The 121896-nt window shown below is 43.1% G+C and overlaps 4 protein-coding genes, 2 long non-coding RNA genes and 1 other non-coding gene across 12 annotated transcripts; 3 read left to right on the top strand and 4 right to left on the bottom strand.

The window, feature by feature from the left end:
- Positions 1-13739: 13739 nt before the first annotated feature.
- Positions 13740-16554, bottom strand: LOC113920916. The gene is made up of 3 exons (XR_003519429.1): positions 16423-16554; positions 15622-15734; positions 13740-14037 (listed from the first exon to the last, which is right to left on the bottom strand). It is a non-coding gene; the product is annotated as an uncharacterized LOC113920916 (long non-coding RNA).
- An 8621-nt stretch (positions 16555-25175) lies between these two features.
- Positions 25176-41303, bottom strand: PTPN18 (protein tyrosine phosphatase non-receptor type 18). 5 transcript variants are annotated; one of them, XM_027590021.1, is made up of 15 exons: positions 41122-41303; positions 39663-39771; positions 39318-39394; positions 39143-39238; positions 38991-39029; positions 29239-29307; positions 28586-28648; positions 28233-28375; positions 27762-27828; positions 27601-27678; positions 27427-27516; positions 27060-27148; positions 26143-26345; positions 25575-25649; positions 25176-25372 (listed from the first exon to the last, which is right to left on the bottom strand). In XM_027590021.1, exons 1-15 carry the CDS (start codon positions 41212-41214, stop codon positions 25305-25307), a joined length of 1359 nt encoding a protein of 452 aa, XP_027445822.1. In that variant the 5' UTR covers positions 41215-41303; the 3' UTR covers positions 25176-25304. The 5 variants fall into 5 exon arrangements, 3 of the variants coding, with proteins under 3 accessions (XP_027445822.1, XP_027445823.1, XP_027445824.1); XM_027590023.1 differs by having other exon boundaries at positions 25323-25463; XR_003519193.1 differs by lacking the exon at positions 27060-27148.
- An 11568-nt stretch (positions 41304-52871) lies between these two features.
- IMP4 (IMP U3 small nucleolar ribonucleoprotein 4) lies at positions 52872-57519 on the bottom strand. The gene is made up of 9 exons (XM_027589514.2): positions 56826-57519; positions 56566-56674; positions 54798-54881; positions 53975-54084; positions 53764-53896; positions 53522-53676; positions 53342-53436; positions 53148-53221; positions 52872-53063 (listed from the first exon to the last, which is right to left on the bottom strand). Exons 1-9 carry the CDS (start codon positions 56826-56828, stop codon positions 52951-52953), a joined length of 876 nt encoding a protein of 291 aa, XP_027445315.1. The 5' UTR covers positions 56829-57519; the 3' UTR covers positions 52872-52950.
- Positions 57520-57604: 85 nt separating this feature from the next.
- CCDC115 (coiled-coil domain containing 115) lies at positions 57605-61982 on the top strand. The gene is made up of 5 exons (XM_027589515.1): positions 57605-57762; positions 57838-57941; positions 58029-58111; positions 58766-58897; positions 60675-61982. Exons 1-5 carry the CDS (start codon positions 57652-57654, stop codon positions 60785-60787), a joined length of 543 nt encoding a protein of 180 aa, XP_027445316.1. The 5' UTR covers positions 57605-57651; the 3' UTR covers positions 60788-61982.
- Positions 61983-62659: 677 nt separating this feature from the next.
- TRNAE-UUC lies at positions 62660-62731 on the top strand. Its single transcript has one exon. It is a non-coding gene; the product is annotated as a tRNA-Glu (tRNA).
- An 849-nt stretch (positions 62732-63580) lies between these two features.
- LOC113919798 lies at positions 63581-97011 on the top strand. Its single transcript, XR_003519125.1, has 3 exons — positions 63581-63796; positions 73450-73588; positions 95893-97011. It is a non-coding gene; the product is annotated as an uncharacterized LOC113919798 (long non-coding RNA).
- A 2889-nt stretch (positions 97012-99900) lies between these two features.
- LOC118356839 (cryptic protein-like) lies at positions 99901-107473 on the bottom strand. Of its 2 annotated transcripts, XM_035726825.1 has the most exons (6): positions 107451-107473; positions 107085-107137; positions 106824-106997; positions 105969-106083; positions 105632-105741; positions 99901-100222 (listed from the first exon to the last, which is right to left on the bottom strand). In XM_035726825.1, exons 1-6 carry the CDS (start codon positions 107471-107473, stop codon positions 100101-100103), a joined length of 597 nt encoding a protein of 198 aa, XP_035582718.1. In that variant the 3' UTR covers positions 99901-100100. The 2 variants fall into 2 exon arrangements, 1 of the variants encoding a protein (XP_035582718.1); XR_004819981.1 differs by lacking the exons at positions 105969-106083; positions 106824-106997; positions 107085-107137; positions 107451-107473 and having other exon boundaries at positions 100091-100222; positions 105685-105815.
- Between the last annotated feature and the right edge of the window lie 14423 nt (positions 107474-121896).

Consider the following 121896-nt stretch of genomic DNA (forward strand, 5'->3'; position numbering starts at 1 on the left):
CCAAAGACACCCCCAGATTGAAAGTGAGGGGGTGGAAAACCATTTACCATGCTAATGGACACCAAAAGAAAGCTGGGGTGGCAATCCTTATATCAGACAAACTAGATTTTAACACAAAGACTGTAATAAGAGATGAGGAAGGACACTATATCCTACTTAAAGGGTCTATCCAACAAGAAGATCTCACAATTGTAAATATCTATGCCCCGAACATGGGAGCAGCCAATTATATAAGGCAATTAATAGCAAAAGCAAAGAAACACATTGACAACAATACAATAATAGTGGGGGACTTTAACACCCCCCTGACTGAAATGGACAGATCATCTAAGCAAAAGATCAACAAGGAAATAAAGACTTTAAATGACACACTGGACCAAATGGACTTCACAGACATATTCAGAACATTCCATCCCAAAGCAACGGAATACACATTCTTCTCTAGTGCCCATGGAACATTCTCCAGAATTGATCACATCCTAGGTCACAAATCAGGTCTCAATCAGTACCAAAAGATTGGGATCATTCCCTGCATATTTTCAGACCACAATGCTTTGAAACTAGAACTCAATCACAAGAGGAAAGTCGGAAAGAACTGAAATACATGGAGGCTAAAGAGCATCCTACTAAAGAATGAATGGGTCAACCAGGAAATTAAAGAAGAATTAAAAAGATTCATGGAAACCAATGAAAATGAAAACACAACTGTCCAAAATCTTTGGGATACAGCAAAGGCAGTCCTGAGAGGAAAGTATATAGCAATACAAGCCTTTCTCAAGAAAGAAGAAAGGTCTCAAATACACAATCTAACCCTACACCTAAAGGAGCTGGAGAAAGAACAGCAAATAAAGCCTAAACCCAGCAGGAGAAGAGAAATCATAAAGATCAGAGCAGAAATCAATGAACTAGAAACCAAAAGAACAGTAGAACAGATCAACGAAACTAGGAGCTGGTTCTTTGAAAGAATTAACAAGATTGATAAACCCCTGGCCAGACTGATCAAAAAGAAAAGAGAAATGACCCAAATCCACAAAATCATGAATGAAAGAGGAGAGATCACAACCAACACCAAAGAAATACAAACAATTATAAGAACATATTATGAGCAACTCTATGCCAGCAAATTAGATAACCTGGAAGGAATGGGTGCATTCCTACAGATGTATCAACTACCAAAACTGAACCAGGAAGAAATAGAAAACCTGAACAGACCTATAACCACTAAGGAAATTGAAGCAGTCATCAAAAATCTCCCAAGAAACAAAAGCCCAGGGCCAGATGGCTTCCCAGGGGAATTCTATCAGACATTTCAAGAAGAATTAATACCTATTCTCCTGAAACTGTTCCAAAAAATAGAAACGGAAGGAAAACTTCCAAATTCATTTTATGAGGCCACCATTACCTTGATCCCAAAACCAGACAAAGATCCCATCAAAAAGGAGAATTACAGACCAATATCCTTGATGAACATGGATGCAAAAATTCTCACCAAAATACTAGCCAATAGGATCCAACAGTACATTAAAAGGATTATTCACCACGACCAAGTGGGATTTATCCCTGGACTGCAAGGCTGGTTCAACATCCGCAAATCAATCAACGTGATACAATACATTAACAAAAGAAAGAACAAGAATCATATGATCCTCTCAATAGATGCAGAAAAAGCATTTGACAAAGTACAGCATCCTTTCTTGATCAAAACTCTTCAGACTATAGGGATAGAGGGTACATACCTCAATATCATAAAAGCCATCTACGAAAAACCTACAGCGAATATCATTCTCAATGGGGAAAAGCTGAGAGCTTTTGCCCTAAGGTCAGGAACGCGGCAGGGATGTCCACTCTCACCACTGCTAATCAACATAGTATTAGAAGTCCTAGCCACAGCAATCAGACAACAAAAAGAAAGAAAAGGCGTCCAAATCGGCAAAGAGGAAGTCAAACTCTCACTCTTTGCAGATGATATGATACTTTATGTGGAAAACCCAAAAGACTCCACCCCAAAACTGCTGGAACTCATACAGGAATTCAGTCAAGTAGCAGGCTATAAAATCAATGCACAGAAATCAGTGGCATTCCTATACACCAACAACAAAACAGAAGAGAGACAAATCAAGGAGTCGATCCCATTCACAATTGCACCCAAAACCATAAGATACCTAGGAATAAATTTAACCAAAGAGGCAAAGGATCTGTACTCAGAAAACTATAAAATACTCAGGAAAGTAATTGAAGAAGACACAAAGAAATGGAAAAACGTTCCATGCTCATGGATTGGAAGAACCAACATTGTGAAGATGTCAATGCTACCTAGAGCAATCTACAAATTCAACGCAATCCCCATCAAAATACCATCCACTTTTTTCAAAGAAATGGAACAAATAATCCTAAAATTTGTATGGAACCAGAAGAGACCCCGAATAGCCAGAGGAATATTGAAAAAGAAAAGCAAAGCTGGCGGCATCACAATTCCGGACTTCCAGCTCTATTACAAAGCTGTCATCATCAAGACAGTATGGTACTGGCACAAAAACAGACACATAGATCAATGGAACAGAATCAAAAGCCCAGAAATGGACCCTCAACTCTATGGTCAACTTATCTTTGACAAAGCAGGAATGAATGTCCAGTGGAAAAAAGACAGTGTCTTCAACAAATGGTGTTGGGAAAATTGGACAGCCACATGCAGAAGAATGAAACTGGACCATTTCCTTACACCACACACAAAAATAGACTCCAAATGGTTGAAAGACCTAAACGTGAGACAGGAGTCCATCCAAATCCTAAAGGAGAACACAGGTAGCAACCTCTTCAACCTCAGCCGCAGCAACTTCTTCCTAGAAACATCACCAAAGGCACAGGAAGCCAGGGCAAAAATGAACTATTGGGATTTCATCAAGATAAAAAGCTTTTGCACAGCAAAAGAAACAGTCCACAAAACCAAAAGACAACCGACAGAATGGGAGAAAATATTTGCAAATGACATCTCAGATAAAGGGCTAGTATCCAAAATCTATAAAGAACTTATCAAACTCAACACCCAAAGAACAAATAATCCAATCAAGAAATGGGCAGAAGACATGAACAGACATTTTTCCAAAGAAGACACCCAAATGGCCAACAGGCACATGAAAAAGTGCTCAACATCGCTCGGCATCAGGGAAATCCAAATCAAAACCTCAATGAGATACCACCTCACACCCGTCAGAATGGCTAAAATTAACAAGTCAGGGAACGACAGATGTTGGCGGGGATGTGGAGAAAGGGGAACCCTCCTACACTGTTGGTGGGAATGCAAGCTGGTGCAACCCCTCTGGAAAACAGTATGGAGGTTCCTCAAACAGTTGAAAATAGAGCTACCATTCGATCCAGCAATTGCACTACTGGGTATTTACCCCAAAGATACAAATGTAGGGACCCGAAGGGGTACGTGCACCCCAATGTTTATAGCAGCAATGTCCACATAGTCAAACTGTGGAAAGAGCCAAGATGTCCATCGACGGATGAATGGATAAAGAAGAAGTGGTATATATACACAATGGCATATTATGCAGCCATCAAAAGGAATGAGATCTTGCCATTTGCAACGACATGGATGGAACTGGAGGCTGTTATGCTGAGTGAAATAAGTCAATCAGAGAAAGACATGTATCATATGACCTCACTGATATGAGGAATTCTTAATCTCAGGAACAAACTGAGGGTTGCTGGAGTGGTCAGGGGTGGGAGGGATGGGGTGGCTGGGTGATGGACATTGGGGAAGATATGTGCTACGGTGAGCGCTGTGAATTGTGTAAGACTGTTGAATCACAGATCTGTACTTCTGTAACAAATAACGCAACATATTTTAAGAAAAAAGAAAAAGAAGAAGATAGCAGGAGAGGAAGAATGAAGGGGAGTAAGTCAGAGAGGGAGACGAACCAGGAGAGATGATGGACTCTGAAAAACAAACTGAGGTTTCTGGAGGGGAGGAGGGTGGGGGGATGGGTTAGCCTGGTGATGGGTATTGAGGAGGGCACATTCTGCATGGAGCACTGGGTGTTATGAACAGACAATGAATCATGGAACAGTACACCAAAACAAATTATGTAATATATGGTGATTAACATAACAATAAAAAAATTTTTAAAAAATGAAAAAAAAACTAATGATGTAATGTATGGTGATTAACATAACATAATAAAATGAAATTAAAAAAAACTCTCCACAGTGTAGGGATAGAGGGAACATACTTCAATATCATAAAAGCGATCTATGAAAGGCCCACAGCGAATATCATTCGCAATGGGGAAAATCTCTCAGTTCCTAAGGTCAGGAACACTACAGGAATGCCCACTCTCACTACTGTTGTTCAATATAGTACTAGAAGTTCTAACCTCAGTAATCAGACAACAAAAATAAATAAAAGGCATCCAAATTGGCAAGGAAGAAGTCAAACTCTTCCTCTTCACAGATGACATGATACTTTATGTGGAAAACCCAAAAGACTCCACCTCAAATTTCTAGAACTCATATAGGAATTCAGCAACGTGTCAGGTTATAAAATCAATGCACAGAAACCAGTTGCATTTCTATACTCTAACACTGAGACAGAAGAAAGAGAAATTAGGGAATTGATCTCATTTACCATTACAGTAAAAACCATAAGATACCTAGGAATAAACCTAACCAAAGAGGTAAAGGATCTGTACTCTAAAAACTACAGAATACTTATGAAAGAAATTGAGGAAGACACAAAGAAATGGAAAAATTTTCCATGGTCATGGACTGGAAAAACAAACATTGTTAAAATATCTATGCTGCCTAGAGGAATCTACACATTCAATGCTATCCCTATCAAAATACCATCAATATTTTTCACAGAGCTGGTACAAATAATCCTAAAATTTGTATGGAACCAGAAAAGACCTGGAATTGGCAGAGGAATGTTGAAAAAGAAAACCAAAGGTGGTGGCATCACAATGCTGGACTTCAAGTATATTACAATGCTGTAATCATCAAGACAATACAGTACTGGCACAAGGACCTATACTCTAAAAACTAACAGACACTGATGAAGTAATTGAAGAAGACACAAAGAGATGGAAAAACATTCCATGGTCATGGATTGGAAAAATAACATTGTTAAAATGTCTATGCTGCCCAGAGGAATCTACAAATTCAATGCAATCCCTATCAAAATACCATTGACATTTTTCACAAAGCTGGAACAAATAATCCTAAAATTTGTATGGAACCAGAAAAGACCCTGAATCACCAGGGGAATGTTGAAAAAGAAAACCAAACCTGGTGGCATCACGTTGCCTGACTTCAAGCTATATCACAAAGCCGTGATCATCAAGATAGCATGGTACTGGCACAAAAACTGACACTTAGGTCAATGGAACAGAATAGAGAGCCCAGAAATGGACCTTCAATTCTATGGTCAACTAATCTTTGACAAAGCAGGAAAGAATATCCAATGGAAAAAAGATAGTCTCTTCACCAAATGGTGTTGGTAAAATTGTACAGCTGTGTGCGGAAGAATGAAACTGGACCATTTCTTACACCACACACAAAAATAAACTTAAAATGGATGAAAAGACCTAAATGTGAGACAGGAATCCATCGAAATCCCAGAGAAGAAAAATCCCAGGCAGCAACCTCTTAAACCTCAGCTGCAAGAACTTGCTAGACACATCTCCAAAGACAAGACAAACAAAAGCAAAAATGAACTATTGGGACTTCATCAAGATAAAAATAAAAATCTTCTGCACAGCAAAGGAAAGAAAACTAAAAGGCAGCCTGCATATGGGAGGAGATATTTGCAAATGTCTTATCAGATAAAGGGGTAGTATTCAAGATCTATAAAGAACTTCTCAAACTCAACACCCAAAAAACAAATAAGCCAGTCAGGAAATGGGCAGAAGACATGAATAGACATTTCTCCAAACACATACAAATGGCCAACAGAAACATGATGAAAAAATGCTCCACATCACTTGCCATCAGGAAAATACAAATCAAAACAACAATGAGATACCACTTCACACCAGTCAGAATGGCTAACATTGACAAGTCAGGAATAAAAAATGTGGGCAAGGGGGCACCTGGGTGGCTTGGTCAGTTGGGCGTCTGTCTTCGGTTTGGGTCATGGTCCCAGGGTCCTGGGATCGAGTCCTGCATTGGGCTCCCTGCTCAACCAGGAATCTGCTTCTCCCTCTGCCTGCCACTCCTCCTGCTTATACTCTCTCTCTGCTTCTCCCTCTCCTCCCAGGTCAGTGCTCTCTCTCACTATCTTTCTTTCTCTCTCTCTCTCTCAAATAAATAATTTAAAAAATGTGGGCAAGGATGTGGAGAAAGGGGAAACCTCTTAACTGCTGGTGGGAATGCAACCTGGTATAGCCACTCTGGAAAACAGTATGGAGGTTCCTCAAAATGTTAAAACTAGATCTACACTATGACCCAGCAATTTCACTACCAGGTATTTACTCCAAAGATACAAATGTAGTCATCCAAAGGGGCACCTGCATCCCAGTGTTTATAGCAGCAATGTCCACAATAGCCAAACTGTGGAAAGGCCAAGATTTCCATCAACAGATGAATGGATAAAGAAGATATGGTATATATATGCAATGGAATATTTGTCAGCCATCAGAAAGGATGAATACCTACCATTAGCATCGACATGGATGGAACTAGAGGGTAATATGCTAAGTGAAATAAGTCCATCAAAGAAACACAATTATTACATGGTTTCACTCATATGTGGAACATAAGGAATAGTGCAGAGAACAATAGGTGTGGGGGGGGGATTGAATGGGAAGAAATCAGAGAGAGAGAGAGACAAACCATATGAGACTCTTGACTCCGGGAAACAAACTGAGGGTTGTGGAAAGGAAAGTGGGTGGGGGGATGGGGTAATTGGGTGACAGGAATTTAAGAGGCACGTGATACAATGAACATTTGGTGATATACTCAACCAATGAATAATTGAACATTATATCACTATACCTTGGCTAATTGAATTTAATTTAAAAAAAGAAGCTAAAAAAAGACACACACAAAGAAACAAGCAAAACAAAACAAAACAAAATCAACAACAGCAAAAAAGAAAACAAAAGAAAATACTAGATCCTGGGTGTGTGTTGGCCTGCTTGTTAAAAGAAACTAGATCCCCAAATCAGAAAGAAAAACTTTTATATTTATATATATATAAAGAATTTTTAAAAATTGAGAAAATAAGAAAATAATTGAAAGAAATAATACTGAAAGACTAAAGAATAAAAAGACAATGAATGCTATATACCGTTTTCCCCAAGAGCTGAACTCGGCTGTCCTCTATGATCAGTAAACTTGATGGTAACCAGATGTTTGCATTGGTCTCCTGGGGGAGGGGCCCCCCTCCCCAGATTCTCAGGTGTACTTGCTCTTTTGCAAATGTGCCTCCCTTCAGCAGAGGCAGGGCTCAGTGTAAGTAGCTCCTGATTCCACTAAGTGGCACTGTTTTGCTCCCTGAAGGCTTTTAAGTGCTGATGGGTGGGACGAATATGGTGGCCCTCCGCTCTCCGGAGCTGAAAGTTAGCTCCCCCCAACTCTTCAGTGAACCCTTACAGAAAAGCAGTCAATCACTCTTGTCTCCTCGGTTTCAGAACTCTGCGTTCACCCGGCCTGTGACCGAGAATTTTTATTTCAGGCCTAGAGCTGAGTTTCAAAACTCCAAATTTTAGGGTGCCTGGGTGGCTCAGTTGGTTAAGCGACTGCCTTTGGCTCAGGTCATGATCCTGGAGTCCTGGGATCGAGTCCCACATTGGGCTCCCTGCTCAGCGGGAAGCCTGCTTCTCCCTCTGACCCTCTTCCCTCTCATTCTCTCTCTCTCAAATAAATAATAAAATCTTAAAAAAAAAAACCTCCAAATTTTACACATTCCTGAGTCTGGGACCCGTGCTGTTTCTCCCAGGGGAGGGACGGTGGTCCCTTATGCTTTGGCTTTTGCTGGACTCCTCCCAGGAAAGCGGTCACACAACTGAGCAGTAGTTCAGTTTATGGCAACATAGAGCAGTTAGCTGGCACCTAGACTTACTGGGTTTTTTTTAGATTTAATTTAATTTAATTTTATTATGTTAATGTTAGTCACCATACACTACATCATTATTTTTTTTAAAGATTTTATTTATTTATTTGGCAGAGACATAGAGAGCGAGCACAGATAGGCAGAGTGGCAGGCAGACAGAGAGGGAGAAGAAGGCTTCCCACCGAGCAGGGAGCCCACTGCAGGGCTCAGTCCCAGGACCCTGGGATCATGACCCGAGCTGAAGGCAGACACCCAACTGACTGAGCCACCCAGGCGCCCCTACATCATTAGTTTTTGATGTAGTGATCCATGATTCATTGTTTGCATATAACACCCAGTGCTCCATGCAGTACGTGCCCTCCTTAATACCCATCACCGGGCTAACCCATCCCCTCCCCCCCCCCCGTGGAACTCTCAGTTTGTTTCTCAGAGTCCATAGTCTCTCATGATTCGTCTCGCCCTCCAATGTCCCCCCCTTCATTTTTCCCTTCCTTCTCCTAATGTCCTCCATGCCGTTCCTTATTTTCCACACATTAAGTGAAACCATATGATAATTGACTTTCTCTCCTTGACTTATTTCACTTAGCATAATCCCCTCCAGTTCTCAGCTGACTTCCCTGCTTCACCTATGCCTGGGAATTCTGTCATACTCAGACACCATCCATTCTTCTTGCAACCCCGGGGATCCTGACCATGCTGTCACTCCAGGGATTCCACCCCACTTCGCCACCTGAGCACCTTTAAGCTAGGGACATACCCCACTGTATTAGGCTTCTAAAAGTTCTGATTTTGCGTTCCACTGCCTATAATATTTTGCAGTAGGCTCCTTAAGCAAGCTCCTTCCCCTGTGATATATCCTCAGATATGTCACCCCGGATTCAAGTCTCTGCACCTCCTACCTGGTGTGTCTGTTCCTGATGCAGTCTGCTTTGAGAACTCTTTCAAAAAGTGGTCACTTTTCTACTTGTAGTATTGCATTTCTTTTCTCAATCTCCAGTTGATTTCTCAGGTGTTCAGAATGATTTGAGAACTAGCTGGATTTGAGGGCCCAGACAAACGTAGGGTCCCCCACTCCTCCGCCATCTGCCATCTAAACTCCAGTAATTATTTCTTAATTTTTCTTAGGTATAAAGCAGATATGCTCTGGATTCTGGGGCAGCTGCAACCAAGCTTGGATCTTGTGAATGTCATCGGCACTTAAACCATTTGCTAAACTATCTCAGGACTGCTCTTTTGATCCAGGAGTTTAATTCCTAAGAATATTTATCTCCTACCCACTATTTCATTTTGGCGAAGTGACTTTTTAAGGAAAGAAAAAAATCTTTCATTTTTGTGCTTAAGTTTTGCTAGCCTCTAGTCTCTAACGCCTGATATTTCCGGCTAGTGTCAGTTGCTGAGAGCCCCGTGGGAGCCGGAGGGCCGGCGCCTGCTCAGTGCAGCTCCTAGCCACTTGCAGCCTTGCTGACTCAGCTCCGGGATGAGAGGCAAAGCCACGACAAGGCTGTGTCCTGGAAGTACCTCTGCTGATAGGAGTGCCATCTAAACTTAGTTTATTAAACAGAATAAATATTTCAAGCAAAGATGTAGTTCTTCTAGTCACTTGTATTCCCTACTATGGTGTGTCTATTCCTGAGGGTGATGAGTTGATTACAGAGACACTAATGAAAAGTTTTTTATTTTAATAGTTTTATATTAATTTTAATATGCATTAAAATGTAACTAGCAAAATATTACTATTATTTAAGATGCAACCAAGTAAGGAGCGCCCGGGTGGCTCAGTTGGTTAAGTGGCTGACTTGATTTCTGCTCAGGTCATGATCTCAGGGTCGTGGGATTGAGCCCTGTGTCAGGGTCTGTGGTGGACATGGAGTCTGCTTGAGATTCTTTCTCTCCCTCTCCCTTTGTCCCTCCCCCCACCCCATTCTCTCTCTCTCTTTCTCTAAAATAAATAAATAAATAAATAAATAAATAAATAAATAAATAAATAATAAATAAATAAATCGTTAAAGAACAGATGCAACCAAGTAAAAAGAATGATTAGATTTAAAGTCAATTCTGAGAAAATTATTGAGAAAAAACAATAAAAAATAGCTAGCCATGACAAATATCACGAAGTCGTACACCTCAGTGACTGATGCTGGGAAGTGTGGCTGGGTGGAGGGAGGTCCTTTGCAACATTTGCACAGGCCAGTACATCTGACAACACACAATGAACAGGTGCACCTCTGCTTCTACCCCTCTCTAGCTCTCTACACTTTATCTCCTGATTTGTTTAATGTTTATCATTAGAAGAGTCAGCCTGCAGTTATCTCTCTCTTACCAGGAAGAGGCTATTTGCATGAAGTCATTCGCATGCATATTTTTCCATTTGCTTTACTTCGTTCAGTATTATATCAGAAGCATTTTCCATGTTGCATATCATTTTCATTTTTAAGGGTTGGTTGTTTCCATTTTTAAATAAATGAATACCTTTGGATACATAGCTCTTATCTTCTATTGGACTTTTAGTTATTTGAATTTATTCTCCAATAAATTCATATGAGTGGGATAAATGGGTCAAAGCATATAAATTTTCATGACTTCTTACCTGTGCACAACCACTAAGCTTGAGGCCTTTTAGCCCATAAAAAATAATGGTTGCCTTTTTACTTAATATGCAAAGAACTTTTTCAGAGAAAAGGATGAAAAACCCAGTGGCAAAATGACAAAGGATATGAATGTTATGTCAGAGAAAAACACACGTGGCCATAAACATGTGATAAATGCTCAACCTCAGTGACAATTAAAAATTTATAAATTCAAGCAAAAAAAGATACCTATCTTATAAGCAAAGTCTGAAAAGTTTGATAACACTCCCCAGAGGTAAGGTTGAGGGGAAAGCCACTTTCATTTTATCTTTGCAGACACATCTTTGCAGACACATCTCCACAATGTGGAGAGGATAATTTGGCAATCACTGCCAAATTTTAAATGTATATGCCTGCTGCCCCAGCCATGCTCCTTCTAAGACTAGATCTTGCAGACTTACTTACACAGTACACAAGATACATTGTATTCACATCCATGAAGTTTTTAATAGTGAGAACTGGAAAGATTTGAAGTCTCCGCCCACGAGAGACCTGGTAGAACAGATGATGATACATTTATGTTGGAGCACTACTGCTGACAGGGGCTGGGGGGGGAGGAATTCGGTGGCTCATAATGTGAGCATGGTTGAATCCGTTTGTGTTAACATTGGGACACAGCTATGATCCTTCACTTAATATCCTTTATACTATCCGAATTTTGTACAAAAGAATGTGTTTCTTTTGGAATATAAAACATTAACACATATATTTTTAAAGTGTATTCAGAAAAAGCCACTCAGAAAATTATTGATGAAGGAGCCACAGTATTTTCTTTCTCATCAAAACTTGCCAGTGAACATGTTCTTTTTCTCCCAGTGAGTTCTCTAGTGATCAAAATGTTGGTTTAGGTATTAGATAATTATCATTTTGCTGCTTTCAGTGAATAAGTCACTTGGCTTCTCCATGCTGTGCTCGGAGTTGGGTGGGAAATAAAAAATCTTATCATTTATGCATGAGAAAAATTGAAGCACAAAGAGTACAAATGGCTGCCAGAGGGCACAGTGGATGAAGTCAGGAGAATGCAGGCCATTGCGAGGCCCAGGGCTCCTCCACCCTTTTCTCTCTGCTGTGGGAAAACAGGACTTACGCTCTAAGCCCAACTCGACCTGCACCCTAGCCACATAGCTCTGGCCACTGTCTATAGAGATTAGATGCAAGTCCACAAAGGTTAGCTGCAAACATGGCTGTGCCTCGGGTCCTGGGACCCACTGCTATACCTATGACCTCCAGAGCAGCACTGGCTGGCCAGTAGCACTTCCTGCCATGGTGGAATTGTGAAGGTTTTGGATCTGTGTTTGACAGGCTGCCACAAACCATAGGTACTTATTGAGCACTTGAAATGTGACTGGTGCAACAGAGGGACTGGATTTTTAATTTTACCGACTTTTAATAAACACAACTTCAAGTAGCCACACATAGTTAATGGCTACTATATTGGACAGGTGAAGCTCTAGAAGTAGAAAACTTAATGCAGTCTGCTTTGAGAACTCTGACAAATCTGAGCATACCATGCAGGATTGCAGCTCCCTGGACCAAGTTAATTACTTCTCAGGGAACTTTGTGTGCAATACAAGAAGGAAGAACAGAAAACAAAGAAATAGGAGAAACAGAAAAGAGGAATGAGAAGGTGCCTGTTTTTGAAGTATGGCAAAATGACAGGGCCTCCAGGGTTTGTGGCTGTATCTGAATGGTCATGGTCAGTGCCCAAGACCTGCAGGAAGTCAGGCTGTGCATCCACCAAGAAGGATCTTTGCTTGCCTCTCAGCATGACCATCAGTACCTGTAAGAACTGGAGTGCATTTCTCTTCTTTGCAACTGATCAGCCTAACCAACACTCTCTGGCACTTAGATATGCAACTGAAAACGTTATTGGATAGTTTGGTAAAAAGGGTCATCACCTGCTGAATGGTGGCTTATAAATCTGGATGTGCATGGAATGAATTTTCACAAAATGGAGCATGAGTTAATTTCCCCATGATCCAGTCTTGTCAAATTGGGATATTGGTAATAACAATGATCAGGGTGGTAGAGGAATGACCCACGCTGCCAGTCAGCTCTTCTCTCTGGGGTTCCTGTACCATCTGTGGTATGCCTCAGTAGTGCCCCAAATGAGCAATGAATGGGACCCTTTTCAAGGCAAGTACTCTTGCAAACACCTGAGACTTCATCTAGGGACCCCATTTGAGATTAACCTTTTCCAATTTATTGGAGAGTTAGAATTGTAAGCCAATTTCAGTTTGCATACCTTTTTAACCTTTAAAAAAATCATCCATTCTTTTTTCATTTGGTTCATTTGGCCACATGTGTAACTTACAAATATAGTCATAAAGCAGATATAGAAATAGGCATTTTCTATCCCATGGGTACATCATATTCTTCTATCTTTTCTAATGTACCTTTATAGTTTTTTAATGTTCAGTGTTTTAATCCCCGTGAAATTTAGATTTGTTAATGGTGGAAAAGAGAGCTGCCAAATTATTTTTTATGAATTTGTAATAAGTTCTCTACACAGTTCTCTATTCCTCTTTTTCCCACCCATTTAAGACATTTCCTTCAACATTTACCATATGAGCTGTACATGGGCTGTACATGGGCTTTTTCTGGATCTAAGGTTTTTTGTCCATTGTTCCATCTATCTCTGCCATTTTAATTGCTATAGTTCTCAAAATACTTCAAATTCTTTTTAGCTATCATTGTACTTTTCCTCTCCTAGATGAATAGAATCAGTTTGTCAAGTTTAATTTTAAACTTGGTTATGTAGTATTTTTTAAGCCTACAAAAAAAAAAACCATTATAGTAGGAAGTTAGAAGTTACCCTTTATGAATCTTTCCTCCTGTCTGCCCATACCAACCACCGTTTCCACATGGCCTCCCTCTGAGGGTAACACACCACAAGTCACTGGCAGAGAAAATACTCCTCATAGAGCACATTCTGTCTGCTCATTCCAGGAGCCTTCCTCCCTCTCATCTCGAATTTTCTTCATGGAACTTATTCACACCAAATAATATGTCGACACTATTTATGTATATTTTTTGATTTTTTATTATCTGTCTCCTCTTGCTGTAATGAAAACTTAGTTAAAAAGAGCAGAGACTTCATTTTGTTATTCTCTGCTCCATCCCCAAGGCACCTCAATATTTGTAGAATGAATGAATGAATTTGAAGTGATGGTGTCTGGGACGTGAAATTCGCCGCCACATTTGAATGCCATTCTTGGTAGTTAGGGCTGACCTCCTCCATGTGGGAGATCCTCAGAAGGTGTTCTCTATTGTGGAGCAAAAACTTTCTCCAGATGGATAAAGACCTTTCTTGGTCAGCAACACATCATTTCATTTCACTTGATCTCACCAATTCTAGAGGGAAGACAAAGCAGATTCAAATGCTGGTGGGAATGCAAATTGGTACAACCTTTTGGGAAAGCAGTTTTGTACAACATGTAGTCTTAATCATGTTCCACCAGAGACCACCAGGTAAACAAATTCATTTCACTCAGTAAGAGAGTATTAAAAAGAACTTAAGATAGGATTAGGACTTATGTTGGATGACTTATGTTGGAGGAAGGGCCCAAGGCCTTGCTCTGGATGCTGTCAGGAATTGGGGGCATTGTGATCGGACATCTTTATCCAGAAGGCAGGAGGAAAGAATTAAGGCTAAAGCTGTGACTGGTAAAGCCACAGGGGTTGCTCAGAGTAGCCAAAACAGGGATGTTTGGTCTTTGTAACCTGGACAATGTGTGTGCTCGGTCTGTGGCCAGTCGCGAACTTGGAGGGGACTTGTTCTTGTCTTGCTCAATCATGGTCCCAGAGTAGCCTTGCCTGAAAGTTATTTTCTGTGACATCGCTACTGTCCCACAGGAGGACAGAAGGGCCTAGCTGTGATGCCAGGCCAGCTCCTGCACGTCCTGGCTGCTGTGGTCTTTCTTGCTGCCTTTTAACCTAAGGAGCACTTTTGGGGATCAATCATAGGCAAAGACACACATGCAAGTGGAAATATATGTACATTTCAGCATTATTATTAACAGAGAAAATACCCCCTAAACACAGGCATGGTAAAGAAATTCTATAAAGCAAATCCATGCATGAGCCATGCTGAGCAGGGCAGAGTGCAGATAAGGATTGTAGTGCTCAGCCACGAGTGGCCACCATTGGATGGAGCGTGATGCTGCCCTCATAGTGATGTCTACAAAGACTTCAGTGGCCTGGGGACACTTCAAAGATAATGTCAAATAGAGAAGCAAGGCACAAAACTTTAAGTATAAATATATAAATATATATAGCATATCAGTGATGTAAAAGGAAATTATTTATTCATTTAATAAATACTTCTTGAGTATTGACTCGCTAGGGGAGGAACCCACTCCTGCTCCATATTTTTTCTGTGACTCATGGTCATGTTAAAGGAAGATGGCATACACTGCCCTTTGAGAGAGCTTGGCTAAGCTCCTGGACCAGGCTTCACAAGGTTACCACCAGCTGCCCAGGTACAGAAACTGGATTTTTCCCCCAGATACTGAAAATTGATGAGGCTTCTGAGGACCAAATAATGACAATAAACTCATAAGTCAATAATTACCAAGATGGCTTGCGTACTTTATAATCCCACTTTCTTTAATGCCAGTGGGAGCCGATTTTTCCAGTGAGAAGAGACCTTAGTGATACCTCAGGAACTTTCTGGTTTTTGGGTCCCAAAACACCTAATGCAGCCTTGAAAGAGACCGGGCTGAACCTGGAGCTGGAGCCAGGTCAGGAGTGTCTTAGAGGAGAGCTACCCAGGCCTCAGTAGGAGAAAGACCAAGCCCCCTGAATGAGCTCCCAATTGATCCACTTTGGGGGGGTCCAAACAGGCGTGTCATTTCGGGTAACGCACTTTGTATTTCATTTCTACTGTGTAAAAAATTTATCCCCAAACTTAAAAGCTTAGACAATAACACTTCTTACTTCAATTTTCCCGAGTCGAGAATCTAGGTATAGTTTTGCTGGGTTCTCCAGGGCAAAGTGGCTCAGGGTGGCTCAGGTTGCAGCACAACCCTGGGTCTGTGTCCATGCATCATCTACAATGAATAATTTATATTTTGCATGCTTATTTCCAGGAGGACCTAGACACATAAGCACAGGAGTTTCACAGCTAGTTTTTAAAGTCTGGGTATTCAAATAACTCCTGACCGGGCCACCCATCTTAATCTGATCTGACCATACAGATGGCAGGTTAGTGCCCTAGCCACAATCTGTCCAGTGGGGTCAGTGGGAGTGGGCTGAAGTGTGGCCCCCACTCCAGTGCCCTGCTCAGTGTCCTCCTCCTCCCACACCTCCCTGGGACACTGGAGCACCTTGCTCCTGGAGTGTGCCTAGTGCTTGATACCTTATATCTTCTAATGCCAACAACCCTGTTTTACAGACCAGAGACTAGACTGGGGGCAGCAGCTGAGCACAGTGCCCCACTCTGGCAGTTCCAAGGGGCTGATGGCCCCTAATCGCCATGCACCATCCCCTGGTGCCTCTTGCTCTTCCTTTCATGCATTTGAAGCATTGCCCCTGTGGGTGTGAGTATGGGAATGAGGCCTAGGGTAGCCAAAGGCCGTGAAGCATACTCTCTGGAATCAGAAACAAGGCTGGAGACTCTAACACTCGAAGCCTCCCTGCCCCTGCTTTGCTCTCCCTATGGCTCTGGCTCCCTCAGCTAGGGCCCGGGTGCAACCCAACTGAGGATTTGGCAAGAGGCCACACAAGATGTGCACTTACCTTCTTCTCATGGGCTGGGAACATTTTTTCTGGTCATCCTCAGAACTCACAGGAATTGCAGGGTATGAATAAGACACAAGGGATCAGCCAGTTCTGCTAGAGTCCTAGGTCCACTTTGCAATGTCTCCAACTTTTGTGGCCCTAAGGAACAAAGATACTCTGCAATGAATACATTCCATCTGCATAGTGTCAGCTGCCAAGGACTCAACTCTTGAACCTGTTGCCAACAAGCCATCAGTCCTGAGCAAGTAAGTCATCTATGTCTTTTTTCACTTCTGCATTTGCACCTCCATTTCTCTTGCCTTCATCCTCATTCACATCCACATATGCCTGACTCCTAAATGTCACCTCTCTCTGCCTCCTTCTCGCCCTTTCCCCTCTTCCAAAGATAAGGTGCTTTCTAGTTCCAACAGGCTATGATTTTTTTCTCTGTCCCTCGCCCAAACACCGCATCCTCCATTCCACATTAGAACTAAAAATACCTACTCATCTTAGAACCACAGAACTCAATTGCTTAATGAGGGTCTCTTTGAAAAACTGAAAGTGTCAAGAAACAGGATTTGGGAAAACGCAGAAATAGCTGATGTTGAAAAAATTGTGTGTGCGTGTGTATGCGTGTATGGGAACATGGGAGGAAAGGAGCCAAAACCCTGTAAGGAATGGCTGTGAAGCATATTTTCTCTTCTAACAAACAGTAAAGCCACTCTAGAAATGTATTCATTATTCCCCAAGAGGGCACTTAGTCCTAGGGAATCTAAATTTCTTTGTAATGCACCCTCAAATTAAGCACTTTTCAGACATGAAATTCCCTCGACATTTAACTTGTCTTCCCAACGCAAGAAAGACAAATATGATTCAATGATAATCTTGTATGGGAAGACAGATGCTAATGAGAGCTGTGCACTTGGTGTTAATTCTAAATTTCAGGAAGTGTTTATATTAGTGCAGTCAAAATCCCCCTCAACTCAAAATGCTCTTGGTCAGGTCCCCACCAATCACCAAACCATCTGAGAAGCAGGAAAATTCAGAGTAACTTAGAGACTTAGGTATTTTATTCTGTGTTGGCGAGTATGTAAGGCACATTGATTTGATGGAATGAGTGTGCTTATGTGATTAAGGCCACATTTGCAAAATACACACACACACACAAACAAAGGCCTCTGAACAAATAGTAGCCAGAGGCTTACTTTTCTCACTCAGGCTTCTCTGTCACTGCACACTCAGCACCACAGTCTGCATTTCTATATTGCAAGGACAGAGTGGGCTCTGCTCAGCCTCAGTGAGAAAGCTGCCAAATACGTGTCCCAGGTTCAGGGAGGAACACAGGAGACGCCCTCATTTTCCAAATGTCAGCCCTGGGGATGCTGCATGTACAGTGGGCACATTTTTTGGGGAAGTCATGTGTCCCAGGAAACAGCCTCATGGCTTCTGAATGGAAAAGCAGATAGTGTACATAAATGAGGGAATATAATTATGTTTCAAATGACCCTTTCCTTGTCCTTCTTGCCTGCCCACTTGGTGCCCTTTCATGTTCACAACTTTGCCCACTAATGTAGGGCACAGTCATAGAAGAACCCTAGGCAGGAGCCCCTCCTTACATTTTACTTTCTCCTCTGAAATATGAGAGGAAAAGGGGGACATGGAGAGATGGTTAACTAAGTGTACACATTTAATTCTCCTCCACTATGCCACCAAATTGCACAGAACACATCTGCCTTTTCATGATTCTTCTGGGGGAGTGTTTTATTCAGCTGCATTTAACAATCACACAGCACTGTCCCAGCCCTTCATTCTCAGACTACTCCCCAGCTCCAGAGAAAACCATTTTTTAAATTAAATTAAATACATTAATATATTAATTAAATTACATATATTAAACATTTTATTTACGTTTTAATATTTTATTTATGTCATATAATTTCAACATATAATCAATATAAAACATTTTTTATTACTATGTTAAATTAACCAACCATTTTTTAAAAAGATTTTATTTATTTATTTGACAGAGACACAGCGAGAGAGGGAACACAAGCAGAGGGAGTGGGAGAGGGAGAAGCAGGCTTCCCATGGAGCAGGGAGCCCGATGCGGAGCTCGATCCCAGCAACCTGGGATCATGACCTGAGCTGAAGGCAGATGCTTAACGACTGAGCCACCCAGGCACCCCTAGCCAACCATTTTAAAAGTGAAATCTGAGAATATATCCAGAGAGTAGATTCTTAGTGAACTGGTTTCTTAAAAGGTAGACATTGCCAAATAATTCTTCAAAACAGTTACCCCAATATATTTTCCCACTGCCAACATAGGAAGGCACCAATTCACATGTTATGGGGTCTCTGTGGTTCCCTATCAATGACCTGACCAGGAATATACATAAAAATAAAGTTAACTTTCACTAGCAGTTAAATTAGCCCACGAGTAACTGAACTCAGTAAATACAGCTCAGCCAGGTGTAATTTCCTCTTGAAGGCCCTTCCTGACCCATGCTCTCCTTCCTCACTTCTTGCTGGACTAAGACACACCCACCCATGCTTCCCTGCACTGTTTATTGTACTTTTAATACCAGCTGGAGAAAGTGTTTCCTTGTCTTTTGTCTCCTCTCCTCCCTCTGTCCCACAGACACTATACAGGTTTCCCCAGCATATCCCCCATGTTGGTTTCCCTTTTCTTAAACACATTTGTCATATTTCAGGAAAGCAGAAATATGGCTAAGTCTTCTCCTCTAAGCTGGGATGTCCTGATCATGGAGATTCCCCCACCCTCCAGAAGAAACCCAAAGTGAGAAATGAGTCCCCTAAAATATTCAAAGTAATTATTTCTGGTGTTTTTTTCCCCCCAACACTGTCAAGCAATTCTCCAATTCCCACAAATTTAACTCAATTCTGATGTCTACCTAGAGATAGACTGACCCTACTTCAGAGGTCAATTGCAAGTTCAGGTTGTTACCTGTGCTATTGACTGACTGGCTATAAACTGGAGGTTCCCACAATCCCCTCCTTGGGTTTGATTAATTTTCTAGAACTCAGGAATAACAACTTACTTACTAGATTATTGATTTATTACAAAGGATATTAAAGGATATGATTGAAAAGCCAAATGAAGAGATACATAGAGTGAGGTCAGGAATAATCCTAAACACAGGTTCTTATGTCCCTATGGAGTTTAGGGTGTGTCACCCTCCCAGAATGTGGGTGCATGCTCGTTCACCAACCCGAAAGCTGTCCAAACTGGTAGTCAGGGATTTTTATGGAGGCTTCATTATGTAGGCATGGTTGATTAAATCACTGGCCATTGGTGATTGAATTTAATCTCCAGGTACCACCCGCCTCACCAGGTCACAGGTGGGGCGGAGCGTTCCAAACTTTTAATCATATGGTTGGTTTCCCTGGCAACCAGCTTCTAACCTTAGTTACTTAGAGGCTTTTCAAAAGTCACTTCATTAACATAAACTCAAGTATGGTAGAATATTATTATGAATAACATTACACCCATTTCACCTTTATGGCTCTGAAACAATTTCTGGAATAGAGGACAAAAGTCCTGATATTATTACAAAGTATGCTCTCAATGCTTAGGAAATTCCAAAGGTTTTAGGAGCTGGAAGCTAGGAACTGGTAGATGAAGGCCAAAACATATATTTATTATAAATCACAGTATCACACTATTGATATTTTTTATGTTGATTTAAAGGCATCCACTGTATACATGACTGTAAATTTGAAACATTTCCTGGTAGCTGTAGATCTTCTGATCTCACGTTTTCATGGGGACACTGACCTATTTAAGGAAGGTCAGGGTGGAGAAAGTTTTAGGCATGACTACACTTTTTTTGGTGGGGGGGACCAGAATGTCTAGATTAGAGATACATCTCTGCTATTTTCTAACTGTGTAACCTTGGATTGCTTAACGTCTCCATCTAAGTTTTTTATATCTATGAAATAGGGATACAAATAGTACTAATCTCTTTGGGAGTATTAAATGAATTGATACATTTAACACCCTTTGAATAGTACCTACCACATAAGAAGCATAATGAAAACTAGCTACTCTTTGTGGGTAAAAGTCCTGATATCTTTTTATGTGGGTTGGACAGAGCTGGATGTGGATCCCCAGGGCACCATAGCAGTACTGGCAGGGACCTCAGTGTGCACAAGAGTCAGAGATGGTCACTTGAGGCTCTGGGAAGACAGGACAACCAACACAAATGCCTGAGCATGGAAGATTTGAGGAGCTGAAAAGAAGGCAGGGTGGCTGCAGGATAGCGCCCCACACGTTCAGGCCTTTGCCAAATTTCTGGTGATTTTTTCAAATACTTTTCATGTGTATATAAGGAAAAACATATTTATATATGTTCATATAAAATATTTTTTATAATGTAAGTTAATATACTTTTTTTTTCATTTTACCACGTGATTCAGAAATTTGTTCACACCAGGGCACAGAGGTGGTCTCATTCCCCTTTTTTACACTGCATAGTATTCCATCATAGCATTTGTTTAACCAGAACCCCACTGAGAACATTTATTTCCAGCCTTCTGCTACTACAGACAGTGTTACAGTGAATAACTCAGTGTAACAGTCATTTTAGAGTTCTGTGAGTGCCCACAGAAGATAAATGCCTACAAATGAAATTTCTGCCTCAAAGAGTATGTGCATTTTTAAATAGATATTGTTAAAGTGCTTTCCATAGAGGTTGTATGCATTTAAACACCCACTGGCTCTATATGAGAATGTTTTCTTATATCTTAGACAACACACTGTATTATTAAACTTTTTGATCTTTGCTAACATAAGTGGAATCAGCTATCTCAGTATAAAATTTTGATTTTCATGTTTTTATTACATGTAAGATAGGGCATCTTTGCACATTTTTATTTTGAGTTTTTGGCCTTTACTTATTCTTAAGAGATTTTTATATCTCAGAAAATGAGCTTTCTGTTCGATCTGTCGTAAATTTTTTCAAGTTTGTCATTAACTCTCTGACTGTGCTTATGGAGGTTGAAATATATTTATGCATTAAAATTTATCTATATTTCTTTTGGGCTTCTGATGCCTTTCCATATTTAGCAAGCACTGTTGCAGTCCAAGAATATAAAGAAAATTTCCCATAATTTCTTCTAATGCTTCCATGGTTTATTATTTTATATTTAAATCTCTGATACATTTAGGATTTGTCCTGCTGTAGGGTATGATGTATGGCTCACACTTCTTTTTTCCTAAACGACTACTTAATTATCTCAATACCATATGTTGAATAAATCATTTTTTTTGCCCACCGACTTAAAATGTAACTGTTAACCAAGACTAGAACTATGTAAATCGTTTTATTCTGGAAATAATCCCTGAAAAAATAAGAAATCTTCTTTTCTATGTGTGTTGTAAAAATCCAGATTCACTCGTGCTCTGAACAATCATTCATGTGGTAGCCCTATGATAAAAGTAACTTTATTGTCCTCAATTTATAGACTAGGAAACTAACTGAACCCGAGAGAAACTGAAAACTTGCTCAAGATCACACCACTAGTAAGTGACTGAGTCCAAGCTATTAATCACTATGATACAGGCCTACTTAGTTTAAAGAAATATTAAATGATGCTGTGTTCATTGCAGTTATTCCTGGCACCTGTAAAGTGGGGATAACAAACTTACCTCTATGTGTGGGTTGCTCTGAAGATTAATCATTCAGTCCTTGTGCATACCAAGGACCTAGTCAGTGCTAGCTATTTATATTCATTTAACGTTTTAGGGCTTCTTTTGCTCGGAGCCATATATTTCTGTAACACTAAACACTGAGACCTAAATCTGGGTGTGAATCTCAAACTAACAACTCACTTCTCTGAGTCTTCTTTGCATCTACAAAATGGGTTCAGTAGCAATACTTACTTATAAATATTGCTTTACAGATTAAATGAGATAAAATATGTGAAGAGCCCAGTCCAGCATTCTTCTGAATGCTCTACCTTGCAAGCCTACAGGTTTTTCTATGTTGCTGGGCATCTACCTGCTCAGATAGTCACAAGGGTGCTGTTCTTCTCACTTTCAGCAGAACAACTCTTCAGTCTGGAATGGGCAGCTAAGAATTGCAAATAGTTCAGCCTTAGACCTAACTGTTAAAAAATCTTACCTAAATGGGTCTACGGTACCCCACAGTTATGGTTTCTGGTAGGAAGTTGGGCTGAGTGGGTGCTGGCTTCAGGACAGACCCCAGAGACCAATGCTCTAATTGACACTGGTTTCCCTCCCCCGAGGAGGGAAATATGCTTCTTCCTTCTGCCATGGGATGCCTCTCCTCCAAGATACTACTGCTTTTCCCTTTCTGGTCTCTGGAGCCAAATGAACTTAATATTTCCGGCTATGAGATCAGTTTACACTCTAAATGACACCTTGACTCTCCTCTGTTACCAGCAGCCTTGGAGCCTTCCTGCCTTCCTGCCTCTTTCCACCAAGGTCAGCTCTAACTTTTGCCTAAGAGTTTGGACTCCAGGTAATGCTGGCCTCCTGTTCCCCATTAAGCTGGAGAATCCCTAGGTTTCTCTGCAATTCCAGGTTTTGGCTGGTTGAACTGCTTCTTATGCAGACCTTACAGCACTTGACAAATTAAGTCCAGTGCCAGCAAGCATTGTTTGGTCAAGGAAGGCAAGTTTCACCTTCCTTTTACAAACACTCAAAGAGCAAATGACTGGTCTCAGCCTGATTATGGTCTAACAGTTATCAAGCATAAGCTCCTGAACTAAATCTTATGTTCTCTTTCACTGAGTTCTCACAGTAACTGTATGAGGGATGTGGGCCTGGCTGGGCAGGTGGCAGGTGAAGGCCTCATTGGTCCATGCTCATCACACAGGACAGATTTCTGTGTTAGGGAAGGTTGGATGGGAACCTGAATGAACTAGACATTGTCAGGAGATCACATCAGGAGAGAAGCTCACAGAGCAGGATCAGGGTTTTGGAGCATCAAGTGTAAATCTACTCTTGTGTTACTGTCCACTTGGGGTTGTCTGGTATGAAGATCCATCTTGATGGAGGACTGTTTGTTTTCTGGCTGGGTGGTCCATTTTTCTGTCTCACTGGAGATCTGTCTGGCTCATGGAGCATCTGTCTAGTTGGGGATCTGTCTGGCTGCAGTCCTTCTGGCTGGGGGTCTGCGTATCTGTCTAGCCAGAGGTCTTTCTGAGGGTCTTACCAAGCTGGCCTTCAGTCTGTCTGGAGTTCACTTTTCCAGCTATCTACTTGGAGATTTATCATCCCGTCTGGCTACAGGCTGATCTGTCAGTCTGGGGTCAGTCCATCTGTCTGTGAGGCTAGGTGTCTGTCTTACCAGCTGCAGATCTATCTGCCAAACTAGCAATCTGTGTGCATCTGCTGTCAGCTCAAGGACTGGAGGTTTGTCTGGCCAGGGTCTGTGTGAACAGCTCCGAGTTAGTCTGGTTGGGGGTCTTCCTGTCAGATTTGGGTCCATCTAGTTGGGGATCTGTCTAAATAGGGTCTGACTTGTTGGGGATCCATTCATCTCTCCAGATGGGGGTCCACCTGTGCATCTGGTTTGGGTTCTGTCTGTCTAGCTCAGAATCTAGTTGGCTAGTTGGCTTGGGGTTCTTTTATCTCTGAGCATAGTGCCTCACTGACTGGCTGGGGTCATCTGTCATGTGTCTGACTAGGGGTTCATCCTCCAATGAGGCCCTGAGAGATTGGAGGGTCGATCTGGTGAGCAGGGATCTAGCCTGTTTGAAGGATCTGCTGATTTGCAAGGTATGCCAAGCTGGTAGATGGTTTGGACAGTGGGCGATTGGTCTGGCTTAGGATGCTTATCTACCTGAGGGTTTGTCTACTTATCTGGCCTGCTGACTTCCTGGGGATCCACCTGGCAGTCTTCCCAGCAGGTGGTGCATCAATTTGTCCGCTAAAATGTGGGTCTTTGGAATTGGTGAGTTGGTGGGGACTACCCACCTATCTGCCTTGCTGGAAGGTGTCTGTACAATCAAGGGTCTTTCTGTCTGGCTGGGAGTCCATCTGGCTGGTTGGAGTCTGACTAGGTCTGTCAGTCTATCTGCCCACTTGGGGCCGGGTCTGTCTAGCTGAGAGGATGTCTGTATCTGTTCAGCTAGGGATTTGTTTATGTCTGTCTGGGAGTCCATCCACCTAGGGGTCCATCTGGCTGGTGTCTGGCTGGCTGCCTAGCTGGAAGAGGGGTCTTTTTGATGGTCTCTCTTGTGGGGGGGGGTGGTCTGTCAGGCTGTTAGTTGATTTATCTGACGGGAGGTCCATCCATCCAGCTGTGGACTGTCCCTCTGAAGGTCTGGCTGTCTAGGTGTATAGCTATCTACTTGTCCTGGTTGGCAGCCCATCTGTCTGTGTACCCATGTGGGGATCTTTTTTACCTGTTTGTTTGAAAGCAGTTTGTTGTGTTGTTATACTTGGCTTGGATCTGTCTGAATGGTGGTTGGGGGGTGGGGGAGTGTCTATCAGTCTTTTCCAGGGCCTACCCATTTCTGTGTCCAGCTGAGTGTTTAAGTGAGGGAGGCTCAGATATTGAGATGAACTAGTCCATTATGTGGTGATGGCGAAGTCTCCAGAAGCCCATCTGCCCATCCTTTTCTTCACACCTGGGAGAACCTGCCTAGTCCCCTGGGGTTGGGCCCGTTCCTGATGTTTATTCTTGAATCTGTTCACTGCAGTCTCACCAGCCATTATCTCCCAACTACCTCCCCCAGCCTCAAGCCTTGAATACTATAATCATTGGGGCAAAGCCCCTACATTTCCACCCTGAGAAACTTTTATTTTGATCCAGGACCAGCATTCCCATTTCCAACACTTCACATAGCAGAGAATGGCCGTCAGCAGTCCAGGTGCCCATGTGAGGCAGCAGGCAGGCAGGGTGCAGCGTTCACACGTGGGTCCACTCAGCAGGGGGGTCCCGGGGCCCTTTAGGCCTTCCAATGCGCAGGTTGAAGCCTGGAAGAAGGGCACCATGTGTTTCGTGGAGAAGCTGAAGCACGGAGATGTGTGGAAGGTCATCCTTAAGCCTCCAGGCCCTGGTTGTTTACTGCAGCCAAATCCGCAGAACTCAGGAGAGTGTGAGCCCCATGCCACCATCCCTAAACCCCCAAATCCTGGTCAAAGCTGCGGAGGCCCAGCAACCCAGGCTTTGACTCACCTAGCCCACCATTCTGAGCTCCATCCACCACATCCTCATAGGCGTCAGGCCCAGCAGGGCTTTGGTCAGCAGGAACTGCGGGCAGAAAACCACCCCCCAAGGATTGACTCAGGCAGCCCCACGGAGCTCCGGAACCCACCCGGGGCAGAACTGCATCCTCCAGGCTCCCGGGGCCTGAGCTGGCAGGCTGGGGGCCAGGGCGGTGAGGGCAGCCGGAGGGCGGGTAGCGGAAACGGACGTGTCCGCCTGGACTAGCTAGCGTCGCCAGAGAAACGGACCCAGCCTTGAGTCCAAGGCTAGGCCTGGCACCCTTTTCCGGCCGTGACCGGAGTTGGCCAACAGTCCCAGAGGCGTGGCCGGGAGAGCACGTACGTCAGCTTAGACCCTGACCAGGCCGGACTTGGGGGCGGGTGTGTGTGTGTGTGTCGGGTGGGGGGGAGCTCCTTGAGGCCGTCAGGGACTTCCCGACCCCAGCAAGACTGGGTCTGGAGAAGGCGCAGGTGAGTGCCAGCCCTCCCGCCTAGCGCCCCGGCCCGGCCCGGCCCGGCCCGCCCCGCCCCGGACTCACCGCGGCCGGGCAGCAACCCACGCGCGTCCTCCGCGTGCGCCTGCGGCCGCCGGGCGCGCGGCGTCACCTGGCTGTAGAGCGGCGCCTCCTCCGCGCCGCGCCCTCGCGCCCCCGCCCCGGTGCCCGCGGGCGCCCCGCGCTTCTGCACCACCGCGTACGTGTCGGCCATGGCGAGGGCCGGGGGCCCAGACACCGAGATGCTTCTGCGGATGGGGCGGGCGGGGGAGGAAGTGAAGCGACTGAGCCAAGGGAGGGAGGGGGTGGGGAGTGCGCTTAGCTCGCCAACCGCCGGCTTCCTTCCCGCCCGAGGCTGCTCGCCGGTCGCAGGTCGGGGAAAGCAGGCGGGCAGGTCTCAGGGGAGAGAGGGAGCGGTCTCTGGATCTCGGTTCTGTGTCTCGAGTGCCTGGCAGGTTAGGTGGGTGAAGGGAAGGGGACAGCCTGGCAGGTGAATGGGGCAGGGTATTGGTACTGAGGGGTGGTCATTTCTGTGTACATGTCCGAATAAAAGAATGAGGAAGTGGCATCTAAAAGAGAGGGAGGGATAGCCTCAAAATGGAGAGCTAGTCTAAAGGACGTGGGGGTGAAATCTGCTGCAAACCAAGGTTGACTCTGTGTCCCCAGAGTCATGACATGAGGCCTGACAAGTGGGCGGCCTCAAGAAATATTTGCTAAATTAATGTCTAGGGAAGCAAAGAAAGGGCTAACATAGGGGCTAGACTTAGAGGCAGAGGCAATGGGATCTCTGGGATCAAAGTGTCATCTTGGGTCAGGTTCCCGGACTCAGTTCAAAGAAAGAGCCAGTGAATATTTGGTAAACTGAACAGCAAGGAAGGGCTGGAGTTTCAAGGGCGAGGAAAGGGTTAGCCTCTGAGCATGAGAAATTGGAAAGGGAAGAACGAGGAGATGGAGCTGGGTACCTGAGGACCTTGCCAGGTGGGCGCGGTGTGGTGGGAAGGGTCTGGAAAGTCTGGAAGGAGAGGGCATCGTCGTAGATTGGGGCACAATTCTGGGGAAAGACAGGAGGGAGAGGGTATGAAACTTGGAGGAAACTGGCCAGACTCCTGATGGAGGTGACCATGGATTCTGGGGTGGGGAAGCTTAAGAGGAATAGTCTGATAAGGTAGCAAGGAGGACAAAAGTGGATCTCATAGTCAGTCTTTGCTCCCAGAAGGAGTCCATGGGCTAGATGCTGCAGTGATGGTGGCCAAAGACTTCTGCTCTGGGTCCTGGTCTCTGAGGGTGTTGATGGTGGGCAGGAAGAGAGTAGGAAGGGGACCTTGGTACCTCCTTGAAATTCTGGTAAACAGGGCTGGTGTTTTGGACTGCTGAGAAGAACATCTGAGCCACTGTGTGGTATAGGAACCTGTACTGCTCCTGGTGGGGGAAGAGGAATCATCAGAAAGGGAAGACAAGAGGAGGAGGGATGTGTCCTTGTATTGAGGAGACTGAGGCTCTCACCTCTGTCTGCACAGCTGCGGGCCGCTGCTTTCTCATCTCCAGGACCACGTTGAAGAGGCTGAAGTTAGGTGGGATCATCTGGGGCAGAGAGGGCACATGAGCAGGACCTGGTGGGCATGGGACCTGCACTGCACATAAGCACACATATGCCCTATTCATACCTGGGTGAGGAGCAACTGTCTCACATAATCCACAGTGCACAGGACACCTGTTCGCCCACAACCTGCGCTGACAGGCAAGAATAAGCATAAGCTTAGTCAGGACCTGCCCACAACCCCTTTTATATGGGGCGTTTGGGGTTGGGAGTGAAGGTCCTAATCGAGGATCCCCTGCAGCACCTTTTGATTCTCAGAATCCCCAGATTACAATTTAAAAGAAAAAAACTTTTTAATTGCTTACATTTGTTGAGCATCAACTCTGTGTTTACTACTCTCCCGCAGGCAGTCTGCACTCAATAAATGCTAAATTTCAGTTGATACAGCACAAGCTAGTGTGGCTTCAGGTTTTTCAAAAGAGGCACTCAAACTGTGACACTGGCTTCAAGGCCTGCACTGGCCTCCCTGCCTTCCACATCCCCCCCACCCGCAGTCATCTCTGTCTCACCAGACCCCCATAAAACCCATTTCTTAAACCTGCAGTGGACACAGAGGGGGCTGGGTCCACATCCCTGGAGGCAACAGGCTTCCTCCACGATGGTGAGCACATGTTTAGGATTGCTAGGGACTCCTCTGTCTGGCCAGAACATATATTGCAGCTGGTACACAGAACGACATTCCTGAAACACAGGAAAAGAGTGGCAAATAATAAAAAAGCATTTATTGAGTACCTACTGCTTGTCAGGCCCAGTTCTAAACATCTTCCATTTAAATCCAACAGATAATAACTGAAGAGATAGGTACTATTGCTAATGCCCATTTTACAAATGAGAAAACAGAGACAGAAAATAGCTCTCCCCATATGGGAGCCTCCTCCTCCCTTTAAGTACCTTCTGAAAAGTAATCTGGAGGGTCCTGAGCATGATGTCTGCATTCAGCCATGTCTCCCTTGTCTGAGGATGTGGGGCAGGTGGGAAGAGAGAGGAGAGCAAAGACCACAGGTGCCAAAAGACATTTGCAGAAAACAAAGCATTTCTCATTAAAACTCAAAGGCAACATATTTTTAAAAATTCATTCAGCTCAAACATCCCCCATGGCTTTCCTGAAGGAAACATTTGATAGAGGGGAGAAAGAACTATGATTAAAAACCCCAACAAGCTCATTTATAGTGAAAAAAGAAAAAAGATTTCTTTTGTTCTACAAAAGTTTTATTGTACTTATTATGTACCAACTATATTTGACTTGAGGTAAGAGATTTTCCTGAGTTATGAAATGGTAAGGGAAATGGGGATTTTAAGAACTTAACCAGGCACATTTATATAACAGAGATAACCGTGATCATAGATAAAATGCAAAAGCAATGTATATATTGAGTTCTGGCTATTGCACCCTAATACCAGAGGGTTCCCTGCAGTGTGAGGGGACTGTGGGAAAACTCATCCTTTCAGGCCCAGCCCAAAAGCTTCCCTGAAAATCTTCTGTGAAACCTCCCACAACATCCAAGACTTCACAAAACACTATTCCCACCTCTGCCCCAGCTCACCAGGGTGATGCAGAAAAGTCCAATCTGTAGTGGTTCCTGTTCTTGGGCCCAGTAACGCTCACACTTTTTCTGCAAAAGGCAAGGGAGAAAGGGCAGGGAGTGAAGAGCAGTAGTCTGCTTTAGAGTTCCAGCTCAATACATTCCCCCCCCCCCCCACAGGACACCTCAGGCATTGCTGGTGGAAGCACAGATAGCTGTAGCTATCATGCAGGCCGGCTGGCAGAGCCTTGTCAGATTAAACACACAGACACAGTGGAGACTTGTGCTTCTGACTATGCAGGAGGAAGGCAGGCCAGAATATTCTCATACTGTAAGCAAAAAAAAATTAGACAGAACATATGAGCCACTATTTTCAGACATTGGACCACAGGTATTGCAGGATTATGATCACTGAACAAAGGGAAACATATGGATCAAATCTTATGACTGCCCCAGCTTACTGCCTAGAGGCAGTCATCAGCCTGCAGGACATGGATAGTCCAATGATCCCACTGAGTTGAGGAGCCAGAGATCATGGCTCAGGGAGGCCAAAGCAGCTAGAATTTGAAGGGCAGAGTCTTGGAAAGAACAGAGCTATGCAAACAAGAGTTAAAAATTTCAGAAGTCTGCATATGGTCCCCTTGAGTATTATTAGCTGAATAATAATCTGAGCATCATGAAACTCTCTGAAGTCAGGCAAGAATAACTTCCTACAAAAGAATAATAGCTAAGGACCTATAAGATGAATATTTCCTATAATGATCATAATGGGATAGAAATAATTTACATTCCTCCAGCCAAAGTGGAGAGACCCAACTGACTATAAGGGCATTCAATAGGGAACCAAGAAGGACCACATGTTAGAAGTAGAATGAAATTAGTTCTAGAATAAAGGCTACTCTAGACCTGCCCTACAAAAGCTTTAAAACAAACCTTAAAATGATCAAACCTCCAAAAGTAACTTAACTGCCTTCCAGAAAAAGTCCAACACTCTTTAAAGGAAGACAATAAAATCTAACAGTTACCTACAAAATTAAAAATGTCAAGCATCCAATAAAAATTTACTAGACATACAAAGAAACAAGAAAACATAATCCATAACCAGGAGAAAAATAAGTGAATAGAAGATCCAATAAGGATGAAGAAAGAAGTAGACCTTTAAACAGTTTTTTAAAAATATTTTAAATATACTTGAAGATGAAAAGGAAAACATGAACATAATGAAAGTGAAACAAAAGATAGAGAAAATACCGAAATGGAACTTCTAGAGAGGAAATATAAAATACATGAAATTTAAAAAGTCACTAATAGCAGATAGACACAGAAGAAAAGATCAGTGAACATGAAGACATAGCAATAGAATCTATTTAAAATGAAAAAAACAAAAATTACTGGGAAAAAATGAACAAAGAATCAGTTACCTGTGGAAATATACCAAATGGTCTAAAGTATGTGTATCTGGAGTCCAGAAGAAGGTGAGGAGAGAGGGGAGAATGGAAACTATATTTGAAAAAATAATCGCTGGAAAATTTTCCAAATTTGATAAAACCGCAAACCCACAAGTCCAAGAAAGTCAACTATAAGGAGAATAAACATAAAGAAAGCCAAACCAAGGCAGATCATGATCAAATTGCCGGCGGGGGGGCGGAGAGAGAGAGGAAACTTAAAAACATTACACATGAAAAGACACATTACATATTAAGGAACAAAGATAAGAATGACAGAATTTTGTCAGAAACTCTGCAAGTCAGAGGTCAAAGTTGTGACATTCTAAAAAGGCTGAAATTAAAAAAAAAACTTTCAGATGAACAAAAGCTGAGAGAATTTATCACAAACCTGTACTGTGAGAAATATTAAAGTAAGCTGTTCATACAAAGGACATGATACTAGATGAAATATGGATCTACACAAAAGAATGAAGAGTAAAGAAAAAGCAAATATGTGGCTAAATATAAAAAATATTTCTCATTTTTAACATTTAAAAAAGACAGTCTAGTGAATTTTATCAAACAAACAAGGAAGAATTAATAGCAATCCTTCACAATTTTTTTTTAAATTGAAGGACCATTTCCCAACATACTGTATGAAGGCAATATTAATCTGATACCAAAACTAGACATATATATCACAAGAAAAGAACACTACTAACTAATGTTTCATTAATAAAGACATTAAAATCCTCAACAAAATACCAGCAAAGGGTCATACACCACGACCAAGTTGGATTAATCTCAGGAATGCAAGATTGGTTGTATATATATAAAAAAAATCAATGTCATATACCATATTAATAGAAAATAAAACAACACATGATCATCTGAATAGATGCAGAAAAAAATTTTTGGATAAAATCCAACACCCTTTCATGATAAAAATACAAAGGAAACTAGAAATGGAAGGAAACTCCTTAGCCTGATTAAAACAACAACAACAACACACACATACATCTACAAAAAAACCCCACAACCAATCTTTAGACCTATGCTGAAAGACTCAATGTTTTGCACTTAAAATCAGGTTGTACTTGCCACTTCTGTTCAACTTTGTACGGAAAGGTCTAGTCACTGCAGTTAGGAAAAAAGAAATGGAAGAAAGGAGGGAGGGAGGAAGGGAGAAAGGAAAATAGGGAGGGACAGAAGGAAGAAGGAAGGAGGAGTATTGGATTAGAAAAGCAGCAGCAAATTTATCTCAATTTGCACATGACATCATATTATATATGGAAAACCCTAAGTTTTTCACATAACCACACACCCCCCACACACTATTAAAGCTAATAAATGAGTTCAGCAAGGTTGCAAGACATAATATCAAACAGAAAAATCAATTGTATTTCTATATAGTGAAAACTATTTAGTTTGCAATAAGGAAACTGAAAATGAAATTAAGAAAATCACTGTTTACAATAGCATCAAAAAGTATAAACTAGGAATAAATTTAACAAAAGTGCAAGACTTCTAAACTAAACACTATAAAACATTGCTAAGAGAAATTAAAGAAGACCTAGATAAATGGAAAAACATCCATGTTCATGGATGGAAGACAATATGGTTAAGATGGAAATAGCTCCCAAATTGATAGATTCAATGCATTCCTTATCAAAATCCCAGAAGGCTTTTTGAAGATATTGGCAAGGGGATCTTAACATTAATATGTTAATATTAATGAGTGTGTCGTAGATACCCAAGACTACCCTCAAGTTTGATGATTCACTAGGGGGACTCACAGGACTCAGCATACAGTTGTACTCATGGCTATGATTTATTACAATGAAATGATACAGAAAAAAATCAGCAAAGGGAAAAGATGCACAGGGCAAAGTGAAGGAAACAAGATTCCTGCTTCCAACGGTCTTCTCCAAGTGAAGTCGCACACAATGTGCTTAATTTCCCCAGCAATGATTTGTGACAACATGTGTGAAATGTCCACAGTGAAGCTCATTAGGCAGTCAGTGCCCAGGGAATTCACTGGGGCACTCCATGTGCTATGCGGGCACCCTCTGACTAGCATGTACCACAACTTCAGACTCCCAGAAGGAAGGCAGGTGTTCAAATAAACCATACCGTTTATATAAACAGTTCAAACATAGTGAGCCACTTTTATTAAAAATCCAATTTCCAGGCAAGATCCAACCTAGTAGGAAGGTCTTTTTTTAATCATAAGCCTGCTATATTACTCTTTTCTGCACAGCAAGTGACCCAGAAAAGTCGAAACAATCTTGAAAAAAAGAAGAAATTTGGTGGACTCACATTTCCTGATTTCAAAACTTACTATAAAGTTACAATAATAAAAAAATGTATAGTACTGGTACAAAGATAGACCTACCAATCAATGGAATAGAATTGAGAGTCCAGAAATAAACCCTTACATTTATAGTCAATTGATTTTCTTTTTTTTCTTTTTTTAAAGATTTTATTTATTTGACAGAGAGAGACACAGCGAGAGAGAGAACACAAGCAGGGGGAGTGGGAGAGGGAGAAGCAGGCTTCCAGCTGAGCAGGGAGCCTGATGCGGGGCTCAATCCCAGGACCCTGGGACCATGACCTGAGCTGAAGGCAGACGCTTAACGACTGAGCCACCCAGGCGCCCCTATAGTCAACTGATTTTCAACAAGGATAACAAGACCATTCAATGGGGAAAAGACAGACAAACAACAAGGGCTGAAAAAAAAAAGTTTTGAAAAAAAAAGACAGACAACAAGTGTTGGTGAGGATGTGAAGGATTCAAATCCTCATACATTGCTGATTGGAAAGTAAAATGATGTAGCTGTGGAAAAGTTTGACAGTTCCTCAAAATATTAAGAATGGAGTTATCATATGATGTAGCAATTCCACTTCTAGGTATGTACCCAAGAGAATTGAAAACATACTTCTACACAAAAACTTGCACATAAATGTTCATAGCAGCATTATTCATAATAGCCAAAAAGTGGAAGCAACTCACATTCTATAAACTGATAAATGAATAAATAAAATGCAGTAGATCCATTCAATGGAATACTGTTCAACAATAAAAAGGAGTTAAGTACTGACACATGCTATAATATGCATGAATTTTAAAAACATGCTAAGTGAAAGGACTCAGTCACAAAGACAACATATCATATGATTCAGTTTACATGAAAAGTCCAGAGTAGTCAAACCTATAGGGACCAAAAATAGAGTAGGGGTTACCTAGGATGGAGAAATGGGGAGTGACTGCCAATAGATACAGGATTTCTTTGTGGGGTAATGAAAATGTTGTAAAATTTATTGCAGGGATGGTTGCATAACTAAATATACTAAATATATACTAAATTTCGGAATATACTAAAAACAATTGAATTGCACACTTTAAATGGATAAATTTCATCTTGATAAAGCTGTTTTTTAAATGAGATTGTTTATTTTGATTCTGTCCCAGTAGTTTATTTTTGCTTTTGTTTCCTTTGCCTCAGGAGACATGTCGAGAAGAATGCTGCTATGACCAATGCCAGAGAAATTACTGCCTGTACTCTCTTCTAGGATTTTTATGGTTTTGGGTCTCACATTTAGGTCTTTAATGCATTATGAGTTTATTTGTGTGTGTGGTGTAAGAAAGTGGTCCAGTTTCTTTTTTTTTCTTTTTTTTTTTTGCATGTAGATATTCAGTTTTCCGGGCACTATTTATTGAAGTGACTCTTTTTCCCATGGCATATTTTTGCCTCCTTTGTTGAAGATTAATAGATTAACTGACCATATAATCATGGATTTATTTCTAGGTTTTCTATCCTATTCCGTTGATCTATGTGTCTATTTTTGTGCCAGTATCATACTGTTTTGATTACTACAGTTTTGTAGTATAACTTAAAATCTGGAATTGTGATATCTCCAGCTTTATATTTCTTTTTCAAGAATGTTTTGGCTATTCAGGATCTTTTGTGGTTCCATACAAATTTTAGGATTGTTTGTTCTAGTTCTGTGAAAAATGCTGTTGGTATTTTAGGGATTGCATTAAATCTGTAGATTGCTTTGGATAGTATGGATATTTTAACAATATTTCTTCTTCCAATCCATGAGCATGGAATAGCTTTCCATTTATTTGTGTCACCTTCAATTTTTCTCATCAGTGTTTTATAGTTTTCAGTGTATAGGTTTTTCACTTCCTTGGTTAAGTTTATTCTTTGATATTTTATTATCTTTGGTGCAATTGTAAATTGGATTGTTTCCTTAATTTCTCTTTCTGCTGCTTCATTATTAGTGTATAGAAATGCAACAGATTTCTCTACATTGATTTTGTATACTGCGACCTTACTCAATTCATTTATCAGTTTTAATAATTTTTTGGGGTAATCTTTAGGGTTTTCTATATATACTATCATGTCATCTGCAAATAGTGAAAGTTTTACTTCTTGTTTACCAATTTCCTTTTCTTATCTGATTGCTGTGGCAAAATAAAAAGCTTTTGCATACAAAGGAAACAAACAATAAAACTAAAAAAAAAACAACCTACTGAGTGGGAGATGTTTGCAAATGACATATCTGATAAAGGGTTAGTATACCAAATATATAAAGAACTGATTTAACTCAACAGCCAAACACCAAATAATCCAATTAAAACATGAACAAAAGACATGAACAGACATTTCTCCAAAGAAGACATCCAAATGGCCAATAGACACATGAAAGGATGCTCACTCAACATCACTCATCATCAGGGAAATGCAAATCAAAACACAATGAGACATCACCTCACACCTGTCAGAATGGCTAAAATCAAAAATACAAGAAACATCAAGGGTTGGCAAGGTTGTGGAGAAAAAAGAACCATTGTGCACTGTTGGTGGGAATGCAAACTGGTGCAGCCACTCTGGAAAACAGTATGGAGGTTCCTCAAAAAATTAAAAATGGAACTACCCTATGATCCAGGAATTGCACTACTTGGTATTTATCCAAAGAATATTCAAACACTAACTCAGAAGGATATATGCACCCCTGTGTTTATTGCTGAATTATTTACAATAGCCAAATTATGGAAGCAGCCCAGTGTCCATCAATAGATGAATGGATAAAGAAGATGTGGTATATATATACAATGGAATAGAGAATGAAATCTTGCCATTTGCAACAACATGGATGAAACTAGAGGGTATAATACTAAGTGAAATAAATCAGTCGGATAAAGACAAATACCATATGATTTCACTCATATGTGGAACTTAAGAAACAAAACAAACAAATGAAGAAAAAAAAGGGAGAGAAACCAAAAAAGAGACTATTAACTATAGAGAATAAACAGGTGGTTACCAGAGGGAAGGTGGGGGTGGGGAATGGGTGAAATAGGTGAAGGGATTAAGAGTACACTTATCATGATGGTCAATGAGTAATATTTAGAATTGTTGAATTACTATATTGTACACTGAAACTAATATAACACTGTATGTTAACTATACTGGACTTAAAAAATTAAAAAAATAAGAAAAAGACAATCTAAAGCAAAAATATTATAGCAGTGCATTGTGGAGTATATTTCATATTTAGAATTAAAACCTATGGCAACAATAACATAAAGCATGGAATGAGAAATTTGAAATATGCTAGTATAAGGTTCTTATGTTTTAAATGAAATGGTATAATATTATTTGAGTATAGACTGATAAGTTAAAGATATAACTGATAAACCCTAAAGCCACACTACGCACATAATACAAAGAGGTATAACTAATAAGTAAATAATGACTATGAAATGGATTCATAAAAATTCTCAATCTGGAGGCAGCTGGGTGGCTCAATCAGTTAAGTATCTGCCTTTGGCTCAGGTCATGGTCTTGGGGTCCTGGGATCAAGTCCCACGTCAGGCCCCTGCTCAGTGGGGAGTCTGCTTCTCCCTTTCCCTCTGCCTCTCTCCCTGACTCATGCTCTCTCTCTCAAATAAATAAATAAATAATTCTCAATCTGGAGGAAGATAGAAAAGAATAAAGGGGCAAAGAACAGATGGAACAAACAGAAAACAAAGATGGTAGATTTACTCCAATTAAAGGCAGAGATTGTCAGACTAAATTAAAAAGTAAGCCCCTACAATATGCCACCTACAAGACACTTTAAAAATAAAGATGAATATAGATAAAAAGTAAAAGAATGGAAAAAGATATGCACACTCTAGCACAATTTAAATGGCTATATTAATATCATAGTACACTTCAGAAAAGGAATATTACCAGAGATAGAAAGGAACCTTACATATTGGAAAAGGGATTGATTAATCAGGAAGACATAATCCTAACTGTATATGCATTCAATTACAGAGTTTCAAAATAGCTGAAGCAGAAACTGACAGAACTGAAAAGACAGATAATTTTAAAATTAGAGATTTCAACATTATTTCAGCAAATAATAGGGCAAGAAGACCCCCTAAAAAGTCATATGAACAAAAAGATTTGAATAATATTTGTCCTAATTGGCAGTTATAGAATAGTTTAGATTTCATCACTCCTCTCTCAGCAATTGATAGAACATTTAGAGAAAATAAATTAGTAAAGATTTATAAAATACAGCAAAGATACAAAAATATTAAAGTGTCTTTCAAAAAAGACACAATTTGACTGAATTGATATTTATAGAACACTCCACTCAACAAAAGCAGAATACACATTCTTTTCAAGTGTACATAGACTATTTACCAAGATAGGCCATATTCATAGCCATAAAACAAGTCTCAGTATATGTAAAATGATTAAAATCATATAAAGTTGTTCTTTGACCACAGTGGAATTAACTAAAAATTAATAACAGGAAGATATATGGGAAAGTCCTCAGATATTTGGAAACTAAGTACAACCATGGTCAAATACAATGAGTCAAAGAAGAAATCATAAGGGAAATTAGAAAATATTTTGAACTAATTGAAAAAGAAGATACAATTTATCAAGTTCGTGAGATGTAGCTAAAGCAGTGCTTAGAGAAAAATGAATAACATTAAATGCTTATATATGAAAAAAGAAAAATCTCAAGTCAATGATCTAAGTTTCAGAAACTAGAAAAATAGGAGCAAGTTAAACCTAAATAACATTAGGAAGGAAATGAAAAAGATGAAAAGTTATTAATGAAATAAAAAATGAAAAAAATAGAGAAATATAAAAGAGAAAAAATAGAGAAAAATAAAACCCAAAGCTGGTTCTTTAAAAAACAACAACAAGAGCAACAGCAACAGCAACAACAATTGACAAACCTCTAACCCAGAGACGGCTAACATTTCCTATAAAATAGGGCCAGATAATAAGTATTTTACACTTTGTGAGCCATTCAATCCACCCAACTTGCAACTACTGAATTCTGCCATTGTAGCATGAAAGTGGGTATATACAATATCTAAACATATGAGTGTGGCTGTATTTTAATACATTTTATTTACAAAAAAAGGCAGCAAGACAGACCTAGTAAAATAGGTAAAGTTTGCTCATCTTTAGCCAGACTGACATTGGAGAGATAGACCACAAATTACCAAAATCAGGAATGAAAAAGGGGCATCACTACAGGTTGTACAGATTCCATGATCAGCCATTCATTCCTGGGCAGTACTTACCCCACTTCCCAACCCTGTCTATTGAATAGGCCAGAATGTAGAAACCATGTGCCTTCAAAGCTGACATGCATTTATTGAGTAACTAATTTATGCTAACAGGCAAAACAAAGATCCCTGCACTCCTGGACTTATCTTCTAATCAAGGAGATGGAGAATAAACAATGTGTAGATTACCTTGTATGCTAGAAATGGTAAGAACTTCGAAGGAAAATAGGACACAGGAAGGGGAGTGGGAGTGCTGGGAGTTTTAAATGGTGTAAGATCCAGGAAGGTCTCATGGAGAAAGTAGCGTTTGAACAAAGATCTGAAGGTGGTAGTAGAGCAAGCCAAGAAGAATGTTCCAGGCAAAGGGAACAGCCAAGGCACAGGCCCTGAGACTGTGCCATCCCTAGCACATCTGAGGAAAAGCAAAGGCCAAAATGGCTAGAGTGGAATGAATAAAGGAGAGAGAGATAAACACAGAGGTAAGAGCTGTACCAGGGACAGCTCAGTGTAGGGACTTATGGTCTATGATGCAGACTTGGGTTGGGAAGACCTGCAGTAAAGGGGCTGTGAACACTGCAGGGATGAGCGCCATGAATAAAAGGAAAAAAATCAACAAAAAATTAAAGAGAGCAATAGTGGAGTCACTTCAAGAATTGGGCCTTTCAGACCTGGGATTAGGGAGGTGCTAGCAAGATTTCTCCTGCCTCCTTCCTGCACAAGGAAATGTATTCTAGAGGGTTGAGGACACCTACCCGCCCATTCTCCATTTCTTGACATGCCATCAGGATCACCTAGACAAGAAGGGTAAGGGAAGAGGGGAGTGATTTGGGTCAGGGAATTGGAGAAACAAGGCCAAGGGAGGACTCAGAATGTTAGTCCCACCTCACCGTCCTCTAAGGCTGACCTTGACTCCAAACTCCCAGACCAGGCGCCAGAAGTCTAGCAAGGTGTGAGGCAGGGGTCCTTGTGTGGCGATGTAGGCCTGGCTTCCGTCTGTGCCCTGGTAAAGGCTAAGTTCATCACCGAGATCTGGCTGTCACCCCCTCCAAGTCCACCCCTTCCCTGACTCCCAGCCTGACCCGGATGAAGTTGCCATTGATGTAGTCGCCATGTCCCTCCTCCTGGAGCAGGGAGAGGATCACTCGTGTCTGATCATCTGCCAGCGGGAGAGGTGAGAAAAGTGCTTTGGGGTGATAGGAGCATCAAAGCCCTGATGGCCTCCTGGATGAAAGCCAGCAGGGTTACTGCACACCCAGCAGGGATCCCACCTGGGTGCACTTCTTGTGAGCTGCTCAGGAGAAATGCAGCCATTGCAAGGATCTGAGAGGGAGTGCACTGGGAGCACAGTGGGGTGGACTGGACTGTCATGGGATGGAGGATGTGTGCAGATCTTCACTGACTCCCTCTGGAAGCCCCCGACTTACAGGGCAGCACATCTTTGTAGCGGTTCTTCGTCACATTTCCCGGCAGACTGCCAGCCTCAGTGGAGCACACACGTTCAGTCTTCCATGCGGCTGAGCAGGCCTGGATGTCCTGGTGGAAGCCACCGTTAGCCGACCCAGGAAAGGGAGGAGAGAGGAAGAGAAGAGCAAGGTCAGAGTTCTGGGGCACAGAGGCACTTGTAGGGATACAAGGTACATGGCCTGTGAGAGGTGAATTCAGACTCTTAGATAGCATGGTGCCTGGGTAATTGTAGTGATACAATAGTAATAGCAACTCAGAGCACCTTCTCTATGCCAGGCTCTGTGCTAATGACATTGAATCATTACAAGGTCACCCCGAAGTTAGTACTATTATTAATGTCCCCATTGTGTAGGTAAGAAAGCTGACGCACCACATGATTGAGTGACTTGCCAAAAGTCCCACCCAGTGAGGGTTGCACTCAAACCTCTCAGCATCTATCCCCTAAATGCTCAAACTGTGTTACATTGTATTGTAAACAATAATTGTAATGGAACATGTATTTAATATAACAAACATGATGATGTATGATATATGTGACAATATACAATGTATATGAATTATAATGTATAACATTACTTATGTAACAAAATATTACAGATACTTTGTTACTGTTAGATTATTATAATTCATGAAGTGTATTACCATCATATCAGCTATTCAAAATCAGACGATAGTAAGTAACACCTACCAATGCCTACGACGCTGCATTAGCATTCCTTACACATGGCTTGCATCACGGCATTGTAATGTTCAGAATATTTATAACTAGTGACAAAGGATCCTACAAACTGAGCGCTCAAGATGTGCTAGGCGCTTTTTTACCCACACCAGTTCCTCAGGTCATTAGCAGTTGCGTTTTACCCAAGGAGAAACTGACGCCAGAGGACCCGGGTAAAGTACCCTAGGTCACAGGGCCTATTAGAGTCCGGCATCCACACCACCACCCCCTCTTCCCCCCCACCCGCAGTAGGGCTTCTTGGTTCCTCTTCCCCTAACCCCTTCTTCCACATGATCACAGAAGTGATCACCGGGGTGCCTGGAGAGGCCCGGGTGACCGGTGTCAAGCGCAAGTGCACGCCTGCCTTCCCTTGCTGCGCCGGCTTCTCCTGCCCCACCCAGTAGCGGGACTGTTCCGGGAGCTGGATGAGGGCACAGTGACACAAGGGCGTGTACGGCACCGCCCAACCCGGCCGTGGACTTCGCCCTCTGGGGTTCTGTGGTCAGAGGATGAGGACAGAGTCAGGGGAGAGAGCGACAGAGAGGTGCCGGGGGGAGAAAAATAGACCTTGAAGCGAGGAGACACCCTGGACGCATAAGGAGGGGGGCGCAAAACGCGGCAGGGCGCACAGGACAGACATCGGACAGTCCAGGACCAGGAGACTGAGTGCGCGGTTTGGCCGTCCACTCTCGCCTACTTACGCTGAACTCGCCAGCAAGGATCGCCCTCTCCCTGCCGCCTCGCGCCTCCAACTGCTCCAAGAAGCTCCGCGCAGCGTCCAAGTTGTGGCTCATGACGCCGTGGGCCAGTGAGGTCCAGTACAGCTGCTGCACTCGGCTCAGCTAGTAGCAAGAAAGCTGGAGGCGGAGGCGGGCTGCGGAGGTCCCGCCTCCTATCTGGCAACCCAATGGAAGCGCGCAACAGCCGGCAGGGCTCGCCTCTCGGCCAATGACATTCGGAGCTCGCCCCGGTACCGCCCACAGGCTCCGGGACCCGGGCAGCCTCGGGAGCCCTACGTTCTCTCCCGCTGGGCCTGGAAACTGAGTCCAGCGCAGGTGCTTCCCTTTTTATGCGCGCCGGGCATGTTGGCTGCGTCCGCACAACCCCCTGGACGCTTTCTCCTGCTTGTTCCCAGGATCCGCGTCCCGGGCCAACCTTCCTCCAAGGGCGCGCGTTGGGTAGATGGCCTTGCATTCTCGCCTAGCCTCCCAGGTCCAGTCTCCCTGAGAGATAGACTAGGCTCCGAACCAGAGAGGCGGCGCGACAGCTGTGAGTGGAGATGGTCGCGGAGATCGAGCTGCAAGTCCTGCCTCGAGGAGCCTGGGTTGGGGGCGTCCCTCACTGTGAGCTCCAGCGGCGGGGCCCGAGGGAGGTCACGGGAGGTTGCCGAGGTTGCCGCGGGGGGGGGGGGTGGTGACACCTGGACACCCCTGCTGTGAGAAAGACCGAATGGAAGCGGCTGTTTCTGTATCTCTGTATTTCCCGAGGTTCCTTTTTCTGGGTCGGGCTAGGAGGAGCTGGGGGCGCCAGGATCCTTTCTGAATTTAAGGATCTCAACCCGCATAAACCTGCAGGGAAACAGAACTGAGGCGGTCAAAGTGGGTTCCAGGGGGAAAGATGTTCTCAGAGCTTTCAAAGAGCTTCTCTTTTTGCTGTCTCCACACCCTCAACTTCAGAAAATGCGCAGGAAAAGGCCAGGAGAACCACTTGGTGACCCAGTTCCCCGGGTAACCAAGGGGAGGCTGGAGAAAGCAGAGAGGAGCCTAGGGGTCCTGCCTGGGTAGATGGGCCAGCCCACCCCTCACCCAGCAGGGCTCCAGGAGTCATGGAAGGAATTTCTGGGGGTGTCACTGGAGGGGGTGTCTGTGGAGTTCAGTTTGAGGTCGTTGAGGTGTGAAAGGTTAACCAATGGGGTAAGGTGTACTTTAAGTGCTTGAGGGGTCAACAAGGTCATTGGTTCAGGGTGTGGATTTAATTAATTATGGATTATTAGAGTGTTGTTTGAGTTAGGGATGGGCAAACTCTTTTTTTTTTTTTTTTTTCAAAAGGCTTTGGTTTTTGGCTTTGCTGTCTCTGGTGTCTGTCCCAGCTACTCGACTCCACCATGGCAGTGTGAAAGCAGCCATAGGCCACATGTAAAGAAATGAGTGTGGCTATATTCCAATAAAACTATTTGTGGACACTGAAATTTTAATTTCATGTAATTTTCATGTGTCACAAAACATTTCTGTGTGTGTAGCCTGAGCTGTGTAACCTGGTTTAATGACCCAGGTTTCTTTTTTTTTTTTTTCCGGTTTGAAACCATACTTTATTTTTAATGTAGCTAGAAATCAAATAACTATATATTTTTAAGCAGAAAAAAACTCCTTTACTTTTCCTTCTTATATCATTGTTAGCACAAGAAAAAACACTTCTCGTTTAGAAATGATACTGAGTTTCTATGAAAATGCGTGTACTTTGTATTTCTGGAACTTAAAAGCACAGGACACATTTTCAGAAGACCAATTTTACTTTTACCCACTTATGGTAATATTTGCAATGTTCAAATGTACTTAATATATAATTAAGTAAATCAAATAAGGAACCCAAAAGGAACTGGTCTTCTTGAGTTATTCACAGCACACATTAGAAAATCAGAGAGAACACACATTAACAACAACAAAAAAAAAACCACTGGCAAGCTCAAACGCAAGTTTATATGCTGAGTATTTTTAAAGGGTTTAAAAAGCATGCTCAGTTAGCATACAGCCTTTTCTCACTCATATAACAGATGCATTTCTATCGACTTACTTAAGACTTCAGAAACGTGCTACTTCAAAAATGTATTCCATGGGATTTTTTTTCACTGCTCCTACCACTGATTCTTCAAAATACGTAAAGTACAGAGGGTCTCATCCCTACCCTTGAAACTGTTTTTAAACATCAGCACTTTAAATTGAAAGATAGGTAGAACCCTAGCAATTCCTGGTACAGTGCCTGGACTTTGTACTGACTCAGGTTTAAGTGACAGAAGTCAAAGTGGATGATCACTGGTTTTGTTTGAGGGGTTGGGTGGGATCACCGTGGACTCAGTGTTTATTAGTTTCATCTCTAAGAGTTCAAAGATGGTCAGTAGTGATCATTGAGAATGGACATTTATAGTGAATTCATTGGAGGTCAGTGAGAGTTCTTTGGATGTTCATGGGCAACTGTCATCAGATGTTATTAGCAGTCATTGGAGGTCAGTGAGAGACAGTGAAAGTAGCTGAAGGGCCATTGGGATTTGGAGTGGTAGTTTAAGTAACTGAGGGATCAAAAGAAGGAAGGTCATTGAGGGCTCCTGCTCAGTGCACTATAGTGTATGTCAATGAAATCACTGAGATTTTGTGGATGGTCATGGGTTTTTGGAGACTCAGGGAGGTGGGCTACAGAAGTATCAGGGAACTTTGAGGAGATATGGATGTTCAATGAAGGAGTCATGGACACTCTTTAGTCTGAGTACTCATGGATACTAATGGCAGTCATTAGGGACTAGTGGATACCAGAGTAAATGAGGAAGAGTCACTGTGGGATCATGAAATGTCTTTGTGGACCCTGGTGTTAGTGGATGTCATTAGAGGTCAAAGGTCACTGGAAACTGGTGGTACCTGGGGAGCAGATGCAACATTGAAGGGTCATTGGGCCATCCATATCATCTATGGTGGTGACTGGGAGGCAGGAAGGCTGACCCAGAAGCTGGGGTCTGGCTAGCTGGGGATCTTCTGACCAGTGACTGAGGGTCTGTTTGTCCAGTGGGGGGATGTATCTATCTGTCCACCTGGCTTTTCAGGGTGATGTTTATCTTGCTAAGGGCTTGGCTTTCTCATAGGCTGGGGTCTGTCTTACTGGCAGGAGCTAAGCCTGTCAAGCTGAGGTCTACCTGGCTAATTTACTGGGTAGGTGGGGTATCTCTCTGCTAGGGTAATGTCTGTCTGTCCTTGAGGGATTTTGTCTCTTGGTTGGCTGGGATCACCTAATTGGCTGGCGCCAGGAAGGTGTCCATGTGTTTGACCACAGGTCTTTCTGGATGTCTGGCTGGGTATCTTCCCATTTGTTCAAGAATCTGTCCATTTATCTGGCTGTCTGTCCCTCTGGAGTCTTTTTTGTCTCCCTGGGATTTTGTCCATCCAGAAGTCTGTCTAGCCAGGGGTCTGTGTGTCTGCCTATTTGGGGATCTTTCTATCTGGTTCAAAATCTTATGGCTTATGAACAGAATGGCTGAGGCTGTAGCCCACCTGTCATGCTTCCAGCTGGATTGGCTATATTTTTGGTTGCATGTTCACCCTAACTCCATGCCCGCCTCTCACTGTTTAATTTGTGTGTCCCGCTGACTATCCCTCTAGGTCTCTCCAGATACCCAAATGCTCCTGGCTTGCAATCTACTCAGCTCAGGCTGGTGTGGGGGATGGGGAGACCCATGGGAGTTCCTCCAGTAGCCCAGCCTGTCCCACCTCTCCCTTCTCCCAGAGGATTGCATGCCATGTTCTTACAATGGGATTTGCTGCTGCTAGGGGCTCTTTTGTTCACCCTATTGGTGGCAATCCCATGAAGTGGGAGCAGAGGGCACTGCCCTTGAAGATCCTAAGTATCCCGATGCCCACATGCCACATGCCAATCTGCCTGTTTGCCTGCTCATAGTGCTCACTCAACAGAGGCAAGTGAACTGGGTGCTGGAAGGTGCTTAGGTAAGCTTTCCTAATGCTGTGAGGAACCCAGGTTGAGCAGATGTTGCAAAGGGAAAAATTGTAACTATAATGGAGAAAGATAGATACCACCTTAACCCAGGGAGCTTGTTGGGAGATACTTTGAGACTATCGATAATACTACTGTACAGTTCTTCTCCGGCTTCCTTTTTTGATAGACCAAAAAGGGCAGAAGACATTTGAAAAAAATTCTCCCGCTGCTCCTGTTAAGAACCTGCAGGCAGGGTGGGCTGACCTGTGGGTCCATCCACAAATGTGGTGCTTAGCAAACAGGAAAAAGGACATTGATTCCAATAGGGGCAGCTTGTGCCCACCAGTGACTGCAGCTGACTACCTTTGGGAGGGCTTTTGTTAGTCTCCCTAACTCCTCAGGGGTTCTGGATTTCAGTGTTCTGAAACTGAGGATCCCTTCTGGTCCCCTTCTGGGAAAAAAAGCAGCAGCTTAGAACTGGGGGAACACAGCCCAAGGAGAAAGCCACCCTATGTTTCTCAGTCCTCCTGCCAACCCACATGACCTCTCTGTGGAGGCTGGTTTCTACTCCTGGGAACTGCCCTGTTGTTCTGCTTCACAGAGGGAGGGGGAAAGCCCTCTTCCTCATCTTTAAAAAATGACATCCTTAAAATGTTCATACCAACCAGCCCCACTCTTCCAGGGCAGAGCCTGGGTATCTTCATCACCCAGAGTGAGCCCCAGATGCTAGTACATGCCTTTGGAGGAAATAAACTCAGCCCTGGGCTCTGTGCCAACAGCTCCAACTGCCGTAAGCTTTAGGCAAACAAATGCTCTGACAGTGATGCTGGTAGCATTCTGGGGCCTCTGGTCAGGTCACCCTGCATCCTTGGCTTGCAGCTTCCACACCCAACTTTAGCTCAGCCCAGCACTTTATTTGGAAAAGACCAACTAGTCACGTTCTTTTAAGCTTAGTCTGGCTGGAGTTCTGCATAGCTAAGGGCTCTTCTGTGGGTGCTGAATGCAGAGCCCATGGCGTCACAACCAAAGGGAGGTATGGATCTTCTCCATCGCTTTCTGCCCCTCAATTATAAAACCAGAGAGAAGTTAAGTGCACATCTATGTCTGGGCAAGTATGCACATCTCTGGAAGGATTCCTGTAATGAGACCAAGAGCAAGGGTAGGGGGCATCTTACACTGCTGCCGCTGCTCGGTGTTCTGAAGTCCTAGCCAATGCACTGTGGCAAGGAGAAAGCAAGAGTGGGGGTCTGTCAAAAGTACTGTGGAACTGGCACATGGCATGCATAATCAGGCTAGAGAGTTCCTTTTTTTTAAGATTTTATTTATTTATTTGACAGAGAGAGACACAGCGAGAGAGGGAACACAGGGGGAATGGGAGAGGGAGAAGCAGGCTTCCTGCTGAGCAGGGAGCCTGATGCGGGGCTCCATCCCAGGACTCTGGGATCATGACCTGAGCTGAAGGCAGATGCTTAACGACTGAGCCACCCAGGTGCCCCCAGGCTAGAGAGTACTGAAACCAAAAAGGCTTATAAGAAAATTTAATAAGGTATCCAGTTGAAATATAATACACACATACATACAGAAATCACTTTCTGAAATACCAGCAAAAATGAATTTGAAACTGTAATGCAAAAAAAAAATCTCCTATTAATTTCTTGAAAAATAGGCACCAGGTTCCAAACCCCTACTGAATTAATAGAGCTAAACGATGATATTAATGTCTGCTACCATCACAAAAAAGACACCCACACATTATCATCCTCCTAGTAAAAGAACACAACACTCCGCCAAGTATTCCCACCAACAAAATTTAAACCTGTACCTGACTGAGCCTTTAATCTAAATGTTAATTCAGAGGAAACAGAAGGGCACAGAAAAATGTTAAATGACACAACAGGGACAAGATCAGAGACATCCAGACTGTGGAAATTCTGTAAGACAAATAAACCAGTTTCCTAATTGAATAAATTACAAAGAAAAAATAAAAAGAGAGAATCCTATAGGTTAAAAGAGACTTAGGATGTATACACAAATACTTACGGCAGTATTCATAATAGCCCCAAAGTAGAAACAACCCAAGTTTCATAAAGTGATAAATAAATAAAATATGGTATATCCATACAATGGACTATTACTCAGCAGTAAAAAGAAATGAAGTACTGATGCATGCTACCACAGGGATAAATTTTGAAAATGCACTGCTAAGTAAAAGAAGGCAGTCAAAAAACACCACATATTGTATGATTCCATTTGTATGAAATGTCCAGAATAGGCAAGTCTATGGACCAAAAGTAGATTAGTGGTTACAAGGGCCTGAGGGTGGAGGGATGGTTGGAGGGGAATGGGAAGTGACTAATGGGTATGGAGTTCCTTTTAGAAGGGACAAAAATGTTCTAAAATTAGAATGTAGCGATGGTTGCCCAATCCTGTGATGATGATAAAAAAAAGTTTAATTGTATATATTTTTTAAATTGTATACCTTAAATGGGTGAACTGTGTGATATGTGAATTGTATCTCAATAAAGCTATTTAAAAAGAATGACAAGTGACTTTTCAATCATTTGCAATGAATGGACTTCATTTGGATCCTAAATTCAAACTAACATACTGTAATCAGGGAAAACTCAACACTAACTGGATATTTGAAATAATATATTTGGAATATATAATATATAAAATATATATTTGGAATAATTGGTTCTTTAGGTGTGATAATGGTATTGTTATTCTTGTTGAGTCCTTATCTTTTGAATATACATACAGAAATAGTCATGAATGGAATGACATGATGTCAAGGATTTGCTTCAAAATAAACGAGTGGATATAGGGAGTAGTAGGTGGGCCTACCAGGAAGGAAACCAGACTGGTCAACCTTGAGGTGGGCTCATGGACTCACTGTATGGTCCTCTCTGCTCTTGTATGTTTGAAATTCTGCACAATTAAAATATTTAAATCAATATAGAGGTGAACAATCATTTCTATAGAGAAAGAGAGCAAACAGGTCAGAGAACACACACACATACAAATGGTCAATAGTATTTGAAAAGATGCACAACCTCCATCATAATTAAATACAAATTCAGCTGGGGAACCATTTTGCACCTAGAACTTGGCCAAGATGAAAAGTCTGATAGTACCCAGTGCCAGCAAGGACACAGAAACAGGCACTCAGATCTACTGACAAGTGGCCAGGACAGCCTCTTGGAGGACAATGCAGCAGCATCTATGATCATTTTAAAGACAACATTCCACTCAGAGGAATTTATTCATCAGATATACTTGCATAAGTATACACAAAGGTATGTTCAATAATGTTCTTGAAGCAAGGTTTCTGGTAGCAAAAATAGAAACCAACTTGAATGTGCAGGTATTAAATAGGAGGTGGATCCACATGTACTGGATACCCTTGATAACCTAGAGGCAGCTGAAAGAGATCATTAAAGGGAAAGACAGGAAGTTTCAGAATGGTGTATACAGCATGATTTTTGGGTTAAAAAATACCATGAAGAGAAAACATCTGGCCATATATTTTTTGTCAATAGTCCATAGCTTTTGGAGAGTACGGTGGGATTGTTGGGGGCACAGGAAGGAGGAAGGTGGTTTATTTTTCACTGTGCATTTCTGTTGTTTTTTTTTTTTTTTAACTTGAGGGTGTGTTACTTTTGTAATTTAAAGAAGTATCAGTATTAGAGAAGTATTTATAACATCTTCAAACTCTTGAAGCCAATCAGACAAAATCAAAGTGCCTTCCCTGCACTCCAAAGAAAATTGGGCAGAGAACCCAGATGGGAGCTCACAAAAGTGGTCAACAAGTAAATGAAATGTCTACCTACCCACAGTAGCACCAAATTCTCCCTCCTCCCTGGATCCTCGGTGCACTGTTCCCTCCTGCAAGGCACCAGTTGAATGTTTACCCTCCTGAGGATAATGCAGTTCATACACCAGCACAAGGCCTTCCCCCTTCCTTCTGCACACTGGTAGCATATCATATATGGCATGTCACCATGCTTTTTATTCAACACTTTATCTTGAGGTGCTTAGTGGCTGCAGTGTTCCACTCTGTGGATGCATCCTAGTTTATGTAACTTCAGTGCTACTGATGGACATCCAGGCTGTTTCCCTGCTTTTGCTGCTACATACAACGGTACAGATCCTTGCACGGTGACCACTGTGTACATGGTGTGCAGGTTGGGCACATTCCTAGGTCTGGCTACGGGATCAAAGTAGAAATTATAAAATTTCCCCACAGTTTTACATCTATTATACAAAACTCAACTCCCCACACCTTTATGAACCATACTGAACCTTCCCCATCTTTGCCAATCTGATAAAAACCGTCTCCTGCTATAAACTTTCTGGTAGTAAATATCAAAAGGCTTGGACTTGCACATCTCCTTGGATCAGAAATTCCACTTCTAGGAGTGTACCCTAGGTAAAGAATAAGGGATAGCGGGCAAGATGTTCACTGTAGCCAGTTCGGTGGACCAATGCCTAAAATGTACCTCATATTGTGCTTGAATTTTCACTTTTTTGTACATGAACACATTCTCTTTCCTCTTTTTTTTACCACCACCCCTTGGCCCTCTCAATGGCTTTCAACCACCATTAATGGTTGGCACGTTTCCTTTGTTAACTTTAAAAATAAAACCAGCAGTTGTTTTACCAGCAAAAAATGGGTTTATTTGGGAATAGCAGAGAATTGCAATCCAAGACAAGCCTGGTAAGGCAAAACCATAGGCAAGTCCAGAGAACAAAATAGAGGAATGTTCTTTTACAGAGGAAAGTGAGAAGTAGGGAGGGCTGTTATAAACAAAAAGTCCATTAGAGTAAACTGGGAGTTCAAAGTATAGTGGCTTTTCATTGGCTGAGTTGTGACTGTCTCTCATTGGCTGGGCTGTTGCCAGAGGAGTAGAAAAACTTTCTTTCTTCTGCTGGGATACCAAAGTAGTAGCTAAAGTAGCAGGGACTTACATGGTTTCTCTTCCATTTGGGTCTGCAATTAAGGAGTTTAGGAGTGGTAGGGCGTGAGATCACTCCCTGCTGGCTTTACAATTTTATTGTAAAGGAGGTTCCCTTTTATTTTCATACCTCAACCTTTTTATTGAAGATTTTTAACAACTTAAAAATATGAAAAATGCTTTAATAACAACAGTAGGCATTTGTAATTATTTTCCTTTTAATCCTTTACTGCAAAAAAACTTAGAACATATATCAAAGTAGAAAGAATATTGTAACAAACCCCGTCTGCATCACCTAAATGTGACAATTAGTATTTTGCTTCAGTTTTTCCCCCTCCACTGAAGCATTTTCAAGCAAGTATCAGGCTGATATTTCACCCCTAAATACTTCACTATACCTAAAAACTAAGAACATTTTCTAAAGGAACTCCAATGTTATATTGTTACCCAATAGATTAACAGTAATTCCTTTAAAACTTCTGTAACTTTTCTTTTGAAATGTCATGTTTATATAAAAGTTGCAAAAACAGGGCACAGATCTCTCATGCCTTTCACTTGGATTCCCCACGTTAATATTTCTGAATATTGAGAATACTAGAACACGAAAATCAGTTGCAGACATGACACAGGGCTTTTCCTGGTCACAAAGGCCCTCTACTCTCCCTGGGCCACTGCTCTCTGGCCAGAGGAGATGCTCCAAATGGTACGCACCAAAGCCCACCCCCACTTCTGTCTCCTCCCTTGTCCTTCACATTTCAAAACCATACAAGAATGATTTCTTCCTAAAAAAAGTCAAATAAAAGATGCATAAATATCTCTTTAAGCACTGTACCAAGCCTCAAATCCAAGGCTCCCTGTGAGTCCTCAGGATATTATCTGTGCAATACACAGGGCACTACAGTGGACATTTCCCACAACTTATTTCATGCTTTAATTACTGTTATTTTATTGATTCACTTTACAAACCCCCCTGCTCAAACATCCAGGCAAAGGTGTGCCTAAGCTGTCCCCAGCAGCAACAGTGACCACTTCTGACCCTAGGATGGTGACTCAAGAAGTAGAACATTTTAAATGCTAAGAAACTCTACCAAACTGCCATCTGAAAAGCCTTTACCTACAGGTTCTTCCACCAGCACAGTATGAGGGGTCTTGTTTCCCCCAGCTATCATTTGACAGTACATACCATTCACATCCAATGGCTAAACACAGCTGATGAGCAAAACGTGGACCCAACCGTCTTCCATAAAGCCCCCCACTACTGGTGAGGCCAAGTGTGTTGGCTTCTCTGAGGAACTTGAAAGAATTACACTCAAAGACTTCTTTAGCAGTGGAAGCCACAATAAAATGAATAATAAATAGTTTGCACAAAGGCCTGCTCTGAGACTTCTGTGCTGTTATTAAAAAACAAAACACCAGTGACTAAAGGCCTGCTCTAGGCTTGGTGAAATAGTGAATGCAGCCCCAGGTCTCATGGTGCTCACCCGGGAGGATGCTCAGAGTAAGCAGGGGAGCATCATCCTCATGCCTGTGATGCTTGCAAGGTACAGGGGGATACAGTGAACAGGAAGGGCAGGAGCCCCACAGCTCCTGAAAGTGAGGAATGAGGACATGTAGTCAGATGAATGGTGGCCCCAAAAGATATGTCCACAGCCTAATTCTTGGAGCCCGTGATCTTATTCAGGAAAAAAAAAGTCTTTGCAGATGTGATTAAGCTCAGAATCTTTAAATGAAGAGGTCATCCTTGATTTTCTGATGAGCTATAAATCTAAGGACAAGCGTCCTTATAAGAGACACACAGAGGAAACTTGACAGTAAAGAAAGACCACGTGAAGACAAAGACAGAAACCGCAATAATGCAACTACAAGCCAAAGAATATTAAGGATTGTCAGTAGCGACCAGAAGCTTGGAAGACACAAGTAATGGAGGAGGGTTTGGGAGTGGAGCCAACACCTTCATCTGACTTCTGGCCTCCAGAATTGTGAGAGAATAAATCTGTTATTTTAAGCCACCCAGTTTGTGGCAGTTTGTTTTGGCAGTCCCAGAAAACTAATATAAATATCATACTACTTCTACTTTGTACGTATTTTGGAATTTCCATAACTTGCATAAAAGTTTTAGTGGCTTATCTTTCATTTGTGAGCTGAGGTTACATCAAGGTGAGAGAGGCTCTGGAAGGCCCTAGATTCACATGAGTGGGGCCAGAAGTCACAGACATCCCTGTGAAGTCCTACTGCCTGTTCTCCATCAAGACTCCTCTCACTAGGCCACTGTTGCTCCTGGAACCCTTATGAGCATGTCCACCTCAGGGTCTTTGCGTGCGTCATCCAGGTGGTCCCTGCTGCTTCATGCCATCCTGTAACTTTCAGGGCATCTGCAGAGGTCTCCCCCACTCTCCATCCCCCTGCCTGACTTGTTTTTTCATAGGCCTGCCCCAAGTGGTGTGATGGCTTTCTTACTTAATGTTATACCCCCCTTCACATCAACTTGGGGGCATGTTGTAGGGTCCTGACACATGTTCTGTGTAAAACCAAGGTCTTTGGGTACATACCAGTCCCAGTCTGAGATGGGCTCTCACAGGGCCCCTGACTCCCAAGTGACAGCAACACCAAATCTCCCAAACCTTGGCTACGGCTAAGGGGCAAGCCAGCAGGTTGGGCCTGCCTTGTCCTAGACACAATGTCAACAGCACACCTGCAAATGTCTCTGAGCTGTCAGCTCCCCACCTAAGAAGACCCAGTGGAAACTGTCCCTCACACTCAGCCTGACGGTGGGCTTGTCCTGACCACACAGAGGCAAAGGGGGTGGTGTGGCACATAGACTTTATTCTGACCGCTCCCCAAGTCCTGGGTCCAGGCCCGCATCCTGACCAGCGCGTGGGTTCACTCAGCACTCAGAAAGACCCTCTTGCGTGCGGTATTGGTGTACGGGTGCCAGCGCCACTCCACATCTGCTATGGCCTCCTGCTCCAGGGTGCCCAGGCGGATCATGTACACTGGGGGGGCGGAGATGGGCACATTGCCACCTACGCCGCCAGCACCCCCCCACCACCAGAAGGGCAGGAAAGCCCCAAACTCACCTTTCAGTTCAAAGCGAGGTCCAACCTCGGTCAGCTCCACACTGCGGTGGCTGGTCTTCCTATATACATGGTGCCTGAGGCAAGGGGAGGCAGGGCATGGGCAACGGAAGACAAGGAGCAGATGTGGGTCAATAACAAACAGCAGTGGGACACAAAGGTCAGGACACTATTCTGAGGCCAGCCCACGGACCTACCGGAAGGAGATATAGTCATCTTGGTTTGCGAAGGTGATGACCCGGTGGCTGTCATCTTTGGGCACAGGGAACAGGTAACGGAGTATGTCGGAGACCTGGGTCAGAGGGAAGGAGAGTGGCAAATGCCCAGCCGGGAACTCCCTGCCCCCAGCCCTCATCACCCTGTGGACCCAGACTCACCCGCTTGCCTAGTCGGGAGGAGAAGCCATGCATGATGAGGTGAGGCTTGGCCTCGGACATGGTGCCCAGGTCAGGGATGTCGTGCCGCATGACCACATTGCACAGTGTGAAGTAAGCAGTAGGGCCGAAGGGCAGGTGGCTGACAATGAGCCCCACTGGTGGGGCCAGGCGGGCCGTCAGAAACCTCATCGGCTCTCAGACAACCACCCCAGAAGACACCCTGTTCCCACCCACAGTCTTACCAGGTGTGCCTCGATGTTCATGGACAACCAGCAGGTCAGTAACACCATTGGCTTTGCAGGCTCGCACCAGTGCCCCTACCTCATGCCGGCCACGGTTCATGCGTTGGGCACCTGGGAACACCAACTTCAGCTCCTGTGCATGAACTCACTTGAGTTAGGACTGGGGCCACTAGTGCCTTAGCACCTCCCACTCACTTCCCACTACTGGTACCTTTGCAAACATCTTGAGGCGGGAACTGGGGTCTCGGGAGGTAGTGATCATGACCTTAGGATCCTCGACCCCTGCCCATCGATATTCATCATCCATATGGTTGGTCACACCTGTCAGAGCATGAGAGGCAACAACGAGACACTGTCTTGGGAAATACAATGCTAACTTGAGGGCAGCTGAATCTGTCTAGAGCAGCACTGTCTGACAACACCTTCGACAATGAACCTAAAATGCTCCACACCTGCACTGAGCAAGAGGGTGGCTCCCCAGCGACACTGGCTATAAACACAAGTATGACTGACAAACTAAACACTTAAATTTGATTTAATTTTAGTTCATTTTTTTATCACAGAGGACTAATGGCTACCATCTAAGTGCAAGTCTGGATTCTGTTAAGGCCAAAGGTAACAGACTCCTTTTCCTCATAACAAAAATTTATAACGTCTGTGATACCTTTAATATTTGTTGAATAATGCAATGAATGAAACATTTGGGTGTTAATGAAGTGCTGGGACCTGGGGACATGGCAGTGAACAAAATGGACACTGTCTTGCCTCAGCAGAGTTCACATTCTAGTAAGGGGGGCAATTAACAGACAAAACAGAGTAAGTGGGATAATACTGTATGTTATATAAACAAAACTGGGAGCACTAAGAAAGAGCTTTCCTGAGGTGCCATCTGTGCAGAGTCATGAGGGCATATGGAAGACAGTTTTGCAAGGAGGAGCTCCACGGCCTTTCCTTCAAGGTGTCTGCAGAATGAGATGGAAACCAGCAGGCTCAACTGCAGGGGGAGAAGCTGGCCCAGTGTCAGGAAAGTTTACCTTCACCGCCGGCGTCATCGAACTCCAGGGACCCCTGTAAGGCCAGAGCCTCCCTGCGTAACTCGGTGGGAATCAGGCGATTCTCTGCAGGTGGAACACAGACGGGCTGAGTAAGACACATGCATGGAGCCCTCAGTTTATATAACACTGTGGCTTACAAAAACTGTACAGACTTTATTTAAAAAGTACCCTTTTCACTCCTTTCTGTGCAGAAAGGTGATACACAACTTTTTTGGCAGGGGGAAGACAGAGACAAAACTATTTTTGTCTACATGCCAACCTGTTAACAATGGTTACAGGAGATTTCATTTTCTATGGTTCCTGAGTCTCATGGTTTGAGGGCTTTCTAAAATATTTAGTTGCAAGTACATATTGTTTTTGTAATTAGAAAAAAGTTAAAAAACTAATTTTTAAAAGAACAAATACAGAGTGCTCTTTCTGTACGAAGGTGGACCAGAAACCCTGAAACCCTCTGACAACAAAACTGCTAAACTTGATGCTTTGACTCAGAGGTTTCCTCTGTGAACTAAAGCTAGACTTGGTTAAAAAAGGGCTGGGCTGTGGGCATGCCCACTTTGGAGTACAGAGCTCAATATGAACATGTCCTTGGAACCAGCAGGTCTTTCCAATACGCCCTGGAGAAATTCTTGCACATGGAAGAGAAGGTTCATAGCAGCAATGCTGTTCCTAACTGCCCCAGACTAAAAAATGAGGTCAACACCAAGCACAGGGAAATGGGAGCCCCCTCTACACTCAATAGATCTTAGAAACAATGCTGAATGAAATCATAAAGCTGGGAAAGAATACATACAACCTAGTAACTACGTTTAAAACTAAAAACCAACCCATATGATTTAGGGATACAAACAAGTATGATAAAAGCACAAAGAAAAGCAAGGAAATGGCTTATTTTTAAACAGTATCCTGTATTGTGGTTATCTGAGTTGGGGAAAATATTCTGAATTTCAATATATTGAGGATTTTTTATTAATAATGTGGGCAGATAGGTCACAGGTATTTAACATAACGCTTAATGTAAACATATAGTCACATACCACATGCACTTTATATGTTTAAAACACAGAAAATCAAAGTGAATTTAAAATAATCAGGTAGTAAGCTGATGTACCATCCAGATAGGAAACAAAGTTCTACACAAGAACCAAGAAAATAGGGATAAATATAACATTTCCATTCAGGCATGTTACTACTCTTCATTAGTATGACAAATAAAAAGTGGAGAAAATATTGCAAAGTTAGATCCTAATTCACAAGTCGAATAAAATTAAATTCTCAACGGTTTAATGTTTTTAAAATGCAACGGAATCATAATAACGATAAAAAGACAGTAAAATATTTTTGTTACCTTGTACTGAAGAAGGTATCAAAAAAAAAAAGAACGATGGGGGAGGTGCGGGAGGGAGAAAATCTATAGGACAACGTAAAAATTTAAAATTTGGGAAGAACTAAACACACTATAAACAAAACTAACAGGCAAACTGTAAAATCTGGACACCGCAGCATATACGACAAGACAGGAAATTTATAACATCACGGAAGGGGCATTTGCAAAGCCAAAAGACAAGGAAAACGTCCAGTAAATACTTGAAAGGATGCTCAGCCACACAAACACTAAGAAATGCTAATATAAACGCGTTTTATACCATTTGGTCTTTTACTCCGTTGGGATTTTAAAATGCAAACCAAAGGTCTTTTATAACGATAGGTCTAGAGCCCCCCCCGCTGGGGGGGGCGGAGACGTGCCTACCTTCCAGGGCGCGCCGAACCTTCTCCTTCCTCTCCTGGGCGGTTCGCAGCGACTCCTCGCGGGCCTTGCGGTACAGGTACTCCCGGCGAAGGCGGGCCTCACGACGCAGCTAGGGGACAGAAGGTCCGATCAGCCTCTTTCTCGCCACGCACAGCCGGGCCTCGGGGGCCACCAGCCTCACCAGCCCCAAGCCTAGGAATAATCCCCAGCCCTGGGCGAGTCCCCAACATCAAAAACAGGAGCTCAAACATCCCTCCTACCATCCTGAGCGCGACTTCCACGTGGGCCCAGGAGAATGCCGGGGCAGCGTAAGCAACGCCACCCTCGATTCTGCCCTCAACCAAGAAGGTCGCTGGAGGCTTCGCTACACTCTGCTACTGTCGGGAGTGCCCAATGTTAAGATGACGGAGGGTGGGTTGGGAGTCGCAAGGCGATTGGCCAATCTGGAGGCGCATGCTTATTGGAACAGCCAATAGGCTGGCGTCAAAACGTTGTCACGTCGCTAAGGATCGCCCTTACTAAAGATGTCGCTGCATGGCTTCATTACTTATCACTGCTGTGCAGGATGCCCAATTTTAAGATGGGCAAGTGATGAACCGCTTGAGTAATAACTGGCGGTTCGAAATGATCCAGCAACCGTAAAAGCAGTACAGCGGTTGACTGGAGGCTCGCCTACCGGCTCCTGGAATTAAAGCCTCTTCTCCCTTAAAATGGCTGCCATACAGCTATGCCTCTTCCATCACCACAGATATCGCCCTACTATTAAAATGCGGCCTCTTATCGCTTCTCGGCCTTTTGGCCAAGTTCAAGGGTAAAATGCGGCCTCTTCCAAAAGCGACTCGGAACCACCCACAGCTCTACCCAGTTCTAGCCGACCGTTCCGTTGCCTCACACCCTTGGGTGAGCACAGCTAGTCAATTCTGGGTCGCTGCTTCAAGAGCGCTTGCCTTTAGAAACGTTGGGCAACTCGGCCCACGGCTGGGAACGCCCCTTGAAGGTGAGCCTATTGGTTGTCATGGCGGTATGGCGAGCGGCGATTGGGCAACCTGTGAGGAGGCTGCTTCCAGACCTCAGTACCGTGAGCCCATGGCTGCGCCGGACGTAAGGGCGCAGGTGGACTCGCTCCTTCTGCAACTGCTCCGGGACCTGGAAGAACTGGAGGCGAAGAGGGCGGCATTGAACACTCGGGTGGAGGAGGTGGGATCTTGGGGAGGGAGGGATGGGCGGGCATGCGGAGGTAAACTGAGTTTCATCTCTCTCCTCGTATCCCAGGGCTGGCTCTCGCTCTCTAAAGCTCGCTACGCCATGGGTGCCAAGTCTGTAGGTCCCCTGCAGTATGCCTCCCGCATGGAGCCTCAGGTCTGCGTCTACACTAGGTGAGGAGCCGTGCATGTTGGAACGGGTGGGCGGGCAGGGTCCAGGCTGGGGCCTCCAAATGTCGATTCTACCTTCTCGTTCTTCAGCGAGGCCCAGGACGGACTCCAGAAGTTCTGGGTGGTGAGAGCCAGCGCCCAGACTCCAGAAGAGGTGGGGCCCCGTGAGGCCGGTGAGTCCCCCTTTCTTCCTGTCAGGGCGTCCTCCCGATGTCAAAAACAAAACGTACAGGGTAACTGAGATGATTTTATTAAGTGTTGCGATGGAGAGAGCGGCCCAGATGGGAGGATCACAGTGTCTGAGCAGGCTGTTTTGTTTTGTTTTGTTTGTTTGTTTGTTTTTTGCTTTAGACTTCTGTAGGGAGAAATAGACAAGTTATAGGTGATGTCTTTTACAGTTGGGATAGTTTTGCAATTGGGGGAAACTTCAGTCAGTTGAACAGGAAATGTCTGGTTTCAGAGGGACAAACTTCTAATCTCAATCATTTATGAGACGAACGGGAAGTTGGAGGGTCTGTCTGGCCTTTCAGCATGTTCAGGCAAAATGGGAAAAGTAAGTGTGTGGCTCCTTGTTTACCTTGTGGTAAACAAGGGGGTATCTGCTGATCTTGTGAGAGTCATGAGGAGTGGTCTGGGCATCTCATCTGAATCATAAAGGGAAGGGTTGTTCTTTGTGGTAAGCTGTTTTCTGGAACATAAATGGTTGGAGGGATTTTGCAGCCTTCAGTGTTTGTCAGGATCATGAGCTCAGATCAAGTTCAACATTGTCACAGAGAAGACAAGGGACAGGTAATGAGACCCTCAACCTCCAGTCTGTCTTTCTCCAGCTTTGCGCAGACGCAAGGGTCTCACCAGAACCCCAGAGCCGGAGTCCTCCCCAGCCCCCAGGGACCCTCTGAACTGGTTTGGAATCCTGGTTCCTCACAGTCTCCGTCATGCCCAAGCCAGCTTCCGGGAAGGTGAGTAGACTTCTGTCTGCAGGAAGAACTTGAGTACTTAATGCCATGCCTGGCTGGGGTTAAGCTGCAAAGGGTTTTCCAGGTTTTCTCCATAGCAGGCTTTTGTTGCACACCTGCTGTTTTTTCAACAAAGCATTTACTGGCTGTTGGCAGTGTTCCAGGCTCATGCTAGGTGCTGGAGATAACAGCAGGAAACAAAAGAGATAAACACCCCTCATGGAATGTTTATTCTATTGAGGGGAGAATGAAAACATGCAAATAAATAAGTAGGCCCATATATAATACCAGGTAGTGAGAATTGTTAGGGAGAAATAAGATAGGGTATGGTGGATGGAGTGGGACAGGAGTGGGTGAGCGTAGCTATTTTATGAAGGGTGGCCTGGAAAGGCCTCTCTGAAAAGATGGAGAGAACTTTATGGTTGATCTGGGGGATCAGTGCTGTAGGCAGAGGGACCAGCCAGGGCAAAAGCTTTGAGGTGAGATCATGTTTAGGATGGCAGAGAGGAGGCCAAATGGGTTGGAGTGGAGTTTATGTATCAGGGAGTGCCAGGAGCGCAGGTCAGAGGGGGCTGGGCCCACGTGATTTGAGGTACAGGCCCTGATGAGGACTTTGGGAGTCATGGGTGGCTCTGAAGAGAGGGAGGCACAGTTGGACCCACAGAGTGATAGGAAGACTGGTGCTGGGTGGGAACAGACAAGAGCAGAGGGAAGAAGCAGGTGACGGGGAGCAGCCAGGCTTGAGATGCAGGTGGAGGCAGTGAAGGAGAGGGTAAGTGATGGGAACCTGCATGTTTTGAGAATAGAAGTCACAAGATTTACTGACAGATTAATTTGAGAGTAAGGGAAGGAGAGGAATGAAGGCTGAGCCCACAGATTCCAGCAGGAACACCTGAGGGAATGAAGTTGCCCTCACCTGGTGGGAGAGAGCTGCAGCCAAGGGTAAGTCAGGACTTGGGTGAGAGTGTGTTCCTAGTGCTGTGTGGTGGAGACTGCTCGGGTGTCTGGGCACATGCATCTGAGTTTGGAAGAGACCTGGGCTGGAAAGAGAGATTTGGGAGCCCACTGCATAACCCTTGTGTTTAAATTCCCAAGTTGCTGACACAGACACAGCATTTAAGCTGAAATCAGCAGAGGGCCTCAGAATGTGGACAGAAGGTGGGAGGAGGAAGGGGAGAAACCACTCAAGGAGACTGAGAACTAGCGGTGAGGCGGGAGCAATAACCAGAGGGTGAGAGATCCCAGAAGCCAAGAGGAGAAAGTGCTTCCTGGAGGGAGGTGAGCAGATGTGTGGCCAGCTCTGCTGTCAGGCAGGTAGGCTGAAGACTGAACTGGCGAGTGGACTGGGCATGGAGGGCCCAGAAGACTGTTAAGCAGAAACATCAGGCAAAAGCCACCTAGATGTGGATCCAGAATGTGGAACACTCCTGGGGGCAGAGAAAACAGAAGAGAGGCTGAGAACAGTGAAGGACTATTATAATGAAGGAAAGAAGGAAGGAAATGAGGGCATGCAACAGTGTTTGTTAGTCCCTGGTGGGTAATATAAGGGAGTAAAGAAAGTCTGTTGAAGAGGTGACATTTTAGTAAAGATCTGAAGGAGGTGAGGGTGTGGGTCTAGTGAGGTTCTGAAGCAGCCAATGCAAGGCTCTTCTTAGAATCTTTTAGGAAGTGTGGAGGCCAGAAAGTTCTGGAGCCTTTCCAGTCCCTGGAGATGTTCAGAGCCCCCGAGTCATGTGTCACATCTAGGATACTATGGTGACAATCTTATCTCTTCCTCTAGGCCTGCAGCTGGCTACAGACATGGCCAGCCTTCAGATCCGGATCGACTGGGGTCGAAGCCAACTCCGGGAGCTCCAGGAGAAACTCAAGCAGCTGGAGCCTGAGTCTGCCTGACTTGTGACCAGAGGCAGGGCAGTGAGCACAGCTGTTCTTTGGTGTGGCTGCCTTATCTCAGGCCTTCCTCCTTCACAGATTGCCCCTGCCCCTATTCCCACCCCAACTAATCCCTTATCCTTAAAATTTCTCTGGTTTGCATGTTTCTAGCTTTGTTAGGTGTAAAAGTTTGAAGAAGCAAACTGAATAATGTTGAAAGTCACTACTGTGAAACCACTTCTAAGCTTGTATTCTCCTAGGACACATTCATGTGGGGCAGGGGCAAAGCTGTTAGGTTAGTTCATAAATAACCAGAACAGCCTCATGGATATATCAGCTGTGGCTTCTTTACAGGATGAAATACTGCACAGTTAGTGGCAGGGAAGGACAACAAATAGGTGCTTCAGTTTCACTAGATTCTCAAAACTAATTTTGATGTAGGAAAAAAAGCAAACATGGCTAACAAATCAGGACAGTTTGATTCCATGTCAATAAAAAACATGAACACCTAAGTAGATAGGTAGTCCTTGGCAGGTTTTAAGCCCAAACGTAAAAAAGATCTGACTTAGATTTTCAAGGGAACTCTAGGAACTCTTCTTTATCTTTATAGGAGTGAGACTGAGCTGCTTTTAATTTTTGAAGGGCCAAATGTATTTCCTGTGCTGGGATCAGCTTCATTTTCCTATTGGGTTGTTGGTATTTTTAGTAGTTTCTAGGAGGTAATCTTTATGCTGCGGGAAGATTAATCTTTTGTTCATAATATGGAATGTAAATATTTTTCCCAATTTCTCTTGTAACTTTGCTTATGGTATTGTTTTTTTTTAAACCTTTATTGTAAAATAAAACACATTAAACTGCACAAAATAATTGAATAGTTTAATGAATAAGGTGAAAGCTATAGTAACCACCACCAGCTCTCATATTTTTTTAAATTTTACTGATTTAAGAGTTGACTTTATCAGCTGTTTTATCATTTCTGGATTTAGGGTTGTAAATGATATGATAAAGGAATTCTCCAGTATTTTCCTTAAGAACTTTTGTGGTTTCAGTGAGGTATGGGGTGAATCCTGCATCCAGCTTGTTTTTTCTACCATAGGTCTACAAACTGTATGTTGAACCATTGATTTGAGATGTCACCTTTTTTTTCACATAAACCCATACTGTATTTTGGAGCTTCCATTGTTTCATTGATTTTACTGTCAGTTAATACACAGGTACCACACTGTTTTAATCCTTGAGTCTTTAACATTTACTTTAATCGCAGTAGGTCCTATTTGTGGTTGGATTCGGAGGAATTGTTTTTTTATTTTGTTTTGCCACATTGAGCTTCAGTTGTCAGTGAAAAGCCTATGGAAGCACTCAAAAAACTAGAGAAAAAAAGTACATCCCTTATCACATAGGTTGAATTTCAGAACAAAATCCTGCTAGGAAGTGTCAAGCCAGTGAGATTTTGAAGTCAAAATAAGTAACAATACGTTTTTGTTTTTCACAGAAAAGATATTCACGAGGAACTCCGTCCCGGATGGGGTCCTTTATTTTAGATGTCAGTTGATGTTGAAGGTCAAGCAATAGCCTTCATTTTACTGTTTGAATGCCCAGCACAGTAGGCAAATAGGGACTGAGAAAACCACAAACGCTCTGCAACGTGCCCTGGCTCCAGTCCTTTGGGAGATCTCCCGGAGCAGGAGTTCCCGCCCCTCAGAGAGGCCCAGATGTTCCAGCCCAGGGCCCGTTTGGGGGGAAGGGGATCCTTGCAGCTGGGGCTTGCGCAGCCGCAGTCAGGACTTCCGGGGGCGGAGCGATTCCAACGGGTAAGAAGCTGTTGTGTGAAGGGGTAGACGGCAAGCTGAGGTAAGGGATGTCTATAGAAATGAGAGGTGTATTTTCAGCACCTCCCATATGGTCTAGCGGTTAGGATTCCTGGTTTTCACCCAGGCGGCCCGGGTTCGACTCCCGGTATGGGAATTGGATTAACTTTTCGTTTCTACTGCCCAGGCCAGAAATTTGTATTTTCGCCACTAGAATGCCTCAGGTCAAATTCGGCGTTTCTTTCCAATTAAGCCTGGAGAAACGGGCGAGGGGAGCTCTGGGACCTATCATTCTGTGTTTTGAACGAAGTATTAATTTTCATCACATCATTAAACTGTTTTCTCTATCAGTAATTTATTAATTATATAAGATACCATATACATTATAAATTTGAATACCATTATATTTAAATATTGAATAATATTTAAAATACTCAAAATTTATTGTCAATCTCTGGGTGGGGGCACCCTCCGGGAGGGAGGAAGGAATGGGTGAAGTCAAGACCCTTGCAGCTTCTGCTCCAGAGCCAGTCCAGAGGCTGGGCTGCAACAAGTGGAGCTGAATCTCTGGAGGAGCATAGGATGAAGTGCATGAATGGACTGGAGAGGGCCAGTTGGAAGAAGTCTCTGGCAATTTAATTTTCTCTGGTCTTGCGGCCACTTTGTTTGCCTTCTAGTCCAGTGGTTAGAGTTCTTAAGCAATCCAGTTTGCCCCCAACCCTTTATGGAAATTACTTTAAACTTAAGAATCCCTCTCGACCCCCAACACTTGCACACTTCCAGTCAAAAGGAGAGCCAAACATACAAACATGAGTCACTAAGTGCCTTTGTCAGTTTTCCACCCCCTTTGTCTGGTTCACTTAGTCAACCCAAGGAGGTTATGTGCAGGGCTGAGGTTCTGCCTTCAGAAGTGGACCACTACACTCATTTATTCACTCATACATTTGGTGGGGGGGAGGGGGGAGGGGGAGGGGAGAAATTATTTCTGTAATCATATTAATTTAAAGTGTATAGGTTAAAATAGGATACAGTGGAGCTGGGAAGTGATCAGTCTGTCCTCACAAGAAAAAAAGCTGAATAAACTAAAATTTAACAACTCTTCTTAGATCCATGAGAAAATTGAAGTCATGGCTGAATTGCTGCCTTGAAAATTGGGGGGAAGACTGACTACAGAGAGTCATAGTATACCAGGCTCAGAAGCTGCTGCTGGAGCCAGTAACTGGTAGGAAAACTTAAAGGCTAATTGACCCTGTTGAGAGAAAAACTCTCTAAAGACCTGATCTATAAAGGAAGTTTATTTTATTTTATTTTTTATTTTATCTTACTTTATTTTATTTTACTTTATTTTATTTTGACATGTTTAATATTTATCGTTCTTTTGCAGAACAAGAATCTTAGGTTTTTGCTACCATGGTGGCTTAATTTAGACAAAAATAGCTAAGATGCATCAATTTATTACCATAGCAATTTTAACAGCGACTCACTAAGTTATTAACAGAACCATTTTCTAGAAAGTACTGATCTAGTCACATGAATATGACATAGGTGAAATATGAGAACAGTATAAACATTTTGTACAATGCACTTTTAGTTCTCCACAGTTTGCTATAAAGCAAATATAACTTGGCTCTGATGTAGACAGTTATATAATTTTCAAGTTTTTCAGTGTGAGAAAGTCACTGTGACTGTGGCCCTCCTTAACATGGAGCCCATAACACTCCCTGGGCAGATTCAGACCCAACTCACACATCTACAAACAGACTAGAAATAGCCAGTCAGGTAAATGTCGGTTTTCCTCAAATAAAAACTGAAAACAAACAAACAAACAAAGATTTTGCCAGTTAGAACAGTTTCCAGTTCCATTTGGGATCTAGGCATGGATCCAATGGCCATCAGACTCAGAGTCAGAGCCCTCAGGAAAACTGGAAGAAATTTGTCAGAGATGGCAAAATCAAAGGTTTTCTACCTCAGCTACAGGGTGATCAGCACAACCTCACCTCTCCTCCTGACTCCTCAGCCAGGACAGAGAGAAACAGGCAGATTCACCAGAGGAACTGGGGCATTCTTATTTATAAACTAAGGAAATGAAGAGGCCCCAACCAGAGCATGTACAGATTTTGTAAGAATAAAGCCCTTGAGTATGACATTGGTCAAAGGCAAAAGAAGAGATTTCTATCTGCAGTAACATCTTTGTTTAATTTTTCCCAAGGGGAAGCCATTTTAGATTTCTAAGTTAGCATGACTGTGTAAACTTTGTTTAAACCAAAAGCCTGATTTATGGCCTGCCAAGCCATAAAGGAAAACCATCTTGTCCTTAAGGTATCAATGAATACTCCTACCCCTTCGCCTTTAACATTGCATTAATGTTAAATTAAAATTTGTGATTCCTGCCTATATGTTAATCTGTAATCTTTTGACCTTTTACAAAACGGAAAAAAAAATCTATAACCCTGTACAAAGTGTTCGTTCTCTGGAGCATTATCTTTCCTGTGAAGAGTGTGTTTCCCAGGCAGCTGTCCTAACTTGGGCTGGAATAAAACTTTCTTTCTTTTAGAGTTTCTGAAAGTTTTATTCATTTCGCATTGACAACCCTCACATTCTTGTGGGTTTTACCTCCAGGAACCCTACCAGGTTCTTAGGGTCAAGACTGGAGAAGAATCCCCTGGTGCTCTGGCAAAAGGAGGGAAAATATGGAAATTGGAAATATGCCAGAGCACCCAGTTCTCCAACAAAGGCCTATCCTCAGGGAAACTGTTTTACTAGAGCCCACCCAACCTGCGGGAAGAGAAGTACCCAACCCTCTCTAGCCTTCCTGTCCTCTAAAGACTCTAGGGAAAACTCCTTTGCCTCCTCCTAGCTTCTGGTGGCTCCTGGAAATCCTTGGCATTCCTTAGGTTGCAGATGCATTGCTCAATTTCTGCCTCCATCTTCATATGGCCTTCTTCCCTCTATGTTTCTCTCTGTGTCCTCTTCTCTTCCTATAAGGAAGATTAGTTATGGACCCAATCCAACAGTGATTGGATATGGGCCCATTCCAATCCAGTATGACATCATCTTAACTTAATTGCATCTTCGAAGATCCTATTTCCAAATAAGATTATACACATACAGGTTGCAGGTGGACATGAATTTGGGGGAAGACACTCTTTACCCCACCACTGAGCACATGTTGGAACAAATTACAAGACCAGTGGATTCTTGTAATATAGTTCTTATGAATGCTATCTTGACTCAGTTTTGAGGCTCTGGCTGCAGGCTAGTCAATTCCCCTTCTTGAGTAATTAAATCCACACCCCAACCACTTTCTTTATCAGGCTCTCACACTATGGGCTGCTATATACCTATCCTAATCACTCCAGGGCCAGATAACGAGACAGGGGAAGCCCCTATGCCCCCGAGCCTGCTGAAATGATTCAAACTAACCAATCCTAACTCTGGTTACCCTGCCTAATCCATTCATTCCCAAGGAAATCATCATAAAATCTTTTGTGTACAGGTTCCTCTTCACCCTGTCTGCCTTTTGACCTCACCATTGGTCATTCTTTGTCCCCCACTGCCACCCTCTTGCCCCCACATGATGTGTACTTCTTCTCTTGAGAACTTTGAGTAAAATAAACTATCTTTTCAGTATCAGTTGTCTCCTGATCTATTGGCCTTACCATACCTAAATAATAATAATAATAAATAATCATAATAAATAAAACCTACCAAAACAATTAGCCCAGCAAAGCAGGATGGTTTGCTTCCACCAAACGACATGTCACTAGACTTTTCTGACTTACAGGTTCTTCCAGACAGCAGTAGCTCCCTTAGCAGGTGTGCCACCAGCTGGCATGTTGGTGCTGTGGGCCATAGCTGCTTTTTGTGGCCTCTACCAGATGTTGCTGTGAATCTACTCCACAAATTGTGAAATTTGTGAACAGTCCTCCCTTGTGTCCTCTCTGAGTCAAGGTGTTAAGTGTCTAGGACAGCAGCTGGGGGCAGCTCAAATTAATTGGCTACTTCTGATTGTTAAAAGGTTCCTCTGAAGGGAGTGAAGTATGATCCCATCCAAGTGGCAGGGTATGGGTGTGAGTAGCCTACTGGTCAGCAAGTGGTGGGGCCAATGAAGTTATTATATCCTATAACAGAATCATTTTATTTGGCCTGTTCCACACTATGTAGGAAACTACTCTCTTCTCAAGCCATTCATAGGGTCAATGTGAGGGTATCCTAGTGACCATGGCACCCACAGGTCCTGTGATAAAGGAAATGATTGTTATACTGTTGCTTGTCTAACTGCGTGACTCAGCGGGGTAGGAGGGGCCACATGGATGAAAGCCAATAGCACAAAGCTTAATGAAAAGGGAAAGGTTGGGGGACACTACCCCTACTCTGTCTAAGACCCCTGAGGAAGTCACACCATTGTTTCAGGAATGTAAAACTCTGGGCAACACTCATGGGCCTTTCTGAGTACTGCTCACCAGCACACCGAGGGCCTTATGCTCAAAACCTGGATCCTCAAAGTACTGATAAGGCCACTGTTGCTCTCCTGGAAGTGGATGTGGACCCCTCAGAGGTCAAATTAGACATCATGGACAGGGTGGCCACCCCCTACAGATAAGACCATTTGGGACCACCAAGTCCTTTGGTAAATACTCAAAGGTCAAAATAGTTTGGGACAAACAGGAGACTAAAACAAAAACTAAAATTTTTACCCGCCTGGACATACAAGTCATTTTTAAAGATTTTACCAAAAAGACAATGAAAAAGAATTGGTACTTCAGACCAAGAGCTAACTGCACTATCCCAAGAAGAGGCTGTTATAGCTTTCTAAGTACAAATCCCCAATCTTTGGGAGGTGTATTTGGATGGCTTGGAAGGAGGAAGTGCCACCTATTAGGGGCTCCTCCCTCTCCCCTGCTTTTGCTGTAACCACTTAGAAGGTACACACATAGTGTTATTAGCCAGAGACAGAAACTAGAAATTGTGGATTCAGGCAACTAAAAGACTAAGACGAACAAACAAACTAACCAAAAAAAAAAAAGAAAAAAAGAAAAAGGAAAAAAAATGCACCCAAAGAAATGTAGATGCAGGGTGGAAAATAAAAAGTAAATAAAGTATATATATTTAATTTGACTCAATTGTAAGTGGAAATTTTACTAAAAGACTTCATATAATAAAAAACAAAAGGGCTTTTGTGCCTCAGCAATACAGGTTCTAAATTAACATCTGCTAAAATGCACCAACTGACAAAGCTTCATGGTCTTAATGCTTGGGCTCAAATTACAGTTATACCTGGGGTCCCACTAAGTATAAACATTGTACCCCCTATAATCTTAGGAAAGGCACAAAATATAAAAGAGAAAAATAAGTATGTGTCACTTTAACCATAGCCTTGCCTAAATTTCCCATAACCATAGTACTTATTGCTCTAAAATATCCCAGATTGGACATAGATCCTCTAACACAATGAGGAATCAATTAAAATTAAATTAAGTTTTTGACATTTACAAATTGGCAGGATAATAGTGAGACCTCCATAGACCTCCCATTAATATGGCCCAATGTAGGTTAGAACAGGGCCTTTATGGAGTAAATCTATTGTAAAAGACCTAATTAATAGGGCGCCTGGGTGACTCAGTCGGTTAAGCAGCTGCCTTCGGCTCAGATCATGATCCTGGGGTCCTGGGATTGAGCCCTACGTCCAGCTCCCTGCTCAGCGAAGAGCCTGCTTTTCCCTCTCCCTCTGCCTGCCACTCTGCCTACTTGTGCTCTCTATCTGTCAAATAAATAAAATCTTTAAAAAAAAAAAAGACCTAATTAATGAAAGTGATTATCCCCACTGATTCTTTAACAGCTCAATTTTGTCTGATTTTAAATAACAAAAAAAGCATGGATGACTCAGGATTGATTACTGCAACCCTAATTTTGTGGTCTTATCCAGTAATTGTTTTATACCTAGTGCCCAATATTATTAAAATTACTGACTCCATCCAATCAACAACTGGTAAATCTTTTGCTATTACAGATTTATCTAGTATGTTCTGTTCAGTGCCAATTTTTCTCAGCTGCAGTTTGCCTCACCTCCAAAGGGACACAATATACTCTTTCCAGGCTGCCCATGGGGTTCCTCACAGCTTTACTATCACACATAATCCATAATCTTTACAGACAGGATCTTAACTACATAGCCTTTCTCCACAAATACCAGGATGACATTACAGTGATGACCGTCCTCCAAGGATACTCATTGGACATATTCATTAAGGACAATTAAGGACATACAAATCTCTTTTGGGTTCTGGTGGCAACATATTCATTTACAAATTTTTCTTAATCTCACTGATGCTGCTACTTACAAATCAACCTATTTTAAGTGAGTTTCTCCAACAAATACTTTAGAATCTGTCCAAATTAAAATCAACAGTTACTTCCATTAGTGCCCTCAGAGACTCCTTCATTGGAGAGGTTTGATTCCTTTTCTTATGCCCCCTGGGGTCTCTGGATGACATATAATGTTATAAGTTGCCCCAAAGCCTCTGGTGCAAGAAGTTGGTCCTCTTGGGCCTGGAATAAAATCTATTAAGATGAAAACTGCTGGCTACATACTGGGATCTCCTGGAAATAAGGGCTCTCACAGACCCTGAGCCTGTGACCATCCATACCCAGCTGTCCATTATGCTTTGGATCATGGAAACAGTATATCACAAGCTCAACATGGCTATACAGGTCTCCTGAAGACAGGATGGAGGGAATCCTGGGCCCTCTGGCATATTCCACCTACAGGATGGGGAGGCCTTCCCTGTTCTTAGTCCATTGTCAGATGCCACAGTGCCAGAGGAGGTCACCCCTCCTCAAGATCACTTGGCTACCCAGTGAGTCCCTTGAAATAAATTGAGTGAGCAGAGATGGAAATGTGTAGACTCTATGGACAGCATTGCCACCATCACAAATGGAGCTCAGTGGAATATTACTGCCTTTCATCCTGTAGCCAAGATATCTCTGATAATAGATGGACTAGGGATCAATGCAATTGGTCAAATTTAAGGCAGTCATCTTAGCACTAGATTGGATCCTCTGGCCATCAAATGGTCCCATCTGCACATTCATTACAAACTTTTGGATCATTGCTGAGAGTTGTCCCCTTCAGGATAAAGAACTCTGGAATCTCCTGCCTCACATACACCAAAATATAAATAAAAATCTACCACAATAGGAAGACTTGCCAGGATGTTCTTTATTCTCTTCAGGGTTACAGACATTTCCCAAGGTACAAATATTACTTCTCAAAATACACAGTGCTGGGCTCTTAAAAAGTATTTAGTAAAACTTTTATGTCCTTGATAGTTCCCAGATAGTTTAAAGGAGACATATGGTCTCCTCAAACAACTCCTTTTTCAAATTCCAGTCTGACTAATGAATCTCTTCTTGCCCCAGGCCTTAAGACCTAATTCACAACCATAATTATTAATTTTATGTGTCAACTTGGCTGGGCCATAGACTGCCCAGATATTTGGTCAAACATTATTCTAGATGTTTCTGTAAGGGCATTTTTGGATGGGATTAAGAATTAAATCAGTAGACTTTGAGTAAAGCAGATTGCCCTCTCTTATGTGGGTGGGCCTCATCAAATCAGTTGAAGGTCTGAGTAGAACAAAGAGACTAGCCTCCTTTGAGCAAGAGAAAATTCTCCAGCAGACTGCTTTCCAATTTCATCTGTAATATCAGTCCTTCCTGGTTATAGAGCATATTGCCTTTAGACTGTAACTGCAGCAATGATTCTCCTGGTTTGCTTCCTACTAGCTCATCAGGCAGATTTTGGATTTGCTAGCTTGCATCTCTGAAAAATCCTGACTGATAAACCAACTTTAAAAAAAACTTTCCCATTGCAGCCATCAAAAAAAAAAAAAAAAGGAAAGAAAGAAACAAATCTTGCCATTTGCAATGACGTGGATGGAACTAGAGGGTATTATGCTAAGCGAAATAAGTCAATCAGAGAAAGACAATTATCATATGATCTCACTGATATGTGGAATTTAAGAAACAAGGCAGAGGATCATAGGGGAAGAGAGGGAAAAATGAAACAAGATGAAACCAGAGAGGGAGATAAACCATAAGAAACTCTTAATCTTAGGAAACAAACTGAGGTTTGCTGGAGGGGAGAGGGGTGGGAGGATGAGGTGGCTGGGTGATGGACATTGGGGAGGGTATATGTTGTGGTGAGTGCTGTGTGTTCTGTAAGACTGATGAATCACAGACCTGTGGCCCTGAAACAAATAATACATTATATGTTAATTAAAAAATTAATTAAAAAGAACAAAAGCCCCCCAAAACTTTACCATTATTCTTTCTTATACTTTAAGGGGGTTATGTTTTGCCTCCATGTATACAAAGACCCCTTTAATATGGCTCTCCCTATCTCTCTCAACTTTTAATTTCATCTTCATCCCATAAGACCTGGAGTCCTGGTTGAAGGTGCGTACTCTCCTGGGACTCATTAACCATTGATTGCCCCATGGGCCAGGTAGTAGTCATCTGATATGGGACCCATTTGAGTCTAAACTTCTACCACTCAATAAACCCTAAATCCCCAAAACAACAACCAAAAAAGTCTTCCTTTTTTTTTTTAAGATTTTATTTATTCATGAGAGACAGAGAGAGAGAGAGGCAGATGCAGAGGGAGAAGCAGGCTCCCTGCAGAGCAGGGAGCCCGATGCAGGACTTGATCGCAGGACCCTGGGATGATGACCTGAGCCGAAGGCAGGTGCTTAACAGACTGAGCCACCCAGGCATCCCCAACAACAAAAAAGTCTCCCTGAATATTTAGTTATAAGAGGTACATAATTAAACTGGGCTCTCCTTCTGATCCCCTTTAGGAAATTAAAATTAGTTCTCCAGGGCCATTCCCATAGACAATGTGGAATACCAAAAAAAGTAGATAGAAAATTCCACTTATTAAATAAAAATCACAGAGATAATAAAATCAACACCATACCCCGTAATGATGATGTATTCCAGAGGAAAACCAGTATCAGACAACAAAAGCTTGTTGACTGCAGCTGCACACCATTCTTTTGACTGTTGTCTTATTACTATTAAGTGCTTTCATTGGTCTGTAATAGGCCCAAACCCTCCAAATAAGCAATAACCTCTTTTTTTTTTCTTTTTAAAGGTTTTATTTATTTATTTGACAGAGTGAGAGAGCACAAGTAGGGGGAGTAGGAGAGGAAGAGGGAGAAGCAGGCTTCCTGCTGAGAAGGGAGCCCAGTGTGGGACTCCATCCCAGGACCCTGGGATCATGACCTGAGCCGAAGGCAGACACTTAACCAACTGAGTCACCCATGGGCCCCAAAGAAGCTATAGTTTTAATTAAACATGGCAAATGCTGAGGCCTGCATGCCATTTGTTTGGCTAATGTAAACCCTACAAGCCAAAGAAACATGCCCATCATGAACCAAGCCAACAACTGAGGCAAAGGGCTTATAGTAATTGGCCATTATTAGAGGGCCTGCCTACAGATTAATGCTGGAGCTCCAACCTCAGCCACATATATTTAATAAGGGCAACCTGATGCTCTTATTAACAACACCGAAATTGCCCAGGCTGATACAGGCAGGCTGGGTCCAAGGACCTAGAGAGGGTGTCTCGCAGGACCAGCCAAGAAGTTCCTTGGCTACACACAGGATAGAAATCAAATGCAAGCCATCAGGAGATGAGAGCAGAGTTTACTGAAGGTATATAGAGAGAGCAGAGACCGGCAGAGTATCTGGGAGACTTAGAAAGGAAAGGAGAGAGCCTTGTCTTTGCTCTGGGTCTGGAGTTTTTCCTGAGGATTGTAGTCCAGTGTATATGTCCTCTCAGACATCCAGGAACTGGTTAGAACATGGACAAGTTCCCAAGTGTCCTTCATAAGTCAATTATTCCTTTGAGCCAGGGAGTTTTGGGATAGAAATGTCTAGCACAAATGGTCTGGAATGTGTGTATGATGGTTTCTTCTTGTCATTCTCACCTGGTCCTTCCTTAGATGTTGTCTATTTTGCTGGAAGACTCTAAAGAAATTATTAACTCTGTCCCTTACAAGGAAGACATACACTATTTGCCCTATCAGGCATGTATAAAGTGTGGGTGGAGTTCCTAGCAAGAATAAAAGCAGGAAGGAGCAAAAAGATTTTTATGGAGTTCAGTTTCCCTCTCTCAAGGCCACATGATTTAAAACTTATTTATAACAGAGTCCTTCTTATAACCATCTGGGGCAAAGCCTTGGACTACTGGAACTTTAAGATTCAGTCACCCTAAATGGATTTTTTTTTTAGGCCACCCTTTTGTGCATAATATCAAAGTAGACTCGCATATTTTTTATTATAATGCCATTTCTTTTTTTTTACTTTACAGTGGTGATTCTTTTTTTAAATTTAAATCAATTAGCCAAAGTATGGTGCATCATTGGTTTTTGATATAATGTTCAATGATTCATCGGTTCAGTATAACACCCAGTGCTCATCACATCACGTGCCCTCCTTAATGCCATTTCTAAAGGAAATACTTTTTCTCCTTTTTTGTTCGTTTTTTTCTTAAATCCCACATGAGTGAAGTCATAAGGTGTTTGTCTTTCTCTGACTGACTTATATTGCTTAGCATAATACTCTCTGGCTTAAAGGAAATACTTTTTTAATAGAAATATATATATTTATATATAAAATACTTATTTTTATATAAAAATAATTTTTATAGTCCTGTTGCTTTATGTTAGTAATTGGGAGAATTGGGAAAATTAGAGGGGGTAATAAAACTGACAGAACACAAGATTTATATTTTTATAGTTTATTCGCTTTTATATGCTACATAAAAATAGAATTGAGATATTTGTACACTAACACTGTGATACATCTTTAGATGCTGATCTTTCTTATTATTTAAATTATGATTTTAATGAAGATACCTGGAAAGCTTACTGTGAAAAACAAAAGAGGTTATGAATGGGACTTGAAGTTATACCAGTTACCTCTACTACAAATAAAATTACAGTAATTAAGTAAGTATTCCAGAATACCCCAGCCTTTTCTACAGTCTCAAACTTACTCCCCAGATAAATAACTTTTTCCCCATTAAGGTGGTTAAATGCTATAAGATAGTTTAAAATTTTCATTCTATTTACCATGTTTGTTTTTTCCCTTCCTTCCCTTTCAGTTTCATATTAATGATTATCCGATGTTCTTAGTTTCAAGTCATAGGCACAGCTAGTCTGTCCTTATATGGCCTCTCAGTGAAAAATTACGTGGTATCTTAATGGGGAAATATGTTATTTAACTTGGGCTGAAGACTGTACTATGGAAGTTACACCAGGTACAGAGATCCAAGATGGCAGATTCGATTTTTAAGGTGAATTTTAATAAATTATCTTTGGTTGCTCTCATTTTTTGTTCTTGAGTCTGCTCCCATACCACTACTTGAGGGATGAGATTAAAGTGGAAATAGCTACCTTTTTCCCAAACCTTCAGCCTCCTTCCAAATTTGCTGATTGTTGTTTTTTATCTCTGTTTTTGCAAGCATGTGAATTTATAGCCTCTTATACTAACAAATGCCAAGTAAAACTATCCTTGCTATATGTCATGATTTTATTTTGAATTATAGTATATGTTTGTTGGACGTAAAAGTTCATACCGAAAGCTAAGCTCTCGTTTTAGATCATGCTATAATTTTTATCAGACTTGGAGACTTATTTTTCCCAATTTTCTTTTAAAAAATGGTAAGAAAGATGGCATACTGCTTATTATCTGTATGACACTGAAATTATTGGTGTAATGTATCTTATAGTTTAAGATGTCTCAAGCAGCTTAGGCATTTTTTAAAAATTTTTCATTATGTTCAGTTAGTCAACATACAGCCATCATAACTTTTGTTGTAGTGTTCAACAATTTATTAGTTGCATATAACACCCAGTGCTCATCCCAATAGGTGCTCTCCTTAATACCCATCACCCAGTCACCCCATCCCCCCAACCTCTCCCTTCTGTAACACTCAGTTTGTTTCCCAGAGTCCAGAGTCTCTCATGGTTTGTCTCCCTCTCTGATTCCTTCCCATTTAGTTTTCCCTCCCTTCCCCTGTTGTCCTCTGCTCTATTTCTTATGTTCCACATATGAGAGATACCACCTTACACCAGCTAGAATGGCCACAATTAACAAGACAGGAAACAACAAGTGTTGACGAGGTTGTGGCTCTTGCACTGTTGGTGGGAATGCAAGCTGGTACAGAAACTCTGGAAAACAGTATGGAGGTTCCTAAAGACATAAAAAATAGAGCTACCCTACGACCCAGCGATTGCACTACTAGGTATTTACCCTGAAGCTTAGGCATTTTTGAGAGTCTCTAAGAAAGACTCAACAGAATAGGATAAAACTGATTTTTAAAATTAATAACTTAAAAGGATTAGGCTTACGTAGGGACTGGCAGGTCGATATTCCCACTTGGGTATCAAGTCTGACTTCTGACTTCTCCATTCCATATGATCACAGACCCAATCCAAAGAATAATGTCATATTTTCGTACTTCTACAATACACAGCAACCTACAAACTTTTTTTGAAACCTGATCGTGTACCTTTTCCTTTACCTTATTAATTCTTAGTTCTTAATTCTTGCTTTGAACAAGACTGGAATGAAGACTGGGAGTGACTTTTCGATCAGGTTATATACTCAGGGAACTTCAGCAGGCAGGCACTTTCCTGTGATCCTTTTGGGACTGCAGCCCTGTCCCCTGCAATACTGCTTTGTGTAATACATGTGCTATGGCCGCAGATGTAGCTGCTCTGCTGGACACTGTTCTGGGTAGAGAATTTAATTTTAATTTACATCCTACTTTGGGTAAGTATTTGGTTCTTGTTCTGCTGTAAATCTTTTTTTTTTTTTCTTAAAGATTTTAATTTGACAGAGAGAGTGAAAGAGCACAAGCAGGGGGAGCAACAGAGGGAGAGGAAGAAGCAGGCCCCCTTCCGAGCAGGGAGCCCGATGCGGGACTCAATCCCAGGACCCTGGGATCATGACCTGAGCCGAAGGCAGATGCTTAACCATCTGAGCCACCCAGGCGCCCTGGCTGTAAATCTTTTGAAAGTGTGTAATGATGTCTATTCTGTTTTAAATGGTCATCAGGTTCTTTTCAGTGCTATCTTCTTGTTTAACGATTCAATATATCATTACACTTGTTTACAATGAATAGGTAGAAAAGTTGTCTTGATGATAAAATAGTTCGTTTGCAGTGGTCCTTTTTATTTTTTCTAACAGAAATGAAAACAAGGTGCCTTTATCAACTTCCCGGTTCTGTATACTTTGTCTTTTTCCAGTAGACCTCTGAAACTAAAGAATAAAAAGACACTCCTAGGTGCTGGTCTCTTATTGAAAGTGGTCACTGTGGGGCGCCTGGGTGGCTCAGTCCATTAAGCATCTGCTTTCGGCTCAGATCATGATCGCAGGGTCCTGGAATCGAGTCCTACAATGGGTTCTCTGCTCCCCAGGGGTCTGCTTTTCCCTCTGTGTTCTCGCTGTCTCTCAAATAACTTAATAAAATCTTCAAAAAAAAAAAAAAGTGGTCACCGTGAATGAGTTTCTTATATACATACTGTCTACCAAAATTTTTTTGAAGTTTCTTTTGGTTATATGAGAGGAGGTCATTGTTCCATTCTGATTTATTTGGTTCTGAATGAGTGAAGATTTGAATATGATGGGTATAGTCTAATGGTTTTTCTTGCCTTGATAATGTGCATTAAATATTATTAACCTGTTAGAAATGCTGATGTAGAAATAGGGTATGTATTTTATTTTTTAATTATTATTTTTTAAATATTTATTTGAGAGAGAGAGCATGCACGAGTGGGGGGAGGGGCAGAGGGAGAGAATCTCAAGCAGATTTCCTGCTGAGTGGGGAGCCCAATGGGCTGCTCACCCTCAAGACCCATGAGATCATGACCTGAGCTGAAGAAATCATGAGTATGAGGCTTATCCTACTGAGTCACCGTAGGGTGTGTATTTTAATAATGTGTGTGGCTCACACTTTTTATGTATATTGTGGTCTGTAGGATATATTTTATTGATGTTGCTCAAAATCTTCAACTACTGGTTGTATGGGAGTGTTTGGCAATTTTAGGCTGCAATTTGACATTAAATTTCAGACAAATTTCTATCACCTTAAATAAAGAAATATCCTTGTTCAAATTTCTGTAGGACTATTATTCTTTAAAAAAGTCTAAGTTGTCTTTTACTATCTATTCTGCAACTCTGGAGAATACAAAAAAATATTATAATAATGTAATATGTATCCCAAATATGCAGAGGTAAATTTCTTAGGCATTATTAGGTACAAAATGTTTATTTTAGACAAAATGCTATAGAAATTGGAGAAATGAGTTGATGAGAAAGTACCCTGGGATTAGAAATAACATTGAAAGCTATATATAGTTCCTTTCTATTTCTGTATTTTTTTAAAGTCTAAAGATGCAGTATTAGAGAAGTATATGCCATTTTAATCAGAACCTTGTGGGTGTGGAGAACAGAAGAAAAAGTATTATAGTTTAGGAAATGACTTGGGCAAAGAAAGAAACTCAGCTTGAGTAGATAGTTGGTGAGAATATTATTTAAGAAATTAGCCTTCTTGGATGAGTTCTTTTTGGGAAGGAGTAGAAGAGAGATGGCTTTGTAGGATGTGGTTCAGTTCTAGAAAGACTAGAAACAAGGACAAGTTGGAGGAGTTATTGCCTATTTCTGAGCAAGAAAGTGCCTTATAAGTAATATAATTCTGGAAGTGACTTATAAGTAACAATTCTGGCAGCTGTGTAAGGTGTAGTTGGAAAAAGAAAGTCTAAGCTCAGGGTGCCTGGGTGGCTCAGTCAGTTAAACATCTGCCTTCGGCTCAGGTCATGATCCTAGTCCCAGGATTGAGTCCCAGGATCAAGTTCCCTGCTCAGCCGGGAGTCTGCTTCTCCCTCTGAGCTTCCTCCCTCTTGTGCTCTCTCTCTCTCTCAAATAAATAAATAAAAAATCTTAAACAACGACAAAAAGAAAGTCTTAAGCTCTTATTTACTAGTCCACTATTTGAATTACAATTATTAGGGTTGGTGAGACAGAAAGAAAAGGACTTCCCTAATTTTCCTGTTATGTCTGAGCACCTCTAATGAGCACAGCACTGTGCTAGATACTGTAGTAAGACAGGGTCTCTGTATTCAAGGAGCTCATAATCTGAGTGACGTGTATATATGAACTAACCATGATATATTGTGAGAAATGTTATGTTAGTGGTATTATCAAAGTACAGTAGAGAGTTCAGAGGATAGAGTGGGTTATCCTACGGTGCAGAGTCTAGAAGGATTCAAACATGATAACTGAAAGATGAGTAAGTTTTCATTTAGTAGAAGAGAGGGGAATATAGAATGTTGTAGGCAGAGAGAGCAATATGAGCAAAACCAGATAGCATGAAAGGAGAGTTGGGGGTAGATGAGAGATATAGGAGAGAAGCCTGGAAATGGTAGATGTGGGCCATGATGGGAAAGACCTTAATCTCAAACTAGCCTGCAGACATTTGTATAGGCAGTAGGAAGCCATTTGAAAGTTCTCGAGTGGGAGAATAGCCTGAGCAAATCCAGTTTTTAGAAAAAGAACTGACAAGTGTTCTTTAGAAGGGTAGGCTTTAGGCAAGATGGCGGAGGAATAGGAGACCTAGATTTCGTCTGGTCTCAGGAATTCAGCTGAATAGGGATCAAACCATTCTGAACACCTACGAACTCAACAGGAGATCAAAGAGGAGAGTAGCAACAACTATCTGAACAGAGAAACGACCACTTTCTGGAAGGTAGGCCGTGCGGAGAAGTGAATCCGAGGCGATATTCGGGAGGATAGACGGTGGGGGAGGGGCCTCCGCCGGCCGCTTCTGGCAAGTGATAGGGTCGCGGAGCACAAAATCGGACCTTTTAGAAGTCGGCTCCGCGGAGGGACGTCGCTGCAGTGGCTAAGCAGGGGGTGGAATCCTCCCGGGACAGTGTGGTCTCAGGACCCTCAGGGTCACAGAAAGACCGGGGGGTGCCTGAGTGCGCCAGAGCTCCCAGGTATCGGAGCGGGGAAGCCGGCTGCAGAGACGGAGCTGAGGCGCGGGCTCTCAGCTCGGGGTGGCCATAAACTGTGATCCGCGGCCCAGTCGGGCCACTGCTCCTCCAGCAGGGACCCAACAGGCAGCAGAGCCGGGGAGACTCCCCTTCCTTCCCGGGGAGGAGCGGCGCGGGAATGCACCGCAGGGATCTACTGGGTTTGGGGACTCCACACGGGGTCAGGTGCCGGAGATAGCAACGCTCGGTCACAGGCCGGGTGAGCACGGAGGGCGGCCGGAGACCGGGGACAAGGGAGTGACTGCTTTTCTCTGTGGGCGCACTGAGGAGCGGGGCCCTGAGTTCTCAGCTCCTCCGGGTGGAGATTGGGAGGCCACCATTTTTGCCCTGGTCCTCCAAGGCTGTACGGAGAGCTTGCAGGGAAAAAAGCTCCTGAGATCAAACCCGAGCAGCTTGCTTAGCCCGGACCGACAAGGGCGGGGCAATTCAGCCTCCAGCAAAGACATTTGGAAACCACAGCAACAGGCCCCTCCCCCAGAAGATCAGCACGAACAGCCAGCAAGCCAAGACCAAGTTTACCGATCAAGGAGAACGGGAGAACTCCAGCGCTAGGGGAATACTGCACATAGAATTCATGGCTTTTTTTTACCATGATTCATTAGTTCATCAAAGTTAATTTTTGTTAACTGTTTTTTTTTCTTTTTCCCTTTTTCAACCAACATCTTATCAATCTCTTTTTTAAAAAAAAAATTTTTTTTATTTTTCATTTTTAGAGTCATATTTTATCCCTTCATAGTAGTTACCCTTATTTTTGGCATATATATATAAGTTGTTCTCTCTTTAAAATTTTGAGATACAGTTTCTTCTAACAGATCAAAATATACCCTAAATCACTAGTGTATGGCTCTGTTCTAGTCTCCTGCCTGATCACATTCTCTCCCTTTTTTCTTTTTCTTTTTTTAAATCTTCTTTCTTTTTTCAAACAACTTCTTATCAAGTCCTTTTATAAAATCTTTTATAATTTTCATCTTTACAGTCATCTTCTATCCCTTCATTGTATCAACCCTTATTTTGTACATATATGTCTTTCTTCCTTTAAAATTTTAGGAGGCACTTTTTTCTAACAAACCAAAATACGCCCAAAATCTAGTGTGTGGCACTGATCTATGCACTAGCCTGATCATATTTGATCACATTCTGCTTTATTTGTATTGTTCTGTTTTTGTTTTTATCTTTTTTTTTCTTTTTTTCTTTTTCTCTTTCTTTTTTCTTTCTTTCCCTTTCTTTTCCCCTGGTTTCAGGTCTTTTCTGATTTGTATACAGTATATTTGCTGGGGACGTTGTAAACCTGTTAGCATTTTGTTCTCTCATTCGTCTATTCTCCTCTGGACAAAATGACAAGATGAAAAAGATCACCTCAGCAAAAAGAACAAGAGGTAGTACCGTCAGCCAGGGACCTACTCAATACGGACATTAGTACGATGTCGGACCTAGAGTTCAGAATCATGACTTTAAAGATACTAGCTGGGCTTGAAAAAAGCGTGGAAGTTATTAGAGAAACGCTTTCTGGAGAAATAAAAGAACTAAAATCTAACCAAGTCGAAATGAAAAAGGCTATTGATGAGGTGCAATCAAAAATGGGGGCACTAACTGCTAGGATAAATGAGGCAGAAGAAAGAATCAGCGATATAGAAGACTAAATGATGGAAAGTAAAGAGGCTGAGAAAAAGAGAGAGAAACAACTACAGGATCACGAGGGCAGAATTCGAGAGATAAGCGATACGATAAGATGAAACAACATTAGAATAATTGGGATCCCAGAAGAAGAAGAAAGAGAGAGAGGGGCAGAAGGTATATTGGAGCAAATAATAGCAGAGAACTTCCCTAAGGTGGGGAAGGAAACAGGCATCAAAATCCAGGAGGCACAGAGAACCCCTCTCAAAATCAATAAAAATAGGTCAACACGCCGACATCTAATAGTAAAACTTACGAGTCTCAGAGACAAAGAGAAAATCCTGAAAGCAGCTCGGGAGAAGAGATATGTAACCTACAATGGTAGAAACATTAGATTGGCAACAGACCTATCCACAGAGACCTGGCAGGCCAGAAAGGACTGGCATGATATCTTCAGAGCACTAAATGAGAAAAATATGCAGCCAAGAATACTATATCCAGCTAGGCTATCATTGAAAATAGAAGGAGAGATAAAAAGCTTCCAGAACAAACAAAAACTAAAGGAATTTGCAAACACAAATCCAGCCCTACAGGAAATATTGAAAGGGGTCCTCTAAGCAAAAAGAGAGCCTAAAAGCAGCATAGATCAGAAAGGAACACAGACAATATACAGTAACAGTCACCTTACAGGCAAATAGAATGGCACTAAATTCATACCTTTCAATAGTTACCCTGAATGTAAATGGGCTAAATGCCCCAATCAAAAGACACAGGCTATCAGATTGGATTAAAAAACAAGACCCATCAATATGCTGTTTGCAAAAGACTCATTTTAGACCCAAAGACACCCCCACGTTGAAAGTGAGGGGATGGAAAACCATTTACCATGCTAATGGACACCAAAAGAAAGCTGGGGTGGCAATCCTTATATCAGACAAACTAGATTTTAAAACAAAGACTGTAATAAGAGATGAGGAAGGACACTATATCCTACTTAAAGGGTCTATCCAACAAGAAGATCTAACAATTGTAAATATCTATGCCCCGAACATGGGAGCAGCCAATTATATAAGGCAATTAATAACAAAAGCAAAGAAACACATTGACAACAATACAATAATAGTGGGGGACTTTAACACCCCCCTGACTGAAATGGACAGATCATCTAAGCAAAAGATCAACAAGGAAATAAAGACTTTAAATGACACACTGGACCAAATGGACTTCACAGACATATTCAGAACATTCCATCCCAAAGCAACGGAATACACATTCTTCTCGAGTGCCCATGGAACATTCTCCAGAATTGATCACATCCTAGGTCACAAATCAGGTCTCAATCGGTACCAAAAGATTGGGATCATTCCCTGCATATTTTCAGACCACAATGCTTTGAAACTAGAGCTCAACCACAAGATGAAAGTCGGAAAGAACTCAAATACATGGAGGCTAAAGAGCATCCTACTAAAGAATGAATGGGTCAACCAGGAAATTAAAGAAGAATTAAAAAAATTCATGGAAACCAATGAAAATGAAAACACAACTGTTCAAAATCTTTGGGATACAGCAAAGGCAGTCCTGAGAGGAAAGTATATAGCAATACAAGCCTTTCTCAAGAAACAAGAAAGGTCTCAAATACACAACCTAACCCTACACCTAAAAGAGCTGGAGAAAGAACAGCAAATAAAGCCTAAACCCAGCAGGAGAAGAGAAATCATAAAGATCAGAGCAGAAATCAATGAACTAGAAACCAAAAGAACAGTAGAACAGATCAATGAAACTAGGAGCTGGTTCTTTGAAAGAATTAACAAGATTGATAAACCCCTGGCCAGACTTATCAAAAAGAAAAGAGAAATGACCCAAAGCAACAAAATCATGAATGAAAGAGGAGAGATCACAAGCAACACCAAAGAAATACAAACAATTATAAGAACATATTATGAGCAACTCTATGCCAGCAAATTAGATAACATGGAAGAAATGGGTGCATTCCTAGAGATGTATCAACTACCAAAATTGAACCAGGAAGAAATAGAAAACCTGAACAGACCTATAACCACTAAGGAAATTGAAACAGTCATCAAAAATCTCCCAAGAAACAAAAGCCCAGGGCCAGATGGCTTCCCAGGGGGAATTCTATCAGAAATTTAAAGAAGAATTAATACCTATTCTCCTGAAACTGTTCCAAAAAATAGAAATGGAAGGGAAACTTCCAAACTCATTTTATGAGGCCAGCATTACCTTGATCCCAAAACCAGACAAAGACCCCATCAAAAAAGAGAATTACAGACCAATATCCTTGATGAACATGGATGCAAAAATTCTCACCAAAATACTAGCCAATAGGATCCAACAGTACATTAAAAGGATTATTCACCACGACCAAGTGGGATTTATTCCTGGGCTGCAAGGCTGGTTCTACATCCACAAATCAATCAACGTGATACAATACATTAACAAAAGAAAGAACAAGAATCATATGATCCTCTCAATAGATGCAGAAAAAGCATTTGACAAAGTACAACATCCTTTCTTGATCAAAACTCTTCAGAGTATAGGGATAGAGGGTACATACCTCAATATCATAAAAGCCATCTATGAAAAACCTACAGCGAATATCATTCTCAATGGAGAAAGGCTGAGAGCTTTCCCCCTAAGGTCAGGAATGCGGCAGGGATGTCCACTCTCACCACTGCTATTCAACATAGTATTAGAAGTCCTAGCCACAGCAATCAGACAACAAAAAGAAATCAAAGGCATCCAAATCGGCAAAGAGGAAGTCAAACTCTCACTCTTTGCAGATGATATGATACTGTATGTGGAAAACCCAAAAGACTCCACCCCAAAACTGCTAGAACTCATACAGGAATTCAGTAAAGTAGCAGGATATAAAATCAATGCACAGAAATCAGTGGCATTCCTATACACCAACAACAAGACAGAAGAGAGACAAATCAAGGAGTCGATCCCATTTACAATTGCACCCAAAACCATTAGATACCTAGGAATAAATCTAACCAAAGAGGCAAAGGATCTGTACTCAGAAAACTATAAAATACTCAGGAAAGAAATTGAAGAAGACACAAAGAAATGGAAAAACATTCCATGCTCATGGATTGGGAGAATCAACATTGTGAAGATGTCAATGCTACCTAGAGCAATCTACACATTCAATGCAATTCCCATCAAAATACCATCCACTTTTTTCAAAGAAATGGAACAAATAATCCTAAAATTTGTATGGAACCAGAAGAGACCCAGAATAGCCAGAGGAATACTGAAAAAGAAAAGCAAAGCTGGCGGCATCACAATTCCGGACTTCCAGCTCTATTACAAAGCTGTCATCATCAAGACAGTATGGTACTGGCACAAAAACAGACACATAGATCAATGGAACAGAATTGAGAGCCCAGAAATGGACCCTCAACTCTATGGTCAACTTATTTTTGACAAAGCAGGAAAGAATGTCCAATGGCAAAAAGACAGTCTCTTCAACAAATGGTGTTGGGAAAATTGGACAGCCACATGCAGAAGAATGAAACTGGACCATTTCCTTACACCACACACAAAAATAGACTCCAAATGGTTGAAAGACCTAAACGTGAGACAGGAGTCCATCCAAATCCTAAAGGAGAACACAGGTAGCAACCTCTTCGACCTCAGCCGCAGCAACTTCTTCCTAGAAACATCACCAAAGGAACAGGAAGCCAGGGCAAAAATGAACTATTGGGATTTCATCAAGATAAAAAGCTTTTGCACAGCAAAAGAAACAGTCCACAAAACCAAAAGACAACCGACAGAATGGGAGAAAATATTTGCAAATGACATCTCAGATAAAGGGCTAGTATCCAAAATCTATAAAGAACTTATCAAACTCAACCCCCAAAGAACAAATAATCCAATCAAGAAATGGGCAGAAGACATGAACAGACATTTCTCCAAAGAAGACATCCAAATGGCCAACAGGCACATGAAAAAGTGCTCAACATCGCTCGGCATCAGGGAAATCCAAATCAAAACCTCAATGAGATACCACCTCACACCCGTCAGAATGGCTAAAATTAACAAGTCAGGGAACGACAGATGTTGGCAGGGATGTGGAGAAAGGGGAACCCTCCTACACTGTTGGTGGGAATGCAAGCTGGTGCAACCCCTCTGGAAAACAGTATGGAGGTTCCTCAAACAGTTGAAATTAGAGCTACCATTCGATCCAGCAATTGCACTACTGGGTATTTACCCCAAAGATACAAATGTAGGGACCCGAAGGGGTACGTGTACCCCAATGTTTATAGCAGCAATGTCCACCATAGCCAAACTGTGGAAAGAGCCAAGATGCCCATCGACAGATGAATGGATAAAGAAGATGTGGTAGATATACACAATGGAATATTATGCAGCCATCAAAAGGAATGAGATCTTGCCATTTGCAACGACGTGGATGGAACTGGAGGGTGTTATGCTGAGTGAAATAAGTCAATCAGAGAAAGACATGTATCACATGACCTCACTGATATGAGGAATTCTTAATCTCAGGAAACAACCTGAGTGTTATTGGAGTGGTTGGGTGTGGGAGGGATGGGGTGGCTGGGTGATAGACATTGGGGAGGGTATGTGCTACGGTGAGCGCTGTGAATTGTGCAAGACTGTTGAATCACAGTTCTGTACTTCTGAAACAAATAACGAAACATATTTTAAGAAAAAAGAAAAAGAAGAAGATAACAGGAGAGGAAGAAAAGGGGAGTATGTCAGAGGGGGAGACGAACCATGAGAGATGATGGACTCTGAAAAACAAACTGAGGGTTCTAGAGGGAGGGGGGCAGGGGGATGGGTTAGCCTGGTGATGGGTATTAAAGAGGGCACGTTCTGCATGGAGCACTGGGTGTTATGAACAAACAATGAATCATGGAACACTGCATCAAAAACTAATGATGTAATATATGGTGATTAACATAACAATAAAAAATTTTAAAAAAAAGCAAAGAAACACATTGACAACAATACAATAATAGTGGGGTACTTGAACACCCCCCTAACTAAAATGGACAGATCATCTAAGCAAAAGATCAACAAGGAAATAAATAGTTTAAATGAAACCCTGACCAAATGGGCTTCACAGACATATTCAGAACATTCCATCCCAAAGCAACAGAATACACATTCTTCTCTTGTGCCCATGGAACATTCTCCAGAATTGATCACATCCTAGTTCACAAATCAGGTCTCAACCGGTACCAAAAGATTGGGATCATTCCCTGCATATTTTCAGACCACAGTTCTTTGAAACTAGAACTCAATCACAAGAGGAAAGTCGGAAAGAAGTCAAATACATGGAGGCTAAAGAGCATCCTACTAAAGAATGAATGGGTCAACCAGGAAATTAAAGAAGCATTAAAAAAATTCATGGAAACCAATGAAAATGAAAACACAACTGTTCAAAATCTTTGGGATACAAGAAAGGAAAGTATATAGCAATACAAGCCTTTCTCAAGAAACAAGAAAGTTCTCAAATACACAACCTAACCCTACACCTAAAGGAGCTGGAGAAAGAACAGCAAATAAAGCCTAAACCCAGCAGGAGAAGAGAAATCATAAAGATCAGAGCAGAAATCAATGAACTAGAAACCAAAAAACAGTAGAACAGATCAACGAAACTAGGAGCTGATTCTTTGAAAGAATTAACAAGATTGATAAACCCCTGGCCAGACTTATCAAAAAGAAAAGAGAAATGACCCAAATCAACAAAATCATGAATGAAAGAGGAGAGATCACAAGCAACACCAAAGAAATACAAACAATTATAAGAACATATTATGAGCAACTCTATGCCAGCAAATTAGATAACATGGAAGAAATGGGTGCATTCCTAGAGATGTATCAACTACCAAAATTGAACCAGGAAGAAATAGAAAACCTGAACAGACCTATAACCACTATGGAAATTGAAGCAGTCATCAAAAATCTCCCAAGAAACAAAAGCCCAGGGCCAGATGGCTTCCCAGGGGAATTCTATCAGACATTTCAAGAAGAATTAATACCTATTCTCCTGAAACTGTTCCAAAAAATAGAAATGGAAGGGAAACTTCCAAATTCATTTTATGAGGCCACCATTACCTTGATCCCCAAACCAGACAGAGACCCCATCAAAAAGGAGAATTACAGAGCAATATCCTTGATGAACATGGTTGCAAAAATTCTCACCAAAGTACTAGCCAATAGGATCCAACAGTACATTAAAAGGATTATTCACCACGACCAAGTGGGATTTATCCCTGGACTGCAAGGCTGGTTCAACATCCGCAAATCAATCAACGTGATACAATACATTAACAAAAGAAAGAACAAGAATCATATGATCCTCTCAATAGATGCAGAAAAAGCATTTGACAAAGTACAGCATCCTTTCTTGATCAAAACTCTTCAGAGTATAGGGATAGAGGGTACATACCTCAATATCATAAAAGCCATCTACGAAAAACCTACAACGAATATCATTCTCAATGGGGAAAAGCTGAGAGCTTTTCCCCTAAGGTCAGGAACGCGGCAGGGATGTCCACTCTCACCACTGCTATTCAACATAGTATTAGAAATCCTAGCCACAGCAATCTGTTGTGCACAGCAAAAAGAAATCAAAGGCATCCAAATCGGCAAAGGGGAAGTCAAACTCTCACTCTCTGCAGATGATATGATACTGTATGTGGAAAACCCAAAAGACTCCACCCCAAAACTGCTAGAACTCATACAGGAATTCAGTAAAGTAGCAGGAAATAAAGTCAATGCACAGAAATCAGTGGCATTCCTATACACCAACAACAAGACAGAAGAGAGACAAATCAAGGAGTCGATCCCATTTACAATTGCACCCAAAACCATAAGATACCTAGGAATAAATTTGACCAAAGAGGCAAAGGATCTGTACTCAGACAACTATAAAATACTCAGAAAAGCAATTGAAGAAGACACAAAGAAATGGAAAAATGTTCCATGCTTATGGATTGGAAGAACAAACATTGTGAAGATGTCAGTGCTACCTAGAGCAATCTACACATTCAATGCAATCCCCATCAAAATACCATCCACCTTTTTCAAAGAAATGGAACAAATAATCCTAAAATTTGTATGGAACCAGAAGAGATCCCGAATAGCCAGAGGAATATTGAAAAAGAGAATGAAAACTGGCGGCATCACAATTCCGGACTTCCAGCTCTTTACAAAGCTGTCATCATCAAGATAGTATGGTACTGGCACAAAAACAGACACAGAGATCAATGGAACAGAATTGAGAGCCCAGAAATGGACCCTCAACTCTATGGTCAACTCATCTTTGACAAAGCAGGAAAGAATGTCCAATGGCAAAAAGACAGTATCTTCAACAAATGGTGTTGGGAAAATTGGACAACCACATGCAGAAGAATGAAACTGGACCATTTCCTTACACCACACACAAAAATAGACTCCAAATGGTTGAAAGACCTAAACGTGAGACAGGAGTCCATCCAAATCCTAAAGGAGAACACAGGTAGCAACCTCTTCGACCTCAGCCGCAGCAACTTCTTCCTAGAAACATCGCCAAAGGCACGGGAAGCCAGGGCAAAAATGAACTACTGGGATTTCATCAAGATAAAAAGCTTTGCCCAGCAAAAGAAACAGTCCACAAAACCAAAAGACAACCGACAGAATGGGAGAAAAATATTTGCAAATGACATCTCAGATAAAGGGCTAGTATCCAAAATCTATAAAGAACTTATCAAACTCAACACCCAAAGAACAAATAATCCCATCAAGAAATGGGCAGAAGACATGAACAGACATTTTTCCAAAGAAGACATCCAAATGGCCAACGGACACATGAAAAAGTGCTCAACATTGCTCGGCATCAGGGACATCCAAATCAAAACCTCAATGAGATACCACCTCACACCCATCAGAATGGCTAAAATTAACATGTCAGGAAGCGACAGATGTTGGCGGGGATGTGGAGAAAGGGGAACCCTCCTACACTGTTGGTGGGAATGCAAGCTGGTGCAACTCCTCTGGAAAACAGTATGGAGGTTCCTCAAACAGTTGAAAATAGAGCTACCATCTGATCCAGCAATTGCACTACTGGGTATTTACCCCAAAGATACAAATGTAGGGACCCGAAGGGGTACGTGCACCCCAATGTTTATAGCAGCAATGTCCACAATAGCCAAACTGTGGAAAGAGCCAAGATGTCCATCGACAGATGAATGGATAAAGAAGAGGTGGTATATATACACAATGGAATATTATGCAGCCATCAAAAGGAATGAGATCTTGCCATTTGCAATGACGTGGATGGAACTGGAGGGTGTTATGCTGAGCGAAATAAGTCAATCAGAGAAAGATATGTATCATATGACCTCACTGATATGAGGAATTCTTAATCTCAGGAAACAAAACTGAGGGTTGCTGGAATGGTGGGGGGTGGGAGGGATTGGGTGGCTGGGTGATAGACATTGGGGAGGCTATGTGCTACGGTGAGCGCTGTGAATTGTGGAAGACTGATGAATCACGGATCTGTACTTCTGAAACAAATAATGCAATATAAAGAAAAAAAAAGAAGAAGATAGCAGGAGGGGAAGAATGAAGGGGAGTAAGTTGGAGGGGGAGACGAACCATGAGAGATGATGGACTCTGAAAAACAAACTGAGGGTTCTAGAGGGGAGGGGGGTGGGGCGATGGGTTAGCCTGGTGATGGGTATTAAAGAGGGCACATTCTGCGTGTAGCACTGGGTGTTATGCACAATGAATCATGGAACACTACATCAAAAACTAATGATGTAATGTATGGTGATTAACATAACCATAAAAATTATTAAAAAAAATAAAAACATGCATATAATGGAAAATCACTTTGACATTAAATGAATCAGAGCATAGATAACCATGTAAGGCGTGGCTACGGATTTGGGGAAGATGAAGCCAGTTGTCCCTTCTGAGTTGTGCAGGCTGCTCCCTCCATTAAACAGCAGAACCCAGATGAGAAGGACAGTTGCAGCAGAAGCAGCAAGAGAGTAGACCCCTACGAAGCAGGGGTGGGGGACACAGCTAGAACAACTCCAGAAGCAAGCTGTCCTGGTTTTGAGCACTTCACAGCAACAATAGGAGAGAGAGCTCTGTGAGGCTAGAAGGTCTCTCTGAGTCATAGGGCTTCCTACAAATCCAAGAAAACAGGTTTCCTGACAGGAGAGCCGTGCTGTTGAATCCCAGACAGTGAGGCTGTAGGGGAAAAGGGGAGTGAGTGCAGAATAGGGCCACTGCCCAGAAGGAAAGCACTGTTTCCTGACACACTTCATCTACTTTGATGGGCTTTGCTCAAAAACGAAGTAAAAAGCATTAAGAAAACGATACAGGATATTGAATGATACCATAAATTAGAATTAGAAAAGCTCAGTAATGGAAGGACAGGCCTCAGGGAAGAAGAAGCATACTGAAACGTCACCTCGCAAAAGAAATGTGAAGTAGTGAAAGCAAGCTATCAGACAGTGCTGTGTGAGAATGGAAGGCGAGAGTAGGAAAACGCGAAAAAGAAACTAAGGAAGAGATGACAAGATTTGAGAGAAAATGTCAAAATATGAGGATAAGGAGAGAAAATGAATAATTGGAGTGCCTGCGAGAAAACCAAAGCAAAGACACAAAAATGTTAAAAGTCAGAAATATTCCTGGAAACAAAGTAATGCTTTCAACCTGTGTATTCACAGAGCACCCTGCGCACTGAGTCAGAATGACAAACGGCAGGACATCGTCTAGTAAAATCATTGACAGAAAAATCCAGTTAAAATTAAAATGTAAAATTTAATGAAAATTTAAAGAAAAAGGAAATCCTTGGACATCTAGAAAAAAACCGAGCAAATAACCTATAAAGGAAAGGAAATTAGAATGTCATCCATATTTCTGAGTGCCATATTTTGTGTCAGAAGAAAATGGAGGAATGTATGGAAAGACACTGAAGGGAAGAAACTGTGAGCCACAGATTTTATAGCTAGAAAACCTGATTTATACAGAATAAAAGTCTTGGCATTCAAGTCATCGTGCAAGACCTCAGGCAGTATTGTTCCCATGACCCCTTGAAGACGGAGGACCAGACTTAGGACGAGAAATGCCTGGAAAGACTGTAAGGCCAGATGGCAAACACTACCTCTGCGGAGACTTTGCATGACTAAGACGCTATGACAGGGAGGATGACCTTAGTGGCCGTCACTAGGGTCATCGCCTCAGAATAGTTTAAGAGCTTTCTTGGCTTGAGAGGCTTTTTATTTTAGGTAAACATATTTTTAAAACAACTGGTAGTAAAAATTGCTTAATGTATACAGTATATGTTAATTAATTGATTTTAAATTAAAAACTGTAGAGGTTCCAACGTTAAATGGGAAGCCTATTCACCAAAGCTCCTTCTAAGTCCACACAGCTCAGGAAGGAGCTACCCCCCTTCCATTAGCTGACTTGGGAGGGATGCCTGTTCCCAGAGGAGCCGACAGGCGGCGCTGCTGTCGGCCTCAGGGCTGATTGAAGCCCCCCGCAGTGGGCGAGCCCCAGCCCCTCGGAGGCCCAGGCTGAGGGCTGCGATGAGCAGGGACAGAATCTGTAGCAGAAGCAGGAGTCCACAGGGGTCACAGCGATGGATGGAAGAGGGGCTCAGCAGGGTGGGTGTGTGGGCACGTCTGGGTCCCTGGGAAGATGACCTTGACCCCTTGAATGCCCAGGGGTCAGACGCCCAGGGTACTGAGGTCTGTTTGCTGCTCTGTGCGGAGGGTGTGATCTGTCAGCACACAGAGCCATTTCACCTGGGTGACGGGCAGGGCAGCTTTCAGGGTCAGGTGCCCTGCACAGGGAAATCATGCAAAGGGAAGGGGAAGACTCCAGGTCTCCAGGGAGGAACAGTCCGAGCCCCACAGACCTGGGCCGAGGGAGGACCCCGTTGTCTCAGGTCTCACAGAACAAGAGGGGAAAGGTGACCCTTTCTCTCTCCCCACCCCTCCACTCAAGACAGTCCTGTCGTGAGACCTGCACCTCAAAAGTGGGCAGCTTCCTGGACGGCTTCCCTTGTGCCCTAATAAGGCTTTTTCTTTCTAGCACAACCACCAAACCTTGCCTGCGCCTTTCAGTTAAAAAAAATTCTCGGGCGGTGGTAATAAACACATAGGAAAGCAGCAAAGTATATGTGAACTTATCTGCCTTCCCTGCATCATCTGTGCACCTGTTCCACACGCCCATTTCCTCTATTTGAGCATGACCTTGTACTCAGTCCCTTCTCTGGAGTCCATGACAAGAGAATTTCTGGAAGCAGACGCTTGCTGGAATGAAATGGAGAGCTGGAAGGAAACAAACAATCACGCATGTCCTGAGCCACCCAAGGCAGGAAAGTTCCTGTGCAGGGAGTGCCCAGGGAAGAGCCAGCACTCCTGCGGCCGCTCCAGCAGGGGCCGCCCAGCTCTCCTGACTCCCAGCCCCGCTACCTTGGCATTCAGGCTTGCTCAGCACATTAGGGCGCAGCTTGGCATTCAGAACCCAGGGCAGGGCTAGGAAAGTGCGTGAGAGGGGCTGCAGAGGGATTTTATGGACACTGAAGACCCAGTGACCTCAGCTACCTGGATGAGACCAGGTCCTTCAGGGTGAGAGTCCTGAAAGAGGGAATGGGAAAGAGCTACAAAAGGAGCTCCTAAGAAAGAGAGAGCATTAAAGAGACCGAAAGAGGAGGTAAATCACATGGAGGTTGCTACTCTCCGTTTCTGAACCTTGTGCTGGACTCAAAGCCACCGCCCAGGACAGCATCCGTGAGGGGGCAGCTCTTCTCTCTGCACCGTCCAACATGCTGGCCACTGGCGCCTGGAGTAGATGCACACTTGAAACAGGGCTCACTGATACAGAAGCAGGCCCATCGGGCTGGGGGCTACCATGCTGGGTAGAGCAGCTCTAGAGTTCCAGTGATGAGGAGCATGCCCCGGTTTCCTTGCAGAGGGGTTCACTGGCTTAGGCACATACAGAGGGGCCCTGGGGACACTGAAAGAGGAAGGTCGACATTCAGGTTCTAGAAGAGTTCCCCGCAGATGGCCCACTTGCAACAGGGGTGAAGAGCAGGGTCCCGCAGAGCCTGGATACACACAATCAAAGCAGGAAGACCCTTCACTGTCTTCAGGAGCCCACCCTTGCTGGGAGGCTGGGCAGGCACCTGCTTCATCTGGGGCCCACAGGCCTGAGCCAGTTCCGAAGGGATCCTTTTCACACCCGAACCAGATCCCAGTCCAGGAGCGTATTCCCCTGACCTTGCCAGGGCTGAGAAACAGCAATGAGGATGGCATGGTTGCTGCCCTTGCAGGGCTGGTCCATGGCCAGGATCCCGACCCTGTGAGCAGGAAGACACATGGGGGAGAGTCTGGGCCTGAGAATTCCAACACCCTTGTAGAGAAACTCCAAAAACTGTCCCCCAGGCCATAAAGAGAGCAGCAAGGACCAGCTGAGCTCTAGGCTCTGCCCTCATCTCTGCGGGCCTTGCCCCACACTGCAGCCTGCGCCCTCCCCACTCCCACTGTCCTAGAACGTGCTACAGCAACTGCCCTAGCCCTTGAAGCCGCCCTTCCATGTGTATGTGTTTCTGGGCCAATCTTTGGAGACCTGACTTCGCTTTTCTGCCTCTCGCCCACTTCTGTCGGTGAAATTGCTAAAGTCATGGAAGAAAGTACCTGTCCTGGCACACAGGTAGTTGGAGAAGACAAGAGAAGAGAAGGAAGGCCTACTGCAGTCTTGTAGGGAGACCCCCAGGTGGTGCTCATGCCAGCTGCAGCCTCATATCTGGCCTCATCCCCGCTCAGAGGAGCACCAATACCGGGGAAGGGAGGTCAGCCAGTCATGGCCGGGCTCAGGTGGTGATACTCTACCGAGTCTCTGATCTGGAAACCTTAGCCCCTTCATCTGTCCCATGGTCTCATGCGCCTAGTGTCTTCCTTCTGCCCTCAGAAGTTTTTTTCCTCATAAGGTCCAGCCCTAGGCTCTGAGTGCTGCATTCACCCATGGAGCCCACCAGGTAGTGACTCTTAATCCTTAGAGCCTCCCTGTGGACGGCATGGAAACTATACTCTGGAGATGATGGATTTCTAGGATTTTTTGGGGTGAGTAAGTGACATTTTTCAATCCAGCAGGCTCAGATTTTGTTTTGTGGAGGAAGATACTGACCCTGACAGGGCACACAAAGTCCATTCAGATGCAACGTATTTCATACATATACATGATCTGAAAGGAAAACTCAAACCGCAGTTTTTCTCATTTTATGCTTATATCTACTCAGAATGATGACCTAGGTTTGTTTGCTTCCAAAGGTCCCCATAAGACAGCAAGAGTCTATTGTTACCGGTCAAGTTGACAGGAACTTAAGTGGTGTTTTCCTCTCCCATCACTGAGTTTTTCTTCCTCCACCTGCAACATATGGCCCCCTCCTTCATCCTCTTCGGAAGGCAGCCAGTTGCCCTCCTTAATGCTCAGTCCCTGAAGAACATCTTTGGCTTCTTTTTTATATTACAGTGTCTTTTGCATATGACACAGAAACCATGGCAGGGACAGGTGAGGAAGACAGATTTTCCACAGGGGAACGGCATTTCCACTTTTGGCAGCATTATCTGAAGTGAAACTTATCCCAGTTGGGGAACTTTGGGGTGAATGTCCCCCAACTCTGCCTGAAAGGCTCCTCCTTTCTCAGATTCCTACCAGAGCTGGGTGTGGGATGTGGCTGCCCCAGGGCCTGACTGCCCCAGGAAGGAGGCCTGCTCCAGAACTCCAAACTTTTAAGACTGTGGGAGCATTCCCTCTGGGACTGCCTGTAATCACAAGACTTTGGGAGTGAGGGAAGGAGAAGCGGTGAAGCATGAGGGCGGGGTGGGGGGGAGGGGAAGTGCCCATTGGATGCGGAAAGGACTTGAGTGCTGAGCAAGGACTGGGGTACTGACGTCTTGGGCCTGGCAAGCGCCCCCCACAGGAGGCTGTAGAGCAAGGACTAAAGTCACAGTTGGTGCCAAACTCAGAGGGGGAAAGTACAGTCCCTTCCAGGCAGTGGAGACGTGAGAGACAGTGCATGGGCTTTAAATCAAGGCACCAAAACTTCAGTGCCCCGTTTCTCAGATGCTGACCCTGTGCCGACTCAGTCCTCAAGGCTCTGTTCCCTCACAGAGCACACAAAGACAGTTATGGCGCCTTTCCTCTTCTCATGCTTGATCAAATGTCTAAAAGCCTGCTCAGGGTGAGGTTTATTATTAGATGAGGTTATTATTGACTCAGCAACAGAGATTCGGAAGTATGGTTTTTGTTCATTTCCAGCCGTGTGAACGTGTTCTTTGGAGGTGATGACACTTCCCCCCAGGTTTATGGGGGTATCCCTGGTGTACAATAAACTCCGGAGGCCCAAGCAGCACCAGGCTTCCCTGAGACAATGCATGGGGTCCAAGTGGAAGCTCATTACGAACAATCCTTGCCTTGACCTCTGGGCATTCCCTGGAGGACTGGCCTTTGGGGAAGTTCAGTCAACATGAGTTACACATTTACCGTACCAGCATTTGTAGGAGCTCTCACAGTGATGACCCAGTGCCAGTGCTTAAGTGGTTCTTTAGTCCATTATAGTTCTACTGTATGAATAGCTCTTCCCTAGTGTCTTCAAATGCGGCCTCTATTATTATTTAGGTATGGCAAGGCCAGTGCAAAGATAGCTTGTTATCCTCACAGATGTCAGGAGGACGGGCACACCATGCCACGTGGGGAAACAAAGAGTCAGTTAGAGTCAGAGGGGGCAATGGGAAAAATGTACCAGGAATCTGGACCATGACAGCCTCCACACCCCAGAGTCTGCTGAAATTTTTCAAACTCCCCAATCCTAAGGCTTCTCACCTTGTCTTGCCCATTCCTTCCTAAGGAAACCACATTTAAGACTTTTGCCTCTACTTTCCCTTGTAGCCCAGTCTCCTGAATGAGACTGGTGCTTCCCCATGTGGCTCTGTGTGGTGTTCCATGCCTCCTATTTCTAGGGATCTGCACATATAAACTTCTTCCTTCATAACAGTCTTTTCTGTGCCTCTATGTCTCACCAGACTCGACTAAAACTAAACCCAGGTACATTTTAACACAGCAAAGTCACTCATGTCAACAAGCGGTGAAGTTCTCACACATGTAGTACCAGAGTTCAAAGAGGTTTCAGTTCATTAATTTCATTTGTAGGAGCATTAGAAATTGTTTCACAGTAGATCACATATCAGACGTAATGACAATACCTTCATCGTAGAAAGAGTGAATTATGATACAGCATTATTTGTCAGATTATGGTTGAATCACAACCATAGGTTGCATTCTGATGCAAAATTGGGTAAAAACTCAACAACAGCTTATTGGTACATGATATTTACAACAGAATATTATATATGTTGCTATTATTATTATGTATAAATTCTGATCTATCTATATGTTATATATAACAAACTGAATCTACCTTACTATTAATAGAGAGATATGTGTGCTTTGAATGTATAACATATTTGTAAATATATACAGTAAATATTATAAGTAACAATATACATTTTTTATAGATCCATTTCTTTCTGGAGAGCTGGTTATGGAACCTTTGCTTGCATGCCAGTATCTACACACCAGCGGAAGTACTGCAGATATTTCCAAGCATGCTCCCATCCAAATTGCCAGGAGTCACTGCTGAGGACTCAGCCATCGCTGTGACGACAGACTTTCATAATGTCTAGTCCGGATCCAGTTGCTGTACAGGGGATCAGTGCGGGGGCCCAGCCGTTCTAACTGGGGGAGACACCACTCCTTGTTTTCCTTTCCAAAGGCAGAGGGTCCAGGTGAAATGACAAAGCCTGTGCCTGTAAAGCTTATAGAACTTAATGATAAGGATTCAAAGATAAATTCAATGGAAAGGTCAGTCACAGGGCCTATTGCTCATGTGATACAAAGCGACTTGTGCCAGGCTGGCTTTTGCAGACCTCAAACATTGGACATACATTCAGAGCTCCACTTAATGCTCCCAGCCAAGAAATCAATTGCTTCCAGGCTGGGGTGGAGGGACTGTGATGTGGCCAAAGGTACAAGAGGGCTCCTGGCCCAGCAGGCATTCGCTTTCACTCTGCAGTAATCTCTAATGCAGAAGTGGGTTAAAGGCTCTGAAAGGTCAGGACATTGACACCCCGTGACTGGTATCACCCCTTGTGGCTCTCCCTGTTCCTTCTCTCAGTGTCCTCAGGGCCTCCCTTAGCAAGAGCCCACATGGCCTTGTGGAAACAGATCCTACTTTTCTAGACTGTGCCAGGGTAGTCTGAGTGAGAAGGGAAAGTGGCAAGGAGAGAATCACTTCTATAAACAGTCCACAGTAGAGAGAGCTTGTAAGTGCTGTCTCCAAAGGAGGGCCCCGCATCAGCTGTCATGGTGAGCAAAAGCAGGGCTGTGAGAAGGCTCATCCCTGGGATGGGGCAGCACTGAGATCCTGGCCTAGGAAGGCTGTCTCTGTGTGCTTTCCTCAATGGCAGGATGGAGATAAGACAGGTGACACATTTATGTGACATTTCCAACCACAAGCCCTGAATCTTTTTTGTGTCCTGGGGAGTGTCAGCTTTTTAATGATCTCTCTGGACCCCTGGGGAGCTATTTACAGGGAAAATACCTTTTATCCTCAAATTCTCCATGTGCCATGAAGAAGCTGGTGGCTTACTTTCACAACTACTGGATGATAGTTTATGTTCTTTTCTGAGTTTGGTGGGTAAAGTTTTCTTAGGGAGAGAGGGAGGGAGGGAGGTAGATGATAGATAGATGATGATAGATAGATAGATGATATAGATAAAAATGGTTAATTTGGGTTTCTTATTTATAGTCAGGAATTATTCTATTAAAAGTATCCATTTTCTACTTAAAAGGTAAATGAGTGTTTACATCTTACATATTCCTACTAATAATTAACACATTTTGCTTTTGCTTTGGACCACAATTATACCCTCTCAAATGTGGCACAATCCTCTCAGTTCAATTTCCTAAGTGCAGCCTTGGAAAGTAAGACAATGTGTCCTTTTGTCTGCCTATGTTTTTCAGCATACTTCCTATTGGTATAAAAGTGTAAAAAGCATTTGGTAAATATTCTACACATAGTATAAACATATTCATCGAGTTCTGAGGAGAAGTTTTCAAAGTTCATCACTTGTTTATTTCTAGAATAATTGAGCTGATATAGAAGGTACAGCTCAGAATGTACTAGAAACCATTTAAAGACAACCTTGCTGTCAAAAATCACAATTGCCTAGAAATATTTATGTCTCACAATGTTAGTAATTACTTTTTCAGGAACCATAGTCCAAATCAACCCTTTACTGACCTGACCTGACTTTCTCCCCAAGAAGACATGAAATGGTCTACGCATATCTGAATAGGAGGACTCAATGTCTCTACTCATCAGGGAAATATAAATCAAAACCACAATGACATATGCAACCTGTTAGGATGGCTCTTATACCAAAGACAAGAGCTAATGAGTATTTATGAGGATGTGAACAAAGGGGAACACTGTACACTGACAGTACAACCATCGTGGAAAACAGATGAAGTTCCTCAAAAAATTAAAAATGTAACTACCTTATGATCTAGCAATTCCACTTCTGGGTATATATGTGAAGGAAATAAAAACAGACTTGAAGAGATACCTGCAATCCCTTGATCACCGCGGCATTACTCAAAATGGTGAAGAAAGGAAGACAACCAAAGGATCTGTCAACCGATGACTGGAGATATGTGTACTTCCACATGTGTGCACGCTACGTGTAGCACTGCGGTAGCAGCCTGGGGGAACTCAGCGGGGCTTCCGTTTCAGAGCTCACAGCGAGCACTCTGTTCCCCTCGAGGTGTAGTGTTCTCTCATCCAGGGGAAGTCAAAACTCCCCCTGCAGTGCAGCATTTGACAGTTGAGCACTGTGGTAACTGTCTGGGGGCAGGGCACCTTTCTGTCCCCAAAAGTACTCCCGTACATGCGGCGTTACGTCATCACATGGGCAATATGATGTCATGGGATGGCCTTTCCACTGAGTTCCGCTGGGAACATTTTAAATGAAATTGCATAAGCCTTATAAAACACCAATATCTTGATCAATTAATATTTTAATGCAGGCCGTATTATCTATTCCCGAGTCCTTTCCTTGCTCCCATTTTATTCTTATTTGTTTACCTGAATAATTGGTAATATTCTTCTTGTTTTCACTCCGATTTCTCGTTGTGGGAACTGTCCAAACAGGGCTGTGAAAATTATCAGAGAAATATCATTGGCAGATCCAGCTTAGAAGCGCCTGACTCCTGAGTACTATGCAACTGATAGGAAGATGGGCCTTCAGTCCCTTTATTTTTTGCAAATTCATATTGATTTCACCTTGGGGTTCAGACTGAGGCTGGATGCTTGCTTCCTAGACTGTCTTGAAAGCATAAGCAGTACTAGAGTTGTATGAGTTAATTATTAACCCAGCTTCATGTTGTTGTTGGCTATGTTCCTTACTTATGGTTTATGCTCCTCTCACAGCACCATGTATGATTAATCATTAACCCTGCTTTTTCCACTCTCTACACCTGTTTGCACATTAATCATAGAACCCTGATGGAGACCAGATGGTAACACCTGTCTTGAAATTATCTGATGCATGCCAGCATAGCAGATCCTGGATGGCACTGCATTGTTTGGAAGAATACATACCTTTGGGTTGTTTTAAAGCTTCCCCCACCCAAGGCTTCAAGAAGCCCATTAGCCTCCGCTCATGTATTCCTCTCCTTCCCCAGTCACTACATATATACAGTTCCCAGATCCAACAGAGCAAGGCAGCTTTGGGAACAAAGAGCAAGGCACATCACGTGCATGGACAAGTTTGAGTCTGGAACAAGACTCGGTGGCTGGCCTACAGCAAGGAAGCTGTGCTTGCCTGGTGGGCTAGTAGATGGCTGGACTCCAAGATTGGAGGGCTAGCCTAGAGCCTGAGGCTGTAACCTCTTTGTGCTAATTCTCCCTCTGCCTTGCCTTGAGAATGGGCTCTGCTGTGTACAATCTTCTCCTTTTAAGGAGATGGTGATAATCCCAGTAAGTGCTAATTGCCCTGAAAAGGGTGTCACAAGGGCACTGGTTAGTAGAGGAAGCTGCAGAAAAGGAGGTGGGCTGACTGGCTGTCAGACTCAGGTCTTGGCTCCCTCCTTCCCACCCTCCCTCCCCTCTCTTGCCTTCCTTATCCATGAAGCTTTTCTGAAGCTGCAGCTCTGCTTGACCCGGAGCACAGCCCATGTGAGGCCGTGTTTACCTCCCGAGGACTGAGAGAGCGATGCGGGAGACAAACAGTGCCCAAATGCGTGACATGACGTGTTGCCACAGCCATGGTGCATCTATGTGTGTGGGGGGGATGAAGGGGTGCTCGAGGAAGAGTTGTCATCTGCGAGGGGCCATGTGCTCAGTTTACTCTGAAATCATCAGAGAATTTAGGGTTGAATAGGCCCCAGCACAAGTGTTTACTCATGGTGTCTAAGTCATAGACCTTCAAATAAGGCTTAGGGAAGCGAGACAGTCTTCCACGAAAATATTTATTAAACAATGAAAATATTCATCGAATGCATCAGTTGATAGGAGATGAAACAAACCTATTCCCTACAACACAGAAAATGAGAGGCTGCCCAAGTTCCGGCTTTCCCAGAGAGGACCATGCTAGCTCAGGCTGCGCGGGGATGCCAAGGCTCTGCTGATGTGGAACTGTGGGTTCGGTCCTCTAGGGTCTGGTCAGCAGTCTCCCCCTTCCCTGAGGAGGCTTTGGAAGAACAAGCACGGAAGAAGGAAGAGAACACTCAGCATGCGTTGTGCACTCAGTCCACTGGAGCGTGCGGCGACAAAATCTTCCAGGTCTGAAAAAATAATCCAGGTGAAAAAGGGGTCAGCCCATACTGAGCTTCAGTGTTGACTCTCCGTGGTGGAAGGAAACAGGCTGCCCACAGGAAAGGATTAAGGCCCTGCTGGCAGTCATTTCTTGGATAGAAACTCACAGGATCCTGCTTTAGTCAGCTTTGGTTAGACCAAGTCAGCCTTGCCCGCGGTGGTCCACAAATTGGGGCTGTGAGTGCCATATGGTGTCCCTCTCGGGAGGCCCATGGTCACCCACTGAGCTCAGAGAGACAATATTAGAACTTCCACTATACATTTATAGAAAATGTAAAACTAAGCCTTACAATATTTACTGTACTTCTTAGAATCTACTGAATCAATTGTTCTATGGCCATTAACTCACCTCCTACCAAAAAGGAAACTCTGCCTCCAGGGGATGACTTACTGTGACCTAGGATTTGTATCACATCCTTATCAAAAGGCCTTTTTTAGACTTGGTCAAACACAGCACAGATTTTTATCATGTGTATTAGTCCTGTGCAAATGTGAGAAAGAAGATGTAAGTAGAATTAAGTCTTCACCTGCTCTGCATGACCACTGTCTCACACCACTGAATGCGGAACATACTCAAGTATTTTTACTGGAGGGGAGTGGGAAATTAAAACAGATAAAAGGATGAAGACCACCCTGAATAAGGAGAACGCCATATTTCAATGTGGGGTCCAGAACCAGCATTCCTAAAACTCTCCAATTTGCAGATACCTCTGGGAGCCAGACGGCTTCCTCTCCTGCCATGACACCCAGAGAATCTTACCCATTGCAATGGCACCTAGCGTGGGAGACTGTCCCTGGAGGGCAGGACAAAGGGTCTCTCTCTCTCTCCCACACAGCATGTTGTTGCTGGCTGGGGCCATGACCCTGGAGGGCCACCTCTTCCATAGGCCAAATAGGCTGGTTCTGGCCCTATGATGGTTGTTTCCTTGTTTGGGTTGGTTGGTGTCAGACATACCGTTTTTAAAACTGAGTTGGAAGCATGAGGTGAGGCTTGACCTGACCCCAACCTGACATTCACATTCCCTGTTTACCCGTGAAGGCACTTGAGTTTGCTACTTCACCCTGTCAGTACTTAGACTCTAAATTTTGGAACACTAAACTGGTTCTTGAAGCTAATGAAGTACTTAATTTTGGGGGACTACGTGGGGGAAGAACCACCCCATGGTATAATGAGTTTTTGGCCTGGCTCAACACTAAGCTTCCTGTCTGTTGGAAGCCTGTTTTTTTTTTTTTTTTTTTTTAACCATAATTAACTTAATGCCCCTCAGTTAGTGGATATTGTTCACAAACTATAAAACACACTTCAGGAAACTTGCATATAATGTTAGATTATGAAATAATTTTTGAAACCTCACTATATTGACTTGAACACTGTTAATGGGGATGAGAATAAAATAATTATTTTGTGCATCATATATAACAGGTGAAGTCCTTTTCATCTTAACAAATCAATGGGGTAAATATTCAGCTCTAATTTTGCAGTTGAAGAGACTGAAACCCAAGCAAGTTATTCAACCTTTCATCAAAATCATAAGCATTATAACAAGTATTTTGGGGGATTTGAACAAGTATTTTGGAGGGATTTTCCAATGCTTTTTCTATTATGCTACACTGTCTCTTTAAATGCAAAATTAACAAATGTAAATGAAGAAAATAGTAGAGGTAATGAGAGTTGCCTGCCTCAAGCATATCGTTTTTAGAATACTCAAAATGGTTTCTTTTGAATGCAATCTAATAATAGGTAAGGGCTTATATGGTGTTTCTTCTTTGGAGCTGTATTTGGAACTAACTGGTCAAAGACAATCCATTCAATATTTATTGAGAATATTATTCACAAAACACCATTTACATCATGTAACAGGAAAATGACAAAATAGCTCACAGCAACAAACAAGATTATTTGGCATTGAGTTTATCCTTCAACATCTCTGTGAGAGGGTAGAGGGCAGGTTGAGAAACTAACAGCGTTCTTCTGAATCAGAATGGAAAACCATGCCCTTGAAAAGACATTCTATTTGGCATTGAGAAAGCCTGTCATTCTTGGACCCAGAGAGCATCAGGTCAAGAAGGACCTTAGGAGGTCCTATGGCCTTCAGGTCCCTGGAGGTGCTGGTGGGTCATGATTTTGTAGTATGATGTTATCTACTGGCGACTCACCCATTCACAGGTATCCTTGATTCACCTCTTTTCATTATATTATGAACATAATTTTCCATTCTATCTTCCATATGTTCTTCAAAATCCTCATAACATCCCGTTAAAGGATTTACAACACCTATAGATTTAGAATATGGCCATATTTTCAATATTCAAAATAACACTATCAAAAATATCTTTAGTTTGTATTGATAATTATTCCTATAGGAAGAGTACAGAAATGGCACAGTAGTTGAGATTCACATTCTGAACCTTATGCACCGTTGGTGGGAATGTAAACTGGTGCAGCCACTCTGGAAACAGGTACGGGGGTTTTCAAAAAATTATTAATAGAACTCCGCATGATCCAGCAATTCCCTCTTTGGGCATTTATCCAAAGGAAATAAACATACTAACTCAAAAATATATATGCACCTTTGTGTTCACTGCATATTTTTTACAATAGCCAAAACATGGAAGCAACCTAAGTGAACACTGATGGATGAATGGACAAAGAACATATATGATATAAATAAAATGAATGTGACATAAATGTGGATAAAAGAAAATATATGATAGATAACACAAACACACACAATGGAATATTTGTCAGCCACATAAAAGAAGGAAATCTTGCCATTTGTGACAACACGGATGGACCTTGAGGGCGTTCTGCTAAATTAAATAGATGGAACAGAGAAAGACAAATACCAAAAGCTTCACATCTGGAATCTTAAGTAAAAACAACACAACTCACAGATACAAGAAGTTTGGTGACTGCCGAAGGTGAGGGTTGGTAGGTGGGCAAAGTGGGTGAAGATCCAAGATCAAAAGGTACAAATTTCCAGTTTTAAAATAAATAACTCATGGGGATGTAATGTACAGCATGTTGACTAAAGTTAATAAATCTATATTTGAAAGTTATTAAGATTGTAGATCTTAAAAGTTCTCATCACGAGAAAGAAAACCATAACTATGGAAGGTGATGGATATTAACTAGACTTAGTGTGGTGATCATTTCACAACGTACAGAAATGCCGAGTCATTATGTTATACACCTGAAACTAATATGCTGTTATATGTAAATTATATCGCAATTAAAAAAAGTGTTTGATGTACTTCAGGGATGTCCTCATGTAGAGCATAAATGGTAGCCATTTTATTCAGAGTAATATTCTTACTATTCATAGAATAATATTAATTATATCAATATGCTATGGTATGTTCCTTGGCAGTATTTTTAAATAATTAAATGTTATAAAATGTATTATTTCTCAATTTGACAATTAGCCTTTTGTGATTATCTCTTAAAGAGACATCAGATCCTGTTTATTAGCGGTAGGAGTTAACTCCTCTAAGCCTCGGTTTCCTCAAATATAAAAAGTACGATAATACTTATTTCATGGGCTTAAGAGAATCAAACGGGATAAGGTGGAGACAGGGCCTGAACTATACTGAGAGCCATCATCATTCTCATCACCATCCCTCCTGTCATCATAACCTCCGTCAGCAAGCCAGCAGGGTCATCCGCCCTGAGGAAGGAAGGTCCAACAGTACAAAAGTGCTCCTGTCCTCTCGGCACCTGACAAATTACTGTGAAACATGACTATTTTGTTTAGCTGTGATGAGCAGAAGTCACATGGAGGAGCCACTGTCCAGTCCTTGGCAGACAGCAGTCCCAGCCTTGGAGGTCTCCAAGGATAGAAAACAGTAAGCAGAGGGTCTGGAATCTGGTCCCTGCCCTGTTGCTTCTGAACCCAAGCTGGCCTTGCACAGGAGACTGCAAATGCCCACAGCTAGCCCTGGCCCCACATTCCTGCTGGGAGCGCCAAGGGCATGTAGGAAATGACTTCACCTGTAGGACCACACAGGTGCCACTTGCCATCCCGATGCCTGTTCCCTAACTTGTGTCCTTCTTTTTCTGAGCCACAAAAGGAGCAGCCAGTGAATCAGGGGCAGAAGCCCGGCAAACAGAAGGAGCAGGGTGCTTTGGGAAACCCGGTGGGCAGGAGAGAGGGAGGACAACCCGCAACATCGTGCAATGCTGTACTATCATCTCTCTCTCCCTACTGGCACTGGCCACACCACGCACAGCTGCATGAGAAGGGAGGGGCAGGAAGGGGGGTTGATGGGCTGTACCTTCATTTAGCATCTCTTGACAGCTCATCCTCCCCAAGGTTGCAGCACAGGGAGGGAGGGGCAGGAAGGTGGGCTGGAAGCTGAGCAGTCATTAAGTGCGCTCCTCCACTACTGGGCCCACCAGGAAGGCAGGGGCAGGAGGCTGGATTGGAGGGTCCACCCCCAGTAGTGGTGCCCCTCCCCTGCAGTCCTGACAGTGGACAAAGGGGTGGGGAGTGCTGTTGAAGGGCTGTGATATCAGGAAGTACATCCCCTTCAACTGTGGGATTTGGCCAGAGTCGAAGAAGGTGGACAGAGGAACAGAAAAGGGGGTCTGGGAGCTTTGACTGCTCACTGCACAGCCAAGGCCCCCAGGGCTGATGAAGAGGCTGAAGGGATGTGCCTTCATTCACTGTGCTTCTCACTGGAGTCCAGGCAGAGCATGCTGAAGAGGGGAAAGGGTGCAGGATGTGGGATGGAAATACTGTGCTTCCTTTTCCTAAGTCTGTTTTCTGACCCAGGAAATTCATGTTCCTGAGTTTAACAAGGGAAACATGTGCCTTGAGTTTGCTCCCTGCTCAGAATTCTCACAAATGAGTGTTCACCCCATGTGTTCTCCACACCCTCCTGGCTTTTCCTATGCCTGGCAGGTCTGAGGGTGGTTACAAGGTGCCTTCCTTCTCTGGGAGCACTGCCTGGTTGGCTCTAAAGGGCGGCGCCTGGCCATCCACGCCTGTCCCTGTCCTGCTCCAGTGCCCTCCTCATTTCAAAGTTAAGGAGACGGTGTTGGCGTGGTGTCACTGGAGATTGAGTGGGCAACCTCTCTGCCAGGCTGGCTCTGCTTACCAGCTGCTGTGCTCCCCAAAGTCTGCTCACTCAAAGGCCACTGTTTGGAAAACACATTTAAACCTAGCAATCGGGGCAGAGTAAACTTAGGAATCACTCTAAATAATAATGATAACATGCTATGTGATTCACAACCAGTGTGACTTTCCTAAGTGATCAATCAACCCAGCTTCTCATTTCTGTGTCGCCTGGCATAGCTACATCTCTGCGGATTGGAAGGTACCAAGGAGCAATGCCCGGCGTGCGGGGACTGTGTGCACAGGACGCGATCCTCTTACCGCAGCTGCCGGGCGTCTGCTGGGGGAAACAGTGCAGAGCTGCGAACACACACCTGCAAAGGCGGCAGCGGTGGAGGGTCCAGGCTCCGTGCATCAGGGCGCCGCATTCCCTGAGCGGACAGAGTGGCACCATCGGCGGGATCGCCCCGCCCGGCCCCCCGCCCTTCGTGTCCGCTCCCCTCCACGCCCCGCCCCGCGCGTGCTCAGCGCCTGCGCCCATCCACTCTCCTCCCCCAACCTCTACCCCGGCGCACCCCGCCGCGCCCGCTCCCCTCCACAAGGTCAAGCGCCCCTTCTCCCCCCGCCCAACTCTCAGCCCGCTCCCGCAGGCGCGCACCTCTGCCTCTGGTCGTGCTCGCAATAACTGCCGGTGAAGTGGGCGGGGCATACGCAGAAGCTGCCCAGGACGCAGGTGCCGCCATTCCTGCAGCAGCGCAGCGGCGGGGGCGCGCCTGTTGGGGGGACCTCTGGGTGTTGGCGCCGGCTGCCTCCGGGCCCTTCGCGGGAGACTCCCCCTGAGAGGGCCTCATGATCCTCCCCGGAGAGGCACTAAAGTTTACCTCCCTGCCCATGTGTGTTTGCTCAGGTAAACCCTACTTGTTAATTTAAGGATTCAAAACAAACTGCCAGGGGTCCTGGAGGGTCAGGATCTGGCTCAAGGACCCTGCAAGTCAGATTTTCTCTCTTCCTTCCATTCATATGTTAAAGTCAGGCTGTGACTTTCCGGGACAGTGATTAAAACCAGGCCTTCAGGGCAGGGACCACCCACAGGTTTTGAGGACTACAGAAAACCCTCCCAACCCCTTGTTCCTGCCAGAGGAACATGACACCCCCCCCCCCCAAGCCAGAGACGTGGGGTCTGGAGCCTGAGAGTCTGCAATAAGCCAATCAAGGGTCCGCTTTTCACTTCGGGTGCAATAGTTGCTTGAATATCTTTAAATCACACTCCTCTAGACCTGAGCAAATGCAACCTCGTACCAATGAAAGGGCACAACTTGTTTTCACAGCAGAGGAGCACCTCACTCGGACATACTTTTCACTTTATAGTATATCATCATGTGAAGATGATAAAATGAGCTCTGTTGGGGTTTTCATTTTATCCTTAATGTATTCCAAGTTGTTCTCCGATCCTAAACTGGGAGGCCAGTAACGGAGATGACCACAAAGCTTTTCGGGGGACAAGGCGACTTACCACCTTGGAAAGCCCTGAGGTAGGGACTTGAATCCTGGGGCCGCCAGCCATCCATGCTTCCATTCCCCTCTCCAAAATTATTCAGCATCCAGTTGAGTGTTTTCTGCTGGAGCTTCTGTGCTGTAGCATTGTTGATTTCTTCTCTGTTACCCTTATGTTTCTCTCCTTGATAACCTTTTGAAAACATTGAAAGTATGAGACTGATGATGACTAAACAATAAATATACAATAAAAAGGGAGTATAAATAAAATGCTTCTTACTGTTGTCTCCCAAGTGGATGATGTGTAATGCCAAACTGACAAAAAACAGAAGCCTAGAATGTTTAAAGAAAAATTTTGAAGTTTAAAATATTAAAAGTAAAAGTAGAAATGTACATATGCTTAAAATGTAAAGCAATCATATATAAACATAAGTATATACAATATGTAATGTATAATAAATATTATGCCATCATTTTGTAACTTGTAGATGTAACTTAATTAATGTTGTCGTGACTTAGATTTTGAGACCAAGGAAGTGTGCATGTCCCTTAATGAGAAGGAACATTTGTGCATGCACTGCAGTTTATTCTGGAGGCTTTTGAATGCCCCTCTTGGCCCTCAGATCTGGATGATGTGTGTCCTTACCTAACAGGGTGTCTCTGGGTCATTTCCCGCTGACGCATCTAGTGTAAGCGTCTCTTTCTCTCTTCAGTACATTGAAGATCAATTTCCAAGGAAGTGGAGATCTGTTTCCAAGGAAGTCGAGTCTTACCACGTTTTGTATTTGAAGGGATCTTTACTCCAGGTCCTGGAATAACTGCATTAGGACATAAGACGGATAGGGAAAGAAGATATAGATCTTTCCTACCATTCTCTAGGCCGTGAGAAACAGCAGTGAGATCTCTGCGTTCTGCTGTGGAAGCCCATGAGGCAGTGAGCTGCTGTGACAGGCAGGGCCCATGCTGAGCCTCCAGGACTGTCCCCTCAATGAGACCTGGTGGGGGTGGGGTGGGGGCTGGAGACTTGGGCTGATTCTGTCCTCAGTGGTGTTAACAGGGCTGACAGCAACAGGAGTAGTCAATCTCTGCTGTCCACATTGGTGGCTAAGGCAACAAGCCTTTCCCTCACTGAAAAACAAAACAAAACAAAACACCACAAAAAAATTAAAATCTCAACAAGAAAAGTTTTCACAGGAAAATGGACATTTTATACTGCATACCCTTGTATAGTGGCGAGGGCCCAGCTAGAGAAGGGAGCCCTTGGGTGGGACATGGGTCCTAAAAGTCTTGACTGCGGAGCCTGAATATAAAGGGAGACATTTCCTCACGAATGATTGCTGAGGATGTATCGACCCTTCCACAGACGGAGACTTCTCTGTGCCCAGCACGGTGGTGACTGTGTCATGTACATTGCCCATTTAATACAGCATGCCTCTGGGGCAGTGTTTTTATTATCCCCCATGTAAAAGGAGAGGCAACGGGGAGGCTTAGTTTACGTCCCAGTGGCAGTTAGATCTTCGAACAATAGGTAATTTTATGAGAAGAAGCCTACAGGGTGCTCAGTGTGTGAAGACCAAGGAGGAGTGGCGAGGGGACTGCCCCAGTCATTGTCTGATGTTAAGCTCTGGATCCAAGAAGGGAGTGATTGCCAGAATAAGGCCTTGGGCCCTTTTATCATCACTGAAGAGGATGCTTTGCAACTCGGGCAAATTGTCCTGTGATTTTTAACATAAAAACAGCTTTGTAGAAATAGCCTGCTTCCTCCAAGGATGAAATAGTCTTTGATAGTGACTTAATTTTCACAATCTTTAAATGTGAGGTTTACTCCAGAGGCTGATAAATAGAGCAATAGAGCCAAGGGAATTGGTGAGTCTGGCTGCCCTGGGCCTCCCAAGGACTAGTTCTGTGAGCTGCCAGGGCCCCGGCGGGACCAGGAGACCTGGCTGGGCAAACTCTCTGGAGGAGGACCCCTCACACCTTCAGGGAAGCATCCGTGACTGCAGGCATGACAAATATACCTTTGAACTTAATGCTTGTTACTTGTTCACTACATAGTTTAGTTATATATAAAATTAGATGACTCTAAATCAATAGAAACTCCTTGAGCAAAATGGGTTCTACACTAAATAAAACCATGTATGATCTAAAGGGCTATATTTCTTTGAATAAGAAGTTTTTTTTTTTAATTTTTAATTGTTATGTTAATCACCATATATTACATAATTTGTTTTGGTGTAGTGTTCCATGATTCATTGTTTGTTCATAACACCCAGTGCTCCATGCAGAATGTGCCCTCCTCAATACCCATCACCAGGCTAACCCATCCCCCCACCCTCCTCCCCTCCAGAAACCTCAGTTTGTTTTTCAGAGTCCTTCATCTCTCCTGGTTCGTCTCCCCCTCTGACTTACTCCCCTTCATTCTTCCTCTCCTGCTATCTTCTTCTTTTTCTTTTTTCTTAACATATGTTGCGTTATTTGTTTCAGAAGTACAGATCTGTGATTCAACAGTCTTACACAATTCACAGCGCTCACCGTAGCACATATCTTCCCCAATGTCCATCACCCAGCCACCCCATCCCTCCCACCCCCGACCACTCCAGCAACCCTCAGTTTGTTCCTGAGATTAAGAATTCCTCATATCAGTGAGGTCATATGATACATGTCTTTCTCTGATTGACTTATTTCACTCAGCATAACACCCTCCAGTTCCATCCACGTCGTTGCAAATGGCAAGATCTCATTCCTTTTGATGGCTGCATAATATTCCATTGTGTATATATACCACCTCTTCTTTATCCATTCATCTGTCGATGGACATCTTGGCTCTTTCCACAGTTTGGCTATTGTGGACATTGCTGCTATAAACATTGGGGTGCACGTACCCCTTCGGGTCCCTACATTTGTATCTTTGGGGTAAATACCCAATAGTGCAATTGCTGGATCGAATGGTAACTCTAATTTCAACTGTTTGAGGAACCTCCATACTGTTTTCCAGAGGGGTTGCACCAGCTTGCATTCCCACCAACAGTGTAGGAGGGTTCCCCTTTCTCCACATCCCCGCCAACATCTGTCGTTCCCTGACTTGTTAATTTTAGCCATTCTGACAGGTGTGAGGTGGTATCTCATTGAGGTTTTGATTTGGATTTCCCTGATGCCGAGCGATGTTGAGCACATTTTCATGTGCCTGTTGGCCATTTGGATGTCTTCTTTGGAAAAATGTCTGTTCATGTCTTCTGCCCATTTCTTGATTGGATTATTCTTTGGGTGTTGAGTTTGATAAGTTCTTTATAGATTTTGGATACTAGCCCTTTATCTGAGATGTCATTTGCAAATATTTTCTCCCATTCTGTCGGTTGTCTTTTGGTTTTGTGGACTGTTTCTTTTGCTGTGCAAAAGCTTTTTATCTTGATGAAATCCCAATAGTTCATTTTTGCCCTGGCTTCCCGTGCCTTTGGTGATGTTTCTAGGAAGAAGTTGCTGCGGCTGAGGTCGAAGAGGTTGCTACCTGTGTTCTCCTTTAGGATTTGGATGGACTCCTGTCTCACGTTTAGGTCTTTCAACCATTTGGAGTCTATTTTTGTGTGTGGTGTAAGGAAATGGTCCAGTTTCATTCTTCTGCATGTGGCTGTCCAATTTTCCCAACACCATTTGTTGAAGAGACTCTCTTTTTTCCACTGGACATTCATTCCTGCTTTGTCAAAGATAAGTTGACCATAGAGTTGAGGGTCCATTTCTGGGCTCTCGATTCTGTTCCATTGATCTATGTGTCTGTTTTTGTGCCAGTACCATACTGTCTTGATGATGACAGCTTTGTAATAGAGCTGGAAGTCCGGACTTGTGATGCCGCCAGCTTTGCTTTTCTTTTTCAATATTCCTCTGGCTATTCGGGGTCTCTTCTGGTTCCATACAAATTTTAGGATTATTTGTTCCATTTCTTAGAAAAAGGTGGATGGTATTTTGATGGGGATTGCATTGAATGTGTAGATTGCTCTAGGTAGCATTGACATCTTCACAATGTTGGTTCTTCCAATCCATGAGCATGGAACGTTTTTCCATTTCTTTGTGTCTTCTTCAATTACTTTCCTGAGTATTTTATAGTTTTCTGAGTACAGCTCCTTTGTCTCTTTGGTTAAATTTATTCCTAGGTATCTTATGGTTTTGGGTGCAATTGTGAATGGGATTGACTCCTTCATTTGTCTCTCTTCTGTCTTGTTGTGTTGGTGTATAGGAATGCCACTGATTTCTGTGCATTGATTTTATAGCCTGCTACATGACTGAATTCCTGTATGAGTTCTAGCAGTTTTGGGGTGGAGTGTTTTGGGTTTTCCACATAAAGTATCATATCATCTGCAAAGAGTGAGAGTTTGACTTCCTCTTTGCCGATTTGGATGCCTTTGATTTCTTTTTGTTGTCTGATTGCTGTGGCTAGGACTTCTAATACTATGTTAAATAGCAGTGGTGAGAGTGGACATCCCTGCCGCATTCCTGACCTTAGGGGAAAAGCTCTCAGCTTTTCCCCATTGAGAATGATATTCGCTTAGGTTTTTCGTAGATGGCTTTTATGATATTGAGGTATGTACCTTCTATCCCTATGCTCTGAAGAGTTTTGATCAAGAAAGGATGCTGTACTTTGTCAAATGCTTTTTCTGCATCTATTGAGAGGATCATATGATTCTTGTTCTTTCTTTTGTTAATGTATTGTATCACGTTGATTGATTTGCGGATGTTGAACCAGCCTTGCAGCCCAGAGATAAATCCCACTTGGTCGTGGTGAATAATCCTTTTAATGTACTGTTGGATCCTATTGGCTAGTATTTTGGTGAGAATATTTGCATCCATGTTCATCAAGGATATTGGTCTCTAATTCTCCTTTTTGATGGGATCTTTGTCTGGTTTGGGGATCCAGGTAATGGTGGCCTCATAAAATGAATTTGGAAGTTTTCCATCCGTTTCTATTTTTTGGAACAGTTTCAGGAGAATAGGTATTAATTCTTCTTTAAATGTCTGATAGCATTCCCCTGGGAAGCCATCTGGCCCTGGGCTTTTGTTTCTTGGGAGATTTTTGATGACTGTTTCAATTTCCTTAGTGGTTATAGGTCTGTTCAGGTTTTCTATTTCTTCCTGGTTCAATTTTGGTGGTTGATACATCTCTAGGAATGCACCCATTTCTTCCATGTTATCTAATTTGCTGGCATAGAGTTGCTCATAATATGTTCTTATAATTGTTTGTATTTCTTTGGCGTTGGTTGTGATCTCTCCTCTTTCATTCATGATTTTGTGGATTTGGGTCATTTCTCTTTTCTTTTTGATAAGTCTGGCCAGGGGTTTATCAATCTTGTTAATTCTTTCAAAGAACCAGCTCCTAGTTTCGTTGATCTGTTCTACTGTTCTTTTGGTTTCTAGTTCATTGATTTCTGCTCTGATCTTTATGATTTCTCTTCTCCTGCTGGGTTTAGGCTTTATTTGCTGTTCTTTCTCCAGCTCCTTTAGGTGTAGGGTTAGATTGTGTATTTGAGACCTTTCTTGTTTCTTGAGAAAGGCTTGTATTGCTATATACTTTCCTCTCAGGACTGCCTTTGCTGTATCCCAAAGATTTTGGACAGTTGTGTTTTCATTTTCATTGGGTTCCATGAATTTTTTTAATTCTTCTTTAATTTCCTGGTTGACCCATTCATTCCTTAGTAGGATGCTCTTTAGCCTCCATGTATTTGAGTTCTTTCTGACTTTCCTCTTGTGATTGAGTTCTAGTTTCAAAGCATTGTGGTCTGAAAATATGCAGGGAATGATCCCAATCTTTTGGTACCGGTTGAGACCTGATTTGTGACCTAGGATGTGATCAATTCTGGAGAATGTTCCATGGGCACTAGAGAAGCATGTGTATTCCGTTGCTTTGGGATGGAATGTTCTGAATATGTCTGTGAAGTCCATTTGTTCCAGTGTGTCATTTAAAGTCTTTATTTCCTTGTTGATCTTTTGCTTAGATGATCTGTCCATTTCAGTCAGGGGGGTGTTAAAGTCCCCCACTATTATTGTATTGTTGTCAATGTGTTTCTTTGCTTTTGTTATTAATTGCCTTATATAATTGGCTGCTCCCATGTTCGGGGCATAGATATTTACAATTGTTAGAGCTTCTTGTTGGATAGACCCTTTAAGTAGGATATAGTGTCCTTCCTCATCTCTTATTACAGTCTTTGTTTTAAAATCTAGTTTGTCTGATATAAGGATTGCCACCCCAGCTTTCTTTTGGTGTCCATTAGCATGGTAAATGGTTTTCCACCCCCTCACTTTCAATCTGGGGGTGTCTTTGGGTCTAAAATGAGTCTCTTGTAGACAGCGTATGGATGGGTCTTGTTTTTTAATCCAATCTGATAGCCTGTGTCTTTTGATTGGGGCATTGAGCCCATTTACATTCAGGGTAACTATTGAAAGGTATGAATTTAGTGCCATTGTATTGCCTGTAAGGTGACTGTTACTGTATGTTGTCTGTGTTCCTTTCTGATCTTTGCTGCTTTTAGGTTCTCTCTTTGCTTAGAGGACCCCTTTCAATATTTCTTGGAGGGCTGGTTTCGTGTTTGCAAATTCCTTTAGTTTTTGTTTGTTCTGGAAGCTTTTTATCTCTCCTTCTATTTTCAATGACAGCCTAGCTGGATATAGTATTCTTGGCTGCATATTTTTCTCGTGTAGTGCTCTGAAGATATCTTGCCAGTCCTTTCTGGCCTGCCAGGTCTCTGTGGATAGGTCTGTTGTCAATCTAATATTTTTACCATTGTAGGTTACATATCTCTTCTCCCGAGCTGCTTTCAGGATTTTCTCTTTGTCTCTGAGACTCGTAAGTTTTACTATTAGATGTCGGCGTGTTGACCTATTTTTATTGATTTTGAGAGGGGTTCTCTGTGCCTCCTGGATTTTGATGCCTGTTTCCTTCCTCACATTAGGGAAGTTCTCTGCTATTATTTGCTCCAATATACCTTCTGCCCCTCTCTCTCTTTCTTCTTCTTCTGGGATCCCAATTATTCTAATGTTGTTTTGTCTTATCGAATCACTTATCTCTCGAATTCTGCCCTCGTGATCCTGTAGTTGTTTCTTCCTCTTTTTCTCAGCCTCTTTACTTTCCATCATTTGGTCTTCTATATCGCTGATTCTCTCTTCTGCCTCATTTATCCTAGCAGTTAGTGCCCCCATTTTTGATTGCACCTCATCAATAGCCTTTTTCATTTCGACTTGGTTAGATTTTAGTTCTTTTATTTCTCCAGAAAGGGTTTCTCTAATAACTTCCACGCTTTTTTCAAGCCCAGCTAGTATCTTTAAGGTCATGATTCTGAACTCTAGGTCTGACATCGTACTAATGTCCCTATTGAGTAGGTCCATGGCTGACGGTACTACCTCCTGTTCTTTTTGCTGAGGTGATTTTTTTTGTCTTGTCATTTTGTCCAGAGGAGAATAGATGAATGAGAGAACAAAATGCTAACAGGTTTACAACTTCCCCAGCAAATATACTGTACACAAATCAGAAAAGACCTGAAACCAGGGGAAAAGAAAGGGAAAGAAAGAAAAAAGAAAGAGAAAAAAAAGAAAAGAAAAAAGAAAAAAAAAGATAAAAACAAAAACAGAACAATACAAAAAAAGCAGAATGTGATCAAATATGATCAGGCTAGTGCATAGATCAGTGCCACACACTAGATTTTGGGCGTATTTTGGTCTGTTAGAAAAAAGTGCCTCCTAGAATTTTAAAGGAAGAAAGACATATATGTACAAAATAAGGGTTGATACAATGAAGGGATAGAAGGTGACTGTAAAGATGAAAATTATAAAAGATTTTATAAAAGGACTTGATAAGATAAGAAGTTGTTTGAAAAAAGAAAGAAGATTTAAAAAAAAAGAAAAAAAGGGAGAGAATGTAATCAGGCAGGAGACTAGAACAGAACCATACACTAGTGATTTAGGGTATATTTTTATCTGTTAGAAGAAACTGTATCTCAAAATTTTAAAGAGAGAACAACTTATATATATATGCCAAAATAAGGGTAACTACTATGAAGGATAAAATATGACTCTAAAAATGAAAAATAAAAAATGTTTTTGTTTTTTTTTTTAAAGAGATTGATAAGATGTTGGTGGAAAAAGGGGAAAAGAAGAAAAAGAAAAAAAAACAGTTAACAAAAATTAACTTTGATGAACTAATGAATCATGGTAAAAAAAAAAAAGCCATGAATTCTATGTGTAGTATTCCCCTAGCGCTGGAGTTCTCCCGTTCTCCTTGATCGGTAAACTTGGTCTTGGCTTGCTGGCTGTTCGTGCTGATCTTCTGGGGGAGGGGCCTGTTGCTGTGGTTTCTAAATGTCTTTGCCGGAGGCGGATTTGCCCTGCCCTTGTCGGTCCAGGCTAAGCAAGCTGCTCGGGTTTGATCTCAGGAGCTTTTGTTCCCTGCAAGCTCTCCGTACAGCCTTGGAGGACCAGGGCAAAAATGGTGGCCTCCAATCTCCACCCGGAGGAGCTGAGAACTCGGGGCCCTGCTCCTCAGTGCGCCCCCAGAGAAAAGCAGTCACTCCCTTGTCCCTGGTCTCCGGCCGCACTCCGTGCTCACCCGGCCTGTGACCGAGCTTTTGTATCTCTGGCACCCGACCCCGTGTGGAGTCTCCAAACCCAGCAGATCCCTGCGGTGCGTTCCTGCGCCGCTCCTCCCCGGGAAGGAAGGGGAGTCTCCCCGGATCTGCTGCTTGTTGGGTTCCTGCTGGAGGAGCAGTGGCCTGACTGGGCCGCGGATCACAGTTTATGGCAACCCCGAGCTGAGAGCCCGCGACTCTGCTCCATCTCTGCAGCTGGCTTCCCCGCTCCAATACCTGGGAGCTCTGGCGCACTCAGGCTCCCCCGGTCTTTCTGTGACCCCAAGGGTCCTGAGATCCCACTGTCCCGCGAGGGTTCCACCCCCGCTTAGCCACTGGAGCGACGTCCCTCGGTGGAGCCGACTTCTAAAAGGTCCGATTTTGTGCTCCACGGCTCTAGCACTTGCCCGAAGTGGCCGGCGGAGGCCCCCTTCCCCGCCGTCTATCCTCCCGAATATCGCCTCGGATTCACTTCTCTGCACGTCCTACCTTCCAGTAAGTGGTCGCTTCTCTGTTCAGAGAGTTGTTGCTACTCTCCTCTTTGATCTCCTGTTGATTTCGTAGGTGTTCAGAATGGTTTGATCCCTATTCAGCTGAATTCCTGAGACCAGACGAAATCTAGGTCTCCTACTCCTCCGCCATCTTGCTCCACCCCCTGAATAAGAAGTTTTAAAACTTCAGTTTACATGATGATATTGAACGAATCCAAACCATTCTGATGACATTAACGTTCTGAGTAGTATCCCAAATTGTATTTCCTTCCATAGTGCCTTTCATTATATTTTGTTTGTGGTCACTTTTGAATATACCCAAGAACCAGGATAATGATTCACTGAACTGGGGTTCAGAGATTAAGTATCAACCTTTGCCAATCTCATTTATTCAGCACCCACCCCCCATTTTTTTTTTTCTGGAGTCTTTGAAACCAAATCTCAGAAATCATGGTAACTTCTGTGTCAAATAGCTTTCTGAAAATATACACTTTACAAGGAACCTGTAGGAAAAGCAAAGGAAATGTCTTGCCAGCAAGACAGGATTGAGAAGCCAGAAAGAGGGATGGAATGTCCCATCTCTGGCTGTTTGCCTAAGGCAGCTCCAGGGAGGGAAAGGGCTGATGGCCTAGTGGTGAGAAAGCTGCTGACACCTGTTTTTCAGCTTTCTGTCATGTGCTCTCATATACCCACAGGTATTGTAAAAAGGTGCTTTGCATGTCAGGGCAGAGAAGCCCAGGTTCCCTTGGTGAACAAGGCCCAGCTGGAAGCGGCTGCCTGAGAAGGGCTAGAAGCCTGGTGAGGGGCAGCAGATCCTCGGCTCTGGGGAAGGTTCTTTCTTGTTATCAGCTGTAAACAGATAAGATTGGAGCCAACCCACCCACCAGACCTCCAGTGGAACTTCTGACTCCCTTTGAGCTGACACAAAGTGTGTGGCAATTGGGACACCCTGTCCCAGGACTGAAGACCACCCCACCTCTGTGTCCTCAGTACTTCAAACAAGCTCTGGGGGAAATGTTCTGCAAAAATCAGGTGTAAAGGAATTCTCTGAGAGTGAGGAAAGCAGTAGTTTTCAATGTGTACTGCCTATTGGGGTCTGAGGGGAAGCTCTGAATCCCTCCTAAAGCCACACCTGAAGGCCTCCTGCTCAGAATCCCTGGGCAGAGCCCAGCATCAGAATTGTTTACCCTGCTCAGGGGACTCCAGTATTTAGCCAGGACTGTGATTCCGTGGTCTGTGTTCTAGGTGGCTGTGCCCCCAGTGCTGGGAGTGCTCCTTTCTTGTCCTTGCATTCCTACCTTGTGGCCCAGGGCCTGATGTATGGTACCACACAATCTGGTGTTGTTCCTATGAATAAAGGAATAAATGGATTTATCACACCTACACCCATTTTTCAGTGAGAAAATTGAGACCTGCAAAGTTAAAAAACTAGCTTAGGGATATATGACTATTGGCTATGTGGAGGCTTGAACCCAGGCTCATCTGATCTACACTCTGGTTTGATTCAAGTTGCTTTGTTTTATTGTTTAATGTAGACCAGGCATACTATTCTCACTGAGTCACACAGATTGTTCTATTTTATTGTCATCCATTCTTATGACATAGACCTTAATTTCTCCATTTTCTAGGTGAGAAAAGTGAGGCTTCAAGAGTTGAGGACTTGGACAGCGTGCCTCACAGCCTTGGCCCAGGAGGTGAAAGCAGAGCTACCCCTCGCAACCATGACAGTGTGCTGCGGACCTCTGCTGGGGGCTGAGGGCTTCTGCGTGGGCACAGTGGAAAAGACTAGATGGAGAGTCACTCACTGCCCCAGTTCTGCAGGTAAGGCAGGACTTTCTAGAGCAGAAAGTATTTATTTACTCCCACAGGGTAGTTACAGGGCAGTTATAGGATGTGGGCTCTGGTGGACAATGTTGAGAGCACTGCCTGCTAGAGGGAGGGAGGTCTTATAGGAATGACAACCAGGAGGAGCCCTGGGTGGAGCCAGGTGATGCAGGAGGAACTATAGCATAGAAAGGCCAGACGCTGGGGAACCTCTTGGATGGAAGTCATGAAGACCCCGATAGGGATCAAGTGTGAATTAAGAGAAAAGAATAAACTCTAAACAGATTTAACAACCAGTATCATTTTTCTCTAATTTTGAAAGATGTAATGTATTCTGATGTTAGGGTTAGGGTGACTGGTGCCGCGGGCAGCAAAGAATTGTATAAAGAGTAGAGCCACAAGCAGGACAGAGTTGGTTCACTCTCCAAGGAAAGAGAGGGGCTGGACACCAAGAGACATGTGAGCCCCGAGTTTCTGTCAGGCTGGGCCTTTTGAGGGGCATTGAAGGATGTGAGAGGGTTTCAGCCATGCCCATGAAGGTGCAGGGGAGGGGGCTGATTCTTGGCCAGGTAGAGCAGGAGGTAACAGGTTTTCGAGGTGCTCTGACTTGGATGTGAGTTCTGGTCAGGCTAGAGAGGAATGTGTTTTGTAGTTGGGGTCTACTTTCTGAGCATATAGGGCACTGTGACTTAGAAAAACAGACAGGGCCGACTGCAGACCCTTGTGAGTGTCACCAATTATCAACACAATGAAAAGACAACATACTGAATGGGAGAAAATATTTGCAAACTGCCTAACTGATAAAGGCTTAATATCCAAATTATTAGACTCATACTACTCGATAACACAAAAACAAATAGAAGTTACAAAATTGGCAGAGTTCAGAATAGACATTTTTCCAAAGAAAACACACAGATGGCCAACAAATACATAAAGAGATGTTCAACACCATGTATCACCAGGGAAATGCAAATCAAAACCCAAAGAGATGGCACCTGACACCTGTCAGAAATGCTAGTAGTAAAAGGACCAGAAATAACACGGGTTGACCAGAATGTGGAGGAAAGCTCTGTTGTTGGGATTGTCATGGGTGCAGCCACTATGGGAAATGGTATCAAGTTTTCTCAAAAAATTAATGTGAGGGGCTCCTGGCTGGCTCAGTCAGAAGAGTGTGTGACTCTTGATTGCGGGTCATGAGTTCGAGACTCACGTTGAGGATACAGATTACTTCAGGAAAACTAATTTCAAAATAGGACAACCATATCATCCAACAATTCCCCTCCTAGGTGTTAAAATCAAGGAAACTGAAATCGCTAACTCATAAAGATACGTGTGCACCTGTATTCATTGCCACATAATTCACAACAGCCAAGGGGGCGTACTAAGTGAAATAAATCAGAAAGAGAAAGACAAATACCACATGAGTTCACATATATGTGGAATCTAAAACAAACCAGAAAACAAAATAGAAGAAAACAAAAAACACAATAACTCGATCTCATAGATACAGAGAACATATACATGATTTGCCAAGGTGAGGGGCAAGAAGTGGATAAAATAGGTAAGAAGGTAGAAACTAACAAAAAGAGAGAATATTGGGGCACTTGGTTGGCTCAGTCAGTTGGGCGGCTGCCTTCGGCTCAGGTCATGACCTCAGGGTGCTGGGATGGAGCCCCACATCGGGCTCAGCAGGGAGTCTGTTTCTGCCTCTCCCTCTGCCCCTCTCCCTCCTGCCTCTGTGTGTGCTCCCGCTCTCTTTTTCTCAAAGAAATAGATACAATTTTTAAGAAGGAAAGAGTATATAAAGAGGGAAATTGGAGAGCATATAGGACATCAATATATTAACTTCCAGCTTCCTTTAGTTCCAATACCTTAGTGAATTTATTCTATTCCATTCAATTCTTCTGACCTACCAGAATTCCTCATTATGACGTGGTCGGATTTTTTGAGATGAGTTGTCTATTTCTGTAAGTATTTCAGATCAATAAGTACAGAGTATTTACCTTCCTAGATGTGTGAGTCTTTGGATAGTTTTATAGCTTTTTTTAAAGTATAATTATGTAACCAAAAATTCCATAGATCTAAGTGTATAATTTCAAGACTCTTGATATATGTACATACCAGTAAAATAATCACTGTAATGAAGGTGATGTACATGTATCCATCACCCCAAAATGATTTCCCCCCTTGTTTTATAGTCCATGATTAGCTTGATGTGTAATTTCTGTTGGTCCCTGCAGAGTCACTCTTTCCTCAGGGAAAAGTTTTTCTATAGGATGAAAGAATTGTTTGACTTCGTTGCTCTGTATTGATAGGAGCTCATAATAGAGATTGATCTAAAGATAAATTTTATGGGCTACTGAGTGGCTCAGTTGGTTGAGTGTCTGACTCTTGATTTTGGCTTATATCACGAACTTAGGCTTGTGAGATTGAGCCTTGCGTTGGGTTCCATGCTGAGCATGGAGCCTACTTGGGATTCTTGCCCACCCCACCCTTCCCCCATGCCCCCGCTCATAGTTGCTCTCTATCTCTCTCAAAAAAAAAAAAAAAAAAAAAGAAAAGAAAGAAAGAAAGAAAAAGAAAAGAAAAGAAAAAATTTTGAAAATTAGCCAATTAGAAAGTTCCGAGGCCTTTCCTGAAGGAGAGACGATACACTGACAGCTTAGAGAACCTAGCCCTTCTGCGTTGGCCAAAGCCTGAGAAGCAGGGCTGGAATATGTTGTGAGAGTGGTAGACCAAAGGGACAAAATAAAGATATGGATTGGACTGAATTCATTGATAGGAATATGCTCAGTTAAGAGTTGGTATTTAAAGGACAACCCTGACCACTTGCAATGGTGTTGATATTCTGGGTGCTATATGGGGTCAATAAGGGCCAAATGCTGGGATTTCCTGGGTATACCATTGAGGAAGGCAGGAAGAAGTCAGGAAGCATAAGAATCAGGCATGTTGAAATGGATCTGTGATGTGCCGTATGCTCAGCCATCCCTAATCGTGCTTGCTGAAAGACACAGCCATCCATGCACTACCTTCATCAACACACAGATGCATGGGTACAGGAGGTACCAGTGTCCTTGAGGAGCTCTGGGGGAGCTGTCCTACACTGCAGGAGAAGATGGGAGGTGAGGATTGGGCAGGAGAGGATGCTTCAACCAGCAGAGTCAAGGTGTGTGCAGTCACCCAGGAGCCACGGAGCCAGAATGGTAACCAGAGGACGGGAACCTCAAGGATGTGTGCTGTTGGACAGTTGATCAGGTCTGTCCAGATTGAAGTTGTTGGGCAATGTAGCAGAAAAAATAAATATCTAGGTTCAGTAGTTACTATAGTGAAGTGTCATGGTCTCTTCCCCAGCTATGAGCCCTAAGCCAGTGTGGGCCTCTGAGCCCCTAGAGTGAGGGAGAGACTGGAGCCCTTTGGGAAATGACCCTACAACCTTCTACATGTGTGCCATGCATCTTATCTCCCACCCCCAACTTTCCCCAAATGTCCCCCAAGACACAGAAACTCACTGGTGGGACCAACTCTGGAAAAAAGGGAAATACTACATTTTCTGGGAACTTTTGTAGAATGATTCCGAACATATGCTGATGCCCAAAGACCAGGACTGTTACATGACCTGCCCAACAGTTGGAGTAGGGGCTTTGGAAGGTGTGGAAATAGAAGAAGCCTTGTCCTACATTTAACAGTTCACTGAGACCACAGAGTCATCCTGTGCTCATTTCCCCCAGTCAAGAATGTGGAATGGAAATACTCATATTAGCACCTGGTGGAATTCCCACTTTGGTTTCTGAACCTTGGTCTGATGTTTATTAGGAAAGAGGAGACCAAAGAGAGGCCCTTGGAACCATGCCTTTCCTCAGACTAAATCAGAGGCCATGCAACATCCATGGAGGGATGGGAGAGATTAGTAAGATTGTGAAGCTCTGAAGAGAGGCAGAGTGGGTTATTCCAACCATTGTTCATTTTACTAGGCTCATCTACTGTGGATACCAGATGGGTCACGGAGACTCACCCTGACTTTCACAAACTTCATGAGATGAAGATGCAACTGCATCTGTAATTCTGTCTCTGGATTGCTCTGTGGAGGAAAACTGCCAGGTGGAACCCTGCAGCCCACTGGGAACAAATCTTTTGCCCTGAGGTACTGCTTCTGAAGGAATGTCTATGACCAGCA

The sequence above is a fragment of the Zalophus californianus genome, chromosome 3, assembly GCF_009762305.2.
Source record: "Zalophus californianus isolate mZalCal1 chromosome 3, mZalCal1.pri.v2, whole genome shotgun sequence".
Lineage (NCBI taxonomy): Eukaryota > Metazoa > Chordata > Mammalia > Carnivora > Otariidae > Zalophus > Zalophus californianus.

Coding starts and splice junctions, on each gene's coding strand:
- PTPN18 (XM_027590021.1), bottom strand. CDS start 41,214: ATGAGCCACAACTTGGACGCTGCGCGGAGCTTCTTGGAGCAGTTGGAG. Junction 39,395..39,662: donor CTACAAAGATGTGCTGCCCT/GTAAGTCGGGGG, acceptor TCCCGCTGGCAG/ATGATCAGACACGAGTGATC. Junction 29,308..38,990: donor AAGAAATGGAGAATGGGCGG/GTAGGTGTCCTC, acceptor TGCCTTTTGCAG/AAAAAGTGTGAGCGTTACTG.
- IMP4 (XM_027589514.2), bottom strand. Junction 53,897..53,974: donor GCCTCAAGATGTTTGCAAAG/GTACCAGTAGTG, acceptor GTTCATGCACAG/GAGCTGAAGTTGGTGTTCCC. Junction 53,437..53,521: donor CCTCCCGACTAGGCAAGCGG/GTGAGTCTGGGT, acceptor CCTCTGACCCAG/GTCTCCGACATACTCCGTTA.
- CCDC115 (XM_027589515.1), top strand. CDS start 57,652: ATGGCTGCGCCGGACGTAAGGGCGCAGGTGGACTCGCTCCTTCTGCAA. Junction 58,112..58,765: donor GGTGGGGCCCCGTGAGGCCG/GTGAGTCCCCCT, acceptor GTCTTTCTCCAG/CTTTGCGCAGACGCAAGGGT. Junction 58,898..60,674: donor CCAAGCCAGCTTCCGGGAAG/GTGAGTAGACTT, acceptor CTCTTCCTCTAG/GCCTGCAGCTGGCTACAGAC.
- LOC118356839 (XM_035726825.1), bottom strand. CDS start 107,473: ATGACCCAGAGACACCCTGTTAG. Junction 106,998..107,084: donor CATCCACTTGGGAGACAACA/GTAAGAAGCATT, acceptor TGTTTTCAAAAG/GTTATCAAGGAGAGAAACAT. Junction 100,223..105,631: donor GCAGACGCCCGGCAGCTGCG/GTAAGAGGATCG, acceptor TTATTTTTTCAG/ACCTGGAAGATTTTGTCGCC.